General features: G+C 38.4%; 1 protein-coding gene across 1 annotated transcript; it reads right to left on the bottom strand.

The window, feature by feature from the left end:
- Positions 1 to 49,812: 49,812 nt before the first annotated feature.
- LOC149259000 (putative pectinesterase 53) lies at positions 49,813 to 131,772 on the bottom strand. The gene is made up of 9 exons (XM_089444905.1): positions 131,438 to 131,772; positions 130,619 to 130,790; positions 130,339 to 130,437; positions 129,986 to 130,224; positions 129,609 to 129,747; positions 57,948 to 58,117; positions 50,574 to 50,763; positions 50,199 to 50,437; positions 49,813 to 49,960 (listed from the first exon to the last, which is right to left on the bottom strand). The coding sequence occupies exons 1-9, from the start codon at positions 131,770 to 131,772 to the stop codon at positions 49,813 to 49,815; spliced, it is 1,731 nt and encodes a 576-aa protein (XP_089301031.1).
- Positions 131,773 to 144,179: the final 12,407 nt, after the last annotated feature.

The raw sequence follows: 144,179 nt of genomic DNA, 5'->3' as shown, positions 1-144,179 counted from the left end.
CACCTCCTAGTAGACCTGAATATGAAAAGAAAACATAGTTGATTCAATTAGATGTTAAATTTGATTTGTCGATATATGATGGAGAGTTGAATGCAAAAAACATGGATAATTGGATTAGGCAGATTGATGTTTATTGCAGAGTATAGAGCATCGATTCAGATAAGAGTAAGATACAGCTCGCTAGCCTATGCTTTCGAGGCACTGTCTTGGTATGGTAGGAAGGTAGGACACAAGCTGACATGAAGAAGCATGGTAAAATTCTTTCTGTCTAGAGTGAAATTATTTTTGCAATTAAAAAGAAATTCTATCCACTAGCCTATATGTAGAAAGCCATGATGAGGTAGAAAACTGTTCTGCAATTAGAAGGGAAAAGTGTAGAAGGCTACACTCAAGAATTTACGAAAATTGCTCTGATTCTAGGAATTAGTTTAGACTCAAATGAAACTTTGCTAAAGTATACAGGTGGTCTACACAACTACTTAAGGCACACTATTCTCATGTTTAATCCCACTAGCATAGATGAGGTATCTTTTCAGGCTACACATCTAGAGGGTAGAGGTAAGAATATGAACCCAAAAATTGGGGGATCATCAAAACCCACTGCAAGAAAAAGTAAGGAAAAGAGAAAATATAAATGGAAAGAGAGGAAGGAAAAGAGTGTACAAAAGACCAAGGCTTCATGCACTCACTATAAGAAGGATGGACATGATGATGAATAGTGTTGGATCCTACATCCAAAGCTAAGACCCAAGAAGTTTGACGGCAAGATGAAGAAGATTGTTGCAACTGTTCAAAAGGATTTGGGGTCAGACTCAGGAGATGAAACAACAATCACAACCATAGGTGTTAAAGGTAAAAATTCTGAAGCATCTACTAGTAATTTTGCACAATCTACTGACAATGAAGAAAATGAGAGGAAAAGACATGAGATTTTTCATACTCGAGTTATTTCCAACCATTAAAAGCTTGATACTTTGTTTGATAGTGGCTCACAAATAAATTTAATTTCTGAAGCAATTGTAAAGACATTCGGATTACTAACCACACCTGACAAAAAGCCATATCCATTAGGTTGGTTAAGTGATAAAGCACAACTACAAGTGACTAGACTCTGTAAAATTAGGTTTTTTTTTGGGTTAGCATTTGTAGATGAGGTTGAGTTAGATATAGTTCGTTTGGATACATGCGGAATTGTTTTAGGAAGTCCTTACTTGTATGATAGGAAAGCTATTTTCTATAGAGCTGAAAACAAGTATCAACTCTTTAAAGATGGAATCAAATATATTGTAGGAGCTCATAAACTCAAGAATAATTATACTCTCATAAACTCAGGGCAAATGAAAAGAATTATAAATTCATGCAAACAATTTTTACTAATGGTTGTAAAGGAAAATAAACCTGATAAAACCAATGTATTTGAGGGATTTGATGCTAAACATCAAGCTGATTTAGAAAAAGTTGTTTCAGAATATGATATACTATTTCAAAAACCTAAAGGTCTGCCACCCAAAAAGGAAATAGTACATGATATTAATTTGCAGCATGATGCTCCATTGCCTAACATCGGAATGTACAGGTTGTTCGCTTTGGGGAATGCAGAAATCAAGAAGTAGGTATAGGAGATGCTCGAGAAAGGGTTCATCAGACTTAGCACATCACCATGTGGGTCACCAATTGTCTTGGTGAGAAAGAAAGATGGCTCATGGAGAATGTTCATTGATTACTGAGCACTGAATAAAATAACGATAAAAAACCGTTATCCTCTTCCTCACATAGATGATCTATTACATCAGTTAAAAGAAGTTGTTTGTTTTTCCAAGTTGGACTTGCATAGTGGCTATCATCAGGTTAGAGTTGCAGAGCAAGATGCATGGAAGACTGCTTTCAAAACAAAGCAGGGATTGTATGAGTGGTTGGTTATGCCTTTTGGCTTAACTAATGCTCTTGCCATTTTCATGAGAGTAACGAATGATGTACTTAGACCTTTTCTTGATGATTTTGTCATTGTATATTTGGATGACATTCCTATATTCAGTAAAACATGGGAAGAACATTTAAATCATGTTAAGTAGACTCTATATGTTTTGAAAAGAGAAAACCTTTATGTTAAGCTCTCAAAATGTGAATTTGGAAAAGCATCTTTGAATTATTTGGGTCATATTGTAGGGGGTGGTGAATTGAAGATAGATCCCTCAAAGGTTGCAGTCTTCGTAAACTGGCCTAAACCCAAACCTACTACAGAAGTTAGAAGCTTCTTAGGAGGAGCACAGTATTGGAGAAAGTTTATTTTTAACTTTTCCTTAATTGCAGCTCACTTACATTATTTAATAGGATTGAACAAGGTGTTTCAGTGGGGAGGCAAACAATAGAAAGCCTTTGATACCTTAAAAGAAAATATTAGTACAACACCAGTACTAGCATTGCCCGATCTTCAAAGACCATTTGAGATTGAAACGAATGCTAGTGACTATGCCATGGGAGCAATGTTGATGCAACACGGTAAACGCATATGTTATCATTCTAAGACATTTAATTTTGTAGTAGTTAACTATCCCACATATGATAAAGAATTGCATGCATTAGTATAGAGTGTGAAAAAGTGGAAAATTTATTTAATGGGCAAAGAGATAGTTATACATACTGATCATCAACCACTTCAATGTTTATACTCCCAAACTAAGTTGCAGCAATAAAGACACTATAGATGGATGGGTTTTCTACAACAGTTTCATCTAGTCATCAGATATAGAAGGGGAATATAGAATAAAGTTGTAGATATATTGTCCAGACCAACCATAAATGCATCTACTATACTTAAGCATAATTCAGTGTTGCATGAAAGCTACATTGAACAATATGCTCAAGATATAGATTTTAAGGATGTATATGCAACTTTAAGTCATCGCAAACAAGTAGAAGAATTGGATTATCAGGTTCAGGACTAGCTCTTGTATCATTTTTGGAAGCTATGCATTCAACAAACTGAATGAGTAAAGATAATTTGAGAGGCACACACTTCTCTAATATCAGGTCAATTTGGTTTAGGTAAAACAGTTGCACAACTCCAAAGATTTTGTTATTGGCCAAAAATGAATGAGCCAGTTTCTAGATATGCAAGAGGGTTACCATGTGTGCTAAAAGAAAGCCCAACAATAGAAAACTAGGCTTGTACACACCACTACCAGTTCCTTCTCATCCTTGGGAAAGTCTTTCCATGGACTTTGTTGGGGGACTACCTAAATCTAGGAAAGGTCATGACGATTTTTATGTTGTTGTGGATAGGCTCAAAAAAATGTGTATTTTAATACCTTGTAACAAACAGGTTACATCTGAAAAAACTGTAAAGTTATTCTTTCAGCATGTATAGGTTCATTTTTTATTACCCATTTCCATTATATCTGATCGAGATACCTGATTTGTTGGGAAATTTTGGTCAAGTTTGTGGGAATTGATGGACACACGACTAAAAAAGAGCATATCTTTTCATCTGCAAATAGATGGACAAACATAAGTGGTCAACAGGATAGTGATCCAGTTGCTCAGAGGCTATTACAACAAGTATCCCAAGCTTTGGGATGAACATTTATGTTATGTTCAACATGCTTAGAGCCGAGATAAACATTCTTCTACACAGAGATCTCCTTTTGAGACCTATTTTGGTTTCACACCAAGGTCTCCCTTGGATTTTGTCTTTGGTAAAGACATAGTGGTTGATGGACACAGTGATGTGGACAAGGCAACAAAGTTCATCAAACAAATCCAAGAGATTCACTAGGCAGTACAGGAATAGCTGGAAAAGAACCAAGCCAAGTACAAGGCAAGGCATGATAAGCATCATATGGAGCATAGCTTCCAAGTTGGTGATCAAGTTTGGCTGTATATCAGCAAAGATAGAATGCAAGTTGAAGGTAAGAAGTTCAAGCCAATAAGGTATGGACTTTCAGGATACTTGAGGAAACTGGTGAGAATGCTTTTTTCCTTGATTTACCAAATTACATGCACATCTACTCAGTTGTTAATGCAAATAGCTTGAGACTATTTGAACCTTCATTGATTGAATATCCTAAAGAGAAGATTCAATTGCCTCCTATTGATGATCTATTTCCTGAATATCTTAACGAATTGCACGAAGATACAGTTCTGGACCAGAACGTGAGAACTATGCATAGAGGAGATGTTGAGTACCTAAGGATTGGACGCAAAGGTTCGAAACCAAGAAGTGTGAAATGGATAGAAATTGGGCAAGCGAGGAATGAGTAACCCCACTTGATGGATGCTTAAAAACTGACTTTTGGTGGTCCAAAATATTTTTCAGTGGGAAGGCCGTGATCCGAATTGGATCCTAAACACTCTCTAAGTTTTCATAAACTCTTTCAAATTATGCCAAAATATTCAAGTCTTAGAAAGATCCAGCTATTAGAAGGAATCCTCATGACAATTGCAATTTGTGATCAGCGCAAAGCAATAAGGACCCTTGGTCAAGCACACAGACCGTTGGCCCATGGTAACATGCGCTGGTGAAAATTAGCAAAACCATAGGCTCATTCAAGAAACAGGGGTAGTTTCTGATACACGATTAGCGCTAATCAAGTATCATAGGGCATCCCCCTGAGTGAAGGGAAGCCCTGAGCACCTGGACCTGAAATTACTATGAAATGTGAAAAGGTAATTAATTCAGTTCCGCGGAGTGGGATTCCACAAAACTTGCAGAATATCGAAAGACCTCGAGGTGATAAGTAGTTTCAATTGATTCTCGCCCGATGCCGCACATTGAGTTACACGTGTCCAGCAAAAGAGAGAGAAAACCACTCACATCGGACAGGTAAATGTCATGCTACTTACTTGGATGATATGAACGACGACCATAGGATTTGGGGGGCCCAGATCAATGGTGGAGGTGCACCCCTATAAATGACTGAATTTGACAAGGTTATAAAGAAATATTACATGGGATTTGAAGTCCGACATGGATGATGAGTTGGTAGAAATTCGTGTTTCGCGAGAAATCTTGGAGCAAACAGAAATAATGGTCGTTCAAATGTGTCCAAGGAACCTCACACACTCACCCATTGTAAAATAGGTGGCCACCTCCCTGTGAAGCGTTACACAGTGATCATGACGCAGAACAGGTGAATTCAAATGGACAGAGGCAGAAGAACTAGAATGCCGTTGATCCGGATTTAAACAGGAACGCAACAAATTACAGAGATAACCATATACACAAAGATGCAGCGGAAATAATACTTCATTTCACTAATGGAAAATACTGAAATATGCTTACAACCAGAAATGGAAATAAACCAGCTAGGGCGATGGTAGCTTATCTCTGAGAAGAGATGTGATGGCTACATGCCTCTGAACTGTATTACAATGAGGCTCGAAGGCCTATTTATTGTTGAGAAAAACAATGGAAAAACCCTTAACATTCCAAAACCTAACCCTAGGAGATGAAACGCCAAACTGTGGGCCCCGTTTGGGGTAAATTGGTACATCAACTTCCCGGGGTCGTAACTTTGGCATATGATCTCTGTTTGACGCGTACAATAGCTCATTAGAAAGATCTATCCGAGCACTATCATTGTTGGAATGGGAAACATCAGTCCATTCCATGGACCCATGTTGCCGTCGGATTCCCCAGAAAATGTTGTTTAGGGCCTCAAAACAGCTCCGGAAGTTCAGGACTCGAAAAACTGCTAAAAATAGTAAGTTGTGCTACAATTAAGGAAACTGAAAATGCAGAGAAAGACAATGGTGGGGGTCTAGGTGGACTTGGCAGGTGGCCCCCAATATCCACCTGGATCATTCCTTCCCCCTTAGGAAGCAATGGTCCCCATTGCGTTGAGCTCCCCCATGAGATGAGGGAACTTCTGCTGAACTTGTTCCCTGGTGAGCCACTTGCCCTGCTGAAGGAGTTGGCCTGCTTTGACAACTCGATACAGTTGGATATTCTGTTGGCGAGTGTTCTTCATCTATGTGTCCATGATTCGATCATTTGCAGCTTGTTCCATGCAATCTGGATTTAATTCTGTGGGTTTGAGCTGTTCTGTAATGTCGGATGTGTCTAGCAATGGTGGAAAGTATGGCCAAAGGCGGTCCACATTGAACACTGGGTGCGGGCCAAGGAATGGGGGAATGCTGAGCTCAAATGCATTGTCTCCCATAGCCTTAGTAATGGTGTAAGGACCATATCGGAGTGGTCTCAATTTCTGATAGGCTCCAGTAACGCGTTCCTTTTGCAAATGCAACCAGACTTTGTCGCCCACCTGAAACTTGTGTGGCACCCGATGTTGATCATGTCGCTGCTTGTACTTGGAATTTGATTTCTCAAGAATGTCATGGACCTGCTGGCGAATATGTTGGATGCGCTCAATGAAGCTGGTGGCCTTATCTGTTTCGGACTGGACATGAGCTGAATTCATGTGAGTAGCTGCAAATGGCATGGCCACATCAATGGGGCATAGTGGCTGGAATCCCAAACCCACCTGAAAAGGGCTATGGCCAGTGGAGCTGTGAAGAGCTCGGTTGTAGCTGTGTTGAACATAGGGGAGGCTCTCGTCCCATGTGCGTGGATGCTTTGAGTTATACATGCACAGGATGTGCACAATCATCTTATTGACAACCTCTGTCTGGCCATCAGTTTGAGGATGGAAGGCTGTGGACTTCGTGAGTTTGGTGTCCAGCATTGAGCAGAGACTGGACCAAAATGTGCTGAGAAACCGACTGTCCCGATCTGAGATGATAGACTGTGAGATCCCAAAGTGCACCCACACTCGTTCAAAGAAGAGTTTAGCAGTGGCTTCTGCTGTGATATTCTTCTTGCAGGCCACCATAATGGCCATCTTCGAGAACCTGTCGACAACCACAAAAACACAGTCATTTCCATGCTTAGTGGAAGGAAGGCCTGACATGTAATCCATGGAGATGGATTCCCAAGGTCGACTAGGGGTAGGTAATGGGGTATAGAGGCCTTGCTTCTTAATGGTCGGTTTGGAAATGGCACAGGCAGTACATGATCGGATGTACTTCCCAACATCCTGTCGAAGATTCGGCCAATAGAAATAATTTTGCAGTACTGCCACTGTTTTCTCGACCCCGAAATGCCCAGCAGCCCGACTGTAGTGTGCTTCGCAAATCATCTTGGCACGCTCACTTGAAGGAACACAAAGGTGACCGAGGTGGCATAATAGGGCATCCTGGAGGTGAAAATCTGCAACATGCCGACCCTCCAAGAGTGTCTGGTATGTGTGGCCGAATTCTGGGTTGCTTTTGTAGAGAAGTGGCCAATCTGAAGTCTCGTGCCCACAAGAGTTGAGCACGGTGGTCAGCGCCATGATCAGTGGTCGACTGAGGCAATCTGCAACATTATTGGTGCTGCCCTTTTTATACTTGATATTCAAGTGAAACTGTTGCAGGTATGTAGACCACTTCTGATGGGGATCATTCTGCAATTTCCCTTGGGTCTGTATGAACTACAGTGGTCGGTGGTCTGTGTGGATGACCGTTTCCTTCCCCAAAATGTAATGCTTGCATTGTCGGCAGGCCTGTACAATGGAATACATCTCTTTATCATAAGTGGGGTACTTCCGGACTCTGTCTGGAAGCGTTTCACTGTGATATGCCACTGGATGTCCATGTTGAGTAAGGACTGCCCCAATAGCATAGTCAGAGGCATCTGTCTCGACCTCAAATGGTTGTTGTAAATCTGGTAACGTGAGCACTGGTGCCGTGCAGAGGCGATCCTTCAACTCCCTGAATGCCTTCTGTTGAGATTCAGACCAAAAGAATTTGGCTTTCGCCCCTCCCTTGGTGACTTGACTCAAGGGCCAAGAAATATGAGAAAACCCCAGCACAAACCTGCGGTAGAAGTTGGCAAGACCTAGAAAGCTGCGGAGCTCTGTTAGGTTGGTTGGAGAGGGCCAATCCCGAATGACTTGGACCTTGGCTGGATCGACATGCACCCCCTGTTCATCAATGATGTATCCCAGATACTGAACCTCGGTCATGCCAAAAGTGCATTTCTCCAAATTGGCACATAGCTTGTGTTGCCGCAGTGTTTGGAGAACCTGTCGGATGTGGTGGAGGTGCTCTTCCCAACTCTGGCTGAAGATCAGAATGTCATCCAAGTATACTACTACAAAGGAGTTGGTGAATGGCCACAAGATGTCATCCATTAGCCTCATAAAGGTTGCAGGAGCATTCGTCAATCCGGAGGGCATGACCAACCATTCGAAGAGGCCCTCCTTGGATTTGAAGGCAGTCTTCCACACATCTGAGGGTTCGATTGGTACCTGGTGATATCCTAACTTCAGATCGATCTTGCTGAAATATTTTGCCCCCTTTAGTTGGTCTAGGAGGTCATCAATCCGCGAGATCGGTTACCTATTATGGACAGTGATCTTGTTCAGCGCCCGATAGTCAATACAGAGTCTCCACGTCCCGTCCTTCTTCTGTACCAGCACGATCGGGCTCCCACATGGCGATGAACTCGGACGGATGTGACCTTTCTGCAGGAGCTCCTGAATCTGCCTCTTGATTTCATTGTTCTCTAGAACGGAGCGCCGATAAATTGGTCCATTGGGTAGCGGCGCACCTGGGGTCAGATCGATGGAGTGCTTGACTTGACAGTGCAGAGGAACCCCTGCTGGGGAGGTGAAGATGTCTTCATACTCCTCCACAATCTTGTCCATCTGTAGCTGTCGTGCAGAGGGACCCCGTTTGGAGGCTGCGGCCACTGTCTTCTTCTTCCCTTGAGGGCGTATCATCAGGAAAACAAATTTCCTAGTTTTGGAAATGATCTTACTGCATTGTTTTGCAGTAGTCAAAGAGATGGCGGCAGGTGGTGCTACCTCTGGTATCCTGAACAACTTTTTTCCTAATGTAATAATAACAGCACGGGGCCTTGATTCATACAGAGCATGTCGCTTCCACAAGTATGGTTGTCCTAGTAATACATCACAAACTTCAAGGGGAGCAATGTCACACAATACATCATCCGTGAAGGGCTTGATGTTGTATGGAAGGCGACACTGCTGGCTCACGCGAAGATCTCGCCCTTGGTGAAGCCACCCAATGGTGTATGGTTGTGGATGTGCTGTGGTCAGTAAGCCCAACCGCTTCACGAACTCTGCCGAAATGAGGTTCTTTTGACTCTCGCTATCAACAATGAACTGTATCGAGGATCCCTTTACCCACATCTGGGAGTGGAAGAGACGCTCCTCCTCCTCTGGATCTTTGGGTTCATTTTTCTGGATCTTTGCGGTAGCAACAGTGGCGCTGGGATCCGCATCAATGATCTGCTTCCCTTTTTGATACCCCTTATCGGGTTCTGACTCAGAGTCGGAACATGCATCTGATTCTGAAACCTTTAGCTCAGCCACCAGTGACTGCTTGGCCCGACACTCACTTGTGTTGTGAGTGGAGCTCTTATGGAACTCGCACCATTTTCCAGTGTCCTTTCTCGGCTTCGCGGCGTTGTTCTTTGCTTGCAGCTTCAGCTGGTTGTCTTGGGCTGTCCCGCCTTGGCTCTGTCCTTTTTTCTGTGTTTTAGGGGCACCTTTCCTCTGCTTTGAATTCGCAGATCCAAAGTCTCGCTTCTTTTGTTTAAACTTCTGCTCGACCTTGACGGCATATCGGTATGCTGCACCGAGCGAGGGGATGTTTAGGAATTGTATTTCTTCCTGGATGTACTTGTGCAGGCAGCCACGGTATTTGAGTATCAAATGTTGCTCCGAATCCTTGATACACAACTTTGTGCGAAGGGTATGGAAAAGATTGGTGAACTCCGGCACGTCTTGGTCCCTTCCCTGCTGCAGCGTGGTCCACTTTATGTATTCATCCTCATAGCTTCCAACAGGGTAGTACTGCTCCTTGATGGCATCCCGGAACGAATCCCAGGTGGGTGTGGCCGAAAATAGTGAGCCAGTACTTTCATCCTTCTGCTCGCAGTAGGTTTCCCACCAGTCCTTGACGTGGGGGGCTGCTTTGAGAAGAGCAAAAACAATCTTTTCCCGACTCGAAAATTCATGAACATAAAAATACCCTCTAGCAGATTTAACCATTTATCTATGGCATCAGCGTCTATCTAACCTTCGAATATGGGGATTTCAAAATTAACTTGTACCTTAAAGGGTGTGGCGTTTCCAGAGGAGCTGCTGGAAGCCGATGCGCCGCTTCTGGGTAGCCACTCAAGGATCTGGGCAAAGCTGTCCATCATCACGTTCCGTTGTCGCTCGAGGGCTTCTTCGAGCAAGATTTTGATGGGATATCCTGCCCCCTCGTCTTTCTTCTCGTCTGCCATGGGAGGTCGTCAGGATTTGCGAGGCTGGTCTTGCAAAGGTTCAACCAGTTCAAGCCCTAACTCCTTATATCCCGACCTTGTTGGGGACATGCAAAGAAAAACAGAGAAAAAGCAGACCGCTCTAATACCACTGATCCTGATTTAAACAGGAACGCAACAAATTACAGAGATAACCATATACACAAAGAAGCAGTGGAAATAATACTTCATTTCATTAATGGAAAATACTGAAATATGCTTACAACCAGAAATGGAAATAAACCAGCTAGGGCGATGGTAGCTTATCTCTGAGAAGAGATGTGATGGCTACATGCCTCTGAGCTGTATTACAATGAGGCTCGAAGGCCTATTTATTGTTGAGAAACAATGGAAAAACCCTTAACATTCCAAAACCTAACCCTAGGAGATGAAACGCCAAACTGTGGGCCCCGTTTGGGGTAAATTGGTACATCAACTTCCCGGGGTCGTAACTTTGGCATATGATCTCCGTTTGACGCGTACAATAGCTCATTAGAAAGATCTATCCGAGCACTATCATTGTTGGAACGGGCAACATCGGTCCACTCCATGGACCCATGTTGCCCTCGGATTCCCCAAAAAACGTCGTTTAGGGCCTCAAAACGGCTCCGGAAGTTCAGGACCCAAAAAACTGCTAAAAATAGTAAGTTGTGCTACAATTAAGGAAACTGAAAATGCAGAGAAAGACAATGGTGGGGGTCTAGGTGGACTTGGCAGGTGGCCACCAATATCCACCTGGATCAGCCATGAATTAGAAACGAACTGTTAGAAAGCAGATTGGTTTTAAAGCCATGAACTAACAGAACCAGAGGACACACAGAGGAGAGTTAGTTAGACGAGGAAGCTAAGAGTAGAGAACAAAGAGAAGAAGCCAAAATGAACTGAAGACAACATCGAGCTAGACAGAGCTAGAGAGAGTCAGAGAGTCTGTGTACTCTAGAGAAAGCTTGAGAGGTTCAAGCGAACTCCTCAGCATAGGCCTGTCATGTATGAGTCTCAAATTGGGCTCATACTACTGTGACCAGTAGAGGTCAAGTTTTAGTAAGGAGAGTCTGTGTACTCCAGTCCTACTAATTCATATCTATTGAGTGAGACTCAAATTGAGCTCACTGTTGTAAAAACTCTGCTTTGAAAACATAATAGAGAGGCCACCAAAGAAGGCTGGACTAGGAGACGTAGACGAGGAGAATTGGGTGAACTCCTTATTAAACTTGTTGCATTTATATGTTTGTCTGTTACGTTTTCTCTAACTTCTTTAGTGTCTATGTATTTCACAATCTTATCGATCCATTGCATAAAGTAACATAGGCAATTCTATGCACATGAGTCTGTAATACCTTTAATTCTTTGTGGTAGATAAATTCTAGATCACATAATTGTTTCCTTGTTCTTTTACTACTCCTAAGTTATCATTCCATTATGGGCACTGACCTGAAATCTGGGACTGAAAGAGTGGCTCAAATCTCAAGGTCGCTCGCATAATACTAAAAAATTGGGTCTATGGATGCTCGCAGGAAAGCCTGTGAGAGTGACTTTCGGATTCTGGACACTATCAGGCCCATAGCATGAGAGCAATTGAGGCTTAGGATGTCAAGAACATTAGTGGGACCAACTAACAGGATGTTTGAGTGGCTGACATGAGTCTTCAGGTTGTCATGTCTTATGTGGAAAGGTTGGTTGATGTGTTCCGTCGATTCCACTTCCTTAAGGTTGCATAGGAGGTTGAATCCAATCATAGTAGCCTCTCATTACATGTTTACCTTGGTTGGCTGGTTACTTGGGTAGATGCTTGAGGAGGGTGTTACATCCATGTCTCATCTCCTCATATTAAATTATCCATATGCAGAGTGGAGAGGAAGAGATCTTGACTTGGTAGAGTCCCTACTTTTTAACAAAATCACCTGTACACCCTTTCTCCACGTAGAAAAATGGTTGCAATTTCAAATTAAAATAATATTTCAGAGCTACTTCTCCACGTTTCTTCCCAATTTCTTCGCACACTATTTCTATTGCACTACCCCATAGTTTGTAATCCAATCATAGTAGCCTCTCATTTCTCTATGTATCACAAAATTAGGCTTTTTCTTCCATGCCTTAAATCCACATATTAAATTAGCCTTCTGTAGAGTGCAAAACTTAACTTGATAGAGTCCATTCTCTTTAACAACATTCACTGCACACCACTTGTCCTGCACTTCGCGCATACCCTTTCTTCATACAACAATGTAGTAGCAGTTAGCACCCCCACCTTTAAGTAAGCGAAATGCAACCGTCAGTTTTGGCATCATTGTGCAAAGTAATAAAAATGTTAGGCATAACATTGTGAGAGCACTCCCTCATGAAATCGCCACTCACAAAATTAGATTTTTTTTTTTAATTATTATTTTAAAATGATTTTTTAGGCACTTATAAATAACGAAAATGAATTTCCCTCATGGAAAATTAAAAATAAGATATCGAGAAATTAGAAAATGATTTTTAAATTTAGAAAATAGCAATATTCATCATTTCTAGAAACTTTGATTAAAATTGCAAAAACTAGGCAAAGTAATCGATAGTCAAAGGATAGCAATATTTTTTTTTTTTCTTTTTGCTAAGGCAAGAGTGGATCCTTCTATTTAAATTAAAAGAAATAGTATACAAAAGGCATAAGCCCACAATGAGCCATTAGATCTGGATTGAAAGATCTAGCAGCTGAGAAACAAATCGGGTGGAAAACAAGCACATTGTTTACCAGGTAAAATGGACCTGATGGATTCAATAGATCTTAATTGATAAATACATCGGGTCCGTTTTCACATAACCATCATGTAGCTTTTCCTCCCAAAATCTGTCGAATGTGTGCGATTCCAGAAGATACGCACAAAGAGCTCGATCATTAATCCCCAAAATGGACCCACCAACTAGCTCGATAAATCCTAGTCATAGGTTGGTCATGATTGATCCAACAGTTGCAAGCCATATCGTGCTACCTCAACCCACCAAAGTTGACTATGCGATGAGGGATGGTATTTCCTCCCCAGTCTCTGCCACATGTTGCGTGGTGAGTGTAATTGCACCAAAATGAAAAAAACCACTTCCATCCTGAAAGCGGTGTGAAATATCGGATACCACTTCCAGGGTGGTAAAGTCACTACTGAAATAAAATGTGGTTTTGTAGTTGCTGCAGAGGAATAGATTCTGGTGCCCCACCAAAGGAAGATGAATCTCCCTTTTTCCAGCCATCTGCCTAACATTTCTGGTACGTTGTTGCCATTCTAATACTTTCATGCCAAAAGCATTCTTACAAGTGCAAAAAAGTCAATCAGGTCCCGTTTCCATGCCCCTATTTCAGAAAATATTATTGTCCTTTTCCGCCTGACCACAAATCTGCTCCTTTAATCTGTTCTGGGACATCTCTTGCCATATCAACTTGACCCTGTTTTTAGTGCAAACTACTCCTTGATTGGCCATAATGTCTACCAGTTTATTGGTCATCCTTCAGACATGAGTGAAACTCACTGTTCGAAGATCTTAGAGGTGTATTTGTATCCTTTGAAAGACCTAGATTAGCCTCCAATGACTTGAGACTTTTTCTGGCTCTATTCCACAACATTTTCTTTTAACCGAGTTATGATCAACTCCGAATTGGCTTCGATAATAGTGTTTTGGACATTATCCTTGTTCAGGAAATCTAAAATCTATTCAGGAGCCATTAATTCAGCCATATTATTTGTAGCTTCTCCCAGATGGAAATGGAAGATAAATAGAATACATCCATTCTCGTCACGTAGCACTCCTCCAAAACTAGCAAGCCATGGGTTACCCTTTAAGGCCCAATCAATGTTTAATTTCAGAAAACCCTGAAGGGGAGGATGCCACTAATCTCGCTTATTAGCAAGATTCATCACCTTCTTGACCTTCCCCTGCGGAATTAAACCCTACATCCCCAGCTGACGCAGAATCTGTATCTCTATTTTAGAAGGAGGGCTTTTTGGGGAGTTTTTCGCAATAGTTCACACCGTCTCTTTTAACTGTCTTAAGATCCTCACAAAAATGAGATGGGTGGTGTTGTGAACATTTTTGAAAATTCTAGTGTTCCTTTCTTTCCAAACATTCCAAATTATGAAGCTTGGAGTTAAGACCCAAGCGAGGCGAAGAAACTCATACTTAGAGAAGTTTCATCTCCGGTTATTTAGGGTATTACTAATGCTTACTCTATCCCTGTCCATCTGTCAAAAAATTGTGGCAAAGGTATCCCACAACCTAGAGGTAAAGATGCAATCATTGAGAAGGTGCTCCACTGTCTCCTCTTGAGCTTCACAGAGCTGGCATCTAGAACGTCCCAGAAAACCCCTCTTTCTAATATTGTCCCAAGTTAGAATTTGTTTATGATGCATCAAACACATGACGAGTTTGATTTTCATCCAACCGTGTCGCCTCCATAGCTTCTACCACACTTTGTCCGATGCATTCGAATCCCACTCAAGCAATATATTTTTGGCTTCCTTAATATTGAAGGTGCCTTCTTTGTTGTTGCCCCATCTGAGTTGGTCATGCCCTTCTGAAACAAGAATCTTACTTTGTGCCAAAATAGTTAGTAGTGCTTCTGCTTTTTCTTTCAAGGGGTTATAATTCCCAAATTCTAAATTCTTCCAGGTTCTCCATTTGTCTTTTGTACTGGTTTGTTCCCAAAAATCTCTAGCCCTTAAAAGCCCTTTGGTGTCAGTTTCTCTCTTAAGGTCCAAAAAGTCCTCTCTTAACAATGTAGGTTCTTGTTGCCATTTATCTTCCCAAAACAAAGCCAGGTCTCCTTCTCTGATCTCCCACAAACTATTTTTCTGCACTATGTCTCTGTTCTCCCATATCTTATTCCAAATGTGGGATCCTTTTATACTACCCGTAATCCTTATGTGATCATTATCTTGCCAAGTGCTGGCATATTTTTCCCTCTAAACACTAGCCCACTGTGCCTTTGGTTATTTCACCCAATGCCACCATAATTTTTCTCCTAGAGCCTTGCTAAGTGCATCTTGATCGTCCAGTCCAAGACCTTTGTAGGGTTTCGGTTTGCATATCTTATCCCATGCTACTAAGGCCCATTTCTTTCTTTCCTCCCCCTTACCCCAAAGAAAGTCTCTTTGAATGGTTTTGAATTGATGTAAAACTCCCTTTGGAGTTGGAAGAGCTGAAAGCATAATGATGGGGACTGATTGCAAAACTGCTTTTGTGAGCACCAACCGACCTGCCAAGTTTAAAGATCTAATAGCCCATTTCCTATTTTTGTCCTGCATCTTATTAATGACCTACTCCCAGATGCTTTTGTGCAAGGGCTTATCAGTTAGAGGGACCCCCAGGATCTTGGATGAAAGGACCTCGCTTTGAAAACCTAGAATTTTGGAGATATTTCTCTGAATAGCGACATTAGTATTAAAGAAAAAAATCTTAGATTTGGATAGATTTAGCTCCATACCTGTGGCCATGACAAAGTCTTGCAGGATTTGTTTATAAACAAGAGCTTCTTTTACCATGGGGATTCCCTGCATCATAGTGTCATCAACAAATTGTTGATGGGACAAAGATTTACTAGATTTAGAAAGTTGGATACCCTTGATGTTGCCCCCTTCTTTAGCATGCTTGATGGATTGCCCAAGTACTTCCATCATGAGGATAAAGAGAACGGGAGAGAGTGGATCTACTTGTCTGATACCTCTTGAAGGGGTAAGGGTCTTGGAAGGAGAACCATTGACCAAAATTGAAAAGCTAGAGGAAGTGACCAATGCCATGACCCATCCCACCTAGTTATGATCGAAGCCAAAGGCTAGAAGGACCTTCCTAATGTAGATCCAATTTAGTTTATCATACGCTTCGGAAAGGTCCAATTGCATGATCATTCCCGCCTTCCTATTGCCTAACAATGAATGTACCACTTCATGCGCTTGAATGATGTTGTCGAGAATTTATCTACCCTAGACATAACTCGACTGCTCCACAAAAACTAGAGTAGGAAGAAGGGGTTTTAGTCTATTGGAAACCACTTTGGATATTATTTTATACACCACATTGCACAAAGCTATGGGTCTGAATCTATCTAGAGTCAGAGCATTATCCTGTTTGGGGATGAAGGAGATGAAAGAAGTATTGAGCGCCTTCAAAATGGTTCTATCCAATCTGGAATCCTCCACTACTTTCACAATATCTTTTCTAACAATGCTCAAATAGGCTTTAAAGAAATCCACATTAAAACCATCAGGGCCTAGTGCTTTTCCATTCCGCATCTCCTTAACTGCCTCACTTACCTCCTCTTCAATTGCTGACTTGTTAAGATTGAAATTATCCTCTCTTGAAACTAGTTTAGGTGTATGCCTAGTTAAGTCTCTGACATAATGATCTCTGTCTACATTGGTTTCCTTTTCTATACCTTAAAAGTGTTGTACTAACACAGTTTTAAGCTCTTCATGGGAATTGTGAAGATGCCCTTCCTCATCCTTAATTGAAGAGATCATATTGTGGGATCTGTTTGCCATGGTGGATCTATGGAAAAAGACTGGTGTATTGTTCCCCTTCTTTTAGCCATTGCACTCTAGATTTTTTTCTCCAATATATTTCCTCTTGTTTACATAAGTTCTCCTAGTCTTGATGAAGTTTGGTGACTTGTTCATCTCTGCCACTATCAAAACACTCTGTTATAAGAGTTTTATTGAGTTTCTGCATTCTACCTTCAACCTCTTTTTTCGCTGCAAAAATGTTTCCAAATTCATTCTTTTTCTAGTCTTTGAGTCTGAGCTTGATGTATTTTAGTCTTTTGTGGAGCAAAAACATTCTTGTTCCCTAAATATTCAGATCTTCTCTCCACCATCTTGCAATGTTGCTGATAAAATCTAGGTGGGTAAGCCATGTATTCTCAAATCTTAAAGGTCTATTCTTTGGGGTTCCAATACTGTGTACCTCCATTTGAATAGGCCAATGGTCTTAGCCTCCAAAGGGGAGAATTCTCACTATCATTTCCTTGTCTGTGAGCATAAGGTCCTCTGAAATAATTAATTGTCTAACTTTGAAGCTACCTGAGACTCGCCTCCTCTCTTTTTGTTCCATGTAAAGAGGCCATTATTCATTTTAGTGTCAACTAGCTCCATATTATTTATGAAAGTTTGAAAATCTGTAGAATCTTTGCTTAATGTTCTTGTCCCCGCTTTTTCTCCGTCGATGATTTGATCATGTTGAAGTCCCAACCCATGATAAATGGAACTCTTGCATGTCTAACTCTTATTTCTACAAGAGAATCTAGAAATCTAAGTTTATCATCCATTCTTTGTGGGCCATAAACATTCGTGACCAGATAAGTCTCGATGTCTCCTATAAGCTGAATAATCACTGATAAATAATTCATAGCTGCCTCAGCATCTATTATGCGAATCCTTTGGGGATTCCAAAGAGTGAGTATGCCTCTTGCTGTGTTATCTGCTTTAACTTCCAGAAACTCAAATCTATTGAGCCATTTACTATGAATTTCTTTGATTTTTTGAATGGAACATTTAGTTTCCTGGATAAAGATCATATCTGGAGCTTCTTGTCTCATCCTATTAATAAGTATTCTCTGTTTTCTTTTACTACCTAAGCCTTTGATATTCCAAGTTGTGAACTTCATTATTAAAGATTTGTGAAAGAGTAACTAGATAGATCTTTCATCTTACCTGAATCTATCATTAGCTTTCCACATTCCATTAGTAGCTCATTTTGCTTTTTCCTACCTCGTTTCTTTCCTAGGTTTTTAGGAGCTAATCCTGGTGTGGTTTTCATAGTTTTCACTCCTTCACTACCCTTCCCTTCATTGTTATTTTACCTTTCCTTTTATTTTTCCTGAGTTTTCCATAGAAACAACTATTGTGCTTGGTTGAGCTCTTCTTGAGGTACTGAGTCTACCCCTCCAATGGTGCACTGTTTCGAGAATCCTTCCATATCTAGGTTTTCTCTTTCCAGAATCTCCTACAGTTCATTATCCTCTGTTTCCATCTCACTCTGATTCTTTTCTTGATCCATCTCAAGTTCCCCATTGCTCATCACTATTTCCTTCTGCCTAGTAACACCTTGTGCTAGTTCCCTATCTTCTTCTTTCTCCTTCTCCCCTGAGCTTCCTTCCATTACTTGATCTTCTTTTGGTATTTCTTCCTCTTCTTCGAGAACATGGAACCTGTTCATACTATCTTGTTTCCCTTTTTCTTGTTGTTCCTTTGGCCCCCTTTCCCCCTTTTCCTCTATGACCCACTTTGTGAAAGATTTCAATGTCTTTCATTGTGGTTGTTTTTCCTCTGTTCTCTGTCTTGGTGAGAGGGCAGTCTCTAAATAGGTGTCCATGCTCATGACATTTGCAACATCTAAAAGGAATATGTTCATAATCTACTGTTTGCACCCATTTTTCATCAAAAACTTCCAAGATAACCTCATTTGGTAGGGCTCCTAATAGGTCCATCTCTACACACATTCTTGTAAAGGAAGTATATTTTCCCCTTTTGGTGGCCTAAGAGGCTTTAACAAAATGCCCTAGTTTATCACCTATGTCAGATAACAATTCGTTTCCAATAATCAAGAGGTAAGGAGTAGAGCCTTATCCAGTCCGCGACTAAAATAAAAGTTTCTCACTCTGGGACAAAATTCATCATCCACGGCCGCATGTAGAGGCTTGCTGCTGCATAGAAATATGGTCCTCCTTCAAACACTCTATCTTTTTTAGGTCCCTATAATTCTAGTGATTACCCCATTATTATTGTAGTTGTATCCCTTATTAATATTTTTGTGCCCCTATTGTCCCCATATTGTTGTTACTGTTCCCCATAGAGTCCCTTATTGTTATTTTTGTGGCTTTATATTATTATTGTTAGGTTAGCTGGGTTATATTGTGACTCAGACTCCTATATCTAGAAAGGAGGTTTTGTCATTTGAATAATCCAAGAATTGTTCATATTTGTAATGTAAAGGAGGTTTCCCTCTCGGAGAGGCTGAACTCTAAGGCGTTGATCTATCTTTTCTATGTTGTTGTGAGATGGTTTCATAACATTTGGTATCAAAGCTTTGGATTCTATGGTTTCGATGCTCCAAATAGGTCATTGTGGCATTTTCATTATAACTTTTTTCTGTGATGTTTTAGAAGCTAAAATCAAAACACATTTGATATAAAGTCACACTGAACCTCAGGCCTGAATTTCAGTGTTATTCGCACTAGATTTGTGGAGATATGATCTGAGGAAGTTGGTCTTTTTGCAGAATCATGAATTACATTCCAAACAGGTGACCTGGGGAAAATCGTCATAACTTTCTCTCTGAGCATCGGATTGAAATTTTGTAAGAAGGTATAGAAATAGGATGGACTGTAGTCTCTTTTATATATTTTCAGAGCCAAAGGTCGAAACAGTGACTCGTGGCATGTCGTACAAGTTCACTTTATTGAACTAGTCTATTATAAGGTCATTGTGGAAGATTTGGCACAACACTTCCCTGGAGTATCCAATTTGGATCAGACTGCTGGCATTGGAAAGAGGATGCAGAGGGATACTGCAGGTGGAAATTTTAGAACTAGATGATATGAAAGTATGGAGATACATCAGATTCAATATCAAGCTCCTACAAAGTCAAAAAAGGTGTGTAGTTTTTTAAAATTTTTACATAAGCTTGGTTTGAAAAATTACTTTGAAGGAATTCAAAGGGCATAGTAAAGCATTATTATTGGTAATTGATGCCCTAAGGAAAGAAAATGCAAACACCTAGTAAGCAACTTGAAAGCTCTAGCATGACTCATGAAGAAGAGGAATAAATGCAACATGATATATCAAAATTATGAGACCAAGTGCAACAATTGTCACTTGCACAAAAAGTAACAGAATCTAAGATGTATGGTTTAAAGAAAGATGTAGAATCTAAGATGGATAGTTTAAAGAAAGATGTGGAACCTAAGATGGATGATATAAAGATAGATTTGAAGACATATTTGAAGACAGGTGTGGAAGATTTGAAGACAGATTTGACAAAGTTTCTACAAGAAATGCTTACTAATGGTGAAAGGGTAGTAAAGGAAACGATGAGAACAAAAGAAATGTTAATCATGATTTCTTAGACTCTAATGTTGGAATGAAGACCCACCGTATTCCAAAAATCGATATGAGGAAGTTTGATGGCAAGGATCCTGCAACATGGATATTACAGATGGAGCAATTTTTCGATCTCGATAATGTGCAAAACACACAAAAGGTACGTATTGCAACTTTATATTTGGAACCAAATTAGTTTTTATAGTTTCAATGGCTTTGCTCTCATAAACAAATTATCACTTGGGCAATTTTATAGAAGAATTGACAACAGATTATGAGGATACAAAAAGCAACACCTTTTTAGCCAATTGATAAGTCTTAAACAAAAGGGTTCAATAATGGAGCACATTGAGGAGTTCCAAAAATTGAACATAAGGGTAGAAAATATTCCAGAGGAGCATGGGATTGATGTGTTCATAGGGACTTTAAAGGATAATATCCAACATGATGTTCGCCTTTGGGAACTTGATTCATTAGAGAAGGAATTCAGGTTAGCAAGAAAAATGGAAAGCAAAATTATGGCAACCAGGAAGCATATCACTCACAACTATAAAGATGGAAGTGTTGTTGCCCCTAGTCTTCCACAACCTATAAGGTTGACACCACAAAAATTGGAAGAATAAAGAGCAAAAGGGCTTTGTTACAGTTGTGATAGCAAATACACTAAAGGTCATAAGTGTGCTGAGAAGAAATTATTCTACATAGATTGTGAACAGGAAGAAGAAAAGGAGCAAGGAAGGTCAAAAGAAGAGGATATACTGCAGGAACAAAGCCTAGATAAAGAAGAAATGAATCCAACCATATCATGTAATGCATTGGCTGGAATTACAACTCCTCAAACCATCAATATAGAAGGACAAATCAAGAAGAAAAAGGTAATAACATTGATTGATTTAGGAAGTACTCACACTTTTATTCATTGTAAGATACTAAAAGAATTGAATTGCTTCCTATGTCTAGCACCAGAGTGTCAAGTGATGGTTGCAAATGGACAAATCATAAATTGCTCTGGAAAGTGCCATAATATCAAGCTATCCATGGGAGAATATGTATTAACTAGCCCAATGCTTTCCATTCCAATGGGAGGTGCTGATGTTGTACTAGGAGTCCAATGGCTACAATCCTTGGGTACAATAGCTTTTAATTTTCAAGAACTTTTCATGAAATTTTCTGCGGAAGGAAAGGAAGTTGAATTAAGGGGTATTGCCAGAAAACCAAGAAAGATAATCATCTCTAACGGTATGATAAAGCTTCTAAAAAAGGAACAAAGAGGTGTAATTGCACAATTATGTTCGCTAGATGTTTCCACATCAGAATCATCTATTTCTCCAGAACTCCAAAAATCCTTCGACAATCATTCCAAGGTATTTGAGACTCCCAAAGGTCTCCCACCTATTTGTGATCATGATCATGCTATTCATCTGATTCCAGGAATTTTTCCTCCAAACGTCAGGCCGTACATATATCCCTATGCCCAAAAGAGTGAAATTGAACGTATGGTTATAGAAATATTGGAGGCTGGTATAATTCAACCTAGTCAAAGTTCTTTCTCTGCTCCAATAGTATTGGTGCACAAGAAGGATGGATGAATTACTGGATGAATTGCATGAATCAATTTACTTCACCAAGTTGGATATTCATTTAGGATATCATCAAATCAGAATGAAGACTGAAGACATTTTGAAAACATCATTTAGAACTCATGAGGGTCATTTTGAATTTCTGGTCATGCCTTTTGGACTTACCAATGCACCTTCTACATTTCAAGGTTTGATGAATTCCATTTTAAAACCCTTCCTTAGAAAATTTGTGTTAGTATTTTTTGATGATATACTAATCTACAACAAGTCTTGGATGGATCATGTTGAACATGTTGACAAGGTGCTACAACTATTGGAGGAGAAATAATTATATGAAAAATGATCCAAATGTTTCTTTGGAGTATAAGAGGGGGAATATCTAGGTCATATTGTATCTCATGAAGGAGTTAAGGTAGACCCTAATAATATTAAATCCATAAAGGAATGGAAAATCCCCACATCCATAAAGCAACTGAGAGTATTTCTCGGGTTGACAGGGTATTATCGCAAATTTGTTAAGAATTATGGGAGAATAGCAATGTATCTAACATTATTCAAGAAAGATGCATTTTCATGGACTCCAGAAGAACCAAAGGTCTTTGAACATCTTAAAGAGGCAATGTGCCAAGCACCGGTCTTAGCTACACTAGACTTCACAAAAACCCTTATTTGTGGAATGTGATGCTTCATGAAATGGAATTGGTGTTGTTTTAATGCAAGATGAAAGACCCATATCTTTTGAAAGTCGTCCAATCAAGGGAAATCTTTTACACAAAGCTATTTATAAGAAAGAAATGCTGGCAATACTACATGCACTTGAGAAATGGCGACCCTACCTAATTGGAAGAAACTTCAAGGTAAGAACAAATCATGATAGCCTTAAATACTTTTTACAACAAAGATTATTCTCTGAAGAGAAACAAAGTGGGCCACAAAGATGTTGGGTTATTTCTTTGAAATCATCTACAAAAAAGGGAAGCAAAATGTGGTGGCAGATGCACTCTCAAGAAAAGATGAGGACGTGGAAGCATTGTTGTGCGTCATTTCTATTATCCAACCAGATTGGATAAACGAAGCAAGGGAGGAATGGAGGAATGATGAAGAAATGTGGGCACTTATTCGAAAGTTACAATAAGATTGCAGTACATCTGATACACTTAGATGGAAAAATGATTCGTTATGCTACAAAGATCGCTTATACCTCTGTAAGAATTCCCAACCCAAATAAAAGATTCTTATGGAATTGCACACTTCTCCCTTAGGAGGGCACTCAGGATTTTTAAAAACTTACCATAGGGTTAAGAAAGATCTTTTCTGGGATGGCCTTAAATCGGATATTCAAAAGTTTGTGGTGGAATGTTTAGTTTTCCAACAAAATAAAGTTGAAGCAATTAAGACTCCGGGTCTATTACAGCCTTTATCAATTCCAAGACAATGTTGGGAGGAGGTTTCGATGGATTTTATCATAGGTTTACCCAAGTCTGAGGGAAAGAGTGTCATCATGGTGGTAGTTGACAGACTTACCAAGTATGATTACTTTTGTGCATTATCACATCCATTTATAGCCAGTATAGTTTCTACTGCATTGATGGAAACAATTCAAAAGCTACATGGAAACCCAAAGATTATTGTAAGTGATAGAGATCCCACTTTCACTGGAAATTTTTGGACAGAATTATTTTCTTGTGTTGGTACACAGTTAGCTCATAGCTCATCTTATCATCTTTAATCTGATGGGAAAACTGAGATAGTAAACAAATGTTTGGAAGGATAGCTTCTTTGCTTTGTATCTCATAAATAGACATAATGGGTCAAATGGTTTGCCTCTGCCTGAATGGTGGTATAACACTTCCTTCCATACAGCAACAAAAATGACCCCATTTATGGCACTTTATGGATATCAGCCACCATACATCACATCATATTTAAGAGACAATTCTAAGGTTCAAGCAATGGAACATCACATCGAACATCAACAACAAGTCCTCCAACTCTTAAAGGATAACCTCATGTTGGCACATAATAGAATGAAACAATAGGTAGATCAACATCGCAGCGAAAGAATTTTTGATGTAGGTGATTGGGTATTCCTATGGCTACAACCATATAAACAAATGTCCCTTAAGCAAGCTAAGAACGATAATAAGTTATCACCAAAGTATTATGGTCTGTACAAGGAATTGCAAAATATTGGTACTATGGCATAAAAATTGTAGCTTCCTGCAGCTTCTCGAGTGCACCCAGTTTTCCATGTTTCATGTTTAAAGAAGGTTATAGGTGACAAGCTCCCAATTAAAACAATATTTCCAGAACATGACGAGGAAGGAAAAATTATATTGGAACCGGAAGCAGTCACAGAAACAAGAACTCGACAGCTACGAAATCGATCAATTTCAGAGTATCTCATCAAGTGGAAGAACTTACTGCTGAAGATTCCACACGGGAGGGTGATAATTTAATACAGAAGCATCCAGAACTACTCAAGCATTGAGGACAATACTTTTTTGAAGGAGAGGGGCATGTTAGGTCCCTATAATACTAGTGATTACCACATTACTATTGTAGTTGCATCCCTTATTAATATTATTGTGCCCCTATTGTCCCCATATTGTTATTATTGTGCGCCATAGAATCCCTCTATTGTTATTTTTGTGGCTTTATATTATTATTGTTAGGTCAGCTAGGTTATATTGTGACCCCTTAAACTCCTATATATAGAAAGGAGGTTTTGTCATTTGAATCATCCAAGAATTGTTCATTTATATAATGTAAAGGAGGTTTCCCCCTCGAAGAGGCTAAATTCTAAGGTGTTGATCTATCTTTTCTATATTTTTGTGAGCTGGTTTCACAACAGTATTTGTCTTCAATATTTGTAAAGACCACAGTGAAGAATCCCTTTGACACAAGGTGTAGGTCTATACTTCCTTTCGGTTTCCAATGGTATTTAATCCACGTTTGTAATTCCTTTTCAGTGGGCCATAATCCCACAAATTTGCAAATGATATCATAGGTCCACATGTGGTCCCTATGTGCCTACAAACTAGGGCCATTTAAAACTACTCTAGAAGTGACCACAGTCTTGGGTTTACATGGCCCATTCTGTGCCTTGTTTTCTCCTCCTTGTTTTTTGTCTTCTTCCTCATTGTCTTTCATGCTACTGACCTCTCTTGGTTTGGTAAACTCCTCATCCTCTTCCAAATTCTTTTTCCTTTCTTCGGCAGACCCTCTGACAGATTCTAAAGGTTTCTTACTGCGACTAGCAACTGCCTGCCTGTAGGAGGGACTGGAGCTCCCTCCTTTGCGCGCCTCCATGGAGCTTAGAAACCTAAAAACCTAGCTATTTGTCTGCTATTTTGTTTTTTCACCTCCACCAGTCCAACCCTCCTCAAGGGATAGAAATATTCATCATTTACTTGAAACTTTGATTAAAATTGCAAAAACTAGGCAAAATAATTGATAGTCAACAGACATTAACAATTAGTCAAAATAATTGTGGACAAGTTAACAAAGTTTTCACATTTTATTCCAGTGAATTCTACATTATCATCTAGCGATGTGGGATAGGTATTCATCAGAGATGTGGTCAAGTTGCATGGTGTTCCAAAGAAGATTGTGTTAGACATGGATGCAAAGTTCACGTTGAAGTTTTGGAACGAGTTATTTGTAGGTTTGGGCACAGAGCTGGCATTCAGTACAAATTATCATCCACACACAGATGGACAGATGGAAAAGATCAACAAGATATTGGAGGACATGTTCAGGATGTATGAGATGTAACATCAGCAAAAGTGGGAAGAGTATCTCCCCTTCGTTGAGTTTACATACAACAATGGTTATCAGGAGTCATTGAGGAGGATTCCTTTTGAGGAATTGTATGGGCATAGTTGCAATACCCCCATCAATTGGAGTGATTTGGTTAATATGGTGTTGATTGGACCAAATATGTTTGGAGTCATGGAATAGGAAATGCACATTATAAAGAAAAATATAAAGGAAACACATGAAAGGTAGAAAATATATCTAGATCAGAACATGTTTTTCAAGGAGTTCTAGGTTGGGGAATAGGTGTACTTGCGCATCAAATAGAGGAAGAGCTCCTTATGGATTGGATCATGTGTCAAGATGGCACCATAGTTTTATGGACCCTTCAGTATCATTGAGAGGATTGGGTTAGTAGCCTATCAACTTGCACTACCTCTGACAGTGAAATTCCATTATGTTTTCCATGTATCGTTGCTTAAGAAGTATGTTAAAGATTCTGATAATGTATTGTTGGTCTATATTGCAAGGGGAACCAGATGGACACTTCCAGCTAGAGCCTCAGTTTATACTGCATAAAAAGGCACTCATGCTCTGGAACCAAGCAATGGAGCAAGTTAAAGTGAACTTGAAGCACTTTGGACCCCATGTAGGTACATGGGAGATCGCAGATCAGATGCAAGCTATTAATCCTTCCTTGTTTGCCGATTGAGGCAAAGCAGTTTTGGCTTGGTGTTTTGGTGTAATTTTTATATATGCTTGGGTATATGTTCTAGCATATGTTTTGATGATGTTTTTTATATTTACATATATATATGGGTGTAAATACCACCATAAGCTATGTTATAAATCTCCAATAAGTGGTATGGGTGTCATGTCATTATGATGTCATGTTATTATGTTGTTATGTTGATTTAATTTTTAGCAGGGCGATGATTGTAAATACTACATCGAGCTATGTTATTAAGCTCCATGAGTAGTATGTTTTTTTTTTAGTGTTTCTACTGAGGTATTGGGGTGGTCTAATACCGAGGACAGTGTTCCCAACAGGGAAGATTTTGTAGCCCTAGTGAAAATTCCATATAGTGAAAGTTAATAAAGGAAAAAAATATAACCACGATTGGTGGGACACTTATTCCAAGCAGAATGTTGGGAAAGACATCATACAAGGTGTTCATTTGGTTTTTATGGCTAAGGAAATTGGCAAAGGAAATGGCTAAGTCTTTGCAAAGGAAAAATGGCATTTTGGTACATTTATTTATGAAAATAATGGAAATTAGGAGAAAAGGGAGGTGAAAGGTCGTAGGTTCCATGTGAGGGGAAAATTGAAGGAAAATGAATAAAATAGAGGCCTCATTCATAAAAGTGCTTCTGAGGATAAGTTGCTAACTTTTTCAATGGAGTTTTACAAGTCGCTCATTATTCTCTCTCTCTCTTTCTCTCTCACTCTTGGAAACCTGGAGTTTTCTTCGAGCATTTTGGCATTGGAGCAAGAAAGGAGAATAACGCAAGAGGAAGCAAAGATAAGGTAGGCAAAGACAGGATCAAGAAACTACAACATGATTCATTATAGGTATATATTTTCAGGTGTATTTACCTTTCTATATTTTGCATGCATGGTATTGCATGTGGTTCTTTCCTATCATGCCATGGGTTTCTCCAAGTGTAACAATGGTTTTATCCTAGCCTTTCCATTTCCGTACAACCATGGTTTCATGGGATTATCATGTTTTGGTTAAGTAGGATTGCCAGATGGATTCAAAGATGAGTGGGTTGGATCTCTGAATGACAGGTAACATGGCATAGTGGTCCATAAACTAGACTATGGATCATGGTAAAGCCAGTGGTGTAGTGACCCATCAGTCAAACTATGGGTTGTGGTAGAGCCAAAATTGTGTGTCATCGATGGGCTTAGGAATCCTTGTCGATGAATGGAAGGATATACAATAAAGCCAAGAGGTGGTTTTATCTCCAATGGGTCTAGTAATCATGGGTTTGGGGTATGAAGTAAAGCTTAGAGAGTGGGCCTTAGTGTAGGGCCTAGTGATATTGGTTTGGATTGAGGTAAAGCCTGAGAGACTAGGTGACGGGAAAATTCCTCAAGGTGTAGACGCAGAAATCGAGTGGTATCCATGCTTGTTTAGCCTAGTGATTAGCTGGAGATGACGATAAAGCCTGTTATCATGTGCTCATTATGTTGGCCTAGCAATCCAGGATGGATTACGGTAAAGCCCGGTTTCTATTTATGAGGTTGAGGTGGTTTATCCTCGGTACGCCCTGGTTGTTCTTTTGGTTTGAGTGTCACATTCATGCTTGGAATATGGCACAGGGGTGAATGGTTGAAGAGACATTTGAATCAACCATTCTAAGGTTGGGCGGAATGTCGAAGTCCCATCCAGGTTTGGTTTTCATCATTAAAGACAAGGTATTTCTCCTTATATTTCTATGAGCATCTTGATGGATTATATGTGGTTATATGGTTGTACTTTCATGAGTAGTTTTGTTGTTATTATGCTAGTTATATGTTTGTTTTATGACAACAGCTATGTATGGCTCTTAACATGTTTTTGCTTGTAAATGAATGGATAATGTATCTATGGCCTAATAGATGGTAATGTAGCAAATGGCATTAGGAAAGAATGGTTCTTAGCGTTTCAAAGATAAGTACAAGGTCCCTATCTTTAATTCTATTGGTTACACCTATAGATTACATGCTTGGGACATGTTCCATGAAAGGCCTACCATGGCTATTATGGATCTTATTAAGGTCTTACTTAACCTATTTATTTTGCATCATTGTTTCCCTGTTCTTTTACTGCTCCTAAGCTATCATTGAATTATGGGCAGTGACTTGGATCTCAACCTGAAAAAGTGGCTCAAATCCCGAGGTTGCTCACATAATAATGGAAAATTGGGTCTATGGATGCTCGCAGGCAAGCCTGTGAGAGCGAATTTGGGTTTTTGGACACTGTGTGGCCTATAGCATAAGAGAGACTGACACTTAAGATGTCCAAAACATTAGTGGGACCCATAGACAAGATGTTTTAGTGGTTGACATGTCTCGTGAGGTTTTTGTTGCTTATGTGGATAGGTTGGTTGATGTGCTCTGTCGATTCCACTTCCTTAAAGTCGCAGAGGAGGTCGAATCCAATCATAGTAGCCTCTCGTTATGTGTTTACTCCATTTGGTTGGTTACCTGGGCAGATGTCTGAGGAGGGTGTTACATCCATGCCTCATCTCCTCATATTAAATTAGCCATATGCAGAGTGGAGAGGAATAGATCTTGACTTGATGTAGTCCTTATTTTTTAACAAACTTTCTCATACACCCTCTCTCCGCATAGAAAAAAGGTAGAAATTTCAAATTAGAATAGCTTTGGAAAGCTACTTCCGCATGTTTCATCCTAATTTCTCTGCACACCATTTCCATTGCACTACCGCACAACCTTTCTCCTTCCTCTACGTATCACAAAATTATCTTTTTTCTTCCATGCCTTGGCTCCACATAATAAATTAGCCTTGTGCAGAGTATAAAACTTTACTTGATATAGTGCCCATTCTTTAACAACATCTACTGCAGACACTTTGTCCTGCAATTCCCACATACCCTTTCTCCATACAACAAAGCAGTAGTAGTTAGCACCCCGCTTTACGTAACCGAACTGCAACCCTATTAGTTTTGACATCATTACACAAGGCAATAACAATGTCACGCGTAACATTGTCAGAGCACTCCCTCACGACATGACCACTCACAAAATTAGTCTTTTTTATTATTATTTTAAAATGATTTGTTAGGCACTGAGAAATAGAAAAAATGAATTTCCCTCCACTAGGGGAATTATGTCACATCAAGTCTCTCTCATGGAAAATAATTAAAAATAAGACATTGAGAAATTAGAAATTGATTTTTGAATTTACAAGAAAATAACAATATTTCATCATTTGCTTGAAACTTTGATTAAAATTGCAAAAACTAGGCAAAATAATTGATAGTCAACAAACTTTGAAAATTAGACGAGTGCTATAGTCTGTATTGAGGCACAAATCAATAATAGTTTATTGATAAATAAAATATGTATTTACTAGTTTTCCCAACAAAACTATCACTCAATGACAAGATAGTTAAAGAAAGCATAAATGTCATATGTATGATTGAAATATTATGTGATAAGTTGTTTAGTAATTATTAAATTAACAGATATGTTTATTTTGAGATAGGGCTTTCAGGTTTTTAATTTAATTACAAATAAGTGTGAAATGGATAATAGAGATTTAACCTCCATGGAATATGCTTGACAATAGACACAAATAAAAAGTTTGGATTTAATTTCAAAGTATTTATGTTTTCTTATAAAATTTATTAATTAAAATAATTGTCATTTGAACAAGAGTTATATGGAATGAGTTATGCTTTTTTTGGCGAGTAGTATTGATAAGCCATGGTATCGCAACAAACCATATTTACAAATTAATAATATCCATGATAAAATAAAAATTAAAATAATTGTCATTTGAACAAGTGTTATATGCAATGAGTTAGGTTTTTCTGGGTGAGTAGTATTGATAAGCCATAGCATTGCCCCATGCTATTATCACAAACCATATTTACAAGTTAAGAATATCGAAGATAAAATAGAAATGAATCTCCATGATTAAAAAAATTATTACATATTTTTTTAAATGTATATATATTTAACTTATGTATTAGTTTTTATCATTAATCATAATAATAATTATTTAAAATAAAATTATATTTTAGTTTATTTTTTTAATTTTAACAACTTGAAATGTATAACAAAATGTTTTTATAGCTATTGTAAATGGATAATTAGACATATTTACAACTTAATTAATTGTATAATTAAATAATTTATATTAAAAATATATATTAAACTTAAACCATTCGTGAAATAAATTAAAATAATTAATGGTGGATTAAATGTTTTTTTACATATTCTATAAAAACCTATCGCTCAACGATGAGATACGTACACCAAACATAACTGTGTGAAATTTATGATTTAAGTAGTAGACGTATATTTTATGAATGTTAAGAAATATTTAAATTTTAATTATTAGCTTTAAAACAAGGATTGCAGGCCATGATAGTCGATTTGAAAGTAAGTACATTTTACATTCACTATAGTCGATTTGAAAGTAAGTACATTTTACATTCACTATAACTAATGGGTATAAACAAATCAAAGCATTTGGAAAATGTTCATATTTATTTATTTATGGCAATAAAGGTAATCAAAGCATTTGCAAAATATTCATAATAGATAACCATGTCATGTCTCTTCCATAAAGTCATCCACCATGTCTCTTGGCGAAAGTCATCCAATTTGTATGAAAGTGCCTGCTGCTGCACTAATTGTTTAGTCATGGTACTTGTGCCGTCAAAAACTGACTTTGAGAGTCTCATTAGAATCTCTATATTTTCTAAAAAGTTCAGTTGGGAAATAAACTAGATTTCATTGAATTAAGGCAATCAAAGCATTGGCAAAATGTTCATAATAGATAACCATATCTCTTTCTGAAATTCATCCACCATGTCTCTGGCCGAAAGTCATCCAGTTTGTATGAAAGTGCCTGCTCCTGCACTAATTGTGTTGTCAAAGACTGACTTTGAGAGTCTCATTAGAATCTCCATATTCTCTAAAGGTTCAGTAGGGAAATAAACTAGATTTCATTGAATGGCATTCAAAGAGAGGAGTTCTTACAGTTCTTTCAAGAATACAGGGAACTTGCTATGACCAGCGTATATTATCACGACATTATAAAGGCCACAGAGGCACATAAAAAAACATAAAGTTCTAACCCAGAATGTTGATATCAATGATCAAAGAGGAATAATTAGTGATAGGCAGGTGGAAGAGAGGATTCCCATAAAACTAGCTCAGGCAACGTGACCGTGAGAGAACAGTAATAAAAATATATTAAATAATAAAATGCACAAATATCATACTTCAAATTTAATGGATATACTTCAAATTAAATGTTCAAATTTTATGCACATATATTTTCGATATCCACGTAATAGTTCAAATTTGAAAAGACCAATTCAAAAGGTTATAAATGATTTCTATTTATTGAAAAAATGAAAATCACACGTTTCTAGGGCTATGCTGTCAATTCAGAAGACAAACAAACCTGATATAAACATTTTTCTGCGTTTAGGCGGTATGTATCGATTATTCCAGATGAGCTTAGCTTGGCACTGTCAGACACGACGTGCTGGAAAGAGTCGATTGTGTGATTAGTGCAGTGCGATGTGATTCATCAGAGGAAAGGTTAGAGTCGAATGGGATATGCATCCACGCATGGAAGTGGATCTGCATCTCTAACGACTTATGCCCCTCTAAATTTATTTATTTATGGCAATCAAGGTAATCAAAGCATTTGCAAAATGTTCATAATAGATAACCATCTCTCTTTCAGAAAGTCATCCACCATGTCTCTTGCCGAAAGTCGTCCAATTTGTATGAAAGTGCCTGCTGCTGCACTAATTGTTTAGTCATGGTGCTTGTGCCGTCCAAAACTGACCTTGAGAGTCTCATTAGAATCTCTATATTTTCTAAAAAGTTCAGTAGGGAAATAAACCAGATTTCATTGAATTCAAGTTATTTATTTATGGCAATCAAGGCAATCAAAGCATTGGAAAAATTTTCGTAATAGATAACCATGTCTCTTTCCGAAAGTCATCCAATTTGTATGAAAGTTCCTGTTGCTGCACTAATTGTTTAGTCATCTTGCTTGTGCTGTCAAAGACTCACTTTGAGAGTCTCATTAGGATCTCTATATTCTCTAAAAAGTTCAGTAGGGAAATAAACCAAATTTCATTGAATGCCATTCAAAGAGAGTTCTTGCTGCTCTTTCAAGAATACAGGGAACTTGCTATGACCAGCATATATCATCAGGACATTATAAAGGCCACAAAGGCACATGAAGCACATAAAGTTCTAACCTAGAATGTTCATATCAATGATCAAAGGGGAATAATGAGGAATAATGAGTGATAGGCAGGTGAAGGAGAGCATCCCCATAAAACTAGCTCAGGCAACGTGAACATGAGAGAACAGTAATAAAAATACATCAAATAATAAAATGCACAAATATTATACTTAAATTAAATGGACATGCTTCAAATTAAATGTACAAATTTTATGCACATATATTTTCGATATCCACGTAAATAGTTCAAGTTTGAAAATACCAATTGAAAAGGTTATAAATGATTTCTATTTATTGAAAAAATGAAAATCACGGGCTATCCTCAAACAACTTCGATATAAGCATTTTTGTGAGTTTAGGTAGTATGTATTCATTATTAGTGGCTTGGCTTAATTTTATTCTCTTGAGTTCATAATCCCTTGGGGTTTTACTATTAATCTCTTCAGCTTAATATCATTCCCTTGTGTTGATAAGCCTAATCCATTTGGGTTTTAGTATTAATGTAAATAAGTTGAGTTTATTATTCCCTTAGTTTTGTAATATGAAAATCAATGATGGTCGATCATGTTTATTTTAATGTTTATAATATTTTCTTTGGGGTTTATATATGTTTCGTTTATAATATTAATCCCTTGAGGTCTTAGTATTAATCCTTTGGGTTCATAATATTAGTCACATGGGTTTAATATTATTCCCTTGCGTTCATAATCCCTTTGGTTTATTATTCTATTAGGTTTATAATATCAATGATGGTCAACCATGGTTGAATCTCGCATTTTGACAAAGATTGCCTCACTCTCAAAATAAATCATGTTTATTTTAGCATTTGTAGTATTTATATTTGAGTTTACCAAATTTAGATTTATAATATTAGTCCCACGGTTCAAATATTGTCTCACCATGAAAATAAACCATGTTTATTTTAGTGCTTGTAATATTTATATTTGGGTTTACCATATTAGTCCCATGGTTGAATGTCCCATTTTGACAAATATTGTCTCACCATGAAAATAAAACATGTTTGTTTTCATCTTTGTAATATTTACATTTTGGTTTATGATTGTTGGGTCTATAATATTAGGCCCTTGGGTTTAATATTATTCCATTGGGTTCATAATCCCTTGGGGTTTTAGTATTAATCCCTTGGGGTTTTAGTATTAATCCCTTGGGTTTATTGTTCATTTGGGTTTTAATATCAATCTGTTGGGTTTATTATTCCAACAAGGTTTATTTTAGTGTTTGTCTCACCATGAAAATAAATCATGTTCACTTTGGTGTTTGTAATATTTACATTTGCGTTTATGATTACTCGGTCTAGAATATTAGGCCGTTGGTTTTAATATTATTCCATTGGATTTATAATTCCTTTGAGTTTTAGTATTAATCCCTCAGGTTTATTGTTCATTTTGATTTTAATTAGCCAATCATGGTCAACCATGGTTGAATGTCCCATTGTGACAAGAATTTTCTTACCATCAAAATAAACCATTTTTATTTTAGTGTTTGTAGTATTTATATTTGGTTTTACCAATGTTGGGTTTATAATATTAGTCCCATGCTTGAATGTCACATTTTGACAATGATTGTCTCACCATGAAAATAAAACATGTTTATTTTAGTGTTTGTAATATTTATATTTGGGTTTACGAATATTGGGTTTATAATATTAGTCCCTTGGACTTAATATTGTTCCCTTGGGTCCATAATCCCTTGAGATTTTAGTCTGAATCCCTTCGGTTTATTATTCATTTGGGTTTATAATATCAAAATTTGGGTTATTTTATTCCCTTAGGTTTATAATATAAATCGTAGCCAAACATGGCGAACCATGTTTGAATGTTGCATTGTGACAAGGATTGTCTCACCATCAAAATAAACTATGTTTATTTTAGTGTTTGTAGTATTGATATTTTCCTTTACTCCATGTGAAGTTTATAATATTAGTCCCATGGGTTTAATATTATTCCGTTGGGTTTATAATATTAATCCCTTGGGTTTATTATTCCCTTTGGTTGATAATATAAATCATGGTAAACCATTGTCAATCATAGCCAAACATTGTCAACCATGGTTAAATTTCACATTGTGACAAGAATTTTCTCACCGTCAAAATAAACCACGATTATTTTAGTATTTTTAGTATTTATATTTGGGTTTACCAATGTTGGTTTTATAATATTAGTCCCTTGGTTGAATGTCGCATTTTGACAAAGATTGACTCACCATAAAAATAAACCATGTTTATTTCAATGTTGTAGTGTTTATATTTGGGTTTAACAATGTTGGGTTTATAATATTAGTTCCATGGGTTTAATATTATTCCCTTGGGTTCATAATCCCTTGGGGTTTTTGTATTAATCACTTAGTTTTATTATTCCTTGGGGTTTATAATATCAATGCCTTGGGTTTATTATTCCCTTAGGTTTATAATGTCCATCATGGTCAACCATTGTCAATCAAAAACAACCATGGCCAACCATAGTTGAATGTCACATTGTGACAAGGATTCTCTCACCGTGAAAATAAACCATCTTTATTTTAGTCTTTCTAATATTTATATAAATAACCATGTCTCTTTCATGTCTCTTTTATTTATTTATTTATTTATGGCCATTTGCAAAATGTTCATAATAAATAACCATGTCTCTTTCATGTCTCTTTCAGAAAGTCATCCACCATGTCTCTGGCCGAAAGTCATCCAATTTGTATGGAAGTGCCTGCTGCTGCACTAATTGTTTAGTCATCGTGGTCGTCAAAAGCTGACTTTGAGAGTCTCATTAGAATCTCCATATTCTCTAAAAAGTTTAGTTGGGAAATAAAGCAAATTTCATTGAATTCAAAAGTTATTTATTTATGGGAATCAAGGCAATCAAACCATTGGCAAAATGTTCATAATAGAGAACCATGTCTCTTTCCGAAAGTCATCCACCATGCCTCTTGCCGAAAGTCAACCATGTCTCTTGCCGAAAGTCATCCAATTTGTATGAAAGTGCCCGCTGCTGCGCTAATTCTTTAGTCATCTTGCTTGTGCTGTCAAAAACCGACTTTGAGAGTACCATTAGAATCTTTATATTCACTAAAAAGTTCAGTAGGAAAATAAACTAGATTTCATTGAATGCCATTCAAAGAGAGCGCTTGCTGCTATTTCAAGAATACAGGGAACTTGCTGTGACCAGCATATATCATCACGACATTATAAAGGCGACAGAGGAACATGAAGCACATAAAGTTCTAACCTAGAATGTTGATATCAATGATCAAAGGGGAATAACGAGGAATAATGGGTGATAGGCAGGTGAAGGAGAGGATCCCCATAAAACTAGCTCAGGCAACATGACCGTGAGAGAACAGTAATAAAAATACATTAAATAATAACATGCACAAATATTATACTTCAAATTAAATGGACATACTTCAAATTAAATGTTCAAATTTTATGCATATATATTTTCGATATCCATTCAAATTGTAAAATATGTTGGGAATAATGCTTAATTAGTTATGTAAATTTCTATTTAGTGTTCTCTGCAAAAATAAGGCAGCAAATTGTTAGCTGCAGTAGTGCTGGAAATTAGTTGTAGATTGATTTCAGAGTTGATTGACAAATATTTTAGTAATAGTTTTAGTATTTAAGAATGTAGTTTGTAGTTGAATTAAATATATGAGATTTGCAGCATTTGTTAGCACACATAGTCACTGTGTTTTTTAATTGTTTTATATTTTATATGTTTTTTTCTTCATAGTACTGTTTTCTCATTTGGCTGGAAATAAGTCATTTCATATTCTACATGTGGTATCAGAGCAGGTAAATTTTTTTTGGGTTAAAGCTGTATTGTTGGAATTTCGCCAAAGTTAATCATGTCGAATTCTAACCAGATGCTAGTTCCAGAATTTGATGGCAACGATTATGATTATTGGTGCATTAAGATGCTAACCTTTTTGATTGGAAAAGATTTGTGGGAGATTGTTGAATCACAATATGAAGAGCGAGCTGATTGGAATGCTCTTACAGCCAATGAAAGAACAGCAAGAAAGGAAGCAAGGAAGAAGAATGCTCAAGCTTTGTTTCACATTCAGATAGCTCTTGATAAGAGCTTATTTCCAAGAATATCTGGAGCAAAAACTGCCAAAGCTGCCTGGGAGACTCTACAAGAAGCTTACCAAGGTAGTGATCAAGTTAAGGTGGTCAAGCTTCAGACATTGAGGTGAGAGTTCGAGAATTCAAAGATGCAAGAAGCTGAAAGTATCAGTGACTATTGTGTGAGAGTCAAAGATGTGGTCAATAAAATGGCTACACTTGGAGAAGCTGTAAGTAATGAAGTTTTAATTAAAAAAGTATTGAGGTCTTTAACACATAGATGGAATCATGTTGCAATAATCATGGAAGAAGGTAAGGATTTAACAAAACTACAGTTTGATGAATTGGTTGGATCTTTGATGTCTCATGAAGAAAGATTGAAGGATACTTTTGAAGCTGTAGAGAAAGCTTTTTCCTCTAAATTACAAATTACAAAGAATGAAGATGCAAGTAGCAGTACCAAAAGCCATCAAGGTCAAGGTAAATGGCAAAGCCAAAATTATTCAAGAGGTAGAGGAAGAGGTGGCTCAAGTGGAAGAGGTAGTTTCAGAGGAAGAAGTAGAGGTAGATTTGATAAGAGAAATATTCAATGTTACCATTGTAATAGGTATGGTCACTTTGAAAGAGAATGCAGATTGAAAGAAGGTAAAAATGCTAATTATGCTCAAGAAAGTGGTGAGTATCCTCAAGATCACTTATTTTTATCTTATGCCAAAGGTGAAAATACTAGTAAAGATGTTTGGTACCTAGATTCTGGATGCTCTAACCATATGACAGGGAATGAGAAGTTGTTTTCAGCAAAGGATGGAAGTTTCAAATCCAAGATCCAGCTTGGTGATGATAAATCATTGGAGGTTGCTGCCAAAGGAGCTATGGAGGTCCAAACAAAAGAAGGTATAAAGAGTATTCATGACATTTATTATACTCCACAATTGAAGCATAATTTGTTGAGTGTTGGACAACTATGTGAGAAAAATTATAAAGTAGTCTTTGAAAATAAGACATGTACTATCTATGATAAGAATAAGGGAAATAGGGTGATCACTGTTGTGCCTATGACAAGAAATAGGATGTTTCCCTTGAGGTTTGATGAACATAACAGCAATCTTGCTCATATGGCTTATGAGGATTCAAGTTGGTTATGGCATCTCAGGTATGGGCATTTAAATTTTCACAGTTTGAACTTTCTAACCTCACATGCATTAGTTTCTGTTTTGCCCATGGTAGAAGAGCATAAGGAGGTTTGTGAAGGATGTGCTAAAGGAAAGCATGCAAGGGAAAGGTTTCCAAAGGGAAGTGAATGGAGGGCTCATTACCCACTTCAGCTTGTTCATTCAGACATATGTGGTCCTATGCAGACTAAGAGTTTGGGTAAGTCATCATATTTCATCACTTTTATTGATGATTACTCACGAAATTGTTGGGTATATTTTTTGAAGGCCAAAAGTGAAGCCCTGGATACATTCAAGAAGTTCAAAGCCCTTGTAGAAAATGAGAGAGGGTGCAAGATCAAATGTTTGCGGACTGACCGTGGAGGAGAATTCTGCTCAAAAGCTTTCCAGAGTTATTGTGATATGAATGGCATCAGGAGGCAGCATACTACAGCATACACACCCCAGCAGAATGGCACAGCTGAAAGGAAAAATCGTACTGTGGTTGAAATGGAAAGATGCATGCTACAAACTAAGGGATTGAGCAACACTTATTGGGGAGATGCAGTTGCTACAACAGTATACATCCTCAACCGTAGCCCCACCAGTGCATTGAAAAATATGACTCCTTATGAAGCTTGGTATGAAAAAAAGCCTAATGTTAATCATTTCAAAGTTTTTGGTTGTTTGGCTTATGTGCATGTACCTGATCAGAATAGAAAAAAGTTAGATGCAAAGAGTGAGTTATGTATTTTTATTGGGTATAGTGAGACAAGCAAGGCTTATAAATTGTATAATCCTCTAACTAACAAGCTTATTGTCTCAAGAGATGTAATTTTTTATGAAGGGGGAGTTTATGGTCATCAAAAATGCCATGTTGAGAAGACAAAATCTGTTTTGAATGATATAATTGTTGATAATGATAATGAGTAGCCAACTAATGTTTCTGTAATTAGTGGCTTAACTCCACCAAGCAGCGCTTCATCAATTTCTTCAACATCAAGTTCAAGTCCAACTTCTTCTCCAAGTTCTACAACGAAGGTAAGAAGATTGAGTGATATTTATGAGAGGAGTGCAAATCAAGCACATGAAGAAAGCCCAATAGGTGAGATAGTCAATTTTGCTTTATTAGCTAAGGCTGAATTTGAACCATCATGTTTTGAAGATGCATGTACTAATGAGGTTTGGATGCAAGCCATGCAAGAAGAGATGGATTCCATTCAAAGGAATGACACTTGGAAGTTGACAGAGCTTCCACATGACAACGAAAATATTGGCACCAAATGGGTCTATAAGACTAAATTTAACAGTGATGGGAGTGTGGAAAGACACAAAGCAAGATTAGTTGCTAAAGGATTCACACAGAAGTATGGAATTGATTATGAAGAGAGATTTGCACCAGTAGCAAGACAAGAGACCATTAGAATGTTGATTTCATTAGCAGCTCATAAAAAGTGGAGCATACATCATATGGATGTGAAAAGTGCCTTCTTGAATGGGTACTTAGAAGAGGAAGTATATGTCGAGCAGCCACAAGGTTTTGAAGTGGAAGGAAAGGAGAATAACGTCTACAAGTTGAAGAAGGCTTTGTATGGCCTTAAGCAAGCACCAAGAGCGTGGTATGCAAGGATTGATGGATACTTTCAGGAAAATGGCTTCCAGAGAAGTAAGAATGATCCTACCCTTTACTACAAACAAGAAGGTATTGATATTTTAATCATAAGTTTGTATGTTGATGATCTATTGTATATGGGTAGTAGTTCTAAGATGAGTGATAAATTCAAAGCTGCTATGATGAATGAATTTGAGATGAAAGATCTAGGCATCATGAAATATTTTCTAGGAATGGAGGTTTATCAAAGTAGGGATGAGATTTTCATTTGTCAGACAAAGTATGCACAGGATATGCTAAATAAATTTGATATGCTTGATTGTCATCCATCCCCTACTCCAAGTGCTCATGGAGAGGTGTTATGTAGAGATGATGGTGCTGATTTAGTTGATGAGAAAACTTACAGAAGTATTGTGGGGAGCTTGATCTTTCTAACCCACACAAGGCCTGATATTACATATTCAGTTTCACTTGTTTCAAGGTATATGACAAATCCATATGAAATACATATGAAGGCAGCCAAGAGGATTTTAAGGTATGTGAAAGGCACTCTAAGTTTTGGTATTCATTACTACTCTTCTGAAAAGTTCAATCTTGTTGGATTTAGTGATTCAGATTGGGGAGGTAGTCTTGATGACCGTAAGTCCACATCTGGAAATTGTTTCTCTTTTGGTTCTGGTTTGATTACATGGAGCTCAAAAAAAAAAGCATTGTTGCCCTCTCATCCACAGAAGCGGAATACGTTGCAGTTACTTCAGCAGGTACACAAGCTCTTTGGCTCAGAAAAATTTTGGAAGAAATTGGAGAAAAACAAGTTCAGCCTACAGTCATTTATTGTGATAATGTAAGTGCCATCAAGTTAGCAAAGAATCCAGTTCATCGGAGCAGGACAAAGCATTTTGACCTAAAATATCACTTCATTAGAGATTTGGTGCAGAAGAAGGAGATTGAATTGAAGCATATAAATACTCAGCATCAACTAGTAGATATATTCACTAAAGCAGTTGCAAAAGATCAGTTTTTGGCATTACGAGATAAGATAGTAAATCCTCATTAATCATTAAGGGGGAGTGTTGGGAATAATGCTTAATTAGTTATGTAAATTTCTGTTTAGTGTTCTCTGCAAAAATAAGGCAGCAAATTCTTAGCTTCAGTAGTGCTGGAAATTAGTTGTAGATTGATTTCAGAGTTGATTGACAAATATTTTAGTAATAGTTTTAGTATTTAAGAATGTAGTTTATAGTTGAATTAAATATATGAGATTTGCAGCATTTGTTAGCACACATAGTCACTGTGTTTTTTAATTGTTTTATATTTTATATGTTTTTTTCTTCATAGTACTGTTTTCTCATTTGGCTGGAAATAAGTCATTTCATATTCTACAAAATACCTATTCAAAAGGTTATAAATGATTTCTATTTACTGAAAAAATGAAAATCACGCGTTTCTAGGGCTATCCTGTCAATTCAGAAGAGAAACAAACCTGATATAAACGTTTTTCTGCGTTTAGGCGGTATGTACCGATTATTCCAGATGAGCTTAGCTTGGCACTGTCTGAGCAACAACACAAACACTTGGGACGTCGATCGTGTGATTAGTGCAGCGCGATGTGATTCATCAGAGGAAAGGTTAGACTCGAATGGGATATGCACTATGATACCAGAAACGAGAAACGGGAAACCGAAGGGAAATGAAAACAGTACTCCAAAAGAAGTTTGGAGGTTTCGCATATATGAAATTAGGAGAGAGAAAAACACAATATTAAAGGTGAACAATATAACCAAAGAATTAATCATAAATCTGCAATGTTCATGCTCATGAAATTGTGAAAAAACAATTGTAAACATTGATTTAATTTATAAATTGTAAGGAGCCCCAAGTAGAGATAAGTTTATCCGTTGAGCTTCTAAGCATGCAAAAGAGTTGCGGACAAGTTTATCCATTGATATTCTAACCACGCAAAAGAGCTGCTGCCTTATTCCTCAGATTTTCCTAGGCATGAAAAACGTTGGTATGAAAAACCAAAATTTTCCTCTATTGCATAAAGACGCGGGATGAAAAACGCTGGTATGAAAAACGCTTGTCAATCAGAGGCTCACACCATGATTCGACCTTATCGACCTTACCTGCTACAAATGTCCATGACGTAGTAGCACACATAAAGCTAAAACAGACCGCAATTGGTCCTTATTTTCCACTTGTAATGAAAGTATGGCTCATGGATCTCACTGTTTTTGACAATGATGAGAATAGGTATATGCAGTATTTATACTTCTCCCATATTTCCTATACTCTCCTTGAATGTATTCTGGAGAAATGAACTCCGTAGTTTAAATTTTAATATTTCGTAAGAACAACTTTGGTGAAATTTACATTCAAACCATATATACCTAACCAACCAAGTTTGATTTATGTTATGTGAATTAAAATTTCACTGAAGTGGTATGAGTTACAAAAAATCTCACAACGATCAAAATCACTTTAATGGAGTACATATACATGGATTGATATGGAAGATAGAACAAAGGTTTCATTAAATTAGGCCAACAGAGGATGAGGATATTACAGGACTGAACATAGGTATAGCCCATTACGATATGAACAGTTGATCCCAGTGAACTTCACCTACCCCAATCTTGAGAGAATTATGTGTCTGGAATCAGCATTCATACAATAGAATTGACAATGATGTTGAAGATAACTCGATGGGGGCATGAAGTTGCTTCGCTCTGATCTATGTCTTGCTTGCATTTGAAGAGTGATGGGTTTGCTTTCCTCTTCTGCTTAAATCCTTGAGAAAACATGAGCAACTCCACAACTAAAAAAAACCACTGATTTGCATGGATCACTACCCAGTGAAAAAAATATAACTAATTTCTAAACAAATAAAAATTTCTGAGACAATAATAATGCTCTTCAACTTGAGTCTAGAACTAAAATTTAATGGCAACTGGTGTTTTTTTGGACAGCTCTTTCACAATATTCACAATACCCTGCGTTCCCTCAAAAATGCAACTAGTGCTTTCTTCAACTGCTCGCTCACAATACCCTAGAGTGATCTCACTTTATATGTTTAATTTCCAGAAAACTAATAGTCAACTGTAGCATACTAACAGTCAATTGTGAATCACGCTGGACTTAACCCTCTGTATGTGTAACTTCCAAAAAACTAACAATCAATTGCTAATAAACTCGATTTAACCCAAGGTTTGAAAAAATTAAATTTAACCCAAGTCAGAAAAATAAATTTCGCTGCAAGTCTATTCAGAAATGGAGAATTCGTTTCCAAGAAGAAACTGTTTCGTTTCCTAGGAAACTCTTTCTTGCCAGTGAAAATGAAAATGGCTGTTGGAGACGGCGTTTCTAGTATGGTTGGGATTCTCCCAAGATTTATGCCAGAAATGGTGGACATCGTCCTATTTGTGGTAACTAGGGATATGCATCCACACCTATAAGTGGATCTGCATCTCTAATGAGTTATGCCCCTCTAGCTATATTTGTCTCTGTATCTGTTCTTGCTCGAGTGGTCTCCCATGTCTTTCCTACTCCTACCCTATTATTTATGCTATTGGTGCTTCTACTGGGTCAACCAGATAGAAACCCTTTCTTGATCCCAATGCAGTTCTAAGAAATGTTGCCATATCTTCAAACTTTGCTTTAAAAATGCTTTGGTGAAAAAAACTTCGCCCATCCTTCAAACTTTTACTATTCTTAAAATGCCTAAAATAGTATTGGGTTACACGACTTTCACAATAAGAAGTTGAATGCTGAAGTTTAGTTAAAATTTAGGGGACTACAAATTGAAAATTGAAATTTTGGTTAAAGACCAAAATATTAAGTCAAAGCAGGATTTTAAAATTTAGGGGACTACAAATTGTGAATTGAAATTTTGGTTAAAGACCAAAATATTAAGTGAAAGCAGGATTAATAGTCGTTCAATGATCGATCGATGAAATAACTATTGGAATGTAATTTCAACTGCAACGACAATTGAACAGGGACTGAGAACATTTCAGCAAATCCACCATTGGAGTTCCCCACCATTTCCATTTTCTTCATTTGCAATGCGATTGTGCGATGCGATAAAATCGCAAATCGCCATCGCACATTAACTTGTTGCACCCCTTCTTTGCACCGATTGCGATTTCGTGATGCGATCAAATCGCAAATCGCATAATTCAATGGTTATGGCAGCTGCACATGTTTTTGTTTGACCTCCGTATGATTGAAAAAGCGTATGCAAGGCTGACTGAATTAATTTACCGCCATGCTAAAATAATTAAAGAAATTAATTGAAATGTGTTGTGGTCAGTAAAGGTTGGTGAAGTTTTAATTCATGGGAGTAATTTCTTTTTCCAGAAAGTAATATGTAATGTCGTTTTAGTTTTTTTTTGTAGTTGAATGTGTAATGAAACGCACAATAGTGTGAAGTAAGAAAAAGAACAGAGCGGCGCGTATGTGAAGAAACATTTTTAAACAACAGTGTTGAATTGTTGAGAGACAGAGTTTTTGAAATGCACAGCAGTGTAGGGATAGTGTTGTATCCACTTTGGAAGACAAATATTATGGCCTGGGCGCCATTGTGAAGAGAGCGACCTCATTAAGGGAAAAAGGATCACAGCCTTTGGCGCTGTTTATATGTTTCTTCTTAATGTTTTTTTATATGAAATATAGTGTAAAAGCGCAGCAGCACGAGAGAAATCCATTTTTTTTAGAGAGATTAAAATGAAATGCACAATAGTGCAGAGATTGAATGTAGTTTTTGTTGTGTTGTTGAAATGTAAGGCACAACGACTCGATAGCAAGAAAGAGAAGAAATTTGTTTTATGTACAATAGTGCAATAGTAAAAGGAAGAAGAAGTGAAATTTTTTTCACACAGCAGTGGATGTAAGAAATATTTATACACAACGATGTAAATTTCTAAGCTAGGACAGAGTAATTGTTCTAGAAGAGACAGAGCAAATTTTTGTGTGTGGAACTGAAGCGTTCCTTGGAGAATCACTCTGAGAGAGGAAGACCCATCTTGTAACAATAGTTGTTTTTTTTATGAATACAAGTTTCTCTTTGTGCATGTGGAAAAACTCTGTTTCTCTGTGTCAAAAACAGCTTCCTTGTGTTAAGATCGTGTGAGAAAACAAAGCATTCAGTTCTATTCAGTCAACTTTGTTTTGGAATTAAACTGAAAATTCCCAACATGGTATCAGAGCTTGTCCAAGCTCTTTGAAGGTGTCAAAGAAGTTGAAGGAAGGATTTCTTGTTGCAGCAGCTTCTCCAGCAGAGTGGAGACTCAGTCAAGAAAAAAATCCAAGGTATTTATCAAGTTAATTTTTTGTGTTAGTGTTGAAGACAGTCAGTTATTTTAAAATACACAGTCAAGTATTTTGAAGCACAATTAAGAGTGCAAGAATGGTGAGGTCAAGGAAGAAAGTCTTCAATCCTCTTAAGGATGTGTCTCCCTCTACTACTAAAATAGAATACACTCGATTTGATAAGGCTCCAAGGTTCAATGGGAGCTTTAATATATGAGAAGCAAGAATGAGGACTTTCTTACAGTCTCAAGGGATTGAAATTTTGGAATCAGTGATTGGTGATAGCAGGATGGATAGAGAATCCAAGAAGTACAATGCAAAAGTAGCAAAGACAATCTTGAATGGGCTACCTGATTCTGTAAAGAAGAATCTAGGAAAACATTCATCAGAAAGGATATATGGGACAAACTTCATGACCTTCACTCAAAAGGAGCACTGACCATGACCATCAACCAAGAAGGAGATTATGAACCCATCATAGAAGCTGAAAATGAGAATGATGACATCAAGGCTGAAGAAGACCTAGAAGATGAAAAGAATGAAAAGGACTTTCTAGAATAACTCCTCGCTTAACTTATGACTGCCATGGAAGAAATTAACAATTTGAAAAAGGAAAATGAGGCACTTAAGAAGATAACTCCAGTTGGTAACCAAGATCAAACAAGGAAGAACGTTGACCTCATCAAGCTTCAAGTACAAGAAAGGGATGAAGAGCTTGCCAAACTTAAGAAGGAATTTCATCAAAACAAAAAGAAGCATCATGAAGAAGTCATATCCATGACAAATCAATTGAATAAAGCAAAGAAGCAGGAAAATACCTTGTCAAGTCAACTTGAACAAGGGCAAAAGAGTGTGAACAAAGTTGAAGAAGAGATTTCTCAGTACAAGGTAGAGGTCTCCTCCCTTAAGTCTCAATTACAAGAAGCCAGGAAACATGCACAAGAAGCTGAGAAGAAAATGGAGAGCAATCCAGCAAAGAATGAAGAAATCTTCAAAATGAAGTGAGATATCATCTCCCTTAAAATAGTAGCAGTTGAAGCGAGTTGTAGCAAGGAAGAAATTGAGGAACGACTTGCAAATAAGAATAATGAGTGTGAAAGATTGGAAGAAGATATTGTCCTCCTCGGAAAAAAAGTTGAAGGGATGAACAAAATCATGAAGAGCTCTCAAGCCTTGGATGACATACTCAGCTATCACAGATGTCCATCTGATAAATTAGGACTCGGGTATGAAGGTGAACCCTCAAACAAGAATGAAAATGCTTTAAGCCAAAGAGATGTGAAGAAGCTATAAAGAAATTGTGATGCTCCTAGTTCCAGCAAAGGCAAGGAGAAAAATCAAGGGTACAATAGAAGAAATCCAATTTCAAGAACAAATCTTGCTCCAAGTAGAAAACCAGCTCCAGAAAGAAATGTAGATGATGTCAAAGAGGCAATAGGCAATGGTTATCATCAAAGGATTCCAAGGCAGAAAGGCTACAGAAGTACATCAAGGAAACCTCCATCTCCCAGGTACCAAAGTTTATTTTTTGGTTATTGTTATTCTTCTTCAAACTTTGGTCATATGGCAAAAGACTGTAAAGCATCTCATAGAGATAGATGTTATAGTCACTAAAAACCTCCAAGGAAAAATTTTACAGGAAGAAATCATGAAATATTATTCATGAACAATGTAGAATGCTTCAAGTGTCATAACATTGGTCATATGGCACATGATTGTAACTTAACATGGGCTCTTACACAAGCTATAACCATGCAAAAGAAGAAAGTTACACAAGTATGGAGAAGGAAGGAAATACAGTCCGAAAGTCCCTTGAGCTCTCCAGTCAATCTAAGTTTTTTTCTAGAAGACTCTGCCAAAAGGAGACGATACATACAGTTAGGGGGAGCCTGTAATTCTTGATCATTATCGCTGAAAGCATATGAACCACTGATTTTCCCAGAAAGCACAAGTGGAGATCATGCCCCAATGGATATAGCCAATTGGAAAGACAATACCCTTATTCTCCAGAACAGTAATCACGCACAGTTTTGTGACTCATGATTGATTGGAGTGCCTGAGCACAGTGGTGAAAGCGATGAAAGGAAAGCTGATACGAATAGGCAGAAAAGTTTTGAGTTTTTGAGGAAATGTCTGGGCATGACTGATAACCCAACAGTTGAAATTAAAGGGGAGTGTTGGAATGTGATTTCAACTGCAACGACAATTGAACAGGGACCGCAAACATTTCAGCAAAACCGCCATTGGAGTTCCCCGCCATTTCCATTTTCTTCATTTGCGATGCGATTGTGTGATGGGATGAAATCGCCGATTGCTATCGCACATTAACCTGTTGCATCCCTGCTTTGCGCCGATTGCGATTTCGCGATGCGATCAAATCACAAATCACATAATTTAATGGTTATGGCAGTTGCAAATGTTTTTGTTTGACCTCCGTATGACTGACAAAACTGTATGCAAGGCTGATGGAATCAATTTACCGCCATGCTGAAATAATTAAAGAAATTAGTCGAAATGTACTGGGGTCAGTAAATGTTGGTGAAGTTTTAATTCACGGGAGTAATTTCCTTTTCCAAAAAGTAATATGTAATGTCGTTTTAGTTTTTTGTTGTAGTTGAACGTGTAATGAAACGCACAGTAGTGCGAAGTAAAAAAAAAAGAACAGAGCAGCGCGTATGTGAAGAAACATTTTTACACAGCAGTGTTGAATTGTTGAGAGACAGAGTTTTTGAAATGCACAACAGTGCAGGGATAATGTTGTATCCGCTTTGGAAGACAAATATTATGGCCTCGGCACAATTGTGAAGAGCAGCGACCTCATTAAGGGAAAAAGGATCACAGCCTTTGGCGCTATTTATATATTTCTTCTTAATGTTTTTTTTATATGCAATATAGTGTAAAAGCGCAGTAGCGCGAGAGAAATCCTTTTTTTTTTATAGATTAAAATGAAATGCGCAGTAGTGCGGGACATATGAATGCACAACAGTGCAGAGATTGAATGTAGTTTTTGTTGTGTTGTTGAAATGTAAGGCGCAACAACGTTATAGCAAGAAAAAGAAGAAATTTGTTTTATGCACAGCAATGCAAGAGTAAAAGGAAGAAGAAGTGAAATTTTTTTCACACAACAGTGGATGTAAGAAATATTTACACACAGCGGTGTAAATTTGTAAGCTGGGACAGACAGCAGTGGATGTAAGAAATATTTACACACAACGGTGTAAAATTTGTATTCCAGAAGAGACAGAGCAAATTTTTGTGTGTGGAACTGAAGCGTTCCTTGGAGAATCCCTTTGAGAGAGGAAGACCCATCTTGTAACAGCAGTTGTTTCTTTTATGATAGAGTTTTCGGCGAAAATCACATGAGAAATCATTTGTCGACGCGTTTCGAACCAACCAGTGTGGTTCATCGTCAGGACAAGTTGAAGAGCAGATCCAGCTTAGCCTGTTTAAATAGTCAGAGCAGAGACACCAACGGTTACCTGGGCAAAAGGTTGACTTAAGGAGCAAGGTAAAAAATAGTTATATTAGGTAAATGATAAATTATAATATAATAATAAATAAATAAAGATAAATAAATTTATATATAAAAATATAAATTTAGTTATATTAGGTGTAAGATGAATAAATAGATATATAAATATAAAAATGAAGAATTATAAATTATTAATAAATAAAAATGAAATAATAATAAATTTATTTATTTATTATAAATATATGAATAAATAAATAAATATAATAGTAAAAATAAGATAAAAATAAATGGTACAAATTTAGTTATATAAGGTGTAATACAAATAAACAATTGAAGAATTATAAAAAATAATAATGATAAATTATTCATTTATTAAATAAATAAAAATATAAATGAATAATAATAATAAATTATTTATTTATTTATGAAAAAATATAAATTCATAAATATAACTAATATAACTAATTTTTACCTTAAGTCAACCTTTTGCCCAGGTAACCGTTGGTGTCTCTGCTCTGGCTATTTAAACAGGCTAAGCTGGATCTGCTCTTCAACTTGTCCTGACGATGAACCACACTGGTTGGTTCGAAACGCGTCGACAAATGATTTCTCATGTGATTTTCGCCGAAAAACCTATCATAAACTTGTTATGGATCACAGAAGCCTCAACTCTACAGTTGTTTTTTTTATAAATACAAGTTTCTCTTTGTGCATGTGGAAAAACACTGTTTCTCTATGTCAAAAACAACTTCCCACTGTAAGAAAAGAGAGCATTTTGTTCTGTTGAGTTAATTTTGTTTTGGAATTAAACAGAAAATTCTCAACAATAACCTCGCTATATTTTTACAGATTTATGTATGTTTTTAATAGATTTTACTAATCAACTTTTTAAATTAAATGCATTTCTTGTTTTATATTTAGGTAAGTAAAAAAAAACTATTAAAAACACCAATTTAATATGTAATTCGATGATAATTTTGAAATGAAATTATTATTATAATATATAGAAAACTTATGATCAAAGATTTGATTTAATTCTTATAAAATTAAAATGAAAGTTTATAGATAATATTGTATAATTTAAAAATTTAAAAATTAAATTACTATTATATCGTATAAAAATTTTATAAATAAATATTTAAAATTTGATTTTCATAAAATTTAAATTTAATGATTATTATTATAATTCTATTATATGGAAAACTTATAACCACATCGAGAGCTAAGTTACAGTGGAAGAGTACGGTCGACCTTCCCACATATGTCCAGCCAAACACGTTGCGTTTATCGAAGTCCATTTATTTTTAAATTCAGGGTGAACAAGACAGGCCAGGAGAAAAGAAGAAAGTTTCATGCGTAATACCATTTATAAAATTATCGGTTACATCTGATAATTGAGGAAATATTCCATAAATATCTTGCAGCTTGAAAATATTCGTTTCTTATTCTGTGCTGGATGGTGTCAAATCCATTTGCTCTAGTAAAACTGGTAGCTCAGTGCCTAAGAGATCATGGCCTCTAGCTGACCCAAGTATTCCCGTTAATGTAACCCAGGCTCAAATATGATGCAATCTGGGAACGATCAGTGACTTTACTAACCCACGAAACTCGTCCATTTTGTCCTGCCCCAGGACCAGAACATTGGAACTCGCTATACTTCACAGTGCTGCAAATTCACAGAATGAATGAAAGCAATAATGTTAGAACGAGATATGGAATTCTAGTTGTCAGCGCAATGCAGGTTTTCTGAATTTATTTCAATTGTAAATTTAGGGTAAATTTTGGAATCTCAAGGGTTAAATTGTTGATCGATATAGTATCCTTTTTTAAGATTTCCAAACATTTTCAGAATCTGCAATCAATATATAGATACTAGGAAATAGAATAATGTAACAACTACATACTTTCTTCTTTCGGGCTTCCCTGGCCAGTCTGTCCATCCTTCTGGCCAGATAATGTCGTCCATGACAGTGTTAGCAAACACTAATGTGGAGTAAGGTCCCCATGGCCTGCCTAGATGCATTTTTTCTGTGCCTGTCAACTTGCAATTTAAAAAGACAAAGCCTGAATCTTCCAACGTAGACATTCTCTTCTGAGCCTTAAAATAGCCATAAAGTTTAGGAATGGCATGCAGCTGGCATTTCTGCGGTCATCAAACCGAAAATTCTGTAATGTTATTTATCAACACCGAGCTATATTGAAACAGAAAAGAAAAAAAGTAACGGAAAGAGTGTCCAGGTTTTCTATTTGGTTTGCCTCATAGAGAGATTTTCCATTGCCAAATACGAAGTCGGCAGCACCCTCAATGTAACAGTTTTGAAATAATGCCTCCCACTTTCGTCTAAGAAGGTGTCCTGATACCCCAGAAATCTGCAATTGTAAAACGCAGAACGATCTCCAGAAATCCTCAACGCCACAGCTTGATCGTCCACACCGTCATCACCGGGACCATATGAATTCTGCACAACTCTATGTAAACTCGTCTAATGATTTACTATGATTTTAATCGGCAATTCACATAACTTACCTCGAATGTAATATCTCTTGCTCTGAAATCTGAAGCGAGCACTGTCACCGTTCCCGAGTTATATGTCCCACCGCTCGATTTCGCATTCCATGTGATGACAGTGTTCTTGGCGCCGAGTTATGAAGGGCTTCTCCTTAGGAATAGTCACCTTCTCCCTGCGCGGTACATAAAATAATGAACAAAAAGTTGGTTTCTGTTTATGAAAACTTCCTATCTCGACAGTATTTACTCCTTTGATTTCATGGAAGATCATATTGATCTTCACAAGACAGAAAACATTCCATGACAAATGGTATGACAAAAAGTTTTGCAGAATGAAACCTAATTTCATTCCATAGTGGTGAAGTTAAATGGATTGAAAGATCTATTGTTGAAATATAATTTCAACTGCAGCTTTATCTTTATTTGCTATGCGATCTATCGCATATCGCAAATCGCAAACTCACCCTGTCGCCCTCACTTATGTGCCGTGATTTCTAGCGATTGCGATGTTGCGATGCGATCCGATCGCATATCGCAGATCACACTAATGTGTGTGTGCTCCACTTTTGTGTTCCGCCAAATGCGATCTCTGCGATGCGATCTAAATGAAGTCAACCGTTGAGTACAGGTCTGCAGCATGAATTTTAAGTGAAGTGAAAGTTACGTTTATTGACCGCCAGTAAATGTCACTAAAACAGCTGTGGGTTGGTAAGTTTTGGTAAGGATTTTAATTTTATTTCACGGGGAGTATGGGCACAAGAAAATAATGGTAAAACCATTTAATTTTATTGTTTTTTATTTGACAACAGCATGGCAAGTAAAAATTGAAGTAAGTTTTTTGTTATCATATATATATGTAACGTTTTTTATTTTGACTATAAGAATGGTAATGCACAGCAGTGCGAAGTAAAAAGAAAATAGAATGCAGCAGCATGAGAAAATTTGTGTAATTGCCACACAGTAGTGTGTTAATTTATAAAGCTGAGACAATATTTCTCAGAAGAGGCAGTGAGTGTTTATTGGAAACTGGAACTGAAGTGTTCGTGGTGTAATCCCTCTGTGAGAGAAGAAGAACCATATTTTGTAACAACAGTTTTTATTAATGAATAGAAATATGTGGTGTGTGAAAACTCTGTCAGCTGCAAATAATTTTTTTTAAGTTTCCGCTGTGTTAAAGATCCTGTGGAGGAAACAAAGCATTGTTCTCTATTCTGTGTTTTTGTTTTTGGAATTTTAGCAGAAAAATTCCCATCAGTGGTATCAGAGCGTTGTTCTTTGGTCTTTTGAGTTTGAAATCACCTGAAATTTCCAACAACTGGTATCAGAGCTAGTCTAGGCTCTTTGAAGGATTCAAAGAAGTTGAAAGAAGGATTCTTACTGCAGCAACTTCTCCAGCAGTGTGAAGACTCAGGCAAAAGAATCCAAGGTATTTCTCAAGTTCTTTTTTTGTGTTGTTGTTGAAGACAGTCTGTTATTTTAAATACACAGTGAGGTATTTGAAGCATAGTTAAGAGTGCAAGAATGGCTGGCACCAGCACCAGCAATAGCATGGGTATGCAGCTCCCACTATTTGATGGAAAAAACTATGACTATTGGGCAATAACAATGAAAGCCTTGTTTGCTTCCCAAGACTTATGGGAAATAGTTGAAGATGGTTTTGAACAACCAGCAAATGAAAATGAGTTTAATGGATTAACTCAAGGAGAGAAGGATTTGTTAAAGAGCTACAAGAAGAAGGACTCAAAATCCCTCTTCTTCCTGTATCAAGCAGTGCATGGAAGCATGTTTCCAAGGTTAGCAGCAACTAAGACATCCAAAGAAGCATGACAAAATCTTAAAACAGCCTATCAAGGCATGGAGAAAGTGAAGACATCAAAACTACAGATGCTGAGGAAAGATTTTGAGAACCTGTGCATGAAGCAGTCAGATAATATTGACTCATTCTTCACTCAAGTAATTGGCCTGGTCACACAAATAAGATCTCATTGAAATATACTTGAAGAAAGGAGGTTTGTGGAGAAACTATTGAGGAGCCTACCCTCAAGGTTCCATGTGATTGTCACCACCATAGAAGAGACAAAAGATCTCTCAAACTTTTCAGTTGATGAACTTCATGCATCACTGATAACACATGAGCAGAGGTTGAGTAGAAATGAAAACTCATCTCTAGAGCAAGCCTTCAAGACCCAGATTTCATTTGGAAGAGGAAGAGGTCAAGGCAGAGGAAACAAGAGAGGAAGAGGCAGAAGCCAAAACAGAGGTGGAAGGAATAGTCCAACAAATGTTCAAGGAAGAGGCAACAATCGAAATCAGAATCAAGGCCAAGGCTATAGCAAACAAAGAGGACAACATCATGCTCAAGGACAAAGGTATGAAAAATCCAATGTCCAATGTTATTATTGTAAAAAATATGGGCATTATGCCAGTGAATGTAGGAAGAAGCAGCATGATGTGAATAATAGATCTAGTGCAAATATCAGTAGAGAAAATATCAGCCAAGATAATGTATTGTTAGCTTGTAATATGGTTGAAACAAATAGTGAAGATATATGGTTTTTAGACTCCGGTTGCAGCAACCATATGACAGGAAACATAGCCTTGTTTTCTGCTTTAGATCAAAGTGTGAAGTCAAAAGTCACACTTGGGACTGATAGCAAGATTTCTGTTATGGGTAAAGGAGAAGTTAAAATATTTACAAAGCAAAGTGAAAGGAAAACCATAGCAGATGTCTATTATGTTCCTGGAATGAGATGTAACCTCTTGAGTATTGGATAGCTTGTCCAAAAAGGTTACAATGTTTTCTTTGAGAATGATGTATGCACCATCATGGATAGAGCACCCAACAAGCGATGCATTGCTGAAGTGAGGATGACGAGGAACAAGATGTTCCCTCTCAGAATAAGAGCAGATTTGAAAAACAAAGAAGTAATTGCAGCAGTTTCCCAAGAAGCTTTCCAAAGTATGCCAAAGGATGAAAATTGGTTGTGGCACTTGAGATTTGGACATCTCAACTTTGGAGGTCTCAACTTGTTGAGCAGAAAAGGAATGGTAAGAGGATTACCATTGATAGAGAAACCAGACAACCTTTGTGAAGGTTGCATTTTGGGGAAACAACACAGAGAAAGTTTTCCATCAGGGAAAAGCATAAGGGCAAAAGTACCCTTAGAGATTGTTCACTCAGATTTATGTGGACCCATGCAAAATCAATCTTTAGCTCGCAGCCAATATTTTCTAACATTCATTGATGATTTTACAAGAAAGACTTGGGTTTATTTCTTGAAGAAGAAATCGGAAGTGTTTGAAAAATTCTGAAATTTCAAAGCACTTGTGGAAAATCAAAGTGGGCTGCGCATCAAAGTTTTGAGAACAGACAGAGGAGGTGAGTATATCTCCAAGGAATTCCTACGGTTTTGCAGAGAAAATGGAATTCACAAGCAATTTACAGCAAGGTACACTCCGCAGCAAAATGGAGTTGTTGAAAGGAAGAACAGAACCATTATGGATATGGCGAGGAGCATGTTGAAGGCAAAGCATTTGCCAAATGATTATTGGGCTGAAGCCGTAAACTGTGCAGTATATATTTTGAATAGGTGTCCTACAAAAGCTGTGATGAACAAAGTGCCAGAAGAAGCATGGAGTGGGAGAAAGCAAGGAGTCACCGACATGAAAGTTTTTGGATGTGTGGCCTATGCACACATTCCCAATCAGCTAAGGAGGAAGTTGGACAGCAAAGGGGGAAATGTATCTTCATTGGATACAGTGAGGAGTCCAAAGCTTACAAGTTGTATATCCCATCCACCAAGAAATTTTTTGTGAGCAGAGATGTTCAGTTCATTGAGGAGGAAGCTTGGGATGGAAGCATAGAGAAAACAGTTAATGTTAAAAATTGTTTGTCTCACGATGAAAATGATGAGGAGATGGTAGAAATACATCCCCAAACAGCAGCACCAACACAAGGACAGCAAGGAACACCTTTGAGGAGAAATGAGAGTGCTTCTCCAAGCACACCACAAGGAGGAGATTCAAGGGCATCTTCAAGCACTTGCACACCGAATGAAAGAGGTAAAAAATTTAGAAATCTAAGTGACATTTATAATGAAGGAATGGATTCTTTGTTTGCATTATATTGTCATGTTGATGATCCTATTCATTTCGAAGATGTTATTAAAGATAAGAAATGGATAGAAGCTATGGATGAGGAGATGAAAGCCATAGAAAGAAACAAGACATGGGATTTGGTTGAGCTACCAAAAGGTAAAGAAGTTATTGGAGTTAAATGGGTCTATAAGACCAAGTGCAATGCTGAAGGTGAAACTGAAAGACACAAGGTAAGGCTGGTTGTCAAGGGATACAAGTAGCAGTATGGGAGAGATTATGAGGAGACTTTCGCACCGGTTGCAAGAATGGAAACTATGAGAGCAGTGCTGTCCATAGTAGCACAAAAAAAATGGAAAGTCTACCAGATGGATGTGAAGTCGGCACTCCTAAATGGAGTGTTAAAGGTGGAGGTTTACATTGAACAACCTCTAGGCTATGAGAAGAAAGGCCAAGAGCACAAAGTGTGCAGATTGAAGAAAGCTCTTTATGGGCTAAAGCAAGCGCCAAGAGCATGGTACAGTAGAATAGATTCCTATCTACTGGAAAATGAATTTGACAAATGTGAGGGAGAACCCACTGTCTACATCAAAGAAAAGGATGGTAAGATTCTGATTGTTGTCTTATATGTTGATGATGTGATTTTTACATGCAATGATGACTACCTCATTGAAAACTTCAAATCAGTCATGAAAGAGGAATTTGAAATGACTGACATGGGTTTGCTGAAATACTTCTTAGGAATAGAAGTAGATCAAAATGAAAATGGAATTTTTATATCTCAAGCAAGATATGTAAATGAAGTGTTGAGCAGATTTAATATGCAAGAATGCAAAGCAGCAAACACTCCCACGGTAATGGGATTAAAACTCAGCAAAGAGGACAGTAGCAAGGATTTTGATCCTAGCTTATATAAGAGCATAGTTGGCAGCCTTATGTATTTAACTGCAACTAGGCCTGACATAATGTTTGCTGTCAGTTTCATTTCCAAATTCATGGAGAGGCCAAAGGAGGCACACTAGCAGGCAGCAAAAAGAATTCTGAGGTATGTCAAAGGTACAAAAAGATTTGGCATTTTGTATACTTTTCAGAAAATTCAGATTTGGTTGGCTACACCGATAGCGATTGGGCTGGAAGCGGAGATGATCGGAAAATCACATCCGGTTATGTTTTTCATATGGATTCAGGAGCCATTTCATGGGCTTCCAAGAAACAATCCATTGTGGTGTTGTCTACAGCAGAAGCAGAGTACGTGGCAGGTACAACAGCAGCATGTCAAGCGGTTTGGATGAGGAGACTGTTAAGAAGTCTATGCCAAGAGCAGGAAACAACAACAGTGATTCTATGCGACAATAGTTCAGCTATTGCGTTGTCCAAGAATTATGTGTTTCACAAGCGAACGAAACACATTGATACAAAGTTTCACTACATTAGAGAATTGGTGAACAATGGAGAAATTGTTTTACAACATTGCAGCACTCAGGAATAGATTGCAGACATTTTGACAAAGCCACTGGATCATAAGAGTTTTGAATTTTTGAGGAAACGTCTAGGTATGATTGATAACCCAGCAGTTGAAATTAAAGGGGAGTGTTGAAATATAATTTCAACTGCAACCTTATTTTTATTTGCGATGTGATCTATCGCATATCGCAAATTGCAAACTCACCCTGTCACCCTCCCTTATGTGTTGTGATTTCTGGCGATTGCGATGTTGCGACGCGATCCAATCGCATATCGCAGATTGCACTAATGTGTGTGTGCTCCACTTTTGTGTTCCGCCAAATGCGATCTCTGCGATGCGATCTAAATGAAGTCAACGGTTGAGTACAGGTCTGCAGCATGAATTTTAAGTGAAGTGAAAGTTACATTTATTGACCGCTAGTAAATGTCAGTAAAACAGTATATGTAATTTACTGTGGGTTGGTAAGATTTGGTAAGGATTTTAATTTTATTTCAGCGGGAGTAAGGGCACAAGAAAAGGATGGTAAAACCATTTAATTTTATTGTTTTTTATTTGACAACAGCATGGCAAGTAAAAAGAGAAGTAAGTTTTTTGTTATCATATATATATATATATATATATATATATATATATATATATAAAACGTTTTTTGTTTTGACTGTAAGAATGGTAATGCACAGTAGTGCGAAGTAAAAAAAAATAGAACGCAGCAGCGTTAGAAAATCTAAGTGTAATTGCTACACAGCAGTGTGTTAATTTATAAAGCTGAGACAGTATTTCTTAGAAGAGACAATGAGTGTTTATTGGAAACTGGAACTGAAGTGTTCCTGGTGTAATCCCTCTGGGAGAGAGGAAGAACCATATTTTGTAACAGCAGTTTTTATTAATGAATAGAAATCTGTGGTGTGTGAAAACCCTGTCAGCTGCAAATAATTTTTTTTTAAGTTTCCGCTGTGTTAAAGATCCTATGGAGGAAACAGAGCATTGTTCTCTGTCCTGTGTTTTTGTTTTTGGAATTTTAGCAGAAAAATTCCCATCAGTGGTATCAGAGCGTTGTTCTCTGGTCTTTTGAGTTTGAAATCACCTGAAATTTCCAACATCTACGACTTGAATAGAATTTCTATAATATTTTAAAATCTGCAATCAAGATAAAAATTGAGATAAAACGAATCAATAACGCAGCCATACATCCTGTAACTATTATTCTGATTCTTTTTCAACCAAGGTGACTCGTCCTAAATTTATTACTCACTTTCAGCTATTTTCTATGCAGACTTAGTTTATCTGTTACATATTTTTGGAAAGGTTTTGGGTATACTTTCTGATTCAATTTGCTTAAAATTTGAACAAGATTTGTAAATTTATGTTTTAAACTCTCTCTTATTCAAATGCCTTCGAATTTTTTCAAATTACTAATTTATTTTAAACCACATTATTTCAAACCAGAAAAATTAAAAATTTCAAAAAATAAAAAAGTTAGCTTCTCCCAGCAACTCACTTCCACTTCCAAATAAGTTATTCTAATTTTGCTTTCATTAATTACTAACCTATAAGTGCCTGCTTTCACCTTCATTGATTACTAACCTATAAGTGCCTGCTTTCACATCAATGGTGATGGGATTCTTATTATTCATTGGAACTGCATTGATGGCATCCTGCAGCATTCTGAAATTACCCTGACAGTTCTTATCCACTGTAATCACACGTGCATTGCCAGACTCTGCAAGAAGCCCGATCAGTTTTCGAGACCAAATCTGAAGAAATCCATAGAATTCTTCTCCCAATTACTGCTACGTATTGCATGGAGTTCAGATATATTCCAACCGATACAATACGCAGGTTGCGTTAAAAACACTTGCAATGTTGTAAGAAATAAACTGATAACTATAAATCCTCTACAGATGGATTTTGCCATTGTTAACATTCGCAAGAAACCCTGACTTTCACGGATGGATGGATTCACAGGAATTTCGTAAAAAACAGACATTATCTATCAGTGCTCGCAATGAACTGTAGCCCCTGAAAGACTTGTGAAGCTCCTCAGACTTAAATACCTCCGAAGCTCCTTATTAGACAATTCCATTCCAAGTCCCGCGGAATCAGTTGCGACTCTTTGCATGGACCGAAACATTCATCCAAGCCTCAGAAGGCTCCATACTTCATAACCAAATGTGGTTAAGATATGTGCTATTTAGTAACCAATTCGTTAAGATGTCCATTTATCTCGGTCTGCAATTTCGGTTCTCATATTTACATATCAGGGTTCTATTTTTTGGAAGCTTCACTCCAAATCACCACAAAATCAAATTTCTCTCTCCTCGTAAAGCGATCCATATGTGAGGGGATTGGAAAATGTGTGTTTATAAAGTAAATTAAGTATATGAATGTTCCTGATTTTCATTTTTATTATTTTATTTTCTATTTGTTTTTCAATGAGCATTATTATTTTTAATCACATTAATTATTACAATATTATAATTTTACATTATCAAATGTGGTTAACATTAATGTTTATCAAGATTTCACAACTTTACATTAGTAAATGTGATTGACATTAGTATTTATCAAGATTCCACAAACAGGAAGCTAGCACACAAAAAAGATGTGTAAGAATATCTTCAAACTTTAGAGAAATTATAATTCAAATGCATATTCATTTACATTAGTAAATGTGGTTGACATCAATGTTTATCAAGACTCTACAACAAGGAAGCTCTCACACAAAAAATAAGTGTAATCATATCTTCAAATTTTAGGGAAATTATAATTCAAATTCATATTAACTTACATTAGTAATGTGGTTGACATCAATGTTTATCAAGACTCCACAACCAGGAAGTTCGCACACAAAAAGGACTGGTAAGAATATCTTCAAATCTTAGAGAAATTATCATTCAAATTCATATTCAATAATGAAAGCATACATATATTGAACACTATTGAGTAGTGATTGCAAATGGGGATAACAAATATGTTGGTTCTTGGAGGCTCTACAACATGATCCAAGGTTGGCGTTAGGGTTTGAAGTTGGGTACCATGGCGGGAGGCACGGGGGAGTGTTGCGCCCTCCTACAGTCAAGCAGTCACGGATAGAAGCAAGGACATTGGAAAGCAGCATTTCAAGAAACCTCTAGAGAAGACAACGAAGGCAAGTAACACGGAAATATTCGGAAGAGATAGAGCTCACGAACAGGAAGGGCATCAACATGAAGCTAGTAAGGAGAAGGAGAAAGGGGGTAGCAGTCAAAAAACCACTTCTATAAGGACAACTAGGGTGTGCAAACCCAAGTCTAGCATCATTCCCCGGGTCTTCTTAAGTGACCCAAAACTACAAGCACATAGGGATCATATGGCGGAAAATGCAGTTATTTGCAAATTCATGGGGTTATGACCAATGGAGAGGGTTTTGCATGCATGGATAAGGAGCCATTGGGAACCAAAGTGTCACACCCCTAAACATGCGGTAGTCTTTCAACCGGTTATAGCGAGGTGCGGCACTACCAATCATTTTCTTTTCACCAATACATACGATGATAGACTATGCCTAACATTCCACTTATCCTACTTAGTTTGTGTTTTGCAACCAAGTATTAATTACGTGTTCCTTTATACAAGTGAAATCCCATATCATTCACATAAACAACATTATACAAGAGAAATGCACAACAATTTAAAGGGAGGGGAAACTCCCTGCAATATGAGTCTACTTGAATCAATATACATAATCTTCACTTTTACAAAGTACAAGTTAAATCTTGGGAAACCCCAAATTTACACTTAGCCAATTTTCAACCTCGGAAAACTCGGTTGCCCAGCTCGTCGGCGCCTCCGCACGGTCGCCGCACGACTCACCAACCCTTCATTCACCTCGTCACACGATCGTGTTGTTTTCCCAACTTGGGCGCACCTCCAAGTCACCACACACGGGCGCCTCTGCCCGAGACACACCTTTGTTCACAATCTCAACACTTCACCAAGTCACACCGTGCACACTTGCACGACGGGCAGGCGCTCACTCAAGTCACCCACGGACCCGTGCCAAGTCGTCGCACAAACCAAGTGTCCATGCCCTTGTCTCACCATCGGGCGCTCCTTCGCACAACCCAGGCGCCACACACCCGTGCACGCCCTACACTTTGTCCAGTGGGCAATCCTCTACCTGCACCCTCACCCAAGTCAAGACAGTGCATTTCTTCGTGTAGCCTCACCCAAGGTTGTGCGCATCACCTTATGCAACTTTCCCTTATTGCTGCGACTATCCTCTTTTATGCACTTCTTCCTTTTTATATGAGCAAAGATGCTTGAGTGATTGTGTGATGATGGAATGAGCTCCAACACTCCTCCAATATATATGAGCGTAGGGCGAGGTTGCAGCTACCCAGCCAACCTGCCCATGCTCTTAAACGTATCACAATATGCCTCAGTACATCATGTCGACCTTTCGTTCAAACACCCTCAACCATGGTCGGCTTGCCTTTGTTTTTTGGTCGGCCCGTCGGTTGAGCCACCCACTGCCCACGCCTATAAACTCAACGTTCTCCCCTCGTACGCATTCACATTATGATATAACACCTCTACGTTGTAGGTCCGAGTGTGTCCTTCATTGTTTCATGCTTCTTGTTCAACCTCCAACCGCGTGTCCTCCAACTAGTCGTGGTCACACTTCAGGCGGAACGCGTTCAGGACCGCAGGTCCTTACATCCTCCTCCACCTGAAGTCATTGTCGTCCTTGACAACATACCATCCTGGTAGCCGTCCACGAAGATTAATAACAACTGTCTCACCCATGATGTCAACTCCTCCACATACTGCAACATATGTAGAACCACCATCTCCATCATGTGTCGTCCCGGCAACCATCTATCACCAATATCACCATACCAAGGTATACACCCCATCGGTATGTCATACATCGGAAATCATCTCAATCCATGACCATTGACCATCCTGTCACAATCTCCACATGCTGCTCCCCATCGTGGAAGGTTAGTCCCTCCATCTCAAGCTACATGCTTCCTGCAACATCTCGTGTCGACCTCATCATGTATCGTCCTCATGTGAACTGCTGCCATGATACTCCAAAAAATGCTAACACATCTCTGTACACTTCATGACCCCATGTTTGAACTAGTTGGGTGATCAGTCCAACTATCACGCTCAAACCCTGAGAATGCACATCCTCATGTTTCTCAGAACATCCTGTCACATCCTCAACTCGATCAAGAATCCATCTCCATACAAGTGTCAGCTATGGTCAGGTCCATGAAGTAGTCCTCATCTTATCTGCAACATGCTGTCCATGATGCCTGGTACTAATGTGCTGCATGAAATCAGCCACATCTACCCCAACATTATCATCCATATGTGTGCCTCCTCAATGTGAAGATACCATCTCCTCAAACTCCGACTCTCGATGTGCCACATCCAGGTCCATGAAGCAACCTTTATCATATCTGTATGTGCCATCCTTCAAGTCTGTCCTAGAAACAAGTATACACTTGTCTCATCTCTTCCATGTGCTGCCCATGATCATAGATCAATCAGCTCCCATGTGTCAAAGGTGGTTGAGTCTCAGCTCAACCCATAGCCCAACTATTGCCATCAAGGCATCATCATCGTTGTAACTCCATCACTCCAAAGTGTCTTGTATCGATCCTCCACATCAAGTCACTCTTCCAAGCCATTCCCATACATGTACTTGAAAGTATGCACCGCATCCTGCATCAAAGTCTCTGACCTCAGCTCCTCAATGCATTAGATCCTCTAAGTCCACCATATATGAAGTCCCTAAAAGTCACAACCTCATGTCATCATGAGCTCCATGAGTCATCTCCAACCAACATCTCAACAAGCATACAAGTCTCGGCCCAAAGGTCTTTGGAATATGCCTCAGCTCTCCATGTAGTAGGAATGCTCCATAGTCTGCTCACAACTCCATCCAAGTCCATGGCCTTGTTGTACAAGAGTGCAAAACCTCTCCATCGGCTCATAAATAAAACATCTCCATGTCACAACAGCAAATCCACCTACACAACATCCTTTCCTTGGCACTCCTCATTGGATGCCCATAAGTGACACCTCTACAAGTGCTCCTGCATAATGTCCCTGCATAAGATTTCCATGCTCCATGTCTCCAACCTAATGTCCATGACTAAGTTGCCCATGTAGTCCAACTAAATAGAACCATCACAACAATCGGTCATCCTCATCCAAGTCTGCAATCTTCGGTCTAGTGAACTCGATCACCCAAACATATCATCATCACATGAGTCTCCCCATCATAGCTCCCCCACTAAAGGTTCCACCAAGACTATCTCTTGGTTTCGGCCATGAGAAGTCCACCCAAGCAACATCATACCTCAAGTGTGTGCCCTCCAATTTGTCCATGAGTCATGCCGGGCACTTAGCCAGTTTTCCATGTGGCTAAAGCATCACCCATTCCTCCACAACGATCATCATGTTCCTCCCTTGTCATGAGCCTTTGTAACTTCTACCAAAAGGTCACAAACAACCCCAAAAAGTCCTACAACGATAAAAATATCCTTGCTTCTCCATACAAGGTATCATCATAGACATCCATGGTAAGGTCCTCCCTAGCATCGACAAACTGATTTTTCCCTTCCCTGCATACAATCCATCTACCAAATGCTCAAGTGAAACACAAGTATCGATACTTACTTTATCATCATCATGAGGCTCCTCCATGTGAGTATCCTCATCCATCAATGTCTTTAAACTGCATGATCCAGGTCCAACTTGATCAATCTCAAGTTCATCCTCCATCGTTGTCACATCTGCCACATCCTCAATCATCACGGCTTCCTTTTCCTTGTCAGTACAATCTGCAACTTCATCCCGCTCCATTGCCGAACCAAGTTCAGGAAGTTCATCTTCAACATTTTTTTCCCAGACTTCAAGCTTACCTTGAATCCGGGGATTCTCTTCTTTCAATCGTTTCAACCTGTATAAGGTAAGCAAGAGCTTCCCTTCGCATTCTTCCAAACCTGCCATGCCTTGTCGTTCAGCTTGGTCCAAGCACTAAGCTTCCCCTCTACTAAACCTATTTCACCATTCACTTGAATCACCGTGATATTCCACCTGTCACCTGCAAAACTTGAACCCCCTGCCAAGTATTCGGTCTTTGTAGAATCAGCTCCTTGATTCAGTTCACCAGCTCCAACCATGAGCTTTGATACCATCTGTCACAAAGTGCAGGTGTGTATCAGCTTCAATGCTTCAACACCAGCACCAGCTCCCCGGCACTAGCTTTGATACCACCTGTCATGCCCCTACACCTGTGGTAGTCTTTCAACCGCTTATAGCGAGGTGCAGCACTACCAATCATTTTATTTTCACCAATACTTACGATTGCATACTATGCCTAACATTCCACTAATCCTACTTATTTTGTGTTTCGCAACCAAGTATTATTAATGTGTTCCTTTATACAAGTGAAAGCCCATAACATTCACATAAAAAACATTATACAAGAGAAACTCACAATAGTATAAAGGGAGGGGAAACTCCCTACAATATGAGTCTGCCCGAATCAATATATATAATCTTCACTTTTACAAAGTACAAGTTAAATCTTGGGAAACCCCAAATTTACACTTAGCCAATTTTCAACTTCGGCAAACTCGGTTGCCTAGCTCATTGGCGCCTCCGCACAGTCACCGCATGACTCACCAACCCTTCATTCACCTCATCACACGATCATGTTGTTTGCCCAACTTGGGCACGCCTCCAAGTCACCACACACGGGCGCCTCTGCACGAGACACACCTTTGTTCACAATCTCAACACTTCACCAAGTCACATCGTGCACACTTGCACGACGGGCAGGCGCTCACCCGAGTCACCCAAGAACCCATGCCAAGTCGTCACACAAATGAGGCGTCCACGCCCTTGTCTCACCGTCGAGCGCTCCTTCGCAGAACCCAGGCGCCACACACATCATCAAGCGGGCGATCCTCTACTCGCACCCTCACCCAAGTCAAGATAGTGTGTTCCTTCGTGTAGCCTTGCCCAAGGTTGGGCACATCACCTTATGCAGCTTTCCCTTATTGCTGCGACTATCCTCTTTCACACACTTCTTCATTTTTAGATGAGAAAAGATGCTTCAGCGATTATGTGATGATGGAATGAGCTCCAACGCTCCTCCAATATATATGAGCATAGGGTAAGGTCGTAGCTACCCAGCCGACTTGCCCATGCTCTTAAACTTGTCATAATATGCCTCAATACATCATGTCGGCCTTTCCTTCAAATGGCCTCAACCATGGTTGGCTTGCCTTCGTTTGTTGGTCGGCACGTGGGTTGAGCCACCCGCTCCCCACACCTATAAACTCAACATTCTCCCCTCCTACGCATTCCCATTATGATATAACACCTTTGCGTTGTAGGTCCGAGTTCGTCCTTCATCGTTTCATGCTTCTTGTTCAACCTCCAACCACATGTCCTCCAACTGGTCATGGTCGCACTCTGGGCAAAACGCGTTCAGGACCGCATGTCCTTACACAAAGGGAGAAATAAACCTTCATCTGGGATCTAAGGCTTCTTCACAGTAGTGTTCAGAGGCCTAGAGGATAAAGATAGAGTGTTCGAAGGAGGAGCATACTTCTACGTGGAAGCTCTACATGCGGCCATGGATGATGAACTTTGTCACACAACGTGAAACATTCACATCGGTACTAGTATGGATTAGACTATACTCCCTCCCTCTGGATTATTGGCTACCAAAATCTCTGAAAACAATAGGCAACAAACTGGGGCATTTCCTAAAGATCTCAGATGTGACTCTCAAAGGGAAATACACCTCCTTCGCCTGGATATGTGTGGAAATGGAATTACTTGGAGCACTTCCGGACACGATAATTTTAGAATTATATGATGAACAATGGGTGCAGGCGGTGGACTACGTGCACAACCCATATAGGTGTCGCAAATGCCATGAACACGAACATCTATATAGAGACTGCCCAATAAGCAACATGGAGAGAAATGTGAAAACAATGGTGGATGAAAATTTTGAGGGTTTCACTAGGGTTGGGGGCAAAGGGAAAGGAGGGAAGTGGCCACAAAAAATATCAATGAGGAAAGACAGCCAAGCCACAATAGTTTTAAGATCTTAGAAGAAGAAGATGGAAATAAAGAAACAAACTAGGAAACAGAGAACATTATCACTAAGAAGGAAAGGGATGCTAACATGGAAGATATCAGAGAAAATAGCTAGAAAAAGGAGGATCTGCCAAGAATTGTGAAGATATGTAGGGACCATGAGATGACTCCAAGTGAGGTGGGAACATAGGACCATGAATTGCAAGGGATTCTAGAAAGTGAAAATCTAGATCTAGAGAAATTTCTAGAGCAAGGGATGACCAGAGGAGTGGAATCCCTGCCAAAAGAGGAATATGATAGGGTTCAACAACTCTTCCTATGGAGATCAAAACCAAAGGGCTTTGGAGTCAAAAGAAATCGTAAAAGCCAGGAGCATAGAGGGGTCAAATGATGGAGGAGATACAGGCAGAATCTCCAAAGAATCCAGACAGGAAAAGAGGAAGAAAAAGACAAAAGGAGTTGCTGAACGAATGTGGGAAACTCTTGATCAACTCAGGGAAGATGAAAGATCTCACCAGTTATTCCTTTAAAAACCTCTCTTAATGAAAATCACAACCTAAAATATTAGAGGCATGGGAAATAGAAGGAAACAAAGATAGCCAGTAATAGAATAAATGAAGGAAAACCAGATATGGTTTTTATTCAGGAGACAAAATGTTCGATGGATAATATTAGAGAAATTCATAATAGATGGCCAATCAATTATGAGTATTTAGAGGCTAAAGAAAATAACTCGGTGGGGGGGATTAAGAATAGGAAATATTGAGTTGAGGATCGAAGAGCCATGGCGGAAACACTGGTTTAGTGTGGCACAAGGAAGGGTTACACCGTTGCAGAGAATGTGAGCACATCCTCGATCGACCTCCTGTGCACTATCTCTGCAACCAGCAACAAGCCGATCATCCTGAGAGAGCCAGCTATGGAGCCCAAGAACTAGGGAAACCCTTGGTGCCGCTTGCCTAGTTGCACACAATCCTTCCAAAGCGTGGATCTCTCATCTGACAACCATTTTGCCCATTTCTGCTATTGGAAAGGTGAGACCTTTCTTGTCATTGGTCATAATAGGGCCACCCATAATACCGCACGCTCTATGGATCTCTAATAGACTATCTCTGCTTACTCTGAATACAACACAAAGCACAGGATGATAGTCAGAAAGGAGCATGCTCAGGAATACAATCCAAGTTTCCAGATCTCTGAGGTAGGGGTCTTGCAGGAGGGGAACCTGAGCGCTGAAGGGGCTGTGTTTAGTCAATTTAGTGTTCCTAAATTGATGTCATTAATTGTCAACCCGGGGCTCGTAAGCTAATGAAGTGAAGGTGTACTATATGTACTTAAGCAACCTCTTAGAGCTTTTTGTCGTTTGGGGTGTTGTTTGTGGTTAATTTATCTTCCTAAGATGGAGTGGTGATTTTATAAACAGATGAGTGGTAGTGTGTGTAAGGTGAATTCTAGATGAGTGAGGGTGTGTGATTAGTGGTTTCTAACTACTTACTGAAAAGGAAAAGCTTGAAGGAAATAAATAAATTAAAATGAACTGAAAGCAAAGAACCACTTTCTAATGGAATTAGACACCATTCATGCTGCTGCAAATAAAAGGTAAGAAAATCACTTCAAAAACCAATGATAATGTTTATCTCTTCCTAACTCCCTGCTTCTAACACATATTACTGTGTAAAACACGATTAGGAAGTAGCTAAAGATGAGTTTAAAAAGTGATCAAAAATGAGAAAAATATACTTTAAAGACTAGTTATAATGTTCAGCTCTTTCTAACTCTCTGCTTCTATCATATGGTACTATGTAAAGCACGATTAGAAAGTAGTTAAAGATTAGTCTAAAAAGTACTCAAAGCCAGCTGTAATTTATTAGTATTCTGATCTCTAAAAGATAGACAATTTGTGATAAAGAGACCATTCATATGTTAGCAGACAACTTTGAAAAATTAAACTAAAAATCAGCTATGAAAATAAAGTAAAGGCAGCAACTTTGAATCTGTCAACTGAAACTACCACTAGATATAAAGCAAATACATAAACACAAAAACAATCCCGGGTTAAAAACCTTCAAAAGAACAATACTGATCAGCTTAAAATAAAGGCTGGAAATGAAATAACATGAAAGTGAATCAAGTTGTACATGTTTCAGAGAAAAGGAAATGCTGAATGGAAAATAAGGAAATGCTGAACATAAAATACTATACAAGGGCAGTCATGAACAGGGGCCCTCCATTCATACAACCCAAAGAAGACTCAAAGATTTGAAAACTTCAGAACAGCGCTGTCTTCTATTACTCCATATGCAGAAAATTACAGTCAAGAGTGCTAGAACAGCACTATTAAAACAGAGTCTTGGAATGCACTAAAATGATAACAAGTTCATAAAACACAGCAACTAAAAAGTAACATTAAGCGTATGCAAACACTAGTTTTTATAGGCATCTAAACGATTTCCTAATGCGTAAGGCTAGAAACTGAAATCTAACTAATCTGTCATGCGTAATAAAGGTTCAGCAACACGTCATAAGCCTCGTGGATGAGCTGGAGGTTCTGGTCGTTATGGGAATTGAATCCAGAGTTGGATTATGTCTTCCACAACCTGCGTAACACGAACAAATCACCAGTTGCATTGACGTGACCCAACAGCTTATGCAACACCGTTTAGGCTGCCTTTGTTGACCGTGGCTTGACCCTCGTTGACCGGAGGTGTAGATGATGTGGCTGACCGAACTAACATCACAGGAACCTTGAGCACCTTTATCCCTAAATGCCCATGTGGCTCGTTTTGCAAAATGACACATGGAACCTTGAGATTAACAAAAAGGCTGCGGAATCATCAGATGGATGCGGAATCGCTGAATGGCTGCGGAATTGCCAGACAGCTGCAGAATCTATGTAAATATGTCAAAATCTAAACAAAACAGTCACACATTAGCAAAGTTCACTTAATCATGCTTAAAGAGATTAAATGTAATGATCTGGGTTGGTTTGCAAGGAAAATGAGGCAAAAGAGAGAGATGAATGAGGGAAAACTGTAGGTAATGATGGATAATCAAGTGTAAAGTAGAGGCTCTACAGGCTGGATCCAGCAGAATACAAGGTAATATTTCTGTGGTAAGGGCCAAAGCATTTTTTATACCCTCACAATATACTTGAACTTGTTCAAAATGTTTTTACAGGGCCAAAGCACAGACCTGGACCGAGCATCTTGGTCATGGAAGGTAGTCAGTTGTTGAGATCCACTATTAAACCAATAGATTAGATACTTCGAAGAACAAGTAGCCTTCACAAAATCTAGATCTATGGGCACACAAGCATCAGGATACCCCTATTCCCTGACTCCCGGGCCATAAACACAGAGGAATTACATTTGAATGGCAATGATCTAGGGTCTGGGATCAGGAAGATCAGGCAACAGATTAGGGGCAAACTTTGTCGGACTCAAACCCTAGAGAGGTAGATCTCATACAACTCTTCATTAAAGCACCAAAAGGCAGGCTATACTACTTGAGGTTTGGAGGGTAAGTAGCATACAGGATCTATGGAATAAAATACAGAACTTGCTTGGCATAACAGAACAGGGGCAAAATCTGATCTATATGGGACACAACTTACACGACAACTACACCCTACAGGATTACAACATAACCACAAACTCGGCCATTATCGTCAACCTTCGTCACCGTGGTGGATGTTCTGGAACGAGCTCAAATAACACAAACTCCAATCACACAACCTCCTTCAAGGACGTTGTAAAGGGTAAAGGGAAAGTGCAATCCAACCTTGCAATAGCCCCTATAGTTCCCGGGCCCTACATAGTTGAACAAAAAACTGATAATCATGCTCTAACCATTGCAATGCCTGAGGTAAATGATCTATACTCAGATCTATATTGTGACCCAGTAATTTGTTGATTTAACGGGTATTGGCCCAGATCAGGTGATCTGCACCACTAGATCCACACAACTTGGACACCAAACTATGAATTTAATTATGCCCTAAAGGTTTTTTTTATAGTAAGATTCAACACAGAACAGGAAAAGGAATACATCCTTAATAATGGGCCATGGTTCTACGGCAGCGCAGGGCTCTACATCACTCCATGGTTTCCAGATTTCGACGCCAATACTATGGTGGTATCAAAGATGCCAGTCTAGGTCAGGCTGAAAAACCTTCCATTACACTTCTGGCACCACAAGGTTTTCATCGCTATAGGGAACACATTGGGGAAATTTCTAAAGATTGATGAGGACAGAATTACAAAGGGAATATTTACCTTCGCCAGAATATGTGTTGAATTAGATCTCAGTCAGGGATTACTAGAAAGTATAATACTAAATTTTAATAACACTTAGTTGACACAATCCTTGGATTACGAAAACACAACATTCTGATGTCGAGGATGTTTACAAATAGGCCACCTTCTCAGGGCTTGTCCACAGGCAAGAAGCATCCCTAATCAGAACAAGCAGCAACAGAGGAAGCCTAAAAGATGGCAAAGCACAGAGCCATTGGATGAAGAAGAATACACAACAGACAATATAGAATTCAAAGTAGATAAGGATGAACAAAATCTCCAGCCCAACATGCAAAAGCAAGAGGAAGTCCCCAGCAATCCATTGCACAAACAAGACCCCCAGATAATAGGAAAGGAAATCTCTGGCAACAAGAGAACTCATGGATAAGAAGGACCCGAGTCGTACAAGGACTCTCCCATAACTATAAAAAAAATTAGCTCTCCATTGTAACCACCACCCCCAACTCTGGGGGATGGTGAAAGGTGGAGAAAAAGAAAGGGAGGAAAGAATAGTTATTCATATTTCATTTTTTAATTCTTTTGGTTTCTGAGAAAACCCGAACAGTATCTCTGCATATGCTTTCAAGCATCTACAAAATGTAATTTTGTCTTATGAATAAAATTATTACTTTTTCCACGGGAAAAAAAAACTCAGTGGGGGGATTCTTACAATCTAGGATCCCCAGAAATTTGGAATCCTAGATGCTGAAGCATCCAGGAACTATCTTTCTTTGGTATGTCAACCTTTAGGTGATAAGAATATATACATGATGACAAATGTCTATGAACCTTAAAAGCTAGAAGATAAAATCAGGCTTCTCACCTTCATTGAGGAACTAAGAGCAAGACACCCTAATATGCCTTGGATCATTGCAGGAGATTTCAATATGATAAGATCTCTTATAGAGAAGAAAGGATGTATCAGACAGCTAGGCAGAGACTCCATGGCCTTTCAGAGCTTCATAAGGAACATGGGTTTAGTGGACACTGAAACAACTAATGGGACCTTCACCTGGAACAACAAGATGGGAGGGGTTTCACAAGTCGCCTCTAAACTTGATATATTTATTATTTCAGAGGACCTCTTTCTTTCAGGTCCTACCATGTTAGCTTATATTCTTCCCTTTGGAGGTTCACACCATTGGTCTATACAATTGGAAGCGACTTTTATGGGTACACCAAGAAACAAACCTTTTAGATTTGAAAATGCTTGGCTCTCTCACCCTGAATTCTTGAGCAATATTGACAAATGGTGGAGAGAGGATCTCAACATTCAAGGCACTAGAATGTTCCTGCTCCAACAGAGACTTAAACATATCAAGTCCAAGCTTAAATATTGGAACAAAAAGTAATTTTGAAATATATTCAAAGCCAAAAGAGAAGCTAAGAAGAAACTCCAGGAGATCAATCAAACCTCCATCACAGATGGCTTTAACGATGAGCGAAAAAAGCTAGTTGACTCCCTGCAAGAAGAATGGGAAGATCAGTGCAGGAAAGAGGAAATTTTTTGGAGACATAAATTGAGGGTGTAGTGGATTAGAGAGGGAGAAAAAAACACGAAGTTCTTTCATAAATCCAACATGGATCACAGGGCACGCAAGAGAATCACAAAGCTCAAAGATTCTCAAGGGATAAAATTTGTCCCTCACAAAGATATGGAATTTGTCCTTGTTCAACACTTCCTCAATATAGCAGAGGAGCCTCTCATGGAGAGATCTAGGTTCATCAACAATTTCACTGAGTACATCCCTCAGCTGGTTACCAGAGAGGACAACCACAATTTGAACAGGACAGTGTCAGAAAAGGAGGTCAGTCAAGTGATTAATGAAATGAAAAATGAAAAAGCTCCAGACGCAAATGGATTCAATGTAGACTTCTTCAAAGCCTGCTGGAAAACAGTCAAAAAAGATATCCTTGAGGTGGTGGAAGACTCAAGAAGATCCAAAAATGTTCTGAAGGATCTTAATGCTTTCTTCATAGCTTTAATCCCAAAACAGGAAAAAGAAATGACTTCACTTTAGACCCAGAGCTTTATGTAATGTGGTGTACAAAATTATTGCCAAGGTGATAACAATTATACTCAAGCCCCTCTTACCAGCTCAGAGGAGAAAACAGGCTATGTGGAAGGAAGACAAATCCTCAATAACATCATCCAAGCTCACGAGGTGGTACACTCTCTCAAAAGCAACAAACAAGATGGTATGACCATTTAGCTGGACCTAGCAAAAGCCTACGACAAGCTAAGTTGGTTTTATATAAGGGCAGTTCTTAGAGCATATGGCTTCGACCAAAACTGGATAAGGTGGGTTATGAAACTACTTACCATGACCAGTTTTTCCATCCTCCTCAATGGCGCTCCTTCAAGAACATTCACACCCTCCAGAGGTCTCAGAAAAGGGGATCTACTCTCACCATTCCTCTTTGTGCTCATGAAGGAAGTTCTAGGCAAAGCGATTAATAGGGAAAATGCTGAAGGAAGCATCTAGGGTATTAAACTCACCTTATATGGAGAGGCAAATACTCATCAATAATTTGTGGATGACACAATGTTGCAGGGCATACCCATAGTTAGGGAAGCCAGAATGATCAAACAAATCTTAAATGACTTTGTTACGGAAACTGGCACAGAGGTAAGTCTCAACAAATCAAAGTTTCTTTCTTTAACACTGACATTGTTATTCATAGAAACATCACCAGGATTCTTGGGTTTCAAAGGGACCAGTTACCTTCCAAGTACCTGGGCATACCTCTCACAGATAAGCCTCTAAGAAAGAGAGTATGGGAGCCAATAATAAATAAACTTTAGGAAAAGATCAGAAAATGGACATGTAGGTCTTTAAATTTGGCGGGGTGCCTTGTGCTCACACAGGCTGTCTTGCAGGAAATTCCAATTTTCATGTTCTCGGTTCTTCCTGCTCCTTAAGGAGTTTGACAACAGATCAGGAGCATACAATGGGATTCTCTATGGGGTAGAGGAGAAGAGAAAAAGAAATGGGCTCTAGTGGCATGGGACAAGATCTGCAAACCCAAGAGCCATGGTGGTTTGGGGCTTCATGACCCTGAAACTCTCAGCAGAGTTTCACAAGCTAAACTCTGGTGGAGGTGGATCAAGGAATCGGCAACCCCTTGGGCAAAGCTTTGGACACAAAAATATGGCAAGAATTAGTAGGATAAGGATCACATTCGAATGTTAGGGCATATTAAGGACTCTGACATTTGGAATCTTTCCTGGGAAAATAAAGGTATTATTCAGTAGCATAGTTTCTGGGAGATCTGAGATGGGAGCCTAGCTTAGTTTTGGGAGGATAACTAGCAATAGGAACCCAACATGCACAAGGATGAATTAGCAGCTCTCAAGCATGATACCGATAATAAAGGTCTATTCATGGAAAATGACTTCTGGGACCAGGTAAGGAACAATGGAAAATGGAGAATTTGGAAGGATCTAGGCCATAATGAGGAGAGCCCTCTGAAGGCCCAGGTAGACTCTCTTGCTTAGGAGCTAGAACATAGGAGGATTTTGGTAGCCTCTTTGACTGACCAACTAATATGGGGAAGGAACACCGAAGGAAACTTCAAAATCAATGAATCTAAATAGATAATATCAGGGTTTAACTACCAAAACCCTGACCAAGTATGGAAGAACCTTTGGCAGAGCCCCCACTGGATGAAAATAAAGTTATTCATTTACGAGGAGAGAGTGCTTTTCTTTTGTATTGATTTGGAGTGAAGATTTTGAAAAATAGAATCATGCTATGTAAATATGAGAAACGAAATTACAGACTGAGATAAATGGATATCTTAACAAATTGGTTAGTAAATAGCACTTGGTTAAATGGACATATCTTAACCACATTTGGTTAAATGGACATATATTAACCATATTTGGTTATGACGTATGGAGTCTTCTCTTGCTTGGACGAATGTTTGGGTCCATGCAACGAGTTGCAACTGATTCCGCAGGACTTGGAATGGAATTGTCTAATATGAAGCTTCAGAGGTATTTAAGTTTGAGTAGCTTGGCAAGTCTTTCAGGGCCTACAGTTCATTGTGAGCACCGAAAGATAGTGTTTTCTTTTCACTAAAGTCCAGTGAATGGGCTTTACACGTAAATACTGTGAGCACTTCATGGTCCAAATCTATTACACTATATTAAAAAGGAGTTAAATAACCAAATCTATAGAAACAATTGTAGCTACTAAGAAACAATATAGTTGCATGTAAAGAGTAATAAATAGTAATAATAATGTATTGAAATAACAACAATGTTACATTTAAATAAGGAAGCCAATAGTTGATTCCAGTCAAAGAAAAGATTCCAAGAAAAAAAATAATGTGTATCATCATACTAAACAATTGAAATAATTGTACAATTTAACTGAATTCCATGAAGAGAATAAAAATAAATGTTGGTAAGTAAATACAAAATATAGTGAACTGGACAAGTAAACTAATTGTCTGGATAAGATCTGTTTATTTAATTTGGGGATTGAAACTTCTATACAATCACAAAATAATACTCTACAAAACCACAACAAGTGCCAAAGACATACCTCATAAGTACGAAGGTGAACCGATTGTATAATATAAGATAAACGTAGAAAAAAAACTAGTCAAAATAGATTATTCAAGAAGTAGAAGCTTGGTGTTTATTAACCAATATTCCTTGATGTAGCTAAACCTAGAGGAGAAGAAAATAATGTAAAACCAAGGATCTACAACTTGGAAAAAAAATGGAAATTGGAATTTAGTCCAAAGATCCTTGATAACCTAGTTACATTACACACCTAATGAAATCCTTGAAATAATATCTATCAACATGGGTATAAAAACATAACAGTAAGAAGAAAAAGAGGATTGGTCTTGAAAAATTACATATACAGTCCTCCAGATATATAGCTTTCCATGCCTCTAGAGGAAAAAAGGATAACCACATATGCTTACAATTCCAAGTCATGGTATTTGATGCAGGAGCATCCAAGTGAAGAGGCGACAACTGGAAGATGATTTTTATTTTCATTTTATTTTGAGAGATAGAGAATAAAACACTTCGAGTTTCTATTTCAATTAGTTTAATGTTTCTTCATTTAAAATTAAGGCTTACTTAGCCATTGTTAGTTTTTAAATTAGACAATATAGGATTAGTTAGGAACTTGTTTGAAGAAACTGTTTAGCAACTAAAAAGTAACTAAGAAATAGTTCTTCAAACTGTAAAAGAACTGCTAATAATGTATTGAAAAGGAAAAATCAGAGGGGATGGAAAGGCTGTCATCCAAAAAGGAGAGAGAAGCCAAAAGTTGTAACCCAAATTTATTTGAATTTCTATAATAGTTAACAATTCAAAATCTGTCATTTAATAAAACAGATTAAATTTCACCACATTCTCTGTGCATAGATGTTTTAGGCATCAAAATGAAAACAAGATAGTGAAACCATTTCTTTTCAAAAGATTCAAACAAGCATCGAAAAACATTCTGTAACAAGCAGCATTTCAAGACCGAGAACCAAACAGAGGTACACTAGCATATAGATTTCTTTTTTCAACAAGACAAACCCCAGGCACTATTACATTCTGCATTTAAACAAAAAGCATTTCCTCTCCATGGAATTTTCATTTTTTCGTTCAATGAAAATTCACTATACAAAATCTTTAATCTCGAAATCGTGGATGGCTCCAAACCCATGAAACCAAAACACATTACAATCCACAAGCTAGGCCTAAATCTAATAGCGAGGTTATGAACACCTCAGTGATCAGATACAGACACAAAGGACACAAAAGCTCAAGGGTATAGCTAAATTATAGACAAGAGAAAGTGACAAAACAACTGCAAACTAGACACAAAACAAAACAAGTAAGGAACCACTACAGCCATGGAAACACCCTACCTGGGTTTCCTCAAGGCCACGAAAAGTCCCTAAGATGAATTTGTGGAGTAGCGCTTCCCTAGAAGAGCTTGCACACCAAAGTAAAAAAACAATAGCGAATAACCAACCAGAAGGGGAATGAGGACTTTACCTGGAGAAGAACCAATTTCGTGATGGGGGACGAGAGCCGAGACCCACAACAGTGAGTTTCCACCAGTGGAAGATCCATGGACACATTTTTCCTGCTCACAAAGGAGCCAGAGCATTAAAACCTTTAAAAATAGGGGATGAAATTGAAATCGGAAGGAGGAGCTTACCTGAGACTAAGGGCGTCGAGTCATCTTGAGCAACAGCCAAGCAAGGACCTGAGATTTGCAGGGCCGAACCATAACCAAACCCAATATCAACAAATAAATCACCACAAACAGAGTAGAGATGAGCTTGAAGAAAATAACAGAGAAAAACAGACTTTCGAGAGAAAGAAGACCTGAAACCCTCCAAACACTAGAGCAGTGAGTTGCTACAGAGAACAAGCAGAGGCACAACAACGATAGACCACGGAGAAAGAGTAGAGGCACATCACCAATAAATCTCAAAGAACCAACAAAGCACAGTAAACTGCCATACGGAGCAAACAAGGCATGATACTTACCATCCATCGCCAATACTAGGTGAAAACATAGAGTACCTCCAAAGCCAAACCATGACAAATGAGAAATGACTTCCAAACACCCTTGGTGAAAGTGATAGCCCATAGTCACAAGCCTGAGGTCAGTACAGAGGGTAGATAGAAAACATTAAACCACAATAAAGTCACACACCAAAAAAAATCGGCCACCTAACTTAATTTAGAACCAAAGAATTAAATGGTCATAGCGACGTGTCCCTCCTCGGGATCGCCACCAATTTTTGGTATCATAGTAGGTTGTCCTTTATCTTAGTAAAATGGACGTAGGAATAAGGGATCGAGGAAGAGCCATCAGAAGAGTATTAGATGAAGGGCTATGAAAAGAAATTAGTAATTTAACTGCACATTTGGCAATAGTTGAAGCAGGAAGGTGTGGAGATTTGAAAGGTGGGGATGATAGTGAGGAGGAAAACATAGCCATGACAGATGGGTCAGATGAAGAAGGACCAAAAATTAAACTATTAAGGTCATTTTTGTTGGCTAGTAGCAAGCCAAGACCAGAGCTCTCTAATTATGATGGCAGTTTGTTCACGGAGGCATTGTTAGATAGGATAAGTGAACTAGATAAATATTTTGAGTATGAAGAAATCAACGAAGACAAGAGGATCAGGTTTGTTGTCACCAAATTTAAGGGACATGCAGCTCTATGGTGGCACAATGTACAGGAAAAAAGGAGGAGATTTAACAAACCATTGATTAAAAGGTGAGACAGGATGGTTGCTAGAATGAAGAGCAAGTTTCTACCTAAAGATTATCAAATTTCCCTTTATGGACAAGTACTAAACCTGAAGCAGAGAATCATGGCTATGAAAGAATATTCTGAAGATTTTTATAAAATTAACTTGAGAGTTGGTTATGTTGAAGATACCCTGAAGAAAACAACGAGGTTTGTAAATGGTCTACGGATGGAGATCCTAGACGAAATTAGTATTGTTTCTCCTAAGACCATAGAGGAAGCTTGTCAAAGTGCTTTGAAGGTGGAGGAAAATATTGCTAGGAAACAAAATCCCAGAAGAGGATGTGGTTCTGGTAGAGGTCAGGGACAAACCATTTGGCAGAGGTAGGACTGCCAACAGCAATGAAGAGGACAGTAGTACGAAGACTTCGGGATAGAGTGAAAGGGAAGGTAACACCAGAGGAGGAAGGTCCTACTAGTGGGGAAGAGGTAATGGCAGAGGCAGAGGAAATTCCTATCAGTGTTACAAGTGTCACAACTAGGGACACAGGTCCTTTGAATGTCTTGAAAATGAACTAACTAGGCAGAGGGGAGCATTTTCACTCAACTCGAAGAAGCAGAGGCAGTGCCATAAGAGGTGGAAAATATGCCAGAGACTGGGGAAGCCTTGGTGTTTAACAAGGTATTATTAAAATAAGCTAAGGAAGTAGCTGATCAGACACAGAGGAAAGCACTCTTCCGAACTGTATGCAAGTCGCATGGGAAATGCTACAAATTAATTAGAAATAGTGGAAGTACTGATAATCTAGTAGCTACTGAAATGGTGGAAAATTGGGTTTGAATAAGTTGAAGCACCCAACTCCATACATGGTGTCGTGCTTGCAGAAAGGCCACCAACTACTGCTCAATGAACAGTGTGAAGTACAGTTTCATATTGTCAAGTACAAGGACAAGGTGACTTGCGGTATAATGCCTATGGACATGTGCCATATTCTATTGGGCAGACCATGGTAGTATGATAGAAAGGTCATCCATTACGGGGCAACTAATTGTTACAAGTTTGTTAAAGATGGGATAAAGCATACACTAGTGCCCATGAAGGAAGAGGATGCTATAGAAACTAGTGGGACAAAAGCACTACTTTTAGACGTAAAAGAGTTTTTGCCATAGTTGGAGGATGATGAGGTGAAGTATGTAGTTGTGCAAAGGCCAAAACCATCATTGATCCATACTAAAGTCACTGACTTACCTAAAGAGATACAAGACATGCAACAAGAGTTTAGTGATATTGTGGTAGACGATCTACCAGACAAATTACCACTGAAGCGAAGCATTAGTCACCATATTGATTTTATTCTAGGAGCCAGTTTTCCAAACAAGGCTACCTACCAGATGATTCCAAAGGATAATGAAGAATTCCGGAAGCAAGTGCAGGGGTTGTTGGATAAAGGACTGATTTGGGAGAGTTTAAGCCCTTGTGCAATTTCGACTGTTTTATCCCCCAAGAAAGGAGGTAAGTGGTGAATGTGCATGGATTCCCAGGCCATTAACAAGATTACTATCAGGTACAGGTTCCCTTTACCTCAGATGGATGATATGATTGATTGTTTGAGTGGAGCAACGTACTTTTCAAAGATAGATATGAAAGAGGCTACCACCAAATCAGAATTCAAGAAGGTGACGAGTGGAAGACAACTTTCAAGACTAATGAAGGCTTGTACGAATGGTTGGTTATGCCATTTGGATTGCGAAATGCCCCTAGCACATTCATGCAGTTGATGAATGAGATTTTGAAGGAATTCATTGGAAAAAATTTTATTGTATATCTGCATGATATGCTTATATTCAGCAAGACGAAGGAAGAGCATTTTCGACATGTGAGGTATGTATTGGAAAAATTGCAGCAGAATAAATTATTGATAAATTTGAAGAAATGTTATTTTTTCACTAAGAATTAATTTAATTGGGATTTGTGATTTTTGAGGATGAACTAAAAATGGATCTAGAAAAGGTTGCAACCATAGTTAGTTGGCCATCCCCCAAAAGTTTGTTTGAGGTATGGAGTTTTCATGGATTGGCGAGTTCTTATCAGAAATCGATTAAAAATTTCAGTGGGATTTGTGCGCCCATGGTAGACACCATTAATTAGACAAATCAACCTTTCCTTTAGATAGAAATGGTAGAGAAGATTTTTCAGCTGCTCAAAAGGAAAATTACTAAAAAACTGATCTTGAGATTACCAGGCTTTAACAAAATTTTTCAAGTTCATTATGATGCCAGTGGGACAGCCATTGGTGTAGTACTCAGCCAAGAGGACAAGATAGTAGCCTATTTCTATGAGAAACTAAATAAAAGTAGGTATAAGTACACCTCTTATGACAAGGAATTTTATGCAGTGGTTCAAGCGCTGAAGCATTGGAGACACTATCTGTTGGCAAATGAATTTGTCTTCTTTTTAGACAATTCTACGTTGCATTATATTATGCAGCAACATAAGCTGAACTATAAACATGTGAAGTGGGTGGAGTACTTGCAAATGTTTACATTTGTGTTGAAACACATCAGCAATCAAGCCAACAAAGTGGCAGTTGCGTTAAGCAGGAGCAATTTGATCCTACAGCAAAGTATGATACAACTATTAGAATTTGAACATCATAAGGACTTGTATGAGGGAGATGCAGATTTTAAGGAAGCTTATGAAGCTGGCCAAACTCTGTTGTTGAGAGATAATAGTTCATGGCTGGACTATAATATGTAGGAAGGGTTTTTGTTCAGAGGAGGGCAGTTGTGTATTCCGGAATGTTCTATGAGAAAGAAATTAATCTAGGAAAAGCATAATGGAGGTTTAGCCAGACATTTTGGCATAGAAAAGACCTTGGATCAGTTGAGTCACTTTTACTATTGGCCAAATATGCACAAAGATGTACAGAGGTTTGTGACTAGATGCAAAGTGTGTCATGTTGCAAAGGGACATAGCTATAACACAGGGTTGTATACTCCCTTACCTATTCCGAACAGACCATGGGACTCTCCCAGTTTAGACATTGTCTTAGGTCTGCCGAAGACACAACAGGGATTCGATTCCATCATGGAGGTGGTGGATCGTTTAAACAAAATGGAACATTTCATTCCATGAAGGAAAACCAGTGATGCCACACATATAGCACATTTGTTGTTTACCAAGATGGTCAGATTACATTGCTTGCCGAAGTCTATTGTTTCGGATCGAGACGTTAAGTTTACAAAACATTTTTGGTGAACCCTATGGAAAAAATTAGACACCAAACTAAACTTCATCTCAGGTTATCACTCGCAGACTGATGATCAAACCGAAGTGTGGGAAACTTATTGAGGAGTTTGGTTGGAGAAAATTATCAATAGTGGGATCGTGTGCTTGCACAAGAAGAATTTGCTTATAATGGTTCACCCAACTGAAGCATGTGTAGTAGTCCTTTCCAGATCCTATATGGAATGAACCCACATGGAGTACATGAGTTATGAGATTTGGGACAGTTGGAGCACAAGAGTGCTAATAGTGAAGATTTTGTAAAGGTAATCATCGATCTTCATGAACAGGTGAAATTAAAATTACAAGACAATAGCCAAAGATACAAGAAGAAGGCAGATTTGAAAAGGCGGGGGGTACAATTCAACATAGGAGACTTGGTATTAGCATACCTATGCAAGGAGAGGTTTCATAAAGGTGAATACAACAATTTTAAATGGAAAAAAATAGGGCCTTGCAAGATTCTTCGAAAGTTTTATGCGAATTCTTAGGAATTGCAGTTACCCCCAGGTATTGGAATTTCACCCATTTTCAATGTGGTAGATTTGTAACCCTACATTATGGTAGATGAAGAAGACAGTCCAAAAAGACGAACATGGGACACCTAGAAAGAGAATGATTCGTGGAATAAACAAATGCCCCCAGCAAAGCCTCTACAGATCGAATAGATCCTAGATACCCAGGTGGCTAGACGGACTCGAAGGAAGGAATATTTGCAGTACCTAGTCAAGTGGAAGGGCCATCCTATTGAAGATAGTTCATGGTTAGATTCTGGGTAGATTCAAAGTGGCGGGTACTCTATTGAAGAGCTCATGGACAGGAGCCATGAGTTTAATTTACCCTGGGAGCCTGATGCAGGAGCATCCAAGTGAAGAGGCGATAATTGGGAGATGTTTTTTATTTTCATTTTATTTTGACGGATTATGAGGAAAACACTTCAATTTTTTGTTTCATTTAGTTCCATTTTCTGTCATTTAAAATTAAGGCTGACTCAACCATTGTTAGTTTCGAAATTAGACAAAATAGGATTAGTTAGGAACTTGTTTGAAGAAACTGTTATATATATATATATATATATATATATATATATATATATATACATACATATAACAGTTCCTCAAACTGTAAAACAACTGCTAATAACGTATCAAAAAGGAAAAATCATAGGGGATGGAAAGGCTGCCATCCAGAAAGGAGAGCGAGACTAGAAGATGTAACCCAAGATTATTTGAATTTCTATGATAGTTAACAATTCAAAATATGTCATTTAATAATGTAGATTAAATTTCGTTACATTCTCTATGCATAGATGTTTCAGGAATCAAAATGAAAACAAGGCAGTGAAACCATTTTTTTTCAAAAGATTCGAATAAGCATCGATAAGCATTTTGTAACAGGTAGCATTTCAAGACTGAGAACCAAACAGAGGTACACCAACATATAGATTTCTTTTTTCAACAAAAATAAACCCAGGTACTATTACATTCTACATTTAAACAAAAATCATTTCCTGTACATGGCATTTCAATTTTTTCGTTCAATACAAATTCACTGTACAAAATCTGTAATCTGGAAATCATGGAGGGTTCCAAACCCATGAAACCAAAACACATTACAGTCCAAAGGCTAGGTATAAATCTAATAGCGAGTTCATGAACACCTTGGAGATCACATATAGACACAAACAACCAAAAAACTAAAGGGTATAACTGAATTACAGACAAGAGCAAGCGACAGAACAACTGCAAACTAGACACACAACAAAGAAAGCAAGCAACTGCTACAGCCATGGAAAAACCCTACCTGGCTTTCCCTAAGCCCACGAACAATACCCAAGACGAAACTGTGGGGTGGCACTTCCCTGGAAGGCCTTGCACACCACTACAGAGCAGGGAAGCGGTCACTTTAAGCCATGAGAGTCAAAAAATAATAGCGAATAGCCAACTCGATGGGGAACGAGGACTTAACCTGGAGAGGAATCAGTTTCATGACAGAGGAAGAGAACCGAGACCCACAATAGAGGGTTTCGACCAGTGGAAGAGCCATGGACACGTTCTGCCTGCTCACCAAGGAGCTAGATCTTTGGGACCTTTAAAAATAGGGAATGAAATTGAAATCAGAAGGAGAAGATTACTTGAGACTGAGTGCACCGAGTCGTCCTGAGCAGTAGCCAAGAAGCGATCTGAGATTTGCAGGGCTGAACCATAACCAGACCCAACATCAACAAAAGAATCACCACAAACTGAGCAGAGACAATCTTGAAGCAAATAACAAAGACAAACAGACTTGCGAGAGGAAGAAGACCTGAAACCCTCCAAACACTAGAGTAGTGAGTCGCTCAAGAGAACAAGCAAAGGCACACCAATGACAGACCATGGAGAATCAGCAAAGGAATAACACCAATAAACCATAGAGAACCAACAAAGCACAGTAAACCACCATACGGGGAAAAAACGGCACGATACTTACCATCCATCACAAATACCAGGTGAAAACACAGAGTAGCCGCAGAGCCAAACCATCGCAAAGGAGACAAGACTTCCAAAAATCGTTGGTGAAAGTGATAACCCATAGTTGCAAGCCCGAGGTCAGTACAGAGGGCAGACAACAAACATTAAAACATAATAAAGTCACACACCAAAAAAAATCCTGCCACCAAACCTAATTCGGAACCGAAGAATTAAACGGTTATAGCCACGTGTCCCTCCTTCAGATCTCCACCAATATTCCTAACAACTTTAGCATAAAAATGTTGAACTTTTACCTTTGCAGGGAGTGGTGAAGATATGGCTAGTTTAATGGGGTATATCCTGTGGTGTGTCCATGAATTAAATTAATTCTAGAAAGCCAAACTAAGGTCAACACTACTGTTACCTGAATTTTCTGGAAACCACCAATACATTCATATACAAATAAAAATAAACAAATAGGGCTCGGTACAAAAGACACCTAATCAAACCCTCCATAGATAGGGTTTCATTTAGTTTTTAGAATGAAAAGTATAAGTCATGAGAAAAATAAATTATGAAAGACAAGAGGACGACACGATATGTTTTGGTTAAAATATCTAAAGAAATTAAGAAAGGAGAAAAACTAGCATTCCCACCTTTGTGATCTCAATTGGAAGTAGACTCCCTTAGTCGAAGGGGAGAAGCAACAAATGATAAGCGAAGTAAATATTTTTATCGCGTAGGTTATAACAAGGCTAGAGGTAGTAAAGTGAAATTCCATCCAAACATAGCAACATTATGGCATCACAAAAACAAATGGAATAAGGTTTTTACAACGTGTTGGAAAATTCGAGGTATAATATCCACTTTGTGATTTAACAAGATAACCATAACCTTTTGTTAAAACTAAATCCAATGCTCGAGTTAAGTTATAACTATAGGATCGTGTGGCAGGTATATGGCGATGCCATATGTCATGGTGGTACGCACAATGGTCAATACATTTATATGAGAAGTAAAGTATGTTCATATGATACCTAAGAAAATTGATACAAATTAATATTAATGGTGTACTCCATATGTTAAGCCAATAGTTATGTGAGGTTAGTAATATTAGTATTTTTTTTATTTTTTTAATATAATAAGAAATTCTTTAAATTTTTGTGAAACCTTGAAGAAATATCTCACTTAATACATATATTTGATTTATTTATATGAAGCGGATTCCAACAAGGCTTGTGAAGATTTAAGATTCGACAGATAACAACTTAAATTTCTGTCTCATTCATGATTAAATTCGATTAAAGTAATAGTAAAGGAAATTGCAGTCTTTGAGTCTATTCAAGTGAGACAAAAGAACTTATGGTGAGACGTAAAGTAGCTAAAGATAAAATCTCAATTAATAGATCAGATCTCAATTAATAATTATAGTGATATTAAAAAGAAAGTTGGCTATGAAAATGAGGTGTGTTAATTATGGTATGAGAGTTGTAGGTTGAATATTGGAGCCTATGAGCCACCCAAAATTCGAAGATGGGAATGAGCACCAACTAGATCATACTTAGGAAGATGGGAATGAACAACAATTTCATCATACTTAGGTGTTAACAGAAGATGAACTGTCACTTTCAATAACATAATTGTTGAAAAGAGTAAAAGACTAGAAAATGTGAACTAACCAGTAGTAAAACAATTCATGAAAAGGTTGAGGGAGATTAAGAGTTCAATTGTATATCCAAAAATACCCTTAGTGGGGTGAGATACATTAAAGAAATTTAAATTGACAAAAGGAGCACTTATATCAAGAAAATAGAAAAATAATTTACTAGTATATATGTACTTGCTCAAACATAATGAAATACCATTATACAATATATGAGAGATGTAGTGAGTGCAGTGATCATGCACAAATTCTATAATGTTACTCCATATACCAACTTGCTATGGAGGAGAGGCAACCTCTTTTAGGCCATTTTGAGCTTGAAGTTGAGGTGACTGAAGTATAATAACATAAGAAGTGATTCTATTTTTGGTTATAAATGTAAATATAGTACAAAGAAAAATCAAATAAATGTTGGTACAAGAATTCAAGGTAATATAAGTTGGTGATAATACATTATTGAATGAATTAAAATCGAACTCTAAAAAATGTGGATTCAAGAGTGTAGAAGAAACTATTATAAAGGAAATATCTGAAAGGAATACAATTAGTTGCTACAAACTGAAGTATCTATTAGAGTATAAGATGGAAACAATTTAAGGCCTATTATTATACACAAATTGTGATTGTATTAGGTTGTTCTAAGTTATGAAAAAAATACGATATGTATATAGCTAGAATTTATTTTCTGACAACCTTGTTATATAAAATAGTTTATGGGCTTTCATAAGTTTTATGGTATAAAAATTGTCAGGCCAGTCAGTAAATTCTCAAAGAAAAAATGATTCGTATGTTTATTCCTTTAGGTTGGTCTTCATTATTTACATGAGGGAGAGGTTGTTCACTTCATCTCCCGATGACTGTTCACATTACTTATTTATTTATTTACATTATGTTCACCCAATCCTGATGAATAGGTGCCAACATTCCCCCCCTTAATCTGAAGGGATTTTGGTGAGTCCAAGCATCATTTTGAATCGTTCAATTTTTTCTCTTCCAAGTGCTTTGGTGAAGATGTTTGCAATTTTCTCATTAGTGGAACAATGACAGAGATGGATTGTTTTTGCCTCAACATGATGTCGAATTAGATGATATTTAGTATTGATGTTCTTCGTTCGATCATGAAGCTTTGGGTTCTTGGCCAACTTTATTGCAGAGGTATTGTCAATCATGAGTGGAGTTGATTGTACTTGTTTTACCTGCAAATATTCAAGAATTTTCCTTAGCCACACAATTTCTTTTGCTGCTTCAGCTGCTGCCATGTATTCTACTTCTGTTGTGGAATCTATTGGAACTGATTGTTTGCGTGATCTCCAGGAGACAGCTCTTGATCCAAGACTCATAGCATATCCTGAAGTAGATACCCCAGTTTCTCTATCTCCATTGAAGTCTGAATTAAAGTATCCAATCAAGCTGAAGTCGTCCACCTGTGTATACTTGATTGCAAAATCTTGAATTCGCTTCAAGTACTTTAGAACTCTTTTTGCAGCACACCAATGTCCCTCACAAGGCTTTTGCATAAACCTAGAGAGGATTCCAATAGCAAACGAAATGTCTAGTCTGGTAGTAGTTAGGTAGTTGAGACTTGCTACAAGTTGTCTATACTTTGTTGCATCCTCAAATTCTTTTCCTTCAATAGATGTGAGATTTAAGTTTTGTTCCCTTGGAGTGGTAAGAGGATTGCATTCTGTCATGCCAAACCTGTTCAATAGATCTCCAATGTATTTCTTTTGAGAAAGAAATATGGACTTCGGATGTTGGGTTACTTCAATACCAAGATAGTAATGAACATAGCCCAAATCAATCATTTCAAAACATTTCCCCAATTCCTTCTTTATGGATGCAATGTAGCTTTCATTTTTCCCTGTCATCAAAAGATCATCCACATATACCATAAGATATGCAATTGTTTTTCCAACTTTCTTAACAAATAAAGTTGCATCATCAAGATCATAATGTTTGAAATTGAGTTTCAGAAGATGCTAAGTTAGTTTTTCATACTAGGTTCGCGGTGCTTGTTTGAGGCCATACAAGGACTTCACAAGTTTGCATACTTTATATTCATGTCCTTTTACAGCAAATCCTTTAGGCTGGGACATAAAAACATTCTCTTTTAGATCTCCATTCAAGAAAGTAGTTTTTACATCCATTTGATGGACTTTCCAACCGTTCTAAGCTGTTAGAGAAAAGAGGTTCCAGATGGTAGCCCATTTTGCTATGGGGGCAAAATTCTCCTCATAATCGACCCCTCCCTTCTATGCAAAACCTTTTGCCACAAGACTAGCTTTGTGCTTCTCAAGTGAGCCATCAGCTTTATACTTGTTCTTGTAGACCCACTTGCAGCCAATTGGTTTGGTTCCTAATGGAGGATCAACCAGCTTCCAAGTGTGATTCTTTATGAGGGAATCATACTCCTTTTGCATCGCTTCTTTCCATTCATCATGAGAAGCAACTTCCTTGAAGGAAGTTGGTTCAAAATCTATAGACAAGTTCAATTCAAAATCATAAGAAACATCCATATCAACAGGTGAATTAGAGTCATCTACATCACCTCCATTTTTCTTGTTTGAATTTCTAGTTCCTGTCTTTCCAACCTGATCAGGATGAACACTTTCAAGTGTCTTTGTCTGCCACTTTAGGGGACCTTTCTCAGACGGTCCAGGCTGCTCCGTTGATTGAGTTGGGACTGAATCAAGATTGAGTCTCCCAATTCTATCAATCACATCACTTAAAGCATTATCCGTTGTTGGAGTTTAATGTGGGGGACAGTGTTCTTCAAAAGAAGATTCCACATGTTGATCTAGTATAGGAATCCCCCCTTCAAGATGTGGAATCTGATTATCAAATTCTTGAAATGATTTTTCTTTTGTGAATCTATCCAAGCGATCAAGTTTTCGCTCAACAACAATGTCATTTTTGGATGATTCAAGAAAAATTACATCTCTAGATACAACAAAATTTTTATTTACTTCATCATAGGGACGGTATGCTTTGGAGGTGTTTGAATACCCCAGGAAGATACACTTACGACATCTCGCACCAAGTTTGTTTCTATGTACCTTTGGTATCAAGGCATAACAGATGGAACCAAAGACCCTAAGATGCTTTACCGAAGGAACATGTCCATACCACATTTCATAAGGAGTCTTGTTTCTAATAGCATTAGATGGACATCTATTCTTTATATATGCAACACATAGAACAACATCAGCCCAAAACATTATATTTACATTTTTTAAGAAGAGCATGGATCGTACCATATTTAACATTGTCCTATTCATTCTTTCAGCTACATCATTATGTTGGGGATTATAAGGTACAGTTGTCTGATGTTTGATCCCATGTTGGCAAAGATAGTTTTCAAATTCATTTGATGTGTATTCTTCTCCATTATCAGTGCGAATAGACCCAATATGAGATTGTGTATTATTTTCAATCCATTTATGAAAATTCTTGAATGTTTGAAAAGCATTAGATTTGTTCTTCAATAAATAAACCCAACACATTCTGGTGTAGTCATCAATAAATGTCATCATATATTTATTTCCATTTCAGAAGGAACATGCATTGTACCACATAAATCTGAATGAATGAGTTCAAGTTTTCTATGTGTTATTGAATGTGAATCATGAAAAGACTATTTGCTATGCTTTCCTAGAATGCAAGCATCACATTGCTTAAGTTTCCTAGGAATTGTAGGCAAACCAGTAACACCATTTTTCTTCAATAGGTGGAGACTGTCATAGTTCAAATGTCTAAATATATCATGCCATAATAAACTTGATGGATGTGTACCTTCTTCATATTGAGAATTGCATGAGAAATGTTTTGCACGAGTAGAGCTTCCTTACAGATTGAGAAGACTTTCCTCTTTTATTCCCCTCATGACAAGTGAGCGGTCAAATTATTTTCTTACCTCAAACCTTATGTCAAACATATGAATGGAGTGACATTGATGGCGGATTTGGACCAAAGACAACAAGTTTCTCTTGAGCTATGGGAGATATAGAACATGATGAAGAAAAAGTCTGGAAGACCAGGCAGTTTAAGCCTAATTGTGTCAAGCCCTAATGGCTTGATTTCTGATTGGTCTGCAAAGTATACTGCTCCATCAACATTGTCAGTAAATTCCTCAAAAAATATTTTCTATAAGTCATGTGGCAGGATGCTCTTGAATCAAGCAACCAATCATTTTTCCAAGAAGCAAGTGAAGCATTAAATAAATCTTCATTTACTCCAATATTATATTGTGCCACAACATAGTGAGCAGATTCATGTGCTTTACCTTTGTCTGTATCATCAGTTTTACCTTTCCGATGGTTTCTTTACTGCTCAATTTTTTCCCATGGTAACTTGCATGTAGAGGCATCATGTGATCCATTTCTTTTGCAGTGTATGAGTGCAAATCTGCCTTTTCTCCTTGAGAGTGTCTGGTCCCCCTGCCTCTGAAATATCTTCCTCTTCACCTTCGACCACCTATTCCTCCTGAAGACTCTTGAGCAGGATGCTTTTCTTTATGAGCAAGGCACATAGCCTTTTCAGAAGATTTAGGGATTGTTTTCTTTCCAAAATCTTTCTCTCTTTCAACAAACCTTTTCACAAGAGAGTCAAGGGTGATATCTTTAAGATTTGCATTTGCTTGCAATGACTCAAGATAATTGGCGTAAGTAGGATAAAGTGCCTTGAGAAAAGCGATAAGAGGAATATCTAATTCAACTTTAGTGGATTTAATATCATGTATTATAGACTTTACTTTAGATGCAAGAGCAAGAGGATCATTATTTTGTAGTTCAAGAGTGAAGAGTTTACTCATGAGTTGAACAACTTCAAGTGCAGAATGTGATTCATAGAGTTCTTTCAGCTTTTGTAAGGATTCAAAGGCAGTTGAAAATGGCTAAATATGGCGACTCACCTCTTCATTTACAGATGCTGTGATTAATGCATAAGCTTTGCTATTCTTGTTTTCCCAAATGACAAGCTCTTTATCTGAGGTAGGTTGTTTTGGTTCTTTGTCTCCGTCTCCAACAAAAATTTTGTATAAGAAACTCATGGAGAAAAAAATATCTCTTATATGTCAAATCCAAATATATACAAAGAAATGATGTTTATGACATAATGGTTGGGATAGAGGAAAATATGGCAAGAAACATAAGAACAATTGAAATTAAATATTACACATAAAATTATGGGAGGTATAAATTTTCCCCAATAAAAACATAGATGTATATATTTTTATAGCATTGAATTGTTGACTAACATTGTTGTGCAAGAGGTCGCCCATGTGTAGAAATGGTACCTCATAAATAAAATTATGGAAGTGTAGAGATTTATTTTTTCATTATTTACTTCGAAATGAGGCTTAAATTATAGAGTACCGAAAGGAAAATGAAATATCAAAAGAGTAAGAATAGAAAAAATATTGAAAAAATATTTGTTACAAAATACATGAAGTAATTAATATTCAATCATATCTAAGGAGGAATATTTTTCTCTAATAATAAAATCAATAAGTTTTAAATTGTGTTTAATTGTATAAGGATAAAATTAAGCACATAACCACAAAGGAATGCCATAAATAATCTTAAGAGCAAACCATGGATTTAAAATTATATGAAAACTAAGATTCAAAACTACATGTAATCATGGTGTGTACTATAATTCTATTCGATAAAGAGATACCATGAGAAGAAAACCTATGCCATCTCATTCTAAACGCATTGGGTAAGTATTATATGTGAATAAGCCAAAGCAAGTTGTACAAGAATCTTCTAGTAGAAAGTAGAATATTGTGAAAAGAACATATCCATGAGTAAATATATATAAATATATATGTGTATTTAACGAGAATAAGATAAGAAAGGATTTGACCCTAAGGACAAGGAGCATTTATTGCGTACATAAAATATACGACATTGTAACATACTAATAGAAAACAACTTTAAAATAGGAATTCACAACCAATATCCTACAAATACTATGTGGCACAATACCATAGGTAATAAAAAATGGACCCTTCTTGAGCCTATTTAATATTAATCACACAAATGAAACATTTCTATCAAAAAATTGATGCTTACAACATAAATGATCCCCAAAGAAACTAAAGGTTATACCCTTATAGCCAATAATCAAACCTCCATGGATGTCCTCAACATGCTTGCTTAGTAGGATTCATAAGATTTATCGAGGAATTGATAAAATGGTTACCAAGACAATAGATAAATAATTTTTGATCTTCTCAATTGAGAAATCTTAAGAGTTTATTTTCTTGTGAACTAGAAATTCTAAGTTGAAATATTTGAATACCCTCAGTAATTGGAGAACAGAGTGCGTCTAATGAAAAAAAATTCAAATAAGAAAACTTGACTATATATATATATATATATATATATATATATATATATATATATAGGGGGAGAGAGAGAGAGAGAGAGAGAGAGAGAGAGAGAGAGGAAAATCCCAAAGTCGAAATGACAATGGTCTGGGAAAAAATAAACTAAATTTTGGATTGATAAACTTGAAGGACGAAATGGTCCTTGGACATATATTGGATATATGGTAACTAAATTGTAACCAAGAGAATTGGCTAAAAATATGATACCTTCAGAAAATTCAGATAATCACATATGCGAACGACCTGGTATGTATGTGATAAACAATTAGGACAAAATAAAATATCATCGTAAATTGTGGTTAAAGAGAAAGAAAAATAATAGTCCTAGGGAATAATAAAGATGAAAAGAATATTAATAATGGAATTTTAAATGCCCCCAATAAACAATGAAAATAGAAAGGCACTTAGATATGGTACAGTAAAGTTGCAGGAATGAGGGAAAACATGTGATATCTTAAGAATGAAATGGCGTGAAATTGTAGGGGCTTAAGAAACTTTACAAGTTGGATTTTTATTGAACCAAAATAACCATAAAAGAGGTTGATATACATCTAGTAAGAGTAAAATTCTTGTTGGATCTATATATTAAACATGTTGTCAAATAAATGGAAGAGACAAGAACCGAGTAAAGACAATGAAGTAAATTAAGTTATTGTCTTTTTGGAAAACTTTAGTATAAACTGGTAATGTGAAGTGAGATAGAGAGAGAGAGAGAATACATTATTTTCTAACTATTCATCATATAAAATATGGTCAAAAATTATTCCTACAAGCTCGAGCCCCATTTCTTATAACTAGAATAAATAGTTTCAATGTAGCCATATTATGATAACTTTCACAATTGTAATTACAGAGAAAATTACAAATATTGTTTTGGAAAACAAATGATACAGCTATAAAGGTCTTCTTAGGAAATCAAGGTAAATAAATGAAAGTGCAACATTAACAACCCTCGTAGGCAGGGGAAACTCTATACATTCAAAAATAAATTCCAAGAGGGGTGAAACAAACAATATATCAAAAATGGACCATTCCCTTGAGAATGTTTACAACTTTACTGAACAAAGAGGAAGTAGTCTATAGCCTTAATATTCCCTAGATCCAAATTAAAAAAATAATATATGATACAGATGAAAAATAGTAAGCCAAAGAGTCGTCGCGTGATTAAAGACCTGGCATAATTAAAATTTTAAATAAGAACCTATAGTTGTTGCAGGAAAGAATGAAATCAAGGAAAATAATCCTCAGCACCTTCCAATAAATTTCATTTATAAAGAAAAAACGTGTTTCAACTGAAGCGTACCTTTGAGTAAATGAGCAGGGTTAATATTGTTCTAGTTTTCTAAAAGAGTTCATTAAAAGGAGAGAAAAGTTAAGAATCTAGGGTTCACGTTATAATACTTCTGGATGTAGAATAGAGTCACTATGTCCTTTCAAGGAGAAAGGGTAATTTAGCTTCATGAATAAGCCATAAAAACCCTTTGGAAACAATACCATCAGGGTTGAGGTTTGATAATCTTACTATGAAGAAACTCACCATAATAGTCTCATGGAATGGCTAGAGTCAAACCAAAAACCCTGTGAAAGTTTTGTGTCATGTCCGGAGGAACCTTAAAACAAAAATATGACACCTATGAAGACAATGAAATAGTGGTTAAAGACTAATTGATTAGGTGGATCTCTAATGGCCTAAAAATCAAAGTGCTTAGATCGTAGTGAAACTAGGACCAAATCAAGGAGCTTGTCACAAGATTTCCATTGGCACAGATGAAAACCTCAATCAGACTTTGTATGAAAAATTTATGCCTAGTAAATTTTTTCCTCAAACTTGGAGCAACGCTAAAGTTGGTAGTCCAGCTAAATTCAATGGAATTTGGTTAAATTAGCAAGACCTCTAGTTAAAAGTACCCTACTACTACAATTAGCGTAACCACTAAATATAGTGGCACTCCTCTAATTTTAGAGGCAGATATGTGGCCCAATATTGTGGGGCCACATAGCCCAATCGGATGGTGCCACATGGTACCCAATTGGTGGCCAAATTGGCCCTTTGCCGACAAATTTGGCAGACAGTTTGTTATATTCGGTAATGGTTTTGGTTGGACCAAATGATCAATTGAACCACGAGTTGAAATAATATGATAATGGTTATGATAGCTCGATGGCTTCTGTTAATGTCACTAATTTCTAGATATAGCCAATGATCACAACGGTGTTCGGCCTTAACACTTAATGGTTGGCAGTGTGGGATACAGTTCCCATCAACATATAAAATATCTAAACAGAATCCGTGAATGCCCAAAACTAAAATAAAAAAAAAAAAAAAAAAAAAAAACATGCATTGACTGTATCCATGGAACAATCATTTGTTACCAGATGGTTTTGTTAAATTTTTTCGGTCGCGTAGCTTTTAAAATTGGAAACCAATAATTAACACAACCGGTGGTTTCACACAATAACGGTTAGTTGACTAGTGGTTCAAATAGACATTTTGTTTTTCAATACAAAATGGCTCACTCAAGGTTTAAGCCCATGTCCACCGAGGCCTAACAAATGACCTAATAATGGACTTCCACCCAATCCACCAATGGTGGCAGGCTTCGTTATTAATTCCCACTAAAATTTACTTAAAACCAAAGTTATCTCATTCGGTCGATTGGAGCTCAGAGTGAAAAATTTATGTAGGGGTATGAAACCCTGAACAACAAAACCTTGACAGAGAGAGCCTTGACGTGAAACCTTGAAAGTGTAGTTCCAAATGAGGAATATTTGAGAGGAATATTCCCACAATATTCATATGCAAAATCTATGGAGGAATATTAAAGATTCACTAAGGTGCCATCATTGACAGTGCCAAAATGGGATCAAGCTTATACTCATTTTAACCAAAAAATTTCAAGGATCGTAATGGTGCAATATTTTTTTGCATTTGAGTGGTAGATTTTAGGTGTCTTGGAAGAAACCCGTCTTCTACATTAATTGGTAGGCACGATTTTTGAGACAAAAATGTGCCTTTCAGTAGTAGGTCATGTTTTGATTTAACAGTTTCAAGAAGACAAGATGGAACTACTGGTGTTGTGATTGTCATGTTTTGAGTAGTTGAATTTAATATCACTCCCGGGATTGGATATATAATGATGTATTTCTCCATGTACTCCTTTTCATTTTGTTGAGATGAATGAAGCAACCTCCACACTATTTAAGTAGGGTCTAGAGACTTAGTCCACATTGGATGAACTCCATTATCAAACATTGTGTGCATTGTCTTTATGGTCTCTAATGTAACATTATTTGGTTTTGATAACATGGTATATTTGTAAAAAATAAATTCAAAAAGTTAAGTTATGATATGGATGAAAAAAAAAGAAAAATAAAAATGCTAGGATATTTGTATATTTTATATGCATCCAAATCAAATAAAATGTTAGGATTTAGTTTCCTTAAAGAAAGAACGAAAAAGAAAATAAAATGTTAGGGAAGAAAAAAGAAAACAAAGGCTTCTATTTCAAATAAAAAGAACAAATGCAAAGGCTGCTAGTTTAAATGCACCACATTATAAATGTTATATTTTTATTAATTAATGATTAATTTCCTTAATAAGGGATCAATCTGTTTTATAAACCTTTGACAGTGAACCATATGATATGTGACACATATACATTTATTATGCCAAAGTCACTAACGAACAAAATGTCTTGTCGACTTTCAATAAAAAGAGTGCATCATTCAACGGTCAATCTACTCCTCGCCTAGATCAATGGCGAGAAGAGAATTGGCACCCCCCTCGACCATTTATCATTAACGTAATTGGGAGGGGGGGGGATCCACAAATTGGTTCTAATGGAAAAAGCCCCAACCATCCCTGTCTCCACCTTATAGCTCTGCACACCCCCCCCACTCAAAATGATAAACCACTCGCTACCCCCACTGTCATTCGCTTATGGTTTTCCTTCCAGCAGCGGTCCTCCATCTCACGCCTTGAATGTTATCCCTTAACCAATCCAATGTCACCACCTCGCATACTCGTTGCCCAGTCATCTTATCCATTGCCACCTCACATGCCCGCAACCCTGTTGTCATGTCCATTCTTATTCATCTTTTTTTAGCTCTACTCCCATACATTAAAGTCGCTACAACCATAAATAAAATTCTTAGCGCATCCTTGCATGTTATAAATACACCTAAACCTGTCTCTTTGTAACTTTCCTCTAACATTTTACTGTTATTTTCAGGTGAAATATTTTTGTCTAAAACCATTTCCTATTTGATCAATCTATCACCAGAATCGTTCTTCATTCTATCTGTCAGCATGGCCCCAAAAGGGAAAGCTAAAAAGAAGAGTGGAGAATAAAGCACTACTACTACCACCCAAATCGATCTTGACCATGTTCCTCTTGTTGCCTCACTTTTTAAGATTGCAGAAGGAAAATGTGAGTTCGATTTCAATGAACTGCACTTATGGTTCAAACAAAGATACCTTAACTAGTAAGAGCCAATTAGATTCTGGGAATCATTGTTAACTTTGCTCAGTTTCCCAAAAACACATGAGTTCCTTGGCCTAATTACCTAGTGCCAAGCCAAATATGACCCATTAAAAAGGGCAGTCGTGGCTCAGAATGGAGACATTTTGATCACCATCTTTGTTGAAACCATAAACCACATGCTCTTAATCCCTTAATTAGACTCTCTGATCCATTTTTCACCAACAACAATTATGGATCTGTACCATAAGTTAACATTTCCACAAAGAGCCCAAATATTTGAAATATTTTTACCTAAGGATGCAAAATTACCAAAAATAAATCCACCCTACTCATGTTCCATGTTTCCTGAAGCATCCAGACATTGTATTTCTATGCTTTCCTACTTATTAAGATATCCGTATGACCAGCATGTTGATGACACCATCCTTGGCTTCCTTTCCATCTTCAACAAAGATCAACAACTAGCATTCATGTATAATTAGATGCAGTTCCTCACTGATAATATACATGAACGATTAATGAATTTTATTGTATAGGGAGTGTTTAGTTAAAACTTTGTAATTGATCACATGTTTCTTTTTCAGCAGGGAGATCTTTTGCCTATCAAGCTCAACAAAGAGTATGAACAAGGAGTGAATGAGTCAGTGATTCATTGGACTGAAATAGTCAGGACCACTTCTACAAGCTCTTCATTTTTAGAATTTATAGATACATTCATACATCCAGTGGCTGTTGAGATTGCAACAAGATGATGGAGCTTAGTGAAAAGAGTCGCCTTCACTAAGTGGGCCCGCGGGCTATTTTTGGCGCAAGTCTATTTTTAGACTATGTCTATTTTTAGACATATGGATCATGTCTATGTTTATGGATGATTGATCAAGTTGGGAAAAATAGATGGACTTCTATTTTTGATGAAAGTGTGAGTGATCACAGTGTGAGTGATCAAGTCTATTTTTAGACTGGCTGTCAAAAATAGAAAAGTCAAATATTATTATCTCACAATAATATTTGGACTATAAACTTAATCTTATTCTCTTGGAGCACTTCAGTTTGAGCTACGGAAGTGGCACATGCAGCTGTCAGAAGGAAATTCGTTTTTCTTATGAGTCAGTTGAGTTGTTGCATGCATGACTTCAGTTAGAACTCAAGTGAGTTGAGTTTAGTGGACTGGAGGTACAGTTGATGGAGTTGTGTTCAGTTTAACTTAGTTAAACTGGTTGTAGTTAGTCTAACTGCAGATAGACTAATGATGAGTTGATAAACTAATTATTAACTCATAATACAACTAAAGAATACATCAGTTAACTCAGTTGCATGTCAGTGCATGTTCAGTTCAACAGGGACAGGTGGTAGAGAATCAGATTGCTATCAGTTGTGACTATAGTTGTGCACCAGATCTTGCACAATCAAGGGATTGAGTATGCCAATGAGTTTTCTCACGTATTTGGCCCGCATTTTAGCTTTTTCTCACGTCCACAAAGAGTGAGTGACTATTTTGCAGGTGAAAAACGAGTTTGGGAAGCAATTCTCATCAGTTCTTGAGCAGGTATTGAGCAGTGGAGGCAGGCAAGCAGTGGAAGAGATTTGGAGATCAGATCTGAGCTGTATTGTGTGTAACAGAGGTGGAGATACTTGTGAGAAGTATTATGCTGTGTAATGTTACATGACTCAATCATTAATATACAGATAGTGTGGGGTTTTTAGCGAGATGCTTTCCCCGTGATACATACTGTGTTAATGTGTGAATGCTCTTGATGTTTTATTGTTATTGATGCTGCTATATTCTTGATCAACGTAGAGGAGCTTATGTATTGTGTATGTTTTCCACATTAGTACATGATCAGGATAATCTCCATTGAATATGTGTTAAATTATTCAAAATTTCTACATGGTATCGGAGCTAGATAATTGTAGAAAAAGTTTCTACATGGTATCAGAGCTAGATAATTGTAGAAAAAGTTTCTACATGGTATCGGAGCAGCTTGATTTGTAGAAGAGATTTTTACAGGATATCAAGCGAGGGTTGATCGGAAGCAGTTGAGTTGGTTGCTGGTGGAATTCGAATTTGCAGCAGTGTTTTCTTGGTGACAACGCAGCAATGTCTTTCAACGGATTGCGATTGGAGTATGCTCTTGAGGGCAGCTCAAACTATATTGCATGGAAGGACAGGATGGAGGCAGTATTGGATGATAACGGGCTGAAGGAATTCATAGATACGGATATCCCAAAGCCTACTGATGCTACTCAAGCTGATGCTTGGCAAAAGAAGATCGCAAAATGTCGAAGAATTCTGTTGGAGGGCGTGAAGGATCACATTGTGTCCAGCCTCCATGGAAAGGCTACTCCATATTTGATGTGGAAATCATTAACAGAATTATTCCAAAGCAAGAGCGATCAGAGGAAGCTGGCGCTCAAAGATAAACTCAGAAACATCAAATGCGAGAAGGGAGACAGTATTCCCAAGTATCTCACGAAGTTCACTCAGTGTCGAGATGAGCTGGGAAGTGTGGGGGTTACTGTCGATGATGAGGACTTGGTGAGCTTGGCTCTCCTTGGTCTTCCGAAGAGTTGGCATTCCTATCAGGACTCTGTCAATGGTCGGGAGAAGTTGCCAGGATGGGAAAGACTATGGTCAGATCTTGTGCAGGAGGAGATCAGGCGGAGTACCAGGGACGGATCTTCGTCAAAGGGAAGCAGGATATGTCCAAGGTGAACTGTTTTCACTGTCACCAGCATGGACACTATGCCACAAATTGTCCGCAGAAGAAGAAGAACAAGCAAGCTGCTGGATCTGCAGGGGGAGAGGCTTTAGCTTCTCAGTTTGAGCTTGATTTTTCATTGATCGCATGCTTGGTTTCAAGTGTGATGGGATCAGTGTGGTTCCTGGACAGTGGTGCGTCTTTTCACATGACGGGAGATAGAGATTTGTTCTCTGATCTGGAGGACAAAGATCTTGGAGTGCACATCGAGATGGGCGATGATGGTAGATACAGTGCGACCGGTATCGGTACCATTTCCTTTGAGAGGGAGTCTGGTAAACCCTTTGTATTGAAGGAAGTCATGCATGTTCTAGGATTGAAGAAGAATCTCATCTCAGTGGAGATGTTAGAAGACAAGGGGTATGATGTTGTTTTCAGCGAGGGAAAGGCCTTCCTGCGCAGCAAGACAACTGGTGAGACCCGGAAGATAGGGGTTCGAGTGAGGAACCTTTATCAGTTGCATGTAGATGGATGCGCAGCAATGGCAGGCAAGGCAGAAGGATTGGTGAGCCGGGATGATGGCGAGTTGTGGCACAGGAGATTGGGACACCTTCACCATGGAGCCTTGAAGATACTGCAGCAGATCACTACAAGGCTTCCTAAAGGCACACTTGCGCAGTCAGATCAGTGCAAGGGGTGTACTTTGGGGAAGTTTGTGAAAGCCACCTTTCACGAGAAGGATAGTCGCGCCATGACGATCCTTGAGAGAATTCACACAGACGTGTGTGGACCTTTCTGAGTTGCTTCGACAGCAAAACACAGGTATTATGTGATTTTTGTTGATGATTTCTCTCGTAAGTGCTGGATCTTCTTCATGCAGAAGAAGAGCGAGACATATTCAAAGTTCTGTGAATTCAAAGCACTGGTCGAGAAGGAGTCGGGGAAGAAGGTGAAGGCTCTTAGGAGCGATAATGGTGGTGAATACATCTCGGATGAGTTCAAGGATTTCTGCAAGGCAGAAGGGATTCGTAGAGAGCTCATAGCTCCCCATAACCCACAGCAGAACGGGGTAGCTGAGCGGAAGAACAAAACGATTGTGGGTGTTGCACGGGCAATGTTGCATGATCAGGGCCTACCCCTTCACTTGTGGGCGGAAGCATGCAATACAGCAGTTTATGTGCAGAATGGTTGTCCTCATAGGATACTTGGCATGAGTACACCCAAGGAGGCTTATTCTGGTAAGAAGCCTGATCTTTCTCATTTGAGGATTTTTGGTGCTAACGTTTACATGCATGTGACGAAGGATGCCAGAAAGAAGTTGGAGCCGACTGCAGAGGTTGGGATATTTGTGGGGTACACTGATACGCCCCACAACTATCGTGTGTATTTGCCAGACAGTGGTAAAACTGTTGTGCGACGGGATATAAAATTTCAGGAGGAGAAAGCCATGAAGTGTTCGCTTGAGAGGGAGCTACACTTGCATGCAGATGAGGAGCTATTAGTTCCTAAGGATGAACTTCAGGACGTGGATCAGCCACAGGACGAGGTTCATGGAGTGGAAGAGACCACTCATGCAGCGCCAACCATCAGAGGGCGAAAGCGCTTGACAGAAACTGAGCGACTGGCTCAAGATGCAGAGAAAGTTGTAGGACCACCTACAGCCCAACGCAGGTAGAGACAGTCACCTGATCGGTACACTGGATACATGGCTCTTATGAGCAAGTGTGTTGTGATTGAGCCATCCTCTTTCGAGGAAGCTGTGGAGGATCCCGCATGGGTAGACGCCATGGTGGAAGAGTATGATTCTATTGTCAGAAACAGTGCATGGGAGATTGTTCCTAGACCGGAAGGGAAATCAGTGGTGGGTTCGAGATGGATCTACAAAGTTAAGCAGGCAACTGACGGGAGTGTGGAGAAGTACAAGGCAAGATTTGTTGCCCGAGGCTTTTCACAGATTGAGGGGATCGATTATGAGGAGACCTTTGCACCTGTCACAAGGTATTCTTCCATACGGACGATTCTTGCTCTCTCAGCGCAGATGGGATGGCACATTCATCAGATGGATGTGAAGACTGCGTTCCTCAACGGAGTCATTGAAGAGGAGGTGTACATTGAGCAACCCGAAGGCTTTGAAGTCTTCAGCAGCGAGTCGCATGTGTGCAGGCTCAAGAGAGTGCTGTATGGGTTGAAGCAAGCACCACGTGCTTGGTACACACGGATAGACAGCTATTTCACAGGACTTGGATTCTCCAAGAGCGAGGCGGATCCGAACCTATACCAGATTGTGGTGGAGGGTAAGTTGCTTATCATTGTATTGTATGTTGATGATTTGATTCTAACGGGTGATGAGCTATTGATACTGTCATGCAAAAAGGATCTTGCTACAGAGTTTGAGATGAAGGACTTGGGCCTCCTTCACTATTTCCTAGGATTGGAAATATGGCAGTGTAGTGGTGGACTGTTTGTTTCTCAGGGCAAGTATGCTCGGGAGATACTGGAGAAGTTCAACATGCATGGCTGCAAGCCTGTTGATACTCCTCTTCCTGGAGGTTGGAGGAAGGAGGATGCCACTTCGGGAGAAGAAGTGGATGCCACTATTTATCGACAGTTGGTGGGGTCGCTGATGTATTTGGTAAATACACGACCTGATATATGCTATGCAGTTAACCAACTTTCACAAGCTATGGTTAAGCCTACCAAGCTCTTCTGGAACGTAGGCAAGCATGTATTGCACTACTTGAGAGGCACATCGGGATATGGATCTTGGTACAGGCAGGAGGATGCAGAGTGGGTAGGGAGCCCAACGGACAGAAAGAGCACATCAGGAGGGGTCTTCAGTATCGGATCGACAGTAGCTTCTTGGTACAGCAGGAAGCAGAGATCTGTGTTGATGAGGATGATCTTGGTTGGGTTTTTCGGGTCCAAGCACATCAGGTACCATCATATCAGAGATTGTGTGCAGCGGAGGATCATGTTACTTTCGTACATTCCAACGGAGGATCAGGATGCTGATATTCTGACGAAGGCTCTCACCAGGAGCAAATTCGAGTACCACCGAGGCAGGATAAGGGTTGCTGATAATCAATATCTTGTCGAGAGGGAGTGTTGAGATTGCAACAAGATGATGGAGCTTAGTGAAAAGAGTCGCCTTCACTAAGTGGGCCCGCAGGCTATTTTTGGCGCAAGTCTATTTTTAGACTATGTCTATTTTTAGACATATGGATCATGTCTATGTTTATGGATGATTGATCAAGTTGGGAAAAATAGATGGACTTCTATTTTTTATGAAAGTGTGAGTGATCACAGTGTGAGTGATCAAGTCTATTTTTAGACTGGCTGTCAAAAATAGAAAAGTCAAATATTATTATCTCACAATAATATTTGGACTATAAACTTAATATTATTCTCTTGGAGCACTTCAGTTTGAGCTACGGAAGTGGCACATGCAGCTGTCAAAAGGAAATTCGTTTTTCTTATGAGTCAGTTGAGTTGTTGCATGCATGACTTCAGTTAGAACTCAAGTGAGTTGAGTTTAGTGGACTGGAGGTACAGTTGATGGAGTTGTGTTCAGTTTAACTTAGTTAAACTGGTTGTAGTTAGTCTAACTGCAGATAGACTAATGATGAGTTGATAAACTAATTATTAACTCATAATACAACTAAAGAATACATCAGTTAACTCAGTTGCATGTCAGTGCATGTTCAGTTCAACAGGGACAGGTGGTAGAGAATCAGATTGCTATCAGTTGTGACTATAGTTGTGCACCAGATCTTGCACAATCAAGGGATTGAGTATGCCAATGAGTTTTCTCACGTATTTGGCCCGCATTTTAGCTTTTTCTCACGTCCACAAAGAGTGAGTGACTATTTTGCAGGTGAAAAACGAGTTTGGGAAGCAATTCTCATCAGTTCATGAGCAGGTATTGAGCAGTGGAGGCAGGCAAGCAGTGGAAGAGATTTGGAGATCAGATCTGAGCTGTATTGTGTGTAACAGAGGTGGAGATACTTGTGAGAAGTATTATGCTGTGTAATGTTACATGACTCAATCATTAATATACAGATAGTGTGGGGTTTTTAGCGAGATGCTTTCCCCGTGATACATACTGTGTTAATGTGTGAATGCTCTTGATGTTTTATTGTTATTGATGCTGCTATATTCTTGATCAACGTAGAGGAGCTTATGTATTGTGTATGTTTTCCACATTAGTACATGATCAGGATAATCTCCATTGAATATGTGTTAAATTATTCAAAATTTCTACATGGTATCGGAGCTAGATAATTGTAGAAAACGTTTCTACATGGTATCAGAGCTAGATAATTGTAGAAAAAGTTTCTACATGGTATCGGAGCAGCTTGATTTGTAGAAGAGATTTTTACAGGATATCAAGCGAGGGTTGATCGGAAGCAGTTGAGTTGGTTGCTGGTGGAATTCGAATTTGCAGCAGTGTTTTCTTGGTGACAACGCAGCAATGTCTTTCAACGGATTGCGATTGGAGTATGCTCTTGAGGGCAGCTCAAACTATATTGCATGGAAGGACAGGATGGAGGCAGTATTGGATGATAACGGGCTGAAGGAATTCATAGATACGGATATCCCAAAGCCTACTGATGCTACTCAAGCTGATGCTTGGCAAAAGAAGATCGCAAAATGTCGAAGAATTCTGTTGGAGGGCATGAAGGATCACATTGTGTCCAGCCTCCATGGAAAGGCTCCTCCATATTTGATGTGGAAATCATTAACAGAATTATTCCAAAGCAAGAGCGATCAGAGGAAGCTGGCGCTCAAAGATAAACTCAGAAACATCAAATGCGAGAAGGGAGACAGTATTCCCAAGTATCTCACGAAGTTCACTCAGTGTCGAGATGAGCTGGGAAGTGTGGGGGTTACTGTCGATGATGAGGACTTGGTGAGCTTGGCTCTCCTTGGTCTTCCGAAGAGTTGGCATTCCTATCAGGACTCTGTCAATGGTCGGGAGAAGTTGCCAGGATGGGAAAGACTATGGTCAGATCTTGTGCAGGAGGAGATCAGGTGGAGTACCAGGGACAGATCTTCGTCAAAGGGAAGCAGGATATGTCCAAGGTGAACTGTTTTCACTGTCACCAGCATGGACACTATGCCACAAATTGTCCGCAGAAGAAGAAGAACAAGCAAGCTGCTGGATCTGCAGGGGGAGAGGCTTTAGCTTCTCAGTTTGAGCTTGATTTTTCATTGATCGCATGCTTGGTTTCAAGTGTGATGGGATCAGTGTGGTTCCTGGACAGTGGTGCGTCTTTTCACATGATGGGAGATAGAGATTTGTTCTCTGATCTGGAGGACAAAGATCTTGGAGTGCACATCGAGATGGGCGATGATGGTAGATACAGTGCGACCGGTATCGGTGTTGGAAATAATACTGAGAGAGGGGGTGAATCAGTATTATCAGATTAATCAAACTTTTCAAATGCCCAAAACATATACGCTACTACAGTTAAGTAAACCAGCGTGTACACGCTACTGTGACGAAGTAAAACAGCGTATAAGCAGAAAACTCACAATTTAGTTGGCTTATTCTTCAATTAAGTGCATCAGGACATTATTCATCATATTAACAGTAAACATGTGCAGTATAACAGAACAGATAAAAAGCCACACACATGAACACCAAGATATAAGGTGGAAACCCAATGTGGGTGAAAACCACCTGCTGCAAGTTGTCTCTATCTTTCTTAATATGAAACTTCAGTTTACAATCTTTTGTACTGGTGCAGCCTTATACCAGTACGCAGGCTACAACCTGCAGAAGGCTTCAACCTTCTCTCGTTCTCCAAACTTCCTTGGAAGGGAGCTCCAACCCCCTTTTGCTTTTGTACTAGCCAAGATACTAGTACGTAGGTGCTGACCTACAATCTTCCTTCTTCCAGGTATCACTTTTCATACATTTTCAGACTTGGATATTCCTGAAGCACAACATTACAATCTGAAGACCACAATTCATTCAATTTTCACAACAGATCATTGAAGCATAAAACAACCAACTTTGAATCACTGAACCACTGAACCCTGTCAATCACCAGTTACCAGAACACAGAGCAGACTACAGAACTCTGTAATAACAGTCAGATCCCACTGTAAACCCAAATCACGCTTCAAAAGATATACGCTACTTTAATGAGCAGAAACCGCGTATACACGCGCTTTTACCGAAGCCAACCTGCGTACAGATCTAAAAATAAACTTTGTCAACTTGCAGCTGTACCAGATATTAGTTAGACTCAGAACGTAACATTGCGACAATATGCAGATCTAGAAATACGCATAATCAACCATAACATGATAGTGCATTTCAAACCATTTGATCCCGATCTCTCCTTAGATCTAGTTCTCCATCAACCGATGAGATCTCTCCTTAGCTTAGATCAACCAACTCAGAACCTGCATATCAGATCTCTTTCTCTCTTAGATATTCATGCCTTGTCGAAAGATGATCTTTGCCTAATGATCTTCTTCTCCTTATATAGCCTTAGGCCTTTCTCAATACCAAGAGCCAAAACCATAGTAACACAATACCATCAACTTTAAAACTAGGGATCGACATGCCCGTCGAGACATAATGGTCCGAAATCATAGGCACAACTTCCAAGGTCTAACCACCATGAACCAAAGGAACCTTTCCACATACACGCGCTTTTTCTGAATCGAACTTGCGTGTACACGCGACTTGGGCTTAACGAAACAGCGTGTATGAGCTTTCTTGCCATGCTGTACTGAGATCTGTCTTCTGATTAAGTTGCCATCACCTGTACTAACCTTTGAGCACCTGTACCATCCACTGAGTGAGTTGCCATCAAGGACAACACTTGAACCATAATGCCAACAATCTCCCCCTTTGGACTTGATGGCAACCACCACACCAAGTCACTCTCCCCCTTTGACATCAAGGGCAAAGGGAGGACCAAGATATTCTCTTCCTTGGTAATCCTTCTGCTGTCCATACTGCTGTCCATACTCCCCCTGAGTACATGCTGAAATCTCCAAGTGTGCTCCCCCTTTGTGAATGCCAAAGAGTACCAATCTATCCATCCTGCTCACCAAGTGCTGTTCATGCTCCCCTTGACTGTAGGCAAGATCTGCAAAAGATGTTCTTCAAGAAGAACATGACTCTATACATCATAAAAGACCTTCCTATAACCAAAGACTCATACATACATCCATTTCTCAACTAAGTGAGGATATAAAAAAAATGACTCATCCACCCAACCAAGTGGGGATACATCAATATTGACTCATCCACCTAACCATGATAATACATGAACATTTCATCATTCATCCCAGGCATAGTGGGGAAACCAACAAAGGTCGTTACATGACCTTGACACCATAAAAGAGACAAGAGAGATACATGACATAGAGACAACAGATCTAGACTAAGACTTAGGAAAGACACCAGCAGCATCTGATAAACATCTTGTTAGATCAGCAACGAGAATTTCTTTCTGAGCTCCTTCTTAAACCAATCAACCAAAACATCTGAATGCCAACAATGCTTTATGAGACTTTTGAGCTGCTCCCCCTGAACCTGTGCCTGTTGCACTCCCTGAAACTGTGCCTGAATACTTCTGACATTCCTATTGCTGTTCAGAACTTCAGAGTTTTCCTTTGCTGTTCAGAACTTCATATACGCGTTTTATCCTGTATAAAGCAGCGTATGTACGCGGATATTCTTTCTGCAACAAGCGTCCAGCATACACGCGACTTACTCAACATAAATCCGCGTGTATACGCTCATATCCCTTCCGTAACCTGCGTATACCAACTTTTCTGTAGAACAAACAAATTTCAACAACAGGATGAAGCATCAACTACTCCCAGCTTTTGTCTGAGATATTCAAAAGTTTCCCTGGGCAGTGGTTTTGTGAGAATATCAGCAACTTGCTCCTTAGAAGGAACATACTCCAATTTGACCTTCTGCTCAAGCACTTGTTCCCGAAGAAAATGGTACTTGATTGGTATGTGCTTGGTCTTTGAGTGCATGACTGGATTCTTTGAAATGCTGATTGCACTTGTATTATCACATAAGATAGAGACAGGTGGAGTGCAAGTGATTTGAAAGTCCTGCAAGGTCTGCATCATCCAAAGAAGTTGTGTGCAACAAGATGCTGCAGCCACATATTCTGCTTCAGCTGTAGATAAGGCAATCGAACTTTGCTTCTTGCTGAACCAAGACACTAATCTGGAACCCATGAAGAAAGCACCTCCACTTGTGCTTTTCCTATCATCCACACTTCCAGCCCAATCTGCATCTGTGTAAGCATGAAGAGTGAGATCTGTATTTCTAGGATACCATAAGCCATAGTTTTGGGTCCCTTGAAGATATTTGAAGATTCTTTTGACTGCCTGAAGATGGGTTTCCTTTGGGTTGGCTTGAAATCTTCCAACCATCCCTACTGCATGAGTAATATCTGGTCGAGTACCTGCCAAATAAACCAAACTCCCAATCATGGATCTATAAGTGGGTTGGTGAACTGCTGCTGATTCATCATTTGCACTGAGGCTGCATCCTGTAACCATGGGTGTACATACTGGTTTTGACTCTTCCATGCCATACTTCTTCAAGATCTGCTTGAGGTATTTGGTTTGAGACAAGAAGATACCTCCTTCATTTTGTTGGATTTGCAATCCAAGAAAATATGTCAATTCTCCAAGAAGTGACATTTCGAACTCTTTCTGCATAACCAAGGCAAAGTTTTGACTCATAGTTTCTTCATTGCTGCCAAAAATAATATCATCTACATAAACAACAAGAATTAGCAATTTGTTATTTTCAACTTTTATATAGAGATTGCTATCTGCTGATCCTTTTGAAAAGCCTTGTTGGTGAAGATATTTGTCCAACCGATAGTACCAAGCCCTTGGGGCTTGTTTGAGCCCATAGAGAGCCTTTTTCAATCTGCATACAAGGTTTGGATCATTCCCAAGAATGAACCCATCTGGCTGCTCAATATATACTTCTTCTTCTAAGTCTCCATTCAGGAAGGCTGATTTCACGTCCATTTGAAATACCTTGAAGTTTTGAAAGCTTGAGAGAGCAAGGAACATTCGGATGGCCTCTAGTCTTGCCACAGGAGCAAAGGTCTCTTCAAAATCTATTCCTTCTTGCTGTGCATACCCTTTACAAACAAGTCTGGCCTTGTTTCTAATTACTTCTCCATTTTCATTTAACTTATTCTTGAAGACCCATTTTGTTCCTATTACATTCTTATCTTTTGGTCTAGGAACCAATTCCCAAGTGTTGTTCCTTTCGATTTGCTCAAGTTCTTCATCCATTGCTTTGACCCAACATTCATCTTTGCATGCTTCTTTCACATTTTGTGGTTCAATGGAGGAGAGTAGAGCCAAGTAGCTTGAAGCTTCTGCAAGTGTCCTTCTTGTTTGTACTCCTGCTTCTTTCTGCCCCACAATCTGAGTTTCTGGATGATTCTTTTGGACATATCTGGATGGAGTCTTCTCTTCTATTCTTGTCTGCTCCTCTGGTTCTTCTTGAGATTCTTCTTCTTCTTGAGGTTCTTCTTCTTCATCATTTCGCCTTTGAGAGTAACCTTCATCTTCTTCATGATGAACTTGCCTAGGAATATATCCCTTCTCATCAACCACTATATCAATACTGTCAACAATTCTGCCAAGTCTTTTATTGTAGCACTTGTATGCTTTGCTATGTGGAGAATAACCAAGAAGAATGCCCTCATCTGCTCTAGGTTCAAGTTTGCCAAGTTGCTCATCAGTGTTCTTAATATAACATTTGCTCCCAAAGATTTTGAAATGCTTCACGGAAGGAGTTTTACCACTCCAAAGCTCATGAGGTGTTTGAGTGCTGTTTACTCGGACATTTGTTTTGTTAAGAATGATAACAGCAGCATGTGCGGCTTCTCCCCAGAAGGTTGCAGGAGTACCTGATTCATCGAGCATAGCACGAGCCATTTGTTGGATAGTTCTGTTCATTCTTTCCACAACCCCATTTTGCTGAGGAGTTCTAGCTGTAGAGAATTCTCTTCTTATCCCATGTTCATCGCAGAAATCAAAAAATTCATTTGATGTGAACTCCCCACCTCTGTCAGATCTGAGGCACTTGATTTTGTGTCCTGATTCATTTTCGGCCAATGCTTTGAAGGATTTGAATTTTTCGAATGCTTCATCTTTGTGCTTCATAAGCCCTAACCAAACAAACCTTGAGAAATCATCAATGAATAATATCAGATATTCTTCTCCTCGAGGTGACCTTTTCCTAAATGGACCACATACATCTGTATGGACTAGCTCAAGAGGCAAGCTAGCTGACCCTTCCTTCTCTGGAAAGTTAGTTCTGGTCTGCTTTCCAAACTGACAAGATTTGCATATGGTGTTGTCTGGAATTTTGATATCTGGAAGATCGCGAACTGCCTGATATTTGCATGCTTTCCTTATTTGTGAGAAGCTTAGATGTCCCAACCTTCGATGCCATAACCAGTGCTCTTCATCCTTGCTAAGATAGCATTGTTGTTGTTCTTCTTCAAATATGTACAGATTATTTGGAGTTCTTTTGCCTTTGAGAACTGTTTTACCTGTATCAAGATCACGAACAAGACATCCATTCGATCTGAAAATAACCTCTGTTTTTTGATCACACATCTGGCTGACACTTAGAAGATTATGTTTCAATCCATCAACATACAAAACATTTCCAGCCTTGACCTTTTCTTTTAAAGGAGCAATACCTTTTCCTTTTATAGTAGCAGGAGTATCATTTCCAAAAGAGACTTTCTTTCCCTTTTCTAAAGTAGAATAAGATTCAAGTTTTTCTTTATCACCTGTCATATGTTTCGAACATCCACTGTCAATGTACCATAGATTTTCCTGTCCTTCTGCATAAAATGCTATCCCACATCTTTCTGTTTGAGGTTCCTTTATTCTCCATGTTTTGGTGCTTGTGGCTTGTTCCTTTTTCTCCTGAAACCTGCTCCTGCATTCAGAGTCTTTATGACCAAAATTATTGCAAATAGAACATTCAACTTCATTTTCAAGCACCGAAAAGTTGTTATAGGTCCTTTTTGTAATCCCTGTCATACTTCTTTGTTTTTGAGCTTCCCTAGTCATGATTGTTTTATATGCAACACATTGAGCTGCTCTGTGACCAAAGTTGTGGCAAGAAAAGCATTGTCCATTGAAGAAGCTTCTGCGGTTATTGAATCTACCAGCCAACTGATTGTAATTTCTATTTTCATCTGTTCTTGAGCCAAACTGAGAAGATTTTACCTGTGGTTGGTTGTAGCTTTTGTTCATCCTTAAGGAGGATTGTCCCTGATAGTTTCTGTTTGTAACTCGTCCCTGCTTTACCTGATTATCTTCATTGTTCTTCCGCTCATTTCCTCTTGCTGCATCAAGATAACTTTTTGAGGTGGATGCTTGAGAGGTTTCTCCATTATAGCCCAAACCTGTTTTGTTTAGAGGAGACCGCTGCACACTAATAATCTCATCCAAGGTTTCAGATCCTTTGACAAATTTAAGATTAATAGTTTTTGTTTTCTCAATTTCTTTTCTGAGACCAACAATTTCACCTTCTAGTTTTTCAAGATGTTTTTCCTTTTCATCAATTTGAAATTGCAAAGTATCAATAATCACATTCCTTTCTTCTATGCTTCTCTTGAGTCTAGTGATTTCATTATAGAGATTATCCACATCTATAGCATCCTCATAATCATCATCTTCAAATGCCATTAACAGCTTATATTTATTACCTTGTTCATCTTCATCACTGTTTGATAAGCCATCACTATCTTCATGGGTGTAGTAGCTTTTCCTATTTGCACTTTGTTTCTTGTTCCATCTAGCAGGTTCTTTTCCTTTATCCTTATAAGGACATTTTGCAGCATAATGACCTACTTTCCCACAAGCAAAACATTTGAAAGGTAGCTTACCTCTGAACCTTCCAGAACCCCTTTGAAGATTTCTGACAAAATTTGATTCTTCTTCCTCTTCTTCTGGAACATGGCTTGCTTCATAGTAATCTTCTTTTCCTGATGCCTTAAAAGCAGCTTCCCTTCTGTCAGATGGACCTCCCTTTCTCATTTCATAAGCGGTTAGAATTCCATGTAGCTGAGACATAGTGAGAACACGGAGATTTTCTTTTTCTTCTATTGCAGATACTTTAGATTCAAACTTGGGGGATAAAGATCTTAGAACCTTTTGAACTACTATAGTTTCTCTTATTTCTTCACCCAAGTTTTTCATACAATTAACAATCTCATCTACCCGGAGAAAATAATTAGCCACACTTTCATCATTATACATCCTGAGAGTCTCATATTGAATCCTGAGTGTTTGAAGTTTAGCTTCCTTTACCTGTTCATCTCCTTCATAGCTAGTGATCATTTTGTCCCATATTTCTTTTGCTGATTTGAAGTGCATGACCTTCATGAATTCTGTTTGAGATATACTTCCTAATAGGGTAGCGACTGCTTTTGCATTTGTTTCATATGCCTTTTTTTCATCTGGATCTGTAGGAGTAGCTGAAGGAAAAGCATAGCCTTTTTCTACAATGTCCCAAACTTCTGTACCAAGAGATTGAAGATATGCAGTAACTCTTACCTTCCAATAATTGAAATTTGTTCCATCAAAAACCGGTGGCCTGATTGATGCTTCTTTCTCGTAGTTGCTCATGATGAATGATCTTCCTTCAAGCGATCAAGCTTCTCTGAAGGACCTGCTCTGATACCAATTGTTGGAAATAATACTGAGAGGGGGGGTGAATCAGTATTATCAGATTAATCAAACTTTTCAAATGCCCAAAACATATACGCTACTTCAGTTAAGTGAACCAGCGTGTACACGCTACTGTGACGAAGTAAAACAGCGTATAAGCAGAAAACTCACAATTTAGTTGGCTTATTCTTCAATTAAGTGCATCAGGACATTATTCATCATATTAACAGTAAACATGTGCAGTATAACAGAACAGATAAAAAGCCACACACATGAACACCAAGATATAAGGTGGAAACCCAATGTGGGTGAAAACCACCTGCTGCAAGTTGTCTCTATCTTTCTTAATATGAAACTTCAGTTTACATTCTTTTGTACTGGTGCAGCCTTATACCAGTACGCAGGCTACAACCTGCAGAAGGCTTCAACCTTCTCTCGTTCTCCAAACTTCCTTGGAAGGGAGCTCCAACCCCCTTTTGCTTTTGTACTAGCCAAGATACTAGTACGTAGGTGCTGACCTACAATCTTCCTTCTTCCAGGTATCACTTTTCATACATTTTCAGACTTGGATATTCCTGAAGCACAACATTACAATCTGAAGACCACAATTCATTCAATTTTCACAACAGATCATTGAAGCATAAAACAACCAACTTTGAATCACTGAACCACTGAACCCTGTCAATCACCAGTTACCAGAACACAGAGCAGACTACAGAACTCTGTAATAACAGTCAGATCCCACTGTAAACCCAAATCACGCTTCAAAAGATATACGCTACTTTAATGAGCAGAAACCGCGTATACACGCGCTTTTACCGAAGCCAACCTGCGTACAGATCTAAAAATAAACTTTCTCAACTTGCAGCTGTACCAGATATTAGTTAGACTCAGAACGTAACATTGCGACAATATGCAGATCTAGAAATACGCATAATCAACCATAACATGATAGTGCATTTCAAACCATTTGATCCCGATCTCTCCTTAGATCTAGTTCTCCATCAACCGATGAGATCTCTCCTTAGCTTAGATCAACCAACTCAGAACCTGCATATCAGATCTCTTTCTCTCTTAGATATTCATGCCTTGTCGAAAGATGATCTTTGCCTAATGATCTTCTTCTCCTTATATAGCCTTAGGCCTTTCTCAATACCAAGAGCCAAAACCATAGTAACACAATACCATCAACTTTAAAACTAGGGATCGACACGCCCGTCGAGACATAATGGTCCGAAATCATAGGCACAACTTCCAAGGTCTAACCACCATGAACCAAAGGAACCTTTCCACATACACGCGCTTTTTCTGAATCGAACTTGCGTGTACACGCGACTTGGGCTTAACGAAACAGCGTGTATGAGCTTTCTTGCCATGCTGTACTGAGATCTGTCTTCTGATTAAGTTGCCATCACCTGTACTAACCTTTGAGCACCTGTACCATCCACTGAGTGAGTTGCCATCAAGGACAACACTTGAACCATAATGCCAACAATCGGTACCATTTCCTTTGAGAGGGAGTCTGGTAAACCCTTTGTATTGAAGGAAGTCATGCATGTTCTAGGATTGAAGAAGAATCTCATCTCAGTGGAGATGTTAGAAGACAAGGGGTATGATGTTGTTTTCAGCGAGGGAAAGGCCTTCCTGCGCAGCAAGACAACTGGTGAGACCCGGAAGATAGGGGTTCGAGTGAGGAACCTTTATCAGTTGCATGTAGATGGATGCGCAGCAATGGCAGGCAAGGCAGAAGGATTGGTGAGCCGGGATGATGGCGAGTTGTGGCACAGGAGATTGGGACACCTTCACCATGGAGCCTTGAAGATACTGCAGCAGATCACTACAAGGCTTCCTAAAGGCACACTTGCGCAGTCAGATCAGTGCAAGGGGTGTACTTTGGGGAAGTTTGTGAAAGCCACCTTTCACGAGAAGGATAGTCGGGCCATGACGATCCTTGAGAGAATTCACACAGACGTGTGTGGACCTTTCTGAGTTGCTTCGACAGCAAAACACAGGTATTATGTGATTTTTGTTGATGATTTCTCTCGTAAGTGCTGGATCTTCTTCATGCAGAAGAAGAGCAAGACATATTCAAAGTTCTGTGAATTCAAAGCACTGGTCGAGAAGGAGTCGGGGAAGAAGGTGAAGGCTCTTAGGAGCGATAATGGTGGTGAATACATCTCGGACGAGTTCAAGGATTTCTGCAAGGCAGAAGGGATTCGTAGAGAGCTCATAGCTCCCCATAACCCACAGCAGAACGGGGTAGCTGAGCGGAAGAACAGAACGATTGTGGGTGTTGCACGGGCAATGTTGCATGATCAGGGCCTACCCCTTCACTTGTGGGCGGAAGCATGCAATACAGCAGTTTATGTGCAGAATGGTTGTCCTCATAGGATACTTGGCATGAGTACACCCAAGGAGGCTTATTCTGGTAAGAAGCCTGATCTTTCTCATTCGAGGATTTTTGGTGCTAACGTTTACATGCATGTGACGAAGGATGCCAGAAAGAAGTTGGAGCCGACTGCAGAGGTTGGGATATTTGTGGGGTACACTGATACGCCCCACAACTATCGTGTGTATTTGCCAGACAGTGGTAAAACTGTTGTGCGACGGGATATAAAATTTCAGGAGGAGAAAGCCATGAAGTGTTCGCTTGAGAGGGAGCTACACTTGCATGCAGATGAGGAGCTATTAGTTCCTAAGGATGAACTTCAGGACGTGGATCAGCCACAGGACGAGGTTCATGGAGTGGAAGAGACCACTCATGCAGCGCCAACCATCAGAGGGCGAAAGCGCTTGACAGAAACTGAGCGACTGGCTCAAGATGCAGAGAAAGTTGTAGGACCACCTACAGCCCAACGCAGGTAGAGACAGTCACCTGATCGGTACACTGGATACATGGCTCTTATGAGCAAGTGTGTTGTGATTGAGCCATCCTCTTTCGAGGAAGCTGTGGAGGATCCCGCATGGGTAGACGCCATGGTGGAAGAGTATGATTCTATTGTCAGAAACAGTGCATGGGAGATTGTTCCTAGACCGGAAGGGAAATCAGTGGTGGGTTCGAGATGGATCTACAAAGTTAAGCAGGCAGCTGACGGGAGTGTGGAGAAGTACAAGGCAAGATTTGTTGCCCGAGGCTTTTCACAGATTGAGGGGATCGATTATGAGGAGACCTTTGCACCTGTCACAAGGTATTCTTCCATACGGACGATTCTTGCTCTCTCAGCGCAGATGGGATGGCACATTCATCAGATGGATGTGAAGACTGCGTTCCTCAACGGAGTCATTGAAGAGGAGGTGTACATTGAGCAACCCGAAGGCTTTGAAGTCTTCAGCAGCGAGTCGCATGTGTGCAGGCTCAAGAGAGTGCTGTATGGGTTGAAGCAAGCACCACGTGCTTGGTACACACGGATAGACAGCTATTTCACAGGACTTGGATTCTCCAAGAGCGAGGCGGATCCGAACCTATACCAGATTGTGGTGGAGGGTAAGTTGCTTATCATTGTATTGTATGTTGATGATTTGATTCTAACGGGTGATGAGCTATTGATACTGTCATGCAAAAAGGATCTTGCTACAGAGTTTGAGATGAAGGACTTGGGCCTCCTTCACTATTTCCTAGGATTGGAAATATGGCAGTGTAGTGGTGGACTGTTTGTTTCTCAGGGCAAGTATGCTCGGGAGATACTGGAGAAGTTCAACATGCATGGCTGCAAGCCTGTTGATACTCCTCTTCCTGGAGGTTGGAGGAAGGAGGATGCCACTTCGGGAGAAGAAGTGGATGCCACTATTTATCGACAGTTGGTGGGGTCGCTGATGTATTTGGTAAATACACGACCTGATATATGCTATGCAGTTAACCAACTTTCACAAGCTATGGTTAAGCCTACCAAGCTCTTCTGGAAGGTAGGCAAGCATGTATTGCACTACTTGAGAGGCACATCGGGATATGGATCTTGGTACAGGCAGGAGGATGCAGAGTGGGTAGGGAGCCCAACGGACAGAAAGAGCACATCAGGAGGGGTCTTCAGTATCGGATCGACAGTAGCTTCTTGGTACAGTAGGAAGCAGAGATCTGTGTGGATGAGGATGATCTTGGTTGGGTTTTTCGGGTCCAAGCACATCAGGTACCATCATATCAGAGATTGTGTGCAGCGGAGGATCATGTTACTTTCGTACATTCCAACGGAGGATCAGGATGCTGATATTCTGACGAAGGCTCTCACCAGGAGCAAATTCGAGTACCACCGAGGCAGGATAAGGGTTGCTGATAATCAATATCTTGTCGAGAGGGAGTGTTGAGATTGCAACAAGATGATGGAGCTTAGTGAAAAGAGTCGCCTTCACTAAGTGGGCCCGCAGGCTATTTTTGGCGCAAGTCTATTTTTAGACTATGTCTATTTTTAGACATATGGATCATGTCTATGTTTATGGATGATTGATCAAGTTGGGAAAAATAGATGGACTTCTATTTTTTATGAAAGTGTGAGTGATCACAGTGTGAGTGATCAAGTCTATTTTTAGACTGGCTGTCAAAAATAGAAAAGTCAAATATTATTATCTCACAATAATATTTGGACTATAAACTTAATATTATTCTCTTGGAGCACTTCAGTTTGAGCTACGGAAGTGGCACATGCAGCTGTCAAAAGGAAATTCGTTTTTCTTATGAGTCAGTTGAGTTGTTGCATGCATGACTTCAGTTAGAACTCAAGTGAGTTGAGTTTAGTGGACTGGAGGTACAGTTGATGGAGTTGTGTTCAGTTTAACTTAGTTAAACTGGTTGTAGTTAGTCTAACTGCAGATAGACTAATGATGAGTTGATAAACTAATTATTAACTCATAATACAACTAAAGAATACATCAGTTAACTCAGTTGCATGTCAGTGCATGTTCAGTTCAACAGGGACAGGTGGTAGAGAATCAGATTGCTATCAGTTGTGACTATAGTTGTGCACCAGATCTTGCACAATCAAGGGATTGAGTATGCCAATGAGTTTTCTCACGTATTTGGCCCGCATTTTAGCTTTTTCTCACGTCCACAAAGAGTGAGTGACTATTTTGCAGGTGAAAAACGAGTTTGGGAAGCAATTCTCATCAGTTCATGAGCAGGTATTGAGCAGTGGAGGCAGGCAAGCAGTGGAAGAGATTTGGAGATCAGATCTGAGCTGTATTGTGTGTAACAGAGGTGGAGATACTTGTGAGAAGTATTATGCTGTGTAATGTTACATGACTCAATCATTAATATACAGATAGTGTGGGGTTTTTAGCGAGATGCTTTCCCCGTGATACATACTGTGTTAATGTGTGAATGCTCTTGATGTTTTATTGTTATTGATGCTGCTATATTCTTGATCAACGTAGAGGAGCTTATGTATTGTGTATGTTTTCCACATTAGTACATGATCAGGATAATCTCCATTGAATATGTGTTAAATTATTCAAAATTTCTACATGGTATCGGAGCTAGATAATTGTAGAAAAAGTTTCTACATGGTATCAGAGCTAGATAATTGTAGAAAAAGTTTCTACATGGTATCGGAGCAGCTTGATTTGTAGAAGAGATTTTTACAGGATATCAAGCGAGGGTTGATCGGAAGCAGTTGAGTTGGTTGCTGGTGGAATTCGAATTTGCAGCAGTGTTTTCTTGGTGACAACGCAGCAATGTCTTTCAACGGATTGCGATTGGAGTATGCTCTTGAGGGCAGCTCAAACTATATTGCATGGAAGGACAGGATGGAGGCAGTATTGGATGATAACGGGCTGAAGGAATTCATAGATACGGATATCCCAAAGCCTACTGATGCTACTCAAGCTGATGCTTGGCAAAAGAAGATCGCAAAATGTCGAAGAATTCTGTTGGAGGGCGTGAAGGATCACATTGTGTCCAGCCTCCATGGAAAGGCTACTCCATATTTGATGTGGAAATCATTAACAGAATTATTCCAAAGCAAGAGCGATCAGAGGAAGCTGGCGCTCAAAGATAAACTCAGAAACATCAAATGCGAGAAGGGAGACAGTATTCCCAAGTATCTCACGAAGTTCACTCAGTGTCGAGATGAGCTGGGAAGTGTGGGGGTTACTGTCGATGATGAGGACTTGGTGAGCTTGGCTCTCCTTGGTCTTCCGAAGAGTTGGCATTCCTATCAGGACTCTGTCAATGGTCGGGAGAAGTTGCCAGGATGGGAAAGACTATGGTCAGATCTTGTGCAGGAGGAGATCAGGCGGAGTACCAGGGACGGATCTTCGTCAAAGGGAAGCAGGATATGTCCAAGGTGAACTGTTTTCACTGTCACCAGCATGGACACTATGCCACAAATTGTCCGCAGAAGAAGAAGAACAAGCAAGCTGCTGGATCTGCAGGGGGAGAGGCTTTAGCTTCTCAGTTTGAGCTTGATTTTTCATTGATCGCATGCTTGGTTTCAAGTGTGATGGGATCAGTGTGGTTCCTGGACAGTGGTGCGTCTTTTCACATGACGGGAGATAGAGATTTGTTCTCTGATCTGGAGGACAAAGATCTTGGAGTGCACATCGAGATGGGCGATGATGGTAGATACAGTGTGACCGGTATCGGTACCATTTCCTTTGAGAGGGAGTCTGGTAAATCCTTTGTATTGAAGGAAGTCATGCATGTTCCAGGATTGAAGAAGAATCTCATCTCAGTGGAGATGTTAGAAGACAAGGGGTATGATGTTGTTTTCAGCGAGGGAAAGGCCTTCCTGCGCAGCAAGACAACTGGTGAGACCCGGAAGATAGGGGTTCGAGTGAGGAACCTTTATCAGTTGCATGTAGATGGATGCGCAGCAATGGCAGGCAAGGCAGAAGGATTGGTGAGCTGGGATGATGGCGAGTTGTGGCACAGGAGATTGGGTCACCTTCACCATGGAGCCTTGAAGATACTGCAGCAGATCACTACAGGGCTTCCTAAAGGCACACTTGCGCAGTCAGATCAGTGCAAGGGGTGTACTTTGGGGAAGTTTGTGAAAGCCACCTTTCACGAGAAGGATAGTCGCGCCATGACGATCCTTGAGAGAATTCACACAGACGTGTGTGGACCTTTCTGAGTTGCTTCGACAGCAAAACACAGGTATTATGTGATTTTTGTTGATGATTTCTCTCGTAAGTGCTGGATCTTCTTCATGCAGAAGAAGAGCGAGACATATTCAAAGTTCTGTGAATTCAAAGCACTGGTCGAGAAGGAGTCGGGGAAGAAGGTGAAGGCTCTTAGGAGCGATAATGGTGGTGAATACATCTCGGACGAGTTCAAGGATTTCTGCAAGGCAGAAGGGATTCGTAGAGAGCTCATAGCTCCCCATAACCCACAGCAGAACGGGGTAGCTGAGCGGAAGAACAGAACGATTGTGGGTGCTGCACGGGCAATGTTGCATGATCAGGGCCTACCCCTTCACTTGTGGGCAGAAGCATGCAATACAGCAGTTTATGTGCCGAATGGTTGTCCTCATAGGATACTTGGCATGAGTACACCCAAGGAGGCTTATTCTGGTAAGAAGCCTGATCTTTCTCATTTGAGGATTTTTGGTGCTAACGTTTACATGCATGTGACGAAGGATGCCAGAAAGAAGTTGGAGCCGACTGCAGAGGTTGGGATATTTGTGGGGTACACTGATACGCCCCACAACTATCGTGTGTATTTGCCAGACAGTGGTAAAACTGTTGTGCGACGGGATATAAAATTTCAGGAGGAGAAAGCCATGAAGTGTTCGCTTGAGAGGGAGCTACACTTGCATGCAGATGAGGAGCTATTAGTTCCTAAGGATGAACTTCAGGACGTGGATCAGCCACAGGATGAGGTTCATGGAGTGGAAGAGACCACTCATGCAGCGCCAACCATCAGAGGGCGAAAGCGCTTGACAGAAGCTGAGCGACTGGCTCAAGATGCAGAGAAAGTTGTAGGACCACCTACAGCCCAACGCAAGCAGAGACAGTCACCTGATCGGTACACTGGATACATGGCTCTTATGAGCAAGTGTGTTGTGATTGAGCCATCCTCTTTCGAGGAAGCTGTGGAGGATCCCGCATGGGTAGACGCCATGGTGGAAGAGTATGATTCTATTGTCAGAAACAGTGCATGGGAGATTGTTCCTAGACCGGAAGGGAAATCAGTGGTGGGTTCGAGATGGATCTACAAAGTTAAGCAGGCAGCTGACGGGAGTGTGGAGAAGTACAAGGCAAGATTTGTTGCCCGAGGCTTTTCACAGATTGAGGGGATCGATTATGAGGAGACCTTTGCACCTGTCACAAGGTATTCTTCCATACGGACGATTCTTGCTCTCTCAGCGCAGATGGGATGGCACATTCATCAGATGGATGTGAAGACTGCATTCCTCAACGGAGTCATTGAGGAGGAGGTGTACATTGAGCAACCCGAAGGCTTTGAAGTCTTCAGCAGCGAGTCGCATGTGTGCAGGCTCAAGAGAGTGCTGTATGGGTTGAAGCAAGCACCACGTGCTTGGTACACACGGATAGACAGCTATTTCACAGGACTTGGATTCTCCAAGAGCGAGGCGGATCCGAACCTATACCAGATTGTGGTGGAGGGTAAGTTGCTTATCATTGTATTGTATGTTGATGATTTGATTCTAACGGGTGATGAGCTATTGATACTGTCATGCAAGAAGGATCTTGCTACAGAGTTTGAGATGAAGGACTTGGGCCTCCTTCACTATTTCCTAGGATTGGAAATATGGCAGCGTAGTGGTGGACTGTTTGTTTCTCAGGGCAAGTATGCTCGGGAGATACTGGAGAAGTTCAACATGCATGGCTGCAAGCCTGTTGATACTCCTCTTCCTGGAGGTTGGAGGAAGGAGGATGCCACTTCGGGAGAAGAAGTGGATGCCATTGTTTATCGACAGTTGGTGGGGTCGCTGATGTATTTGGTAAATACACGACCTGATATATGCTATGCAGTTAACCAACTTTCACAAGCTATGGTTAAGCCTACCAAGCTCTTCTGGAAGGTGGGCAAGCATGTATTGCACTACTTGAGAGGCACATCGGGATATGGATCTTGGTACAGGCAGGAGGATGCAGAGTGGGTAGGGAGCCCAATGGACAGAAAGAGCACATCAGGAGGGGTCTTCAGTATTGGATCGACAGTAGCTTCTTGGTATAGCAGGAAGCAGAGATCTGTGTGGATGAGGATGATCTTGGTTGGGTTTTTCGGGTCCAAGCACATCAGGTACCATCATATCAGAGATTGTGTGCAGCGGAGGATCATGTTACTTTCGTACATTCCAACGGACGATTAGGATGCTGATATTCTGACGAAGGATCTCACCAGGAGCAAATTCGAGTACCACCGAGGCAGGATAAGTGTTGCTGATAATCCATATCTTGTCGAGAGGGAGTGTTGAGATTGCAACAAGATGATGGAGCTTAGTGAAAAGAGTCGCCTTCACTAAGTGGGCCCGCAGGCTATTTTTGGCGCAAGTCTATTTTTAGACTATGTCTATTTTTAGACATATGGATCATGTCTATGTTTATGGATGATTGATCAAGTTGGGAAAAATAGATGGACTTCTATTTTTTATGAAAGTGTGAGTGATCACAGTGTGAGTGATCAAGTCTATTTTTAGACTGGCTGTCAAAAATAGAAAAGTCAAATATTATTATCTCACAATAATATTTGGACTATAAACTTAATCTTATTCTCTTGGAGCACTTCAGTTTGAGCTACGGAAGTGGCACATGCAGCTGTCAGAAGGAAATTGTTTTTCTTATGAGTCAGTTGAGTTGTTGCATGCATGACTTCAGTTAGAACTCAAGTGAGTTGAGTTTAGTGGACTGGAGGTACAGTTGATGGAGTTGTGTTCAGTTTAACTTAGTTAAACTGGTTGTAGTTAGTCTAACTGCAGATAGACTAATGATGAGTTGATAAACTAATTATTAACTCATAATACAACTAAAGAATACATCAGTTAACTCAGTTGCATGTCAGTGCATGTTCAGTTCAACAGGGACAGGTGGTAGAGAATCAGATTGCTATCAGTTGTGACTATAGTTGTGCACCAGATCTTGCACAATCAAGGGATTGAGTATGCCAATGAGTTTGCTCACGTATTTGGCCCGCATTTTAGCTTTTGCTCACGTCCACAAAGAGTGAGTGACTATTTTGCAGGTGAAAAACGAGTTTGGGAAGCAATTCTCATCAGTTCTTGAGCAGGTATTGAGCAGTGGAGGCAGGCAAGCAGTGGAAGAGATTTGGAGATCAGATCCGAGCTGTATTGTGTGTAACAGAGGTGGAGATACTTGTGAGAAGTATTATGCTGTGTAATGTTACATGACTCAATCATTAATATACAGATAGTGTGGGGTTTTTAGCGAGATGCTTTCCCCGTGATACATACTGTGTTAATGTGTGAATTCTCTTGATGTTTTATTGTTATTGATGCTGCTATATTCTTGATCAACGTAGAGGAGCTTATGTATTGTGTATGTTTTCCGCATTAGTACATGATCAGGATAATCTCCATTGAATATGTGTTAAATTATTCAAAATTTCTACGTGGTATCGGAGCTAGATAATTGTAGAAAAAGTTTCTACATGGTATCAGAGCTAGATAATTGTAGAAAAAGTTTCTACAGTGGCATAGTTCCTCAACAGTCAAACATAGTCAAGGATTGGAGATGATATTAAAGGATTTTACGCTTAAGTGAGTAGACTAAAACAGGTGACTGGTATGTATACCAGAACTACACAGTGATAATGGTGTGAGATTCCACCATATAAGCTACCCAAGTATGTTCCTATGAGAATCTCTTTTCTGGAATATATTAGGTAGATGATCAACATGGATGACCTGCACTTTGTGTGAAGAAAGAGGAAATATCAATTCAATATCAAGGTAAATATTGGATCATTCATTTGCAACACTAGATCAGCTTGTGTTGATGCATATACATTGTTAAAGAAGATGGATTTCCAGCCTATCTTTACATGGTCTTATGACCATTTTGGTATTATGTATGCCTTGAGAGTTGAATTAAAAATGACTCCTTATAGTCTTACTCGAAGAACAGAAATAGAAAATTTCATGAATCAAGAATAGTGAGTTCACGGGACACTTGAAGAGGAAAATGAATAGGTTGTATCCACCCCCACTGAACAAACTCCAGTTTCTCAGAGAAAGCAACAATAAAGGGTGAGAGAGGATACTTCATCGACTGAGGAGATTATGAAAGGATTCATTTTTCAATAGAAGAAGCCAAAAGTTGGCTTGGCCACACCAGTAGAAGAAACTCAACCAGTAATAATTGATCTCGGAGATTCATAAGTTTCTACATCAGTGGGAGTTAATGTTTCAACAACTCCTCCTACAACTAGTGTTTCAACCACTCCTCCTACAACTTCACCTTCTAGCGAGACTCTAGAAATAATTCAGTCCACAAGAACCAATTCTTCAGATGATCAGAGCATATTTTCAAGGTTCCCTGATATTAAACATAAGAATGATACCTTGAATTCTAATGTATATAGCCAATTCTGGAAACAAACTTCAACTTCCTAGCATAGGCTTCTTTCCACTTTCAATACTGAGAAAGGCAGAATGCAAATGGCTTTCTTGCAAGCCCAAATTCCATTTCCTAAGTCTCCATCAGATTATAAAATGATTGTGTTTTCATTTGATACCAGTCAAATCCATCCCATTGATCAGATGGATATGCACTGACAAACTAGTGAAATGTTGTTTTCTACTATGACAACTACAACTATGTCTCTTTCCAGACTTAGGACTACCCTATCCAATGTTTCGTCTCAGACCAAGTTAGAAAAGATCTCTTCCTTAGCCAAAGATAATAGAATGAAGGAATTAGAGTATTTTGTAATTAAAGTAGGATATGGTCCCAAAGATCTAAAAGTTGTAGAGTTACTCCTCAAAAAGAAAGATGCAAACATTGTTGCACTCAAAAAATAGTTGAAGTTTTCTTCAAGAGAGGATCCTCTATCGAAGGACATAGCAGAAAATTAAAAAAAAATGGAGGACATTCTCAAGCTTATCATTGAGAAAAATATACATCTAAAGAAAATGGAAGAGTAGATTTAAGAGTGACTAAAGGAGAAGGATGCAACACAGCCTGTTATGGTTCCAGCCCTAATAGTAGTTGTAGGTACAGAGCCTGGTTCATCATTAATAGCCATTTAGTCTACTTCAATAGCAGCCATTCCAATAAGATTATCACAAGAATTGGCCATACAAAAATAGGAAAACGAGAATTTACTGCAGAAATTCCAAAATTTAGAATTGCAGAAAGTAAAAAATGATACTTTGTATGTGCAGGAGATGCAGAAGTCCCACAAATTGGAATCTAAGAACCAGAAGTTGGAAAGTGAATTCCTAATGGAAGATACTTTGGCGCATGCCAACAAAAATATTTGGACACACATCAGCCAATCTATGATAAATGTATGGCCATCCATACAATTTATTTTTTAGCAACAAGAACTCATCACCAGATCCAGAGTGGTGATAAAAGAACATAAAATACCCTTGAAGACCAAGCTAGAAGAAGCCACAGATATGATCAAAGTTATAAATTCAAAAAGTATAGAAGGACTAGAATAAATAAACATTTCTGACAAAACATCTACCATCTTAGAGATTAAGAGGGTATTACAAAAGAATAATTTCATCAACTAACTAGAAACAAAATGTCAAACTCGCGATATTGCTATCAAAAGGTTTCATTCAAAGTTTAATCTCTTGAATCTGAAAGGACTACCAGGATTGGTTGGTATGAATGATAAATTGATCAAATTAGAAGATTATTGCAAGGAATTGTATACTATTGCAGTGGACAGAACCAAATTTGTAGGAGTCAAAGGACAGATGACAGGGAAGGCCTTTCTAGAAGCCTTGGAGTTTGATTTGACCATCAAGCATGGAATTAGACATTTATTCCTCACTAAGACAAATATCGAGAGGTACACAAAAGTGTATGAAACATTTATGAAGATGGTGAGTTTGGAAATCATAAGTGAAGAAAGATATGATTAATTGTGTGAAATAATTTAGTAATTTCTTATTCTAACAACATGACAGCTCATCAATATTTTCAGGCCAGATCATCAACAAATTCAGAAAAGATAGAGCCACCTCTTCAGTAGTTTTTTAGTTCCTACAATATTGTCATATTTTTGTAATTTTGTCCTATTTTGATAAGTTATTCCAACAAAACATAGATGTTTTTCAAATTTTTCTATAAATAACTCCTTCTTTGAGTTATTATGCGTTGAAACCTTGAACGAGTTATCAAGTAGATTTGTACTAAGCTGGAGCATTTTTTGGAATAATAAAGGATTTTGGATTTACCTCATATGGTCTATTTTTCAGTGAGTTATATTCAATGTTGTTCATTCCTTATGTTTTCTTCATATAAATTAAGTCTTTTACAGCTATTCGATTCAAAATTTAACTGAGTTTCAGTCTCATTTTGAATCGTTTGTGAAGTTGTGATTATAAATAAGAGAATAATTTACAGAACTATTTTTTGTTGTAAGTTCCTCTTTAAATATAAAATACATTAGATTTCTGTAATAGTCTCATTATATTTGGTTGATTAAGTAAACACTATTTTCTTCATTTCTTCTTATAATTGGTTAATTATTTAGTTTGGTTATTAAATCAATTATACCTGTCCATGCTCTACTTTTCCACCGCATTGAAATCAAATTAACTATGTGTAGTTAAAGAACAACGTTTTATTTTACTTGGAAATCTATCTAAGTTCAAAGCACATGTGTATAAATTATTCATTGGTAATCAAATCATTATAGATTCTTTGGCATAACTAATTAACCTATAGTTATCTCAAGGGACAAGAGTCTCCTTTCTGTTGGTTCTTCTTTAAGTGTGTTCACACATGATTTTTACATGCTCTTTCATGCAATTTTGCTAACATCACAATAAGAAAAGATATTGGATAATGTTGGTATAATCGGCATACTCAATAAAGTTTGGTATCAGAGTGGTCTTCTTACTTATGTGAATAATAACCAGATATTCGACATGAAACATGAAGAAGGAAAATGTAGAATCACAAATATATATGTTAAGCTTTCTACAATATGGAAAACATGGTAGATAAAATGTTTATGGTTTATGAGAGGAGAATAGAAAAGAATGAAAAGAAGAAGAAATCCAAAGCAAAGGATGAGGCTTCAGTGAACCAAGGACTTGGAGGAGACCCTCTTGAACCTCCATCTCCATATTTAAGTGAATATTATTCTTCTTCATCTTCTTTTTCTGATCATTCAAATCAACATCATTAGAGAATTCAAGGAGATAAGGCTTCTTTGAGGATATTGTTACAACTTGCAAAAGAGGCCTTAGTAAAGTTGCATTGAAATGAAATCTTAGCAATTTCATCCTCACCCACTCCAAAATCGGAAACTTATGTAAACAATGTTAGTGATACTTCAATTTTTTGTTCTCATTATGATGATGATATTGGTACATTTGAAAGACATTCCAATGATATAATAGAAAGGGAGTATGAATCAATGTAGGATGAGGCTACATCATACCATTCCAGTGATCATGATTGTAGGTCATATCCAGAGCAAGGTGAGAACTTTAGAGAACGAGGTAAGTCAAGGTCCCCTCACTATATTTGCAAAAAAGAAAGTCATTCAGGAAGGTTATGTCGACCATGAAGGAGACACAACATAAGGATCCCTCTCCACATCAGGGTAGAAGGAATGTAAACAAAGTATATATGAGGAAGAACCACTGCAGCAAGGGTGGACATAAGAGAGACACGTGTTGGAAGCTCCATTTAGAGCTACACCCAAAGAAGGACTAGAATCATGTAAAATAATTTGTGAAGGAAACACCTGATGAAGCAGTTCAACACAGAAGAGATTGGTATTATTTTTAAATAGTTGAGCATGGAAACCATTGTAAATCACATGTTGTGAAAATGCTTGTAAAATTGATGAAGTGTATAAATCACTTATGAATGAAACATAGTGATATTTTGAGCTTTAGCTGGATAGCATAGGGTATGGCTGTTGTTGTAAACTTGACCATGAATGTGTTAAAAACTCTTGGAAAGTATGGTCTTTTTTGGAAGCTTTCAAGTTGAACATGTATTGGTAGTTATTGATTTTCATATCGATGCAAGTTTTGACTTCATCATTCCTACTTCCGAAGTAAAAAGGTGAAGGAGAGGAAAGGTGGTCTTCTAAAGAAATTTGTTATGTAGATCAAGATTGCAATATTGTTTATACTTTTGGAGGACCAAGAACCCTTTAGTTGCGAGGAATTATCTAGGTGGATTACTAATAGCCCAAAAATAAAATTCCTTTGATTGCAACAAACTAGAACATTGTTGAAGAGGTAATCACAAGCATTCTAATGGCGTAGAAAGTGCCTCAGTCAAACTTCGTATGCAGAAGCTTTAACCAGTCAATTTTTTGGTTAAACTTGGTCCAAGGGATAAATTTAGTAGGTAGCTAGACAAACTTGGAGCAGTGCGAAATTTGGAAGTCCAACTAAATTTTGGCATACTTTTGCTAAAATTAGTGAGACATATAGTTAAAAGTAATGGATCGCTATAATTGGCAGGACCACTAAATATACCGGTAGTCAACTAAATTTAGAGGTAGATATAATGTGGGGCCACATGGCCCAATCGAATGGTGCCATGTGGCACCTAGTTGGAGACCAAATTGGCCCTTGGCCAACCAAAATTTGGAAGAATTATTATTATATTTGGCAACAATTTTTGGTGGACGAAACAGTTAATTGAATAATTCATTTAAATGATATGCTAACAGTTACGACATCCTAGAAGCTTGGGTTAATATAACCAGTGGCTATATATAGCCAGCAGTTGCAATGATAGCTAGGCTTAACACTTAGTAGTTGACAATTTGAGATACAGTTCCCACCAGCCTATAAAACATATAAACAGAACCAGAAAACTCAAAAACTACAAAAAAAATGTTTTAGTTGTATTGTCAAAATAGTCATGTGCTACCAAATAGTTTTATCAAATCTTTGCGGTCGCACGAGTTTTGAAATTAGAAACCAATGGTTAACACCGTCGGTGGTAACAATTAGTTGATTGACAACGAAATATAAAAAAAATATTAATACAAAATGGCTCACTCGGGGTTTAAGCCCACAACTAGCAAGGCCTATAAAATAGCCTAATAACAAACTGCTAGTCAAACTATAAATGGTCGTGGACTTTGTTATTAAGCCCCACTAAAATGTACTTAAACGTAAATTTCTCCCATTCATCTGAGCGGAGTCGAGAGTAGAACATCATCACAGGGGCAAGGAACCCCAACAAATGGAACCTTGACAGACAAAACCTTGAAACAAATCCTTGATGACATGGTTTCAGAGGAAGAATATTCCCATAATATTTTTATGGAAATTTTTGGAGGAATCTGAAAGATTCCCTAAGGGGCCAAAACTAATAGTGTCAGAATGAGGTCAAGTTTATACTGATTTTTACCATAATTTTATAAGGATCGCAATGGTGTAATCTATTTTTGCATGTGAATAGTGGATTTTAGCGGTGATGGAAGAATCCCACCTTCTTCATTAATTGTTGGGAACGAAGTTCAAGATAACAATATGTCTTTCAGAAGTAGATCATGTTTATAGTCAAAAGTCTTAGGTGGACGAGATGGATCTACTGGTGCTATGATTATTATGTTTTGAGTAGTTGAATATCAAGTCACTCCTAGAATTTGAGGTATAATGATGTATTTTGATATGTAATCATTCTCATTTTGTTGAGATGAGTGAAGAGACCTCCCCATTATTCAAGTAGGGCTCGGAGACATAGTCCACACTAGACAAACTCCATTACCAAACATTGTTTGCATTGTCTTTATGGTCTCCTTTCTGTTGCTTCTTCTTTAAGTATGTTCGTACATAGTTTTTACATGCTCTTCCATGTTTCTGCTAACATCACCTGAAGAAAAGATCTTGGATAATGTTGGTATGAGAGGCATATCAGGTCATTAATAGAGGGAGACGATAGCATAAACTAAAAACCCATACAAGAAAAATACAGGTAAAAAAATGACTAAGGAAAAGGAAAAGTACCAAGTGGGCGAACGAAAGCCACACTAGAATCATGCATGTGATTATAAATTGGGCCTGGATGGTTACCAATGAACTTGAAATTAAATTCTTCAATAAAAGGGTAAAAACCCCTCATTTAAAATGGGGTTTTGCAGAAAAATTTCACAGATCACTTTCACCACTAACGCCATAACATAACACAATGAGTCAATGACAATAGAGTTTGGTGAGGTAGTAACCCTAACCACGATGTGATCCATCCTGAGTTTTGATCATTCAAGATAAATCTTCACCGTAAAAAAATGTCAGATGGTTAGGGTAAATGCGGAGAGTGGAATCCCAAACCATAACCAATCCAATATTACATAAAGCTCTCTTATGTTGCAGCTATCGTGAATGGTGAAAGGTGTAGGTTTAATTTTTTAATATACATATCAAATATGCAATCATGCCCTACAAACCTGTGGTAAATGAAAAGTTAATATCCTCATGTGATTCTAATAACGTAAGCGGTGAATAGCTTATGAAATAAGCCTTACATGATTGATATGAAGATTATATATATATATAAAAGGAATCCAAAGTCTTGGTAACCTTTTCACCATTCCAATTTAAACAAGATACCAAGGGTACTTGTATAAACATGTTATAATGAAATTTAATGGGAGGTAACACATGCTTAAGTAGTTCATGCTATCATCATAATCAATGGTCAGTTATGGAATTGCTAAAAAAAATTCATGCTATCATCATAATCAATGGTCAATTATGGAATTGCTAAAAAAATTCTAGTAAAAAAAAAGTGTGTTAATTTCTATAGTATTACAGTTCTATTTAATGCTTATTGTGAATTAACACTTATAATATTATAACCATTTAATTTATATATATAACCATTTAATTTATATAGTATCCTAATAAAATAATGAATGATTAAAAATATGTATTAAGTTTAAAATATATATTAATTTTTATATAATTTATAAAATAAATTATTAAAATAATAATTTTTTAATTAAAATCAATTGCATATATACAAGTTTCCCGAATAAATCTATGAATAACGAGAAAACCGAACATAAATGTGTGAAATGTATGATTTATGAGTTGTAAATAATATTTAAAATTAAATTATTAAATTAAGTTAATGCAATTTATTCATAAGAGTGGATTTAAAAATAAAAAATATATTACTGTTTTAAAAGAATATAGGTAAGGAAATAGTTGGTGTATTTTTACAGATTTATGTATTTTTTATATTGATTTCAATAATTAGGTTTCTAAAATTAAGCTATTACTTTATAAATAAAAAAGAAAAAAGCATTTTAAAACACCAATTTAATATGTATTTTGATGATAATTTTGGAATGAAATTATTATTCTATTACATCAAAATAATTGAGATTTGATTTAATTCTTATAAAATTAAATTAAACTATTTCTACTATACAATATTGTATAATTTAATAACATCGTAAATTAATTTCTTATTATATTATATAAAAAATTTATAAGTAAATATTTGAAATTTGATTTAAATTTCTTAAAATTAAAACTAATTCATTAGTATTATCCTATTATAATATTGTACAGATAACTTATAACGACAACGAGAATTAAGCTGAAGAGAACGGTCGATCTTCCCAATATGTTGAGTCTATCAAGTTTACTGAATACGAATTATGAAATTCACGAGAAGACAGGGCCTGAGAAAAGAAGAGAGTTTAATGCGTAATACCAATTATGAAATGATGGCTTACATTTGTTAATTGAGGCAATATTGCTTGAATGTCTTGCATCATGAAAACATTAAGATCTTATTCTGTAGCTCTGTGGCCTCTAGCTGACCCATGTATTCCCGTTAATGTAACCCAGGCTCAAATATGATGCAATCTGGGAACGATCAGTGACTTTACTGACCCACGAAACTCGTCCCTGTTGTCCTGCCCCAGGCCCAGAACATTGGAACTCGCTATATTTCGCAGTCCTGCACATTCACAGAACGAATGATAGCGATAATATTAGATCGAGATATGGAATTTTAGTTGTCAGCGTAATGCAGGTATTCTGAATTTATTTCAGTTGTAGATTTAGGGTAAATTTTGGAATTTCAGGAGTTCAATTGTTGTTTGATATGGTATGTTTTTTTAGGGTTCCGAAATTTTTTCAGAATTTGCATTACATATATAGATACTAAGAAATAGAATAATGTAACAACTACATACATTCTTCTTTCGGGATTCCCTGGCCAGTCTATCCATCCTTCTGGGAAGATAATGTCGTCCATGACAGTGTTAGCAAACACTACTGTGGAGTAAGGTCCCCATGGCCTGCCTAGATGCATTTTTCCTGTGCCTGTCAACTTGCAATTTGAAAAGACGAAGCCTGAGTCTTCCGACGCAGACATTCTCTTCTGAGCCGTAAATATGCCATAAAGTTTAGGAATGGCATGTAGCTCGCATTTCTGCGGTCAACAAACCGAAAATTCTGCAATATTATTTATCAGAGCCTAGCTATATTGCAATAGATAAAGAAAAAAGGCAATTGAAAGAGTTTCCAGGTTTTCTATTTGGTTTGCCTCATAGAGAGATTTTCCATTGCCGAATACGAAGTCGACAGCACCCTCAATGTAACAGTTTTGAAAATAATGCCTCCCACTTTCGTCTAACAAGGTGTCCTGATACCCCAGAAATCTGCAATTGTAAAACGCAGAACGATCTCCCGAAACCCTCAACGCCACAGCTTGATCGTCCACACCGTCATCACCGGCACCATATGAATTCTGCACAACCCTATTTTTTTTGGTAAACTCTTCTCGTGATTTACTATGATTTTAATAGGCAATTAACCTAACTTACCTCGATTGTAATATCGCTTGCTCTGAAATCTGAAGCAAGCGCTGTCACCGTTCCCGAGTAATATGTCCCACCGCTCGATTTCGCGTTCGCATTCCATGTGATGACGGTGTTCTGGGCGCCCGAGCCCGTGAGAGTTATGAAGGGCTTCTCCTTAGGAATAGTAACCTGCTCCCTGCGCGGTACATAAACTAATGAACCATCATAAAGGCCTCCTATATCCACAGTATTTACTCCTTTGATTCATCAAATATCATTTTTATTTTCAGAAGAAACCAAACATTCCATAAGAAATGGTTTGACAATTTTTTTTTCAAAATTAACCTAACCTCATTTGGATTGCAAATTTCTGAAATATCTATAAGTTGAATAGAATTTCTAAAATCTCCAATCAAGATAAAAATAATGCAACCATACACAGGGATAACTGCGATTCTGATTCTTTTATTCTTTTGCCGGCATAGTTCTAAGAATATTTTGGATTCAATCCAGATGACTGTGTGAAATTTAACCTAAACTTTCAGCTATTTTCTTCGCTGTAGTTTACCTGTGACGTGTTTTGATATATTTTTCTGCTGTAATTTGGCCAAGAATTATTGAAATCACAAATATATGCTGTGAATTCTTAGCAAACAAAATATCTTTATACTATTCAATAATGTTGGAGGGATAAATCAGAAACTCATTTTTAAAAACAAAAATATGGATTTAACCAAAAAAATATAATACCCCCTAAAACCTTTAGACAATGCCATTTTTCTCCGGGGAATTAAACTCACTTCCAAATAAGCTATTCTGATTTTGCTTTCATTGATTACTAACCTATAAGTGCCTGCTTTCACATTAATGGTGACGGGATTCTTATTATTGGCTGGAACTGCATTGATGGCATCCTGGACCGTTGTGAAATCACCCAGACCTTTATTCTTATCGACTGTAATCACACGTGCATTGCCAGAATTGGCAAGAAGCCCGATGAGTTTTCGAGACCAACTCCTGAAGAAATCCGTAGAATTCTTCTCCCAATTACTGCTACGTATTGCATGGAGTTCAGATATATTCCAACCGGTAGAATACTCAGGTTGCACTAAAAGCACTTGCAGTGTTGTGAGAAATAAACTGATAACTATAAATCCTCTACTGATGGAGTTTGCCATTGTTAACGTTCTCACGAAGAGAGAGTTTCACGAACGGATGGATTAACAGGACTTTTGTAATGAGGGGACTAGACTATTTATCGATGCTCGCACTTGTTGAATATGTAATTTCAACGCAGTCGTACCTCACCCAAACCACTCAGCAAAACAGCCTTTTTGAGTGAAAGCGATGCAATAAAATTTGTTCACGCGACTCTCCCACACCTAAGCAGACGTCCGTTCTCGGGTGCTATCGTTCAATCAAGTAAGGTCTCCCGATATCTCCGTCCACCGTCCGATATACTTCATCAACCTCCGCCGTCGATGGTTCCAAGTTGCATACGAACCTGCATCGAATTAGTAAAATTCAAGTTAATTCAAGTTTTTAATTCAAGTTTTGGGTTGACCGGCGTTAAAATAATTTAATGAATTAAATGTGCCGGTAAAATTTTGGTAAGAAATCTAAATTTTAATGTTTTTATATGTATTGGAGGTATGGGCATATGTACACCATGTAAGTTTTCTTTAACCTGTGTTGACCATTTGAGAAATGTAGTGGCAGCGAAAACCAAAAAATGTTGCCATTGTAAAACGGAGGTGCAGCGAAAAACTATGCATGTATTTTTGCACAGCACTGCATAAATGAAAAACGTGGGAGCGCATCTATAAATATATGTCTTTTTGTTAACGTGAAGTGAAGAAAAGTAAAACACGGGGAGGCATATAATTTTCTTGGGTAAGCATGTGTAAATTTTGTTTTTACAGCAGTATGTAAAAGAAGGTTTTTACACCAGTAAGTAAATGTTTTCACAGCACTGAATGTAAATGAGAATTTTACCCAGCACAGTAAATTCTCAGGTGGAGACAGAGTTTAGTTTTTGATGGCTGAATGTAATTTTTTTTTGTGAATCCCTCTTAGTAAAAGAGGATGAATATGTATCAGTCATTATATTTTAATGAATAGAAATCATTTTATGGTGGTCAAAATACTTTGTTCCTCAATAATTTTTTTAAAGCTTCCCTGTGCACAAAAAGATCCTTGAAAGGTAGAAACAAAGCATTGCCTCTGTGTGTTTGAATTTTTGTTTTTGGGATTTTACCAGAAAAATCCCCAACAGTGGTATCAGAGCACACTTAGGCTCTTTGAAAGTGTTCAAGAAGCTGAAGGGAGAAGTCTTTTGTTGCAGCAGTAGATCTTCTCCAGCAGAGCGAAGGCTCAGTCAAGAAAATACTCAGGTATTTCACAAAGTTTTGTTACTGCTGAAGAAGCAGTCAGTTGTTTTAAAATACACAGTCAAGAAATTGAAGCATAACTAATGATGCAAGGAATGGCCAGCACAAGCACTAGTATGGGTATGTTTAACACCCAGCTCCCACAGTTTAATGGGAAGAACTATGACTACTAGTCAATAACTATGAGAGCCCTCTTTGCCTCTCAAGATTTATGGGAAATAGTTGAAGATGGTTTTGAAGAACCAACAGATGAAAATGAGTTTAATAGATTAACTCCAGAAGAGAAGGATCTGCTGAAGAGCAATAGGAAAAATGATTCAAAAGCTCGTATGTTGTTGTATCTAGCAGTAGACCAGAGTGTGTTTCCAACGTTAGCAGCAGCTAAGACAACAAATGAAGCATGGAAAACCCTCAAGATAGCCTATCAAGGCATGGAGAGAGTGAAGACAGCAAAACTGCAGTTGCTGAGGAAAGATTTTGAGAATCTGTGCATGAAGGAGTCAGACAACATTGACTCATTCTTCACACATGTAATTGGTCTGATCACACAGATGAGGACTCATGGAGAAACCATTGAAGAAAGGAGGATTGTGGAGAAAATATTGAGGGTCTTACCCTCAAAGTTTGATGCGATTGTCACCACCATACAGGAGACAAAGGATCTCTCAAACTTTTCAGTTGATGAGCTTCATGCATCACTGATAACACATGAGCAGAGGTTGAGTAGAAATGAAAACTCATCTCTAGAGCAAGCCTTCAAGACCCAGATGTCCTTTGGAAGAGGAAGAGGTCAAGGCAGAGGAAACAAAAGAGGAGGAGGTAGAAGCCAGAATAGAGGTGGAAGGAACAACCCAGCAAATGCACAAGGAAGAGGCAGTAATCCAAATCAGAACCAAGGCCAAGGCAGCAGCCAACAAAGAAGACAACATCATGCTCAAGGACAAAGGTATGAAAAATCCAATGTCCAATGCTATTATTGTAAAAAATATGGGCATTATGCCAGTGAATGTAGGAAGAAGCAGCATGATATGAACAATAGATCAAATGCAAATGTCACTAGAGAAAACTTCAGCCAAAATAATGTGTTGTTACCTTGTAACATGGCTGAAACAAACAGTGAGGACATATGGTTTTTATACTCAGGTTGCAGCAACCATATGACGAGAAATATAGCTCTCTTTTCTGCCCTTGATAAAAATATGAAATCAGAAGTCACACTAGGAACTGATAGCATAATTTCTGTTATGGGAAAAAGAGAGGTAAAAATATTTACAAAGCAAGGAGAAAACAAAACCATAGCAGATGTATACTATGTCCCTGGAATGAGATGTAACCTCTTGAGTATTGGACAACTTGTCCATAAGGGGTACAATGTTTTCTTTAAAAATGATGTATGCACCATCATGGATATAGCACCCAGCAAACGATGCATTGCTGAAGTGGAGATGACAAGGAACAGGATGTTCCCTCTCTGGATCAGGGCAGATTTGAAAAACAAGAATGTAATTGCAGCAGTCACCCAAGAGGCTTTCCAAAGCGTGCCAAAGGATGAAAATTGGTTGTGGCACTTGAGATTTGGACATCTCAATTTTGGGGGTCTAAATTTGTTGAGCAGGAAAGGAATGGTAAGGGGATTACCATTGATAGAGAAACTGGACAGCCTTTGTGAAGGTTTCATTTTGGGGAAACAACATAGAGAAAGTTTTCCATCAGGTAAAAGCATAAGGGCAAAGGCACCCTTAGAGATCATCCACTCAGATTTATGTGGACCAATGCAAGCTCCATCATTAGCAGGCAGCCAATATTTCCTAACATTCATTGATGACTTTACAAGAAAAACTTGGGTATATTTCCTTAAAAACAAAAGTGAAGTGTTTGAAAAATTCCGAAATTTCAAAGCACTTGTGGAGGACCAAAGCGGGCTACATATAAAAGTTTTGAGAACTGATAGAGGAGGTGAGTATATCTCCAAGGAATTCCTAAGATTCTGTAGAGAAAATGGAATTCATAAACAGTTTACAGCTAGGTACACCCCACAGCAAAATGGAGTTGCTGAAAGGAAGAATAGGACCATCATGGATATGGCGAGGAGCATGGTGAAGGAAAAGCATTTGCCAAATGATTATTGGGCTGAAGCTGTAAATTGTGCAGTGTATATTTTGAACAGGTGTCCTACAAAAGCAATGTTGAACAGAGTGTCGGAAGAAGCATGGAGTGGGAGAAAGCAAGGAGTCACCCACATGAGAGTTTTTGGATGTGTGGCCTATGCACACATACCAGATCAGCTAAGGAGGAAGTTAGACAACAAAGGGGAGAAATGCATCTTCATTGGATACAGTGAGGAATCCAAAGCTTACAGGTTGTATATCCCATCTACCAAGAAGTTTTATGTCAGCAGAGATGTTCAATCCATTGAAGAGGAATCTTGGGATGGAAGCATAGAGAAGACAGTTAATGTTAAAAACTATTTGCCTCATGATGAAGATGATGAGGAGGTGGCTGAAATGCATCCCCAAACAGCAGCGCCAACACAAGGATAGCAAGGGACACCATTGAGGATAAATGAGAGTGCTTCTCCAAGCACACCACAAGGAGGAAATTCAATTGCGTCTTCAAGCAATTGCACACCAAATGAAAGAGGTAAGAAGTTCATAAATTTAAGTGACATTTATGATGAAGGAATGAATTCCTTATTTGCCTTGTACTGTCATGTTGATGATCCTGTTCATTTCGAAGATGCAATCAAAGATAAGAAATGGATAGAAGCTATGGATGAGGAGATGAATGCCATAGAGAGAAACAAAACATGGGATTTGGTTGAGCTACCAAAAGGCAAAGAAGTCATTGGAGTGAAATGGGTTTACAAGACCAAAAGCAATGCTGAAGGCAAGATAGAAAGGCACAAGGCAAGGCTGGTTGTCAAACGGTACAAGCAGCAATATGGGAGAGATTATGAGGAGACTTTCGCACCAGTTGCAAGGATGGAAACCGTGAGATCAGTGCTATCCATAGCACCTCAAAACAAATGGAAAGTCTACCAAATGGACGTGAATTTAGCATTCCTAAATGGAGTGTTAAAGGAAGAGGTTTATGTTGAACAACCTCTAGGCTATGAGAAGAAAGGCGAAGAGCACAAAGTGTGCAAATTGAAGAAAGCTCTTTATGGGCTGAAGCAAGCGCCAAGAGAATGGTACAGCGGGATAGATTCCTATCTATTGGATAATGAATTTGACAAGTGTGCAGGAGAACCCACCGTCTACATCAAAGAAAAAGATGGTAAAATTTTAATTGTTGTCTTATATGTTGATGATGTTATTTTCACAGGTAATGATGATCAGCTCATTAAGAATTTTAAATCAGACATGAAAGAGGAATTTGAAATGACTGACATGGGTTTCTTGAGATACTTCTTAGGCATAGAAGTAGATCAAAATGAAAAATGAATTTTTATCTCACAAGCTAGATATGTAAATCAAGTGTTGGGCAGATTTAACATGCAAGAGTGCAAGGCAGCAATCACTCCCACAGTAATGGGATTAAAACTTAGTAGAGAGGACAACAGCAAGGATTTGATCCTAGTTTTTACAAGAGTATTGTTGGCAGCCTTATGTATTTAACAGCTACTAGGCTTGACATTATGTTTGCTGTTAGTTTAATTTCCATATTCATGGAGAGGCCAAAGGAGGCACATTGGGAGGCAGCAAAAAGAATTTTGAGGTATGTCAAAGGTACCAAAAGGTTTGGAATTTTATATAATGTCTCAGAACATTCAGATTTAATTGGATACACTGATAGTGATTGGGCTGGAAGTGTAGATGATCGGAAGAGCACTTCCGGTTATGTTTTTCATATGGGTTCAGGAGCCATTTCATGGGCTTCTAAGAAGCAGTCCATTGTAGTATTGTCTACAGCAGAGGCTGAATATGTGGCAGCTACAGCAGCAGCATGTCAAGCAGTGTGGATGAGAAGAATGTTGAGAAGCTTAGGCCAAGAGAAGGCAAAAGCAACAATGATTTTTTGTGACAATAGCTCAGCTATTGCATTGTCAAAGAATTTAGTGTTTCATAAGAGAACAAAACACATTGATACAAGGTTTCACTACATCAGAGAATTGGTGAACAATGGAGAAATTTTCCTAGAACATTGCAGGACTCAAGAACAGGTTGCAGACATCTTGACAAAGCCATTGGATCAGAAAAGCTTTGAATTTTTGAGGAAGTGTTTGGGTATGATTGAATGCCCAACTGTTGAAATTAAAGGGGAGTGTTGAATATGTAATTTCAACGCAGTCGTACCTCACCCAAACCACTCAGCAAAACCGCCTTTCATCTCGGACCGCTTTTTAGTGAAAGTTGTTTTCGTATTTTTGAACCCGATGCAATAAAATTTGGGCACGCGTCTCTCCCCACACGTAAGCAGACGTCATTTCTCGGGTGCTATCGTTCAGTCAAGTAAGGCCTCCCGATATCTCCGTCCACCGTCCGATCTACTTCATCAACCTCCGCCGTCGATCGTTCCAAGTTGCATACGAACCTGCATCGAATTAAAAATCATGCGTGGAGTAAAATTCAAGTTTTGGGTTGACCGCCGTTAAAATAATTTAATGAATTAAATGTGCCCGTAAAAGTTTTGGTAAGAAATCTAAATTTTAATGTTTTTTTATGTATTGGAGGTATGGGCATATGTACACCATGTAAGTTTTCTTTAATGTGTGTTGACCATTTGAGAAATGTAGTGGCAGCGAAAACCAAAAAGGCTGTAATGTTTTTTTTAAGTGTTGGCCACTGTAAAACGGAGGTGCAGCGAAAAACTATGCGTGTATTTTTGCACAGCAGTGCATAAATGAAAAACGTGGGAGCGCATCTGTAAATGTATGTCTTTTTGTTAACTGGAAGTGAAGAAAAGTAAAACACCGCAAGCAGGGAAGGCATATAATTTTCTTAGGTAAGCATGTGTAAATTTTGTTTTTATAGCAGTATGTAAAAGAAGGTTTTTACACCAGTAAGTAAATGTTTTCACAGCAGTGAATGTAAATGAGAATTTTACCCAGCACAATAAATTCTCAGGTGGAGAGAGAGTTTAGTTTTTGATGGCTGAATGTAATTTTTTTTGGTGAATCCCTCTCAGTAAAAGAGGATGAATATGTATCAGTCATTATATTTTAATGAATAGAAATCATTTTATGGTGGTGAAATACTCTGTTCCTCAGTTATTTTTTTAAAGCTTCCGTGTGCACAAAAAGATCCTAGAGAGGTAGAAACTGAGCATTGCCTCTGTGTGTTTGAATTTTTGTTTTTGGGATTTTACCAGAAAAATCCCCAACAGCATTGAACTCCACGCCTGCAAATACCCGTAAAGCCCATACACAGGACTTTGGTAAAATGCGGACACTCTCTATCAGTGATCGCTTCGAACTATGGCCCCCTGAAAGACCTACCAAGCCCCTGAGCCTTAAATACATCGGAAGCTCCATATTAGAGGATTCAATTCCAAATCCTGCGGAATCAGTTGCGGCCCTTTGCATGGCCCAAAACGTTCATCCAAGCCAGAGAAGGCTCCATTTAACTAAATGTGGTTAAGATATCTCCATTAACCAAATGTGGTTAAGATATGTCCATTTAACCAGATGCTATTTAGTAACCAAATCCTTGTGATATCCATTTATTTCGGTTTGTAGTTTGGGTTCTCGTATGTACATATCAGGATTCTATTTTTTCAAAGGATTCTAATTTTTCAAAGCTTCACTCCAAATCAATTGCAATAATGTAATTTTATCAAGTAGATTAAGTATATGAATGTTGACATTTTTATTTTTTATTTGTTTTTCAATGAAGTTATTATTTTTAAAACTTTATTTTCTATACTTTATATAGCGATCATCTATTAAAAATGACCCCAATAACTATTATTTTTATTTACTTATACCAGAAGCAGAACCGCTGTATAATACGGTTCAAAATCATTCTTATCATTTGTGATACAGGACCCCACATATGAAATTCACTAAAATATCATTAAATAATTGTTATGACTAGATTATTTCCCAGTGATAGATATTCGTGGAAATACTAATCAGTTCAATCCCAATAAACCACTTTAAAACATGAATGTGACAAAGTCATGATAAAAATAACGCGCATCCACGCTGACATATTTCGAGTGGATACTGACTGGACAAAGGGAACTTAAAAATACCTAAACCTAAAGTGGGCATGGATATCTTCGCTATCAATTTTTTATAATTTTGCGCAAGCTACACACCATCCTAAATTCTGATTCATTTGAATCATGAGTGGGAACCTTGCTTCCTCTCTTTATAACTTTGTCTTCCTGTAAAGGCAAATGTGGCGAGAATGTTGGTGTACATGCACTTAGATTAGCTGTGTTGGTGTACATGCACCTAGATTAGCTCCAGTTAACTTATTGCTTGCATGTGGCACATGTACACATTAACATAAGATAAAGCACACTTAGCTTTAGTTAGATGTACAACTAAGCTTAACTTAGTTGCTTTTATGTATTTATTCTAAAACTAATATTGTAGAATCAATTTTTTTATATTCTTTTCTCAATTCTTGCTCACTTCCTTCCTTCTCTTGCAAGCTTGTTTATTGTTTTGCAGATCTAGATCTGTGTATCTTAAAAATCTTACATGGTATCAGAGCACATGCATTTGTAATCATTGCACAAGAAATTTTATTTGGAGGTTCAGAAGATTGAAGCAACAACAAAGAATGGAGTCTAAATTGGAGTTTCCACAATTGGCAATTCTCACTCCATATAATTATTTCGAATGGAAGCCAAAGATTCAAATTCATCTCAGAAGTAGAGGCTTATTTCGAATAACCATGGAAACGGAAGTTGAACCAACATCGGCAATGGAGAAAACAAGATATTTCAATCGCATGGACGAGGCCTTCGGCATCCTATGTTTATCTATTTCTCCGGAACTGCTATTTCATGTTGAATCATGTTCAATTCCAAATGAAGTATGGAAAATTTTGGAAGGATTGTTTGGAAAACAAGATGAAATGCAAGGTCACATTCTTGAAAATGAGTTAAACTCATTAGATCGGAGAAAATTTGAGAACATTCAAGATTTTTTCACAAGGTATAAAGCCTTCTTGGTTCAGCTGAAAGGATGCGGGATCGACAAATCCAAGCAAGAAAATCAATTGATTCTTTCCATTTTATCAAAACTTGGTCCAGGGTATGCAGTATTCATCTCTACATTCCACACAGTCATATCTACAACTGGTGCAGCTTGGAAGATGCCCTCACTGGATTCTGTTATTCATTCTTTGATGCATGAGCAAAATAAGCTCATCAAAATGGGCACACTTAAAAATTCCAAAGTGCATGCACTTACTGTGCATGAAAAAGGAAAGGCAAATTCCAAAGACCATCAGAAAGGAAAAGGAAAGAAGGATCGTGATCCAAGAAAGGGAGGGCATCCCAAACCCCCTGATGGATCATCTCGCTCAAAGGAAAGGAAAGGAACGAAAGGGAAATCAATGTGCAATTATTGCCACCGTGGTTTTCATCTTGAATCTGCATGCATGAAGAAAACTATAGATCTTATGGTGCATACACTCCAGAAACACAATCTTGGAGACCACATTCCTAAGAATGCTAAGAAGAAGTCTGGAGAAAAAGCACCAGATCCAAGAGGTAAAGGGCATGCTTTTATTGCTCTTCATTCCGCACCACAAGAATGGATCATCGATTCAGGAGCTTCACATCATATGGCTTCTTCAAAGGAATCACTTTCTTCTCTACATGCATACTCAGGTCCTCCCATTCTCATGGGGGATAATTCTGCAGTTGCAACAACTGGACAAGGAAGAGTGCAATCCGAAGATGGAAGTTTTGAAAATGTTTTGCATATTCCAAGGCTCTCTATGAATCTTCTCTCAGTGTATCAGATGACACACACAGGCAGCGGAAGCAAAGTGGAATTTACCCCAGATTCCGTGAGTATCTATGACATGCAAACCAATTTGAAGATTGCATCTGGCAAGGTAAATGATCAATCTCGTCTATGTACATTTTCTGATTTTTTTCCTCAATCAGATTCTATTTTGCTACTTACGCATGCAAATCAAGAAAGTAGGATTTGGCATGAGAGATTTGGGCACTTGAATTTTAGATATATGCAGCAGCTTAGTAAGCAAGGGATGGTCAAAGGATTGCCAACCATTGAATTTTCAAATGGTGTTTGTAATGGATGTGCTCTTGGAAAGCATCCACAAGAAAAATTCGAGAAGGGGCATGTGATGAGCCCCAATTTTTGGTAACAAATTGGGCTCATTTGGCCTACTTACCTTGCTCAACCCTTCATCTTTTATCACTTATGCATTCATTTCTTGGTATATTCATGTTATTTGTAGGAAGAAGGGCATGCATTATATCTATGTGGCTAATACATGATGATTTCAGGTTTTTTTGGCATTAAAGGGAGCAAAGACCACGCAGAAGGAGACAAAGTGACAGCAAAGGTGGCATTGCAGGTTTATAGGGAGGTTGTCTACAGCCTTAAATAACCTCCCTCGTGATCTCCACCCTAACTCCGAGCTCCAACAGCTCTCCCCACCGAGCTTAAAAGCAGCCAACAGGTTCTACAGGAACAACAGTTTAACTTTTAGTTGGACAGCTGAGCTCCATTAATTGAGGAAGCCAGCTTGATCCTCATCTTGTATAAATATTAAGGTCGTAGCCTTTGATAGGGGCTTTTTGAACTTTTGAACTACTGTTGCAATTTCTAAGCACGAGCTACAGCTCGGTTTTTGCTCTTTGTAAGCCAGTTTTGGCATGTCATTAGACTCATGATTATTCAATAAAGACATGCAGCTTTTGATTCAATTCTGAGTTTTCAAGGGAGCTATAGCTCTCAGGTTAGGGCCCAACCTGAGAGCAATAGACCTCCTCTTCTTTGTATTGTTACTTGTCTTTCTTTTCAGCACTTTATTCCTCTGTTTTGACATGCATTTAGAATTTACAGTCTGCTGATCTGATTTCTTTTATGTGATTGAGTAGGATTATTTTATGGTTCAAGTGCTTTTAGTTGCTTAGATTAGAGTAAGAGGATCATCATTCATTCAAGCTTCAAGAAAAGGCTGATAGTGCACTCACTGCCATCTCTGTTTAGAGATTGGGGGTGTAGACCGTACCAGCCACCAAAAACGCAGTCGTACACTTTCATTCAAGCTGCAACACAGTAATTTCAATTGTAGGTCCATCCATGTATTCTGATCTTCAGCAGTACTTCGTCATTTCAACTCCATGCATGGTTTTCCTCTGAAGTTTACATTTTTGTTCGTTAATTTAATCACACAGTTAGGATAAGTTGATGAATTCTTGGTTTTGTGCATATTTTTTTCCTTTACACTACGTTGCATCACTCTGTTATCTTCTTCTTCTTCTCAACCGCGTCTAAAGCCACCTACCCAACCTCTGTTCAGATCGTTTGCCTTCCAACACTTCCACTGTTCACGTAGCTCCATCTTTTTGGACTTTTCATTGCCTCCACCCTTCCATTCTCCAACCAGCTGCACCCACTCTTTCCTCATCTCATATCTCTGTCCCTGAACCATCATAGGCTCCCTCTCCATCCTACCTATCCACCCATACAACTCCTCCACTCTTCCATCACCCAACACTCCAACCACAGAACATCCTGTAGAAGTTAGCAGCCTTCCTGTAGAAATCCCAAGCTTCCTGTAGGATCCCCTGCAGACATCCTGTAGAAACCTATAACCTCGGTTGCCGAGCACCTGAACATTGTGGACTTCTATGGAATGATGTTTTGGATCCTCTGGAACCTCTCCTAGCCCTCCTGACCTTTCCCAAGCTTTCTTTCCTTTGAACTACCCCTGCACAGTCAAACCCTAATAAGAAACAAAATCATAATAACTCCAAACCACTTAAGCAAAAATACAAAAACAATGTTCTTTTCAGTAGAAGTAGCTTAGTTTCATGCATCTCATATCACTAGAAGTAATGGCATCATTTCTAGAAGTTTTCACACCCACCATTACATCATAGAGATTAGACTAGTCAGATTAGGGTTTACTAGGGTTTCTCTGTTTTGTTGGCTTTCAGTTCATTATTGCAAAGTAGGTTAATCTCCTTTGAGGTAGTCTTCGTCCATCATTTAGAAAGCTTCTTCTGAGAGCATATAGAAGTGCTTGAGCCCTAGCGGACTTGTGCCAGCTGACCAAGTGACAGCTGCGACAAGAGCTAGTACTTGTGCATACAGCACCATCGCTTCCAAGTTTGTTACGAACTACCGGGTTGATAAAATTAGAGATAGGAAGCTCCAAGAGTTGTAGCATTATTGCTACAATACTGGAGCCCACCATCTTTTTGGTGTCGTTGCTGGGGAAGCGTCAGAGTATTAGTAATTGTTGCTTTTCTTCTATTTTCTTACTCTTGCCTTCTGCTAAGTAGTTTATTTCATTTCCATTCTGCAAAAGTAGCATAGACATTTCCTGCTTTCATAGATTAGCATTTCCTGCTTTCATAGATTAACATGTCATTTCTGCAAGCATAGATTAGTGTTTCATTTCTGCAAGCGTAGACTAGCATTTCCATTCCTGCAATTTCATTTGAGCAAAGTAGATTAGTTCTTTCCTGCCTTCAGTTTAATTCTGCATCTTTATAGTTAGTTGTAGATCAATCTGTTTCAGTTTTGCAGGTACCACAGAAAAACAAAAGCAATCAAAAAAGTCTTTCCATTTCATGCCTCGTAGGAATCGAGATAAATCAGGCAAATTCTTACCCAACACCCCCACCACATCACTGAGTCACCCTTCTCTCTTCTCCGGTGACAGTGATCTAGAAGAACCTATAGGTGAACCTCCTGAGATATACGAAGATCCTATAGCAGAAGAAGAATTAGAGACCATCCCATCTGAAGCTATGGCTGACAATAGAAGAGAAGATGAGATAATAGAAGGTGCCTTCCCCATCCGAGAGACCAATGGAGAGATGAAAATGAAGAACATTAGCCCCTCCGCCTTACCTCACTTCCATGGACTGACTACTGAAGATCCTGATACCTTCCTGTTTGAGTTTGTTGTCCTTTGTAGAACCTATGACTATACTGAAGATGAGCAAAAGCTGAAACTCTTCCCTTCCACTCTTACGGATGCAGCATTACGCTAGTTCATGGGCTTACCTGGGAATAGTATCAC

Source organism: Pinus tabuliformis, chromosome 6 (genome assembly GCF_031772625.1).
Source record: "Pinus tabuliformis cultivar Carrire ecotype Pingquan chromosome 6, CPIR1, whole genome shotgun sequence".
NCBI lineage: Eukaryota > Viridiplantae > Streptophyta > Pinopsida > Pinales > Pinaceae > Pinus > Pinus tabuliformis.
The sequence above is the reverse complement of the archived record's forward strand: the minus strand, read 5'-3'. Positions and strand labels throughout refer to the sequence as shown.

Coding starts and splice junctions, on each gene's coding strand:
- LOC149259000 (XM_089444905.1), bottom strand. CDS start 131,772: ATGGCAAACTCCATCAGTAGAGGATTTATAGTTATCAGTTTATTTCTC. Junction 50,764..57,947: donor GTGAAAGCAGGCACTTATAG/GTTAGTAATCAA, acceptor GAGTTTACATAG/AGTTGTGCAGAATTCATATG. Junction 50,438..50,573: donor TGCTGCCGACTTCGTATTTG/GCAATGGAAAAT, acceptor TGATGACCGCAG/AAATGCCAGCTGCATGCCAT.